This window comes from Thermobia domestica, chromosome 13 (assembly GCF_964235325.1).
Source record: "Thermobia domestica chromosome 13, izTheDome1.hap1.1, whole genome shotgun sequence".
NCBI lineage: Eukaryota > Metazoa > Arthropoda > Insecta > Zygentoma > Lepismatidae > Thermobia > Thermobia domestica.
In genome coordinates, this window is record NC_137466.1 from 25,686,404 (window position 1) to 25,830,582 (window position 144,179).

General features: G+C 35.0%; 1 protein-coding gene across 3 annotated transcripts; it reads right to left on the reverse strand.

Annotated features, from left to right (window-relative positions):
- Nucleotides 1–57,778: 57,778 nt before the first annotated feature.
- Nucleotides 57,779–120,178, reverse strand: LOC145668054 (uncharacterized). Of its 3 annotated transcripts, XR_014127963.1 has the most exons (4): nt 120,002–120,141; nt 89,626–90,649; nt 83,423–85,088; nt 57,779–63,928 (listed from the first exon to the last, which is right to left on the reverse strand). XR_014127963.1 is itself a non-coding variant. In XM_081735541.1 (3 exons), the coding sequence occupies exons 2-3, from the start codon at nt 90,585–90,587 to the stop codon at nt 83,504–83,506; spliced, it is 2,547 nt and encodes an 848-aa protein (XP_081591667.1). In that variant the 5' UTR covers nt 90,588–90,649; nt 120,084–120,178; the 3' UTR covers nt 83,378–83,503. The 3 variants fall into 3 exon arrangements, 2 of the variants coding, with proteins under 2 accessions (XP_081591667.1, XP_081591666.1); XM_081735541.1 differs by lacking the exon at nt 57,779–63,928 and having other exon boundaries at nt 83,378–85,088; nt 120,084–120,178; XM_081735540.1 differs by lacking the exon at nt 57,779–63,928 and having other exon boundaries at nt 83,378–85,088.
- Between the last annotated feature and the right edge of the window lie 24,001 nt (nt 120,179–144,179).

The following is a 144,179-nucleotide window of genomic DNA, read 5'->3' on the forward strand; positions in this document are numbered from 1 at the left end:
ACAGAAAACAAAACAAATACATAAGATAGGATTTATTTGATTAAAAATAATTCACATATGAAGTTACTTACGTACACCCTTTTTTAATAAATTTCCGTTAATAAATCTCTTCGTATGTTTTCAAAACCTTTTAGCCCATTTGGAATTTCAATTAAAAAAATATGACGAGGAATAAATTTAAAATGAAATAATAGATTTTGCCTGCGTACTTCAGGCTTGGTGGCACATGACCACCTAGCGCACGTTGATTCACTTAATATCACTTCACTACACAAAACCAACAGGGGATTAAAATGAAGGAAAGGGGGGAATTGAAGTAATTCCTTGCAATCTTCCCTTCTGTCTCTAACAATCGTTTTCTGGCTCCCTCCCGGTTACTGCGGCTCAGCTCTGACCATGATCAAGTTTGTGACTGAATCACTAAATATTGAATAAATAGATAACGCAGCGAATGTAATTGTTCTTGCTAACAACTCATATTGTCTTACCATAATAGTCGATGAGCTTGACTGCGAAAATTAAATATTCTTTTGATAAAACACATACATTCCTAGTTTTACGGCGTGTACTTATGTAACTTTCAGTAATTTCCATTATTTCTTACATACGTTCCATAACTTCATTAAAATTTCACGTTGAAACAACTGCATTGACACTTGTTCGCATTTACATAATCAATTCTACAATATTTCGAGGGATGATTCGACAAAGTGGAGATTTTGTTAACACACAATGCACATCTTGGTTCTTTCACACAACCCATGGCGTCACAATGCTGATCTTCGCGCGTTCAGCATCAAGCGTCTGTATCCTTACGTATACTAATAACTACGCTTATTATTGAAAAACACTCTTTCATAGATAATATGCACATTGACGAATTTTATACTTACTCGCCGTTAAAATAACATAGTCAAAGTGCTAAAAGTAATAGAGATAAGAATCGATTATACTGGAATTGATTGGACTATTTTTTTTATAAAGTCACGGCCGCTTCACGTTCCTTTGTGCCTTGAGCAGGCAATGCAAGTCACCACTGCACGGCGTTGCCAACACATTAAAAAAGACAGAACCCTAATAATAAGGTTTGCGTCAACGTATAGTGCATGGTGCCTTATTCCACTTCAGATGATACTGACTAGGGAATTTATAATGGAATGGGAGTGTGGGAGGACACACGTTCACACAGTATGGTTTTATCTTACCGACCTGAGGGCGGATCTGAGCCAAAATGTAAAAAAAAAAAAAAAAGTCCGCTCCTGTATTAATGGCGATGTGTAAAATCGGAAATGAAACGGCAAGCAGAAGTCTGACAAATACGTCATTTTGTATGTCATTATTTCAAAAGTTTACACTATACAAAACTGCGCTTTAAAAACTCTGTGCATTTTAATTTTGCTATGTGTGTGTAAAGGCCCTTTTGTGCCTGGATACCCAGTAGCGATTTCTTAAAAAATGCACTGACAAAAGATATACCCCTATTTTAAATAAGAACTTATTTTTTTCGGTCGTACGACAGCGACGTCACAAATGAAGTGACTATTCGACAATAAATGTGATTTGTTTCTCGGAATCCAGGAAAAACGCAGAGCAATAAAAAAATATTGTTATACTTCTTATGCATTAATATATGCAAAGTTGAATTTGCAATTAAAATTACAGGTTTCCTACGGGGCAAAAATTCTCTAACACTGTGAATTAATATCTAATACAGTTTTCTTTCATATGCAGCCACTCTTTTTAATAATACTTACTATTTTCATGCCGACGAATTGTAAATCTCCATTTTCATGCGGAAAAGCAATGCACTTACTTCCAGATAAATTAAGAAAATAGAAGCTATAATTTTTACATTAACCTGAATAGTGTGCGCGCTGAGCACACCATACACATTCAAAGGGGGCGCGGTGACATAGTGATTGATAGCTTATCTCTGGTAAGAACAATCCCCGTTTCGATCCCAAAATCAAGTGAGTTATTGGTGGATAACATCGTGTCTGTTGATTTCCTCGTGGTTCTTCCGTTTCCTTCCACATTACCATACAATCAATTTTTCATTACCATTCACCTTTATTAATCTCCGAAACGAAAGACTTCATCTCATTTTATACACGGGACGCAGACAAGGTTGGACGACAACAAGCCTGGACACTTAATTTTGGTCGCTCCCGACACGGTTGGACAACGACAAGGTTGGACGACGACAAGCTTGGACACTTCTCAATTTATCCTCTTGCGCCAGACTCGAACGAATTCCTGAGGTGTCCAAGCTTGTCGTGGTCGATCCCGACAAGCCTGGACACATCTAATTTTGGGTCGCCGATGACAAGGTTGGCCAACGACAAGCCTGGACACATTCCGATGGGCCGATTTGGCGCATTCAAAGCACGTAGCAATACGTTTGTTTAGCGCTGAAAGAGCAGCATTGCTGAATTTCCACCAGAAAAGTTTCGTTCCGTTTCCAGGTTCGAGAGATGATAAATATCCCGGAAAGTAGCACCGCAGGCTCCATAAAGTTGCTTTGTTCTTTTTTACCAAAAATATTTAAATCCAAATATAAATTTTGTGAAAATGAATATATTTCTGCGTATGTTCGAAAAGGTACAAGTTCGCGGGTATTGAGCTATTGGTGTTTTCTTAATGTTTGTTAAAAGTAATAACCATATAGAATGCGGTTTGAATACAATTTCAGCATTAAAAATTACTTTCATAAAGTTAAAAAAAAACGGTATACACTTTTTATATACAGGGTTTATATGTACATTTAATTTGACAAATCAAAATATCTTTGGAACGAAGAACAATTTTCAAATTCGGTTTACGCAAGAAGATAGATAGTGTAGGGGGCACCGTGAGATGCTATAGAGTAGAATCTGTGGATCTAGTCTTCTTCTTCTTTCCGAGTATTATCGATATGCAAAATACTGATTTTCCATTTCATCCACGGTAGTTCGCAGTGGAACAACATAAACAGTCTCTTTAATGTATCCTATCACTTCTGATACGAACATCACCCTTATTGGAAATATTATACTGATATTTCCAATAAGTATATTATAATGTATACACGGTGTCCAGTGAGGAAATGCAAAGATTTTGGGATTTGATGGGAAGGGGGGATCGGGAAGGTCATGCTAAGCAAAAATGCTTATGTAAACATAGGGTCTATTCCCCTTCGTTTCGGAGATAGGGATGGGGGTAACGTTTTTCGTGGTGCACTTGCCGATTTTCGTTTGAAACATTATAGCCCACCCTGTAGTTGGTCTTACGTTACATGCAGTTTATCCCAGTGTTTTCCTATTTTTTAAAGGTTACTAGCCTTAACGCCCGACTTCGTACGGGGAGATCTGGTTTCTTAAAAATATTTTGGAATACTATTACCTATTTCTACTACATTATACTACTACTACTACTACTACTTCTACCTACTACTACTACTACTACTACCACTACCTACTACTACTACTGCTACTACCTACTACTACTACAACTACCTACTACTACCACCACTACTACTACAACTACCTACTACTACTACTGCTGCTACCACTACTACCTACTACTACAACTACCTACTGCGACAATATGACTACTAACACTACAACTACCTAGTACTACTACAACTACCTACTACTACTACTACACCTACTATTACTACTACTACTACACCTACCTGCAACTACTACTACTACTACTACTTACTACTCCAACAACAACAGCAACTACTACTACTACGGCGTTTGGAGTGCTAACATTGATCTAAGTGACCTCAAAATCTATATAAACGACACTAATATTGGTCATTTTCGACAAATTTTACATTTCAGCCCCTCCCCGTCCGCCTCTGGACGCGCTAGTGGTGTTCCACTCCAACATTATTATCCGCCTGACTATAAGGTATATGTGTGTCAAGTTTCGTTTAAATCGGTTTAGTCGTTCTTAAGATATTTCATTAACAGCATTTATGCCATTATTTATATATATATATCACCCCCTCCATCTCCGCTCCTGGACGCGCTAGGGATGTTCTACTCCAACATTATTAGTTGCCAGACTATAAGCTATACGTGTGCTAAATTTCGTTCAAATCGGTGTAGTCGTTCTTAAGATAATTCATTAAAACCATTTATGGCATTATATCGCCATTTAAAAAGCATTGTGTAGTGTTCCACCCCCTCCCCCTCTGCAACGGGGTGAGTATGGTGTGGCTAACTCCGACAGTGTTGGTTGTCTAGTAGCAAGAAATATTTGTGCCAAGTTTGGTCAAAATCGGTTCAACCGTCTAGGAGGAGATGTGGAACATACATACATACATACATACATACATACATACACACATACATACATACAATCATTTTTATATATAAGGATAACCGTTACTTGGTTAATAAGCCGTTTTTCTACAAAACTGGAAATACAATACTATTCCCAAACATACGAAAGCTCTACATTTCCACGTAGGAACACAAGTTACAATGAAAATTGTGACAATAATAATAAACAAACAACTAAAATAAGGGAAGAAATTATAATAATAATTATTATTAAACAAGCAAAATTGTTTGTTTCCAGTGGAAGTCATTATTTAACAAGTAAACCGATTAGTAAGAAGTGTTTGTGGCTTCTAAAGAAGATAACTTGACACCTGTGTATAGTTTCAATATGGCGAACGAGAATATATTTCACAGTCGCTGGGGATAGAAACACCAAATGTGACAAATATTGATTATCAATATGTGATCACGCAATGAAGTATGAAAAAATCGTCATCTTGAATCCAATATGGCCTCCTAAAATAAAAATCAAAGCTATATGTACAGTCAAAGTGCTGAAGTTATATGTACCAAATTTGGTAGTAGAAATATTTTTGAAAATGAGCAAGTCAAGGAAACAACGCCAAATTTTGAAAAAGTTGCCATCGTGGATCCTATTTGGCAGCCTAAACAAAATAAGGAGTGTATATGCACAAACCAAATGGCTGAAGCTATACAAACACAGAGTTTGGTATAAATGTGCATTATGATAAATTGGTAAATCCATTAGGTAAATTGAATAATACCAAGAATGTAATGGAGGGAATACGAGGGTATTCGGCGTATACTCACCTTCAATTTTGAGACACCATTGTATGGCTACCTAAAATTTATGAAGTCTACATACCGCATCTATAGAGTCTATAATAAATGTCAGAGCGTATACCGACCTAAAATTTTAGGATGACATCACTGGAAACTTTGAAAATGTTGTCATCTTGAATTCAATATGGCAACCGTACATACAATTTCAAAGTAGCCACCATTTCCGTACAATTTAAGCGTAGTTTGTTTTCGTCCACTTTTTCGAGGACTTTTCAGATATCTTCGCTTTTTTTTTCTGTATTTTCATTTTCTTGGTTTAATTGAGATGCCAATTAGTAGTTGTTTCGATTAAAGTCATATACAGGGAAAAGTTCCTATTTCGTGATTGCGACCATATTGAATCCAAGATGAAAACTATTTCAAAGTTTCATATTGTCCTATTTACGTAGTCATCATAATGCACATTTATACCAAATTCAGTGTTTCTGCCTTCATCCATTTATTGGGTTGTGCATATACTTTCGTTATTTATTCAGGGCGCCATACTGATCCACGATGGGAACTTTTCTATATTTGGTATTCTTCCCTTTACCTGCCCATTCTCATGAACATTTCTACCAAATTTAGTACCTTCGATTTTTATTTTAGGAGGCAATTTTGGATTCAAGACAACGACTTTTTCACACTTTATTTATCATTTCGTGATCACATCTTGATAATCAATATGTGTATTTCATTTGGTATTTCTACCCCCAGCGATTGTGAAATACATTCTCATCCACCATATTGAATTCAAAATGGCAACTTCATGAACTTTTTAAAGAAATTATTTTCGTAATACACGTTTGGTGAAAGGTTTTTATATCAAATTTCGTATTTCTAATTCTCATTCTCATTCCCATTCATCATAATCAACATTTGTCTTTGGTGTTTCTAGCTTTAGCCATTTGACCTAGAAATATAGATGAAGGTTCTGAGGTCCAGGGACTTTACCGTCCTTTAAAAATAGGACAAATTGCAAGAAAGGATATTTTTGCGGGGATATGGAAGATTGGGTGTAGGGAAGTTCGGTGGACATAAGGTGGACGCTTCCAGACCCTGGACCTGTTGTACCAGCAATCCATCATTCCTAGCAATTCTTGTGCAGTTTAGCACATTTTACAATGATATAATGCATTGAGGAAAAATAGTTTTTAAATATATATATATATATATATATATATATATAGATAGATAGATAGATAGATAGATAGATAGATAGATAGATAGATATCATTTCATCATCATCATCATCATTTTCAACCGATGTCGATCCACTACTGGATGAAGGTCTCTCCAAATCTTCTCCATAACCATATATCTTCTGCTGTTCTTTTCCATGCTGTTCCACAGTGCTTCTTCATTTCGTCACTCCATCTTGTATTAGGACGCTTTCTTGGGCGTTTCCTGTCTCTAGGTATCCAGTCGAGAACCGCCTTTGTCCATCTGCCATCAGTTCTTCTTACAGTATGTCCCGCCCACTGCCACTTCAGTCCCTTCATTTTCGCAATAATATCCGTCACTAGAGATGCAAAAAAGCCGGCTTTTTTGAATCGATGGTTTTTTTCACATAAAAAGCCGGCTTTTTTGGGAAAAAAACGAGAATTTTGGAAATTTTGGCTTTTTTCATTTTCATGATTTTTCTATCTAAATAGCTTTCTTATAGTATATTCTATAGTTAGATAAGAATTCCATGACCTAAATGCCATATTTCGCTCTGAAATTCACCATCAAGATGGATGGAGCACATGTTTTATGAATTAAAGCAAACATAAAGAATGTAGTGTTTCAGGGCAATTTTAGAGGCTATTTAACTTTATTTTAACTTTTGAGTTATCGACTTTTTTTTCTCTCCGGATCATTTCAGTTTGTCATCCGTTTTTCATTTCTAAGAGCTTAGTATTCAAGCTTCTAGCGCTAAAGTTAAACTTATGTTTTTCTATATATCCGTCAAAGTGTACGTATTTCAATATATCCGTCAAACCGTACTTCCACATTTCTGTTATACTGTAGTTGTGCAACGATTTAGCATTAATTTTCCGGATACAACCGTGAATACTAATTTATACAAATAATCAGTAGCGGATTTAGAAAAGTACTTTGGGAGGGGTTTCTCTAATTGTTTCGTTTTCTAAAATGTTCTAATTTTATTTGGGAGGAGCTTGAAGTTTATGAGTACAGGCATAACTAATATTTCGTTTCGTTTATATATTTAGCGATAATCTTCCGGATACAACGTTGAAGATCATTTTATACTGAGAATCAGTGGCGGATTTAGAAAAGTATTTTGGGAGGGGTTTTTCTTACTAATGTTTAGTTTTTCTAAACATTCGTAATTTTTATTTGACGGAAGTTTAAAGTTTATGAGTAAGTAATATATATCGTTTTTAAGGCATAAGTAATATATATCGTTTGTTTTAGACATTCCGTAATTTTGGAGAAAGGCTTTAGTCCGAAAGACCGCCCAATTAACCTTCACAAAACCGTCACTGCTGGTAATTAGTAATAATAACGATTTAAATGCAATAAGAAAGGAAGTCGGCCAACTCACAGTACACGCACTATTTCTACTTCACAGATGGAATGAAGAAAAGCTTTGTCAGAATGGTCGAATGCTGGGTTGAATCCCGGACTCCCCGATAGAAGCGCAAAAGCTCCACTGTCATGTTTGTTGTGCAGTTGTATTTATCTTACCTTAAATATATTCCGTAGTCTTTTTTTTTTTTTTTTTTTTTTTGTGGTGGTGGTGGGGTGGGGAGAGTTCCGTAATGATATGAAGGGTGTGAGTCAAGAATATGGTAACCAACAAATTTTCAATTGCTGAGTTATGCAGCACCAGATAGACAGCAACGCATACCGCTTCGTTTACATTTCAAATATTCGTTAAACATTATTATTGTTCTTATCCTTCAATATTCATCATACATCATATTCATTACTTTAAATTCTTCATATTACATAATATTAAGTATTTTACATTATATTCCGTCGAAGCTGTTTCAAAGTTAGTATTACACTTCTGACATAATCATCATTACAAATCATAATTGATTCTCAATCCATACGCCTGTAACTTGTCCATTCTTTGAAACGAAGTTTGCAATAGTTTCTCAATATTTAAATATTCATCTGGTCACTTAATTCAAACACAGTTATCCATTTATAAATACTAAAATAGTCGGAATTAGCATTAGATATGTTGATCCGAGGTTTGATATAATCACAGCCACATATTTTAAAATAAAATTACCGATCACAAAATAACAAAATCACATATTTATAATCAATCCGGTTATATTCTATTATCGATTCCAAAAAGTTTCCTTAAGTTTTAATTTTAATATCCGAGGGTACAGACCAATATCCGAATCACCCCTTGCCCAAATATGAAGTAATGCGCTGAGGTACAGGTACAGATTAACGGCGCATTACAACATACGGATATATAATGTGTGTATATTTTGTATGTATGTAGATAGGTAAAAATATCACAACTAGATACATATACAGAAAAAATATACATGGAGAAATGATTCGAATAAAAAAAACATTCAAATGGGAAGCAATTCATATGTCAATTGAAATTTTAAAAATCACTGGTAGTGATCTGTCCTTGGAGAAGACAAAATCGTTGGTTAAGTTCTGACCTCTTAAGCCTCTATTTTACAACTTCTTCAAGTTCGAAAATGTTATTATTCTTGTTTACTTTCATTTTTAATATTCCCGCGCAAACAGCAGCTTGCATGTTCTCTTCACTCCTCTACTTTTCATACCTTCAGTAGTAGGGGTCCCGTTATATTGCGTCGAGTCAGCAAAATTTTTTGTGACGTCATAGGTCAAAGGTCAATGACCTGGCCAGGGGTCAATTACCTAGGGGTACCTAGGACCACCCCCTCTAAATTTTGGCAGGGGTACCTTGGCCCACCCCCTAAATTTTGGCAGGGGTACATAGGACCACCACCCTTAAATTTCGGAAATTGCCAAATCTAAAAATTGGGTGTGGTAGCCTAGGACCATAGTATGTACCTCTATCAGTATTGGGTGTCTATGTCGTTCCCTTTCATGGGTAAAAAATTGCCAAAAATTCAAATTTCGGGGGTTTTTGACCTAATTTATCCCCTTTGATGAGGTGTTATTACCCTATATAGTTATATGGGTGTATACAGGGGTCCATTACCTTTCATAAGACATGGGTATATTAATGCACCCCTTGAAAAATTTGGGAGGGGTACCTTGGCCCACCCCTTAAATTTTGGAAATTGCCCAATTTCAACATTGGGTATTATAGTATAGGACCCTAATATGTATTATGATAAATTTGGGTGGTCCACCTCATTCCCTTCTAGGGGTACAAAATTGCCAAAACTATAAACGTAAGCAATACGTTGTACCACGTGTTTGGTTTTCGACCTAATTTATCTCCTTGGATGAGGTCCTATTACCTTATATGATTATATGGTCATGTATAGGGGTCCATTACCTATCATAAGACATAGGTACATTTGTGCACCCCTTTAAATTTTTGGGAGGGGTACCTTGGCCCACCCCCTTTAATTTTGGAAATTGCCCAATTTCAACATTGGGTATTATAGTATAGGACACTAATATAGATCACTATAAATTTGGGTGGTCCACCTCGTTCCCTTTTAGGGGTACAAAATTGCCAAAATTTTAGTACAACCACGTGTTTGGTATTTGGTACATTTTATCCCCCTTTGATGAGGTTCTATTACCTTATATGGTTATATGGTCATGTATAGGGGTTCATTATCTATCATAAGACATAGGTACATTGGTGCACCCCGGTAGGGGTACAAAATTGCCAAAACTATAAACGTAAGCAATACGTTGTACCACGTGTTTGGTTTTTGACCTAATTTATCTCCTTGGATGAGGTCCTATTACCATATATGATTATATGGTCATGTATAGGGGTCCATTACCTATCATAAGACATAGGTACATTTGTGCACCCCTTGAAAAAATTTGGGAGGGGTACCTTGGCCCACCCCTTTAATTTTGGAAATTGCCCAATTTAAACATTTGGTATTATAGTATAGGACACTAATATAGATCACTATAAATTTGGGTGGTCCACCTAGTTCCCTTTTAGGGGTACAAAATTGCCAAAATTTTAGTACAACCACGTGTTTGGTATTTGGTACATTTTATCCCCCTTTGATGAGGTTCTATTACCTTATATGGTTATATGGTCATGTATAGGGGTTCATTATCTATCATAAGACATAGGTACATTGGTGCACTCCTTTAAAAATTTGGGAGGGGTACTTTGGCCCACCCCTTAAATTTTGGAAATTGACCAATTTAAACATTTGGTATTATAGTACCGGACCCTAACATGTATTATGATAAATTTGGATGGTCCACCTCGTTCTCTTCTAGGGGTACAAATTTGCCAAAATATAAACGTAAGCAATACGTTGTACCACGTGTTTGGTCTTTTGGCCCAATTTATTTCCTTGGATGAAGTCCTATTACCTTATATGGTTATGTATAGGGGTCTATTCCCTATCATAAGACATAGGTACATTTGTGCACCCCCAGGAGGGGTACTTTGGCTCACCCCTTAAATTTTGGAAATTGCCCAATTTAAACATTTGGTATTATAGTACCGGATCCTAACATGTATTATGATAAATTTGGATGGTCCACCTCGTTTCCTTCTAGGGGTACAAAATTGTCAGAATATAAACGTTAGCAATACGTTGTACCACGTGTTTGGTCTTTTGGCCCAATTTATCCTCTTGGATGAGGTTCTATTACCTTATATGGTTATATGGTTATGTATAGGGGTCTATTCCCTATCATAAGACATAGGTACATTTGTGCACCCCCGGGAATGGTACTTTGGCCCACCCCTTAAATTTTAGAAATTGCTCATTTTATATATTTGGTATTATAGTACTGGACCCTAACATGTATTATGATAAATTTGGGTGGTCCACCTCGTTCCCTTTTAGGGGTACAAATTGCCAAAATATAAACGTAAGCAATACGTTGTACCACGTGTTTGGTTTGACCTAAGTTATCCCCTTGGATGAGGTTCTATTACCTTATATGGTTATATGGTTATGTATAGAGGTCTATTCCCTATCATAAGACATAGGTACATTTGTGCACTCCTTTAAAAATTTGGGAGGGGTACTTTGGCCCACCCCTTTAATTTTGGAAATTGCCCCTTTTTACATTTTTGGTATTATAGTATAGAACCCTAATATATATTACTATAAATTTGGGTGGTTCACCACGTTTCCTTTGATGGGTACGAAATTGCCAAATTTTAGTACAACCACGTGTTTGGTTTTGGCTCAATTTATCCCCTTGGATGAGGTCCTATTACCTTATATTGTTATATGATCATGTATAGGGGTCCATTCCATATCCCCTTAAATTTTGGAAATTTTCCAATTTAAGCATTCGGTATCATAGTACATGACCTCAACATGTATCATGATAAATTTGGGTGGTCCATCTTGTTCCCTTTCATGGGTAAAAATTACTAAAATATAAACATAAGCAATATGTTGTACCATGCGTTTGGTTTTTGGCCCAATTTCTTCCCTTTGATGGGGTTCTATTACCTTATATGGTTATAGGGTCATGTATATGGGTTCATTTCCTATCATAAGACATGGGTACATTGACGCACCCCTTGAAAAATTTGGGAGGGGTATCTTGGCTCATCCACTCGGTTTTAGAAATTGTTTTAATATAAGCATTTGGTATCATAGTACAGGACTTCAATATGTACCACTATAAATTTGGATGGTCCACATCGTTCCCTTTCATGGGTAAAGAACTACCAAAAATCGAATTTCGGAGGTTATTGACACCTATTTACAACGTTATATGGTTTATTACCTTTATATGTTTATGTTCCCTTTTAAATTTGGGAATTATCAAATAACAAAATTCGGTAAACGTTTTCTAGGACCCATTGGTGTTCCTCTTATAGCGAAATATTCAAAATTTAAATGTTATTGACCGGCTTTATTATTGAATAAGTACAGGATTTATTACTTTTTTCATAAGACACAGGTGTATTTGTGTACCAATCTTAAATTTTGGGAGGGGGTACATTTCTTATTGTCATATCAATAATTGGTAAATGCTCTTTGGGTAAATCATTGTGATCACGTGATCAGTTATTGACCTATGATGGGATTAGGAGTCCAGGACATTGGTACATTGAAACTTTGTAGGATAATTTGAGAATGCGTCATTGGTATTGATTATTACAGCCAAATATAAACGTAAGCAAGACGTTGTACCACGTGATTGACCTTGAGTTTTAGAAATCTGATAGCTAACCTTATTGAATCTTATGACTCATAGTCTTAAGGGAATACATGCTACAACACTGGCAAAGTTATTGTTGATGCAATTTGATTGGCTGATCACTATCTTTCCTGCAATCTGATTGGTTGATCACTATCTTTCGTGCAATTTGATTGGTTGATGAGTTTTAAATCTTTGCTGTATTCAGTTTTTAAGTTTTGTTTTACATTTAAAAATCTTGTTTTCGTTCAACATTTTGCACTCAATGATAAATATGATCAAAACCGTTTATTTGTTAATCGAATAGTTAAAAACCGGATAAAGTTTGACGGTTAACCGTGAAACGTAAAAATTTTTTAGTTTGAAATTTTTTTTGCTTGAAACATTTTGTTTGAAAATTCTTGCTTTCAAATTTTTTGTTTGAATTTTTTGTTTCAGAATTTTGTTTGAATTTTTTTTTGACAACTTTTGTTTCAAAATTTTTTGTTTAAAATTTTTTTGTTTGAAATTTTTTTCGTTTCAAATTTTTGTTTAAAATTTTTGTTTGAAATTTTTCGTTTCCAAATTTTTTGTTTGAAAGTTTTTGTTTCAAAATTTTGTTTGAAATTTTTTTTGTTTCAAAATTTTGTTTGAATTTCTTTCGTTTGAAATTTTTTTGTTTGAATGTTTTTCGTTTCAAAATTTTGTTTCAAAGATTTTTGTTTGAAATTTTTGTTTCAAAGTTTGGTTTGACATTTTTAAAGTTTGTGCACTCATTAGTAAAGAACCGGAACTGTTAGAACAAAAACCTTTGTCAACATTGTGGTGCAATAGTACACGTCAGAACATGGGGTTGTACTTGAAATGAAAAAAAAACACAATTCATTGAAATGGATCATTTTATTACACTCCACATACATCCATACCAGATATATGATCTGGATATTGTCGATACAATGTATTTTGAACTTCTTGCACTAGTTTGTCTTTAGCATATAATTTTTATTCCAATTGAAGTCTTTTAAGGTCTAATGCGATATCAATTGGTGGAAACTCAATGTTCATTTGATCACAAATAAACTGTTTATCAATACAGGTATGCACCCACGAACGATGTTGACAACCATCACAATATCTAGATACATGTTGTACAATATGCATAACACATTTTTCAAAATAGTACTTTTTCAGGAATATACTTGTTTTGTTACACACTTCCACTGCATGTTTCACACACTGGAATACGCTGATGAATTTGTTCCATTCCGTTTGTTAGATACACCATGTTGCGAGGGACATGAAATGTACTCTTTTTACGTAACAGCACCATCTTCGCTTCGAGGACTGTACGCAGCACCACTTCACGATTTGAGCCTAATGATTTGACTATGGTCACATTTAGCTCATCATGAAAATAATCGTTCATTTGGTCGATTCGTGAACATAATATTTGCCATTCTTCACAGGTCAGTTGTACACCAAATTGTTCTGCTTTGCCCAATCGAATCACTGGTTCAAATGTTCTAGCACTGATACCAATCATCACATGTTTTGTTTGAAATATATTTATTGGATAATAGCTTGCGAAGATGAACTCTTTATCGTTAGAAGTACACATCTTTCCTCCTGAAAAGCACTTGCTCAAATGATTTCGTGGGATGACAGTGTATTGGTTGATTTATAGAACTACGGCTCACGTCATTGGAAAGGAATGTGCTGACGTTTGAATTCATGGTTTCATCACAGTTGCTTACGTCATGCTGACCAACCAAATTCATACAACAACGTCTGATGTGCTGACGTTTGAATTCATGATTTGCTGACGAATCTGGCTGTGTACTAAATTCAAATTGATGACTTCGACCCAAGAATCCTTTGTAACATAAAGATACAGATCCAGTATTTAAGAAACGCAGCAGTTCTTCTTGTTTTGATGCTTCCATGGGTAAATATCTTGCTGGTAAAATTATATTCTTATCATTTTCAAGCTTCACTACGATTCTTAATCCAAACTTTGTAGGTATCATTTGGCTAGCTAAGATTCTATGAGGTACATTCTGTTGTAAATCAGTAATCTTGGTAAATGATTTCATCACATCACGTGTGTTTAGAAACTGCAGACAAGTAGCCATGATGACGTTATCATGAATACTAACTCGAACGATACTTATATATGATGCAAAACTGATGACGTTGCATTATCGTGTTCTGACGTGCACCACAATGTTGCCAGAGGTTTTAGTTCTAACAGTTCCGGTTCTTTACTAATGAGTGCACAAACTTTTAAAAATTGTCAAACCAAACTTTGAAACAAAAAATTTCAAACAAAACTTTCGAAACAAAAAAATTTAAACAAAAAAATTTGGAAACAAAAAATTTCAAAACAAAAATTTCGAACAAAAAAATTTTCAAACAAAATTTTGCAACAAAAAAATTTCAAACAAAAAAATTTTCAAACAAAAATTTTCAAACAAAAAATTTGAAACAAAATTTGGAAACGAAAAATTTTTTCAAACAAAAATCTTGAAACAAAAAAAATTTTGGAAACGAAAAATTTCAAACGAAAAAAATTGAAACAAAAAAAAATTGAAACAAAAATTTAAAAAAAAATTTAAACAAAATATTTTGAAACAAAATTCTCAAAAAAAAATTCAAACAAAATTTTGAAACAAAAAATTTCGAAACAAAAATTTTTAAACGAAAAATATCAAACGAAAAAATGTCAAACCAAAGTTTCAAACTTTTTAAATGTTAAAATAAAACTGAATGCAGCAAAGATTTGAAAATCAGCCACCAATCAGATTGCACGAAAGGTAGTGATCAGCCAATCAGATTGCACGAAAGATAGGGATCAACCAATCAAATTGCATCAACAATAACTTTGCCAGTGTTGTAGCGTATATTCCCTTAAGACTATAAGTCATAAGATTCAATAAGGTTAGCTATGTATCCCTGTACACTACCTCGTCAAGGTCAATCACGTGGTACATCGTATTGCTTACGTTTATATTTGGCGGGAATAATCAAAACCAATGACGCATTCTCAAATTATCCTACAAAGTTTAAATGTACCAATGTCCTTGACTCCTAATCCCATCATAGGTCAATAACTGATCACGTGATCATAATGATTTACCCAAAAAACAATTACCAATTATTGATATGACAATAAGAAATGTACCCCTCCCAAAATTTAAGATTGGTACACAAATACACCTGTGTCTTATGAAAAAGTAATAAATCCTGTACTCATTTAATAATAAAGCCGATTAATAACCTTTAAATTTTGAATATTTGGCCATAAGAGGAACACCAATGGGTCCTAGAAAACGTTTACCAAATTATGTTATTTTATAATTCCCAAATTTAAAAGAGAACATAAACATATAGAGATAATAAACCATATAACGTATTAAATAAGAGTCAATAACCTCCGAAATTTGATTTTTGGTAGTTCTTTATCCATGAAAGGGAACGATGTGGACCATCCAAATTTATAGTGGTACATATTGAAGACCTGTACTATGATACCAAATGCTTATATTAAACAATTTCTAAAACCGAGTGGATGAACCAAGATACCCCTCCCAAATTTTTAAAGGATGCATCAATGTACCCATATCTTATGATAGGAAATGAACCTATATACATGACCATATAACCATATAAGGTAATAAGACCGCATCAAACGGGATAAATTGGGCCAAAAACCAAACACGTGATACAACATATTGCTTATCTTTATATTTTGGCATTTTTTTTTACTCATAAAAGGGAACAAGGTGGACCACCCAAATTTATAGTAATATATATATATTAGGGTCTTATACTATTATACCAAATGTTTAAATTGGGCAATTTCCAAAATAAAGAGGTGGGCCAAGGTACCCCTCAGAAAATTTTTAAAGGGTGCATCAATACACCCATGTCTTATAATAGGGAATGGACCAATATACATAACCATATAATCATATAAGGTAATAGGACCATCCAATGGGATAAATTGAGCCAAAAACAAACACGTGATTGTACTAAAATTTGGCAATTTCGTAGCCCTAAAAGGAACGAGGTGAACCACCCAAATTTATCATAATACATGTTAGGGTCCAGTACTATAATACCAAATGTATAAAATGAGCAATTTCTAAAATTTAAGGGGTGGGCCAAGGTACCCCTCACAAATTTTAAAAGGAGTGCACAAATGTACCTATGTCTTATGATAGGGAATAAACCCCTATACATAACCATATAAGGTAATAGGACCTCATCCAAGGGGATAACTTAGGTCAAAACCAAACACGTGGTACAACGTATTGCTTACGTTTATATTTTGGCAATTTTGTACCCTAAAAGGGAACGAGGTGGACCACCCAAATTTATCATAATACATGTTAGGGTCCAGTACTATAATACCAAATATATAAAATGAGCAATTTCTAAAATTTAAGGGTGGGCCAAAGTACACCCTCCCAAATTTTTAAAGGAGTGCACAAATGTACCTATGTCTTATGATAGGGAATAGACCCCTATACATAACCATATAAAGATATAAGGTAATAGAACCTCATCCAAGAGGATAAATTGGGCCAAAAGACCAAACACGTGGTACAACGTATTGCTTACGTTTATATTTTGGCAATTTTGTACCCCTAAAAAGGGAACGAGGTGGACCATCCAAATTTATTATAATACATGTTAGGGTCCAGTACTATAATACCAAATATATAAAATAAGCAATTTCCAAAATTTAAGGGGTAGGCCAAAGTACCCCTCCCAAATTTTAAAGGAGTGCACAAATATACCCATATCTTATGAAAGGTAATGGACCCCTATACATGACCATTTAACTATATAGGATAATAACACCTCATCAAAGGGGATAAAATCGACCAAAAACCAAACACGTGGTACTACGTATTGCTTACGTTTATATTTTGGCAATTTGGTACCCCTAAAAGGGAACGAGGTGGACCATCCAAATTTATCATAATACATATTAGGGTCCTATACTATAATACACAATGTTCAAATTGGGCAATTTCCAAAATTTAAGGGGTGGGCCAAGGTACCCCTCCCAAATTTTTCAAGGGGTGCATTAATATACCCATGTCTTATGAAAGGGAATGGACCCCTGTATACGCCCATATAACTATATAGGGTAATAACACCTCATCAAAGGGGATAAATTAGGTCAAAAACCCCCGAAATTTGAATTTTTGGCAATTTTTTACACATGAAAGGGAACGACATAGACACCCAATACTGATAGAGGTACATACTATGGTCCTAGGCTACCACACCCAATTTTTAGATTTGGCAATTTCCAAAATTTAAGGGGTGGGCCAAGGTACCCCTCCCAAATTTTTCAAGGGGTGCATTAATATACCTATGTCTTATGAAAGGGAATGGACCCCTGTATACGTCCATATAATTATATAAGGTAATAGGACCTCATCCAAGGAGATAAATTAGGCCGAAAACCAAACACGTGGTATAACGTATTGCTTACGTTTATATTTTTGGCAATTTTGTACCCCTAAAAGGGGACGAGGTGGACCACCCAAATTTATCATGATACATATTAGGGTCCTGTACTATAATACCCAATGTTTAAATTGGGCAATTTCCAAAATTTAAGGGGTGGGCTAAGGTACCCCTCCCAAATTTTTCAAGGGGTGCATTAATATACCCATATGTTATGAAAGCTAATGGACCCCTGTATACGCCCATATAACCATATAGGGTAAAAACACCTCATCAAAGGAGATAAATTAGGTCAAAAACCTCCGAAATTTGAATTTTTGGCAATTTTTTACCCATGAAAGGGAACGACATAGACATCCAATACTGATAGAGGTACATACTATGGTCCTAGGCTACCACACCAAATTTTTAGATTTGGCAATTTCCAAAATTTAAGGGGGGTGGTCTTATGTACCCCTGCCAAAATTTAGGGGGTGGGCCAAGGTACCCCTGCCAAAATTTAAAGGGGGTGGTCCTAAGTACCCCTAGGTCATTGACCCCAGAGCCAGGTCACTGACCTTTGACCTATGACGTCACAAAGGTCGGGGTCAAAGTCCAAAGTGAGCCATAACGGGGGGACTACTACTCCTTCATTCTCACCATCGTGATACAACCCGATTGGGTAGAAAGGCGTGATTAACTAAGAAAATTCATTACAATCAAAACACATTTCAGACTTTGACCGTTTGACTTTGAAAATGCTCTGCATAATCCATAAGACATTACTCGGCACCTTGATATCACATCGTCATTAATAAATCATATATAATAACTTTCTTTAATAAGCGAAAAACTTGTGACTGTTATTGAAACGTTTGAGTTGCGAGCGGAGCGAGCAAGAAAATCTTTAACAAATCCATTTCTTTGCTAACCGACAATATTGGTTTAATAGGGCGCCAGAACTTTTACGGGGCGCCACGTCGTTTATTCATTTTCAACACTTTTCCTTTCTTCTTGCTCGTTCGGCGCCCCTTGGTATCAGCGCCCGGGGCGAGCGTCCCGCTGGCCCCCTCTAGCTACGGCTCTGATTGAAGGTGACGACAGTCTTCAAAGCAGTAACTGGCAACTAGCATTTTAATTTGCCAACTTGTTCAGAAGTTGGTAAATTTGGGACGAAGCCCCACCTAGCCAAAAACCTAGACTAATTACATAAATCTTCAATTGTGCCAACTGCCAAGTCCGTAAAAGAATTGATAATTCACAACAACTGGGTAACTAAGAAAACACCAACTCGATCAGAAGTCGGTGACTTGCTCGCCCCTTTCCCTCCTTAGCGACGCCCCTGGTCGTATGCAGTGTGGATCGTACGCAGTTTGGATCCTACGCAGTGTGGATCGTACGCAGTTTGGATCTTACGCAGTGTGGATTCTACGCAGTTTGGATCCTACGCAGTTTAGGTCTTGCGAAGTCCATGAATATAACCCTAATTGATAGCTGCACAGGTTAAACAAATTAAAGGGATGATAAAAAAGATATTTTTTGAGCGCATGGTTAAAACTTAAATTATTTCAGGGCAACGGCGTAGGACCAAAACTGCGTAGGATCCAAACAGGTTTTGATCTGAATTTTTTGATCCTACGCAGTGTGGATCCTACGCCGCATTCCCTATTAGCGAAGGTTCACCAAGTAGTTTGTAAAATAATTACGTCCTTATTTATGATGGAGTTGCAGGGGCTTATCGCCCAGCCTCGTTAGGAAGAAGAAGCATATACGGTTTATTGCATTGCAGATAGCATACCCAACAGGGGAATCAAATCATACGTCACACACTATTACTGTACTACCACACCGACACTAATAAGAATAGTAATATTCCAAGACAATAACCAATATCCTGTTCTATATGGCAGAATGACAGTGAAAATTAAGACTTTCACATTAGAGTTAAAATTCTAAGAAAAAATAACAGAACACTATTTCCGTATCTATTTTTGCACACCCTTCACTTTAAGAATTTCTCGCAGTTATATTGCGAGATGTTAGCGTTCTCGTCTTCGTTACGGGATATCGGGTTCAATTCTCGATAAGAAATCATGTGGCTTGGATTCCATATTAAGGTGTAGGTCCACGCCTCATATTGCCTTGGTGCTGAAAAGGGCGCCAATTTCAAAGCATCAAATCTATTAAAGAATTTGAATAACATTTTAACAAAACATGTAATACAAATGAGAAATAATTTGAAAAACTACTAACAAAATACCAACAAAGTAGTAATTAATTAGTAGTTTGAGATAAAGAAATATTTTTACATTAAGAAAAAATATGTTGTTTCCTTATATTATAACATTATTTGTCATGCTAGCCTTGATATTATATTATGTTTTGTAACTGAGATTGTTCTACTACTAAGGGAGACTCGAATCATTACTCGAAATTTGTATTTGAGGCATTGCATTAGCCTGCAATAAGACACTACACTAAAATCAATCGATCTGGCTGTGAGCCTATCATGGGTTCTTACAACAATAATGTACCTAGTTATACCATAAATACTGTCACAAATTTGAATGTGTATTTTGGTCATGTTTTACATTGATATGTTGTACACCTGACGCAGGGCCGTGCCGTGGAAAATTAGCGCCCGGGGCGAGAGTATACGGCGGCGCCCCCATACATATATTCCAAGCAATTTTTCCTAGTTTTCCTTTTTCTCCCGAATTTTTCGCCTCCCTTACTTCGGCGCCCGGGGCCGTTCCCCCCCCCCACGGCACGGCCCTGACCTGACGCACGAATCATTTTTCGAAATGTTGCCCGTTGGCCTTCATGCAGGCACGAAGTCTGTCTGGCCACTGGTCAATGGCATTACGCACCATGTCCATGGGAAAATTGTTCACTGCTCGGGTCAAGGATTGTTTCAGACCTTTGCCTGAAGGACTGTCCAAAGTTTGTAGTCCAACGGGTTAAGGTCCGGGCTGCTAGAAGGCCAATCAGCGGTAGAAATGAAGTAAGGGACGTTCCGTGCCAGCCAGTCCTGGGTTTTCGCTGTGGCCTGGAGCGGAATCCTGCTGGAAGGTCCACATTTCTCCAGGGAACATGGTAGCACAGAGTGGTTTCACTATAGGTGTTAGCACTGTCCTGGTACACTTTGGCAGATGTTTTAAAACCTTGTTCGCAAAAATGCAGATGGGTTATGCCTGAGTAGCTCACTCCCCACCAAACCATCACTGAGGCAGGATGATGTGCCCTCTGAACCCTTGGAGGTGAATCAGCAGCTGCAATAGATGACGTGGCATACATATGATCATTTTGGGCGTTGTAGGCCTGATCAATTGTGAACACCTTTTCGTCAGTGAACAGAATCTTTCTGTGCAGATTGTTGGCGTAACGCCGCAACTGTCTCTTTGATTTAAGGACCCTCTGCGACATTAATGTTTAAGTCAGAGAGTGACCAGTCTGCCTCTTAAACGCCCGTAGATAGGTCACTCCTGAGCACATGAGATATGGAATTTCTGCTTATGTTCATCTCAGCAGCCATCACACTTTTTGTTCGAACAGGATTTCTTCGAATTATTGCTGCGACTGCTTTCTGGACCTGCGGGGTTCGCACCGTTCGTGGTCTGCCACTCCTTGCGCGGTCAGCTGCCGTTCCAGTCTTTGTGTATCGCTGTATGGAACGATACATGAATCTCTTGCTGATTTGTAGGGGTTTCAGGAGGTTGAAAATCTCACCTGCTGTTTTCCCAAACTTGTGTAGTGCAATTACTGCTACACGATTTTCGTAATCGCCCCACTCCATCAGAACTCAGTGCAATATCAACGTATGTCATAAACAAATACACACTACATGCATCTTCCGCTTTATACACGGATGGCAGCACTGTGCCACTCCGGATGCCTACAGCGCCACTCCAAACTTTGTGACAGTATTTATGATATAACTAGGTAACGGGCAAAATGTACTATTTAAAAAGGCACAAGCTATCAAGAAGAAGAAGGAATATAAAGAAATAATTTAAGTATTTTGTATTGAGGTTTTGTTATCGTTGCTATGACGATTTGTTTATTTGTTTTAATGTCGTTGCTATAGTAACTAGAAAGATATAGATGTAACGAGGAACCATCTTGTGTAATCTGAATGTACAATATTTTAAGGTGTCGAAGAAGTTATACCGGTACGTTAAAGGATAGTAATATATATATATATATATATATATATATATATATATATATATGAAGTACATTAATGTGTTGAATTATTCCAGATAACCTCGTGTATTGCATAAACATTTAGAATCAGGGCATATGTAACATAGTTCAGGACAGAATTAGCGTTACATATTATATGGTGCCGGAAGCGTGGACTTTGGAGATCAGTTAGAAGTAAAAGTAAACTATCTCTCATCACCACGGATTATTTATTGCTTCGCAATAAGAGAAAAATTTACAGAAGACTCATAATGAATGTGAATACAGGAATTGAAGAAATTGATGTTCCTGGAAGTGAGACTTCATCAGATGTAGTTAAACTTTTACAAGAGCTAGGACAACAAATGAATTCCATGTCACAACAGATGGATACCAGGTTAGAACAAGTGACACAAAACATTGATTCCAAATTGAACACCAAATTGGAACAAATGGATTTTAAATTAGACACCAGGTTGGAACAAGTGACACTACAAATAGGACGAGTTGGATACCAGATTGGAACAAATGGATTCCAAATTAGACGCCAGGTTGGAAAAAGTGACACGGCAAATAGGACATGAATTGGATTCCAGATTGGAACAGATAAATACCAAATTGGAAGTAACTGACAATAGAATGGAACAGATTATTCATAGCTTTGCATTGGTGAAAAGTAATGTTGACGTAGTTGAAACCCAAGACAACGAACATGCTAATCAAATTCGAAGATTGCAGGAAGAAATCCATACTATTAAAGAGAAAATCAATGCGGTCATTTGTAATCCTGATCCTGCCTTCAATGCTGTGCGTGATGAACATACGATACCTGAACCAAGACACTGCGAAGAACACAACAGTTCATCCGAAATCTGTTGCGAGGGAAGACACAATTTCAAATACGGAGAATGAAGAAAGGACCGGAATCATATGCGGAAAGGACAGGAATCATATGCACAGAAAACATCTAAAGGTGAAATTCAGTGAAATAAGGTCACTAACCAAATTCAGTGGCAGGTCAGAAGATATCCCTGCAAGTATTTTTTTAAAGAAAAAATTGAGCAAAAATGCGAGTTAGTAGGCATAGGTAAGGCCGATTTCCTTAAGATAATACCGCACATTTTGTTATCACCCTGTTCTGTATGATTTAACGCAATTAGCGGTAATTTACGTAACTATTCTGATTTCAAAAATGCCTTGCTAGCTAATTTCGAAAATGAGAAATGAAATGAAATCTTTAAGTTTTACGTCCCACGATTATGCCGGTTAGGCTAAAGGAGACGGTGATAATGAGAAATCAGTGAAATGGTGGAATGAAAGTGGGAGGAAACGGGAGAACACCGAGAAAACCCACGAGCACGGTGTTTGTCCACCACAAAGTCCACACGGCGCGAGCTGGGATCGAACCAGGGACCCCAAGCACCGGAGGTGAACGCTCTACCACTGAGCCACCGCGACCCCCAATTTCGAAAATGAGTTTATGTTAGCAGACAGGGATGCTCAGATCCGGAATCGACGTTTTGATCCAAAAGTCGATAAAAGCCTTACCGATTTTGTGATCGCTGTGTATAATAATTTGAAACGAATCAGTCCCTACCAACAGGAGTCGCGCATTATCGCCTCAGTACAAATATTACTGCCGTTTAAGCTTCAGCAAGCATGAATCTCGTCACAATGTATAAATTTCAATCATTTAATTATGATTGTTCAAAATTATGAAAGTCAGGAGTAGGGTACATATGTATGTTCTGCAGACACTTTTCCCCCTTCCACCTCTAACTGCTAAAACTTATGAACCCACTACTAACCATTACACTTTAACACAGAAGAATAACCCAAAGTGAGATCGCATAGGTATTTACGACATTTAAAATCATAAAAACTTACATCATAAGGAATTACACCTGACTACAAAAATCACTAAATTTAGTTACAAATTACAAAAATCATTAAATCTAGTTACAAAAAATCACTAAATCTAGTTACAAAAACACTAAATCTAGTTATAAAAATTACAAAAATCACTAAATCTAGTTATAAAAATTACAAAAATCACTAAATCTAGTTACAAAATTACAAAAAATCACTAAATCTAGTTACATAAGAATCAAATTAATTAGAACTTTATAACGCTTAGCTAAAAACACATCCAAAACTACACTACACTACACTACATTACTTATAATTACACTTTTCACTCTATCCCATAATGACCCCAAGCTAATGTATTTACACCATCTCCTAATATATATCTTTTATCGTCCGAAGAATCTAATGCTAGCTTATTAACTGTTATAGTATATAGGTCATGTTTATAACTTCTAATGAGGTTTATGTCTTTATACGTTTTAACATTTTTAAATAAGCTTTCTTTATAATCATTAAACTGCAACTCCTTTGATATTACAGCTTTTTTTCTCCTTTAGCTTTTTTTCTTCTTTATTTTCTACTCTATAAGCATACATCTTTGATCTCAATCCAATAAACTCTGTCATTATCTTACCTTTATTCTCATCTTTCATCTTACCTATTACTTTTTTGTTTATTAGTGGTAGTCCATATATATTATTTTCCTTGTATTCACTCGTGTCAAATTGATCAATTATATCTGCTATATCTTTATAAAAGTCATCAGTTTCAATCTCATATATAAAGCTATCAGTATCCATATAACATAAATCTACATTGTTTCCATATTTCGGCTTTATCTTGTTATAGTGAAAATCATACATTAATAGCTTCGATAGTTCTAATACACTCATACCAACATATATTTGTTTATTAAACGTCAATCGCTCTTTTTTCATATGTATAGCACATACATTCTCTGTAAATATTGTTCTGTAATCAAAATTAGGTTTTGCAATTAATTTTTCTACTCTTTCAATATCACATTCTAATTGTATGGGCTGCCTCTTTCTAATATTTTCCATTGTTTTTCCGAATACCGAGCTATTCATTAGCTTATAAAAATCTTCTTCAAACTTGTTTTCAGCGTGCGTTCTCATATTTGTATTTAAATCAATGTATTTCTTTAACCAGTCTGATTGTTTGAATTCTCATACTCTATGCACCTCCTTTAGCCTCATTCCAAGCGACATATACAGTTTTAAGTTTCTATAGTGAATTACATATCTTTCCTTATTATAAAGTGTTGTTAGTAGTTTTGATTGTTTAGATTCTGGTGGACACATGTTTTCTGGAGCTAATGGTAAATCAGAATGTTTGTTGTGTAAATACTTCGGATATTCTAAATCTACTTCTAATATGTAGCCAGTTTCTGAATCATCTGGAATGTTCATTATATCTATGCAAGGTTTAATTCATTTAAAGTCTTTATAAGGCATGTATTGACTCATAGCCCATCCATATAAGTTGTTTGCGTCTAGATATGCTAGGTATGTTGAACACTCATCTTTATTATAATCTTGCATATATTTGTTGTTAGCTTTTACATATCTTTTACTGCATTGTGAGATTCCTCCTCGTATACCCTTTTCTAACATTAGTATTTTATCATAATCAGTTAACATTTCTAAGTTAATTTTAGTCATCTTTAACATTGCATCCCACGATAGGCCCGGTGCTGTATAATACCAAGCAGGATCTAATCCATACGCCTTTAAACACACATCTCTAAAGTTTTCAAATATATCTGTTAATTAAAGAACATCTGTTTTGTTATAATGTTCAGTTAAGTCCCTCACTAACTTCAGATCGAATTCTTTACAAACTCGCACATGAAGCTTATGACGTTCAGGACTCATTTTTTCTCCTGTTGATCTGTTTGTAAATTTGTCTGGAGATAATGGAACAGGTTCTTTCAATTTTTCAAATGAATCAACAAACTCAAATGGATAATCACCTTTAGTATTAACTAGATCAAGTTTATCAATCGGGAAAAACTTTAATGTTTCTCGAAATTGTTCTGGTTTTAAATTACTAGTTAACTCTGCTAAACTCTTTGGCATAAATCTAAATGAATCAACAAATCTTAAATTTATTCCATCTTTTTCGGGTCCTCCTTTTATATATTTTTCATATGTTATGTATTATCTGTCAGGAAAGTAAATGTACACCTATTTTTCGAGTCTGGCATTCCTGCGCTCCATCCGTGGAGAGTATGAGAATTAAATCAATCAAATGTTTACAGAGGGGCAAAAAGAAAAGTTTAATCTGAATAAGACATTGCAGAGGGGCACAAGCTGTGAATACGAATAGTGCATAGGGTAAATAAAGTACGACACCGAAAGAGAAAGCCAGAAACAGCTGTTAAACGCAGAAAAAAGAGAAAGAATTGTCGAAGTGGGAACACAAAACACAAATACAATAAATACGCCGACAACTAAACTTTCATCACGCCCTGATCTTGGTGTAGTGGTTAATGTGCTGGCTCACAAATGCAAAGGACACCAGTTCGAATCTCCGGCAAGGTATTTTTTTAATTTTTTTGTTAATAATACATAAAACACTTTTTCTCTCTCCCTCTGTGTGTCTATTTATCTATCTATCTGTATATATAACGCTATTTGTGAATGCCATAACCACCCTAATTTTCAGCGGATTGAGATGAAACTTGGCCCAAACATTAATTGTTGAAATATCTTGATGAGTTCGTTAACCAGAATAATCAGATGAAAACCTTAAAAATGGCGGCCTTTCAAACTCTTAAAAAGTTCCAAGGAAACCAAATTTCGCCCATAAATAGGCATTCAGAAAGTTTGAGTAACTTTTCCGCTTTTACTGAAATATTTATGTGCAGGGACTTATCCTCTTTCATTGAAATATTGGACCCGATTAATCGCCTAAAAAAGGTTCACACCCTTTCGCTACGGTCAGGTTTTTTTTCTTTCTTTCTTTTTTCTTTTTTTTCTTTTTTTTTTGCAGGAGGAGAACTATTTTCGTATAGGAACAACATGATTGTTAGTGATGATATGAAATTACACATTGAAAGTGAAGTAACTAGTGAAACGTGTTATTTGAAAGAATAATATAATAAATGTGCTTTCCCCTAACACAGAGAACTGTAAATCACGTATTTCGCGTTCGGGAGCGTGAATGGCGAGGAGGATTATTTGATTTGGTTTCTAGTAACACATTGCATTGCAAATAAAGGTAGTCAACATTAATGGTAAGTAAAACAACAACAACAACAACAACAATAAATATAAAATAATAATAATAATAATAATAATAAGAATAATGATAATAATAATAATAATAATAGGTGTTGTTTGTGGCAAGGCAATATCTTCCTCAATTCTTCTTCAAACGTAATGATTCTAACGCCATATCTCCCTTACAAACAAAATATTAGCAATTTATATCGAGAGAACGGGAAATTATGGAGTGATGGGAGCAACGTTGGACAGTATGCACTCATAGTACTCAGAAAAATAATCGATTTCAATGGAAAATGAACGAAGAGTCATTGTCATGGGGAGTCATGGGGCCACGGCAGAGGCCTCTTTAGGAAAAATGTCGATAACTTATATCGAGAGAACAGGAGGTGATCTGGGATGGCACCAACGTTGGACACCATGCACCCATAAGGCGCATCGAAAAAATTAGGGGGGGGCAGCTAGCCTTACTTTTTTTTACATAATAATATGAAATTATATTGTCCAAATACACACGCGAGTTAGCAGATAATATTCATATTATTATTATTATTATTATTATTATTATTATTATTATTATCAACAGTGTCTTTTCATTACGTGTGCATGTTTGACATGAAACCAGAGAGAAGATTCATCATTCGTAAAAAGAATAAGAATAGCCAGTTACTTTAACTGTGAAGGACGGCGAAAAATACGAAAAGATTGCCTTACTTTAGCGAAAAGAAACAATTCTTTCTTTCAAATGGATAAAAAATCAAGGCGAGATAGATTCGAACTCGCATGGACGGCGCGAAAAGCCAGTGCTTTATCCACTTTTTTTAACTGACTCACCGAAGGTGTTTCAGTAACTTACTTATTGCTAATTTTACTTGCTTGTGCTTTAACTTGCTTTTTCTAATAATTTATAACGACAGGGACACGAACACAGAAACATCGAAGACAGTTAAAAATCATAAATACTCTCCCGCCGAGAATCGAACCCGGGACACCATACACCAAAGGCGCACGCTCTAGCCACTAGACCAGCGGGGAGGGCAACGCTCACCAACTCTGTCGTTAGGGATTACTACCACTGTATTGCCAGCTATCACTTCTGTGGGTTGTATACTATGATCACATGTTTCCTTCTTTGCTGGAAGAGTTAAACCTACATTCTATGTAATACACGAGGTATTTAGACCTACATGCTCTTCATATAATGTAATAAAAGGGCCATACTGGGAATAAGAAAAAGAACATTCCTTGGACAAAACGGAAACTATTGGCATCAGAAATATTTATCTACGAGGCATGCGCAGTAGTATATTTCAGAATAGTTACTGTTTAGTTCAGTAAACGAAGAAAGGGGTATAAAAAAGCAAATATGTCGCGTCAACGAGATCGACCAGAGTTGACAGAGGCGGAAGCAGATGTGTAGTAATACAACAACTTGGTTAAGTTGATAATTGGTTCTGTATCCTGTAGTAGATTCTATCACAACTTTACGGGAGAGGAGAGAAAGACTTACTTACTAATGCTATCATACAGTAAGCTTTAGTAACACGATCATATAGACACAAATGGATGTAACTGTGAGTACTACAACTTGGATTTAACGAAAGCCGTTTAGATATTCAGTGGTTTCCAGGGTTACATAAGACACAAAAAGATAAGACACAATACAATTCTTGATACCTTAGCTTCCGGTAGCTAGATACATGCCATTTCTGGTTAGATATTGAAACTCCTGTCGGATTTTAATACAGGACGTATTGCAGGATACAAAATGCTTTGCATTACTTGTTTGTTTGTAGACAGCTACTAGCTTAGTGTTCTGAAAGGTTGTGTATAAACTAGGGATAGCCAATTCCGGAATTATTACTTTCCGTACTCCCGAAAGTAAAACCGGACAAATTCCGGAATTCGGAAAATTCCGATTTTGGAATAATTCCGGAATTCATCCAATCCGGAATTCGTCCAATCCGGAATTCGTCCAATCCGGAATTCGGAATTAGAAATTTCTGATTTCGTTAACATTCCGAAATTCGAAAAAATTCGACACCGAAAGAGAAATCCAGAAACAGCAGGTAAACGGAGAAAAAAGAGTAGAAAATGTTAAAGTGGAAACAAAATACAAATACGAATAGGGATGAGCACGAGTCAACCCAAAATTCGACTCGACTTGAGTTCAATTCGAGTCGAGTCAAAGGTAATTTTCTTGAGTTGAGTTCGGAGCCAAGTCGCTGTTTTCGAGGTCGAGTTTCGAGTGGAGTCAAGTTTGATAATGGCTCGCTCGCTCGTTCAGCTCGTTTTAACTCGTTTTGCAATAATGGCCTGATTAGAGTGGAAAGCGAAAGCCATAAGAAATGTAAGCAGTAATGTGGAATACTTTTAGTGTTGCTCACGACAGGGGTGAATCTCGTCTCGTAATTTTAGTGCATCTCGTGAAGCAATTTTAGTGTATCTCGTCTCGTCTAGATAACGAGAAGACAAGAGTTTTTTTTATTATTATTACGAGACAGCTTCAAATGTCGTAATCACCAATATAAGTATATACTGTAGTTCTTAAAATCAAGGCTGAGACCTGCACGGTCGTATTCTTGAGCCCAAGCAGAAGACCAACTCGGGTAGTGATATCAACCAGCTCGTCTCGTATCAACTGAGCGAACGGCTCCAGTCGGATCGGCCCAATTGAGCCGATAACCTGAGCCGGCTCAGTTGGAACGAGCCATCGACTCAGCTTAATTAAACCGATGGTTCGAACTTGCTCGGTTGGGATGGGTCACCTACTCGGCTCATGAAAACCGGTTCGAGCCAGCTAAGTTTAAACTAGTCCATCGGCACGGTTCGACTCAGCTCAACTAATCCGATGGCTCAAAATTGGCTCGGTTGGGTGAGCTGTTGGCTCGGCTCACTTTTCGGTTCGGTTCGATAGTGAATGAGCTGTAAGCCGAGCCGCTCAAGCCGTTGAGAAGCCTAAACCCGGTCCCAGTTGTTTTGAACATGTTTGGCTGAAGCCTATGACTTTTAACAATTTTTGGCTCGAGCCCGCATAAGTGCCCTTTCGGAAATCAAACCCAGAACGTGACCTATGTCCTTGCCTTCTGAAGACTTCTCGACGACCGAGATCGACAGTCAATTATCTTTTACTATTCAGATATAAACCACATATCTTTTAAAGATTATATACGGTGTTGATATAATAATAATAATAATAACAATAATAATAATAATAATAATAATAATAATAATAAATTAATAATAATGGCATTAAAAGTTCTAAACTTGCATTAAAATTTGGCAAAACTTACTTAAAATTAGAGATTTCGGGGAAAGGGTTCCGTACCTTTAAGACACACCTCTGCAACTACCCGAATTTTGAACTCGAGCGTTCCATTGAAGTTTCATGTAGACAGTATTCTACTGTATGTTTTAATTAAAATAACTGTAATAAATATAACTGAATATCACGCAACAATAAGGCATATAATAAACTAATTTTTAGGATATGCAGAGGTAAATATAAAAGCTTTGCTACAAAAATACCTACACAGAACATGATTCAATGATCTCTGAAATACAATGTAACGAAATAGCCTATGAGATTCAGTCTACAGAGTAATTGCTACTTAAAGAATGGACATACACTATTTCGAGAATCGAGACAAGACGGGAAATGTTTACGATACTTTTCGTCTCGTCTCGATTCTCATCTCCAAAGCGAAACGAAAATTTTGAGTTAGCCTTGTCCCGTCTCGAATGTAAAATGTTAATAGCCATGTTATTTTGTTTGTTTTAGAAACGAGATGAGAAATTCCTCTTCTCGTGGGCAACATTAAACCAAACCGAAATATTCTTTCCAAATGTGACGTTTCTGCTTGTAATGGTATGACCTGAGCGATAATTGGCTCCTAGCTTTTAATCTTCTACGAGATAATAATAATTATTATTAGTTTATTATTATTACTATTATTATTCCTGAAGATTTGATAGTTCAAGTATTGGAACATCCGAGTATTCAAATATCTGAATATAATAAAACGTATGTCATCGCCGATCAATCGCTATCAAAAATCCTTAAGTAAAAAAACTAAAACTAAAACAAACAAACAAAAAGATGTGACGTGCATTCGCACAAGCACTTTCACCACTGAACCGCGATCGCTACGCGGCAAACGATTCGTCTTTAGTCTGGTTACGTTAGGTTTCTTTGTCTCCGCTTGCAAACTTGTATGTCACATTTCTTCGATTCAAAATGTCTTTCGTATTTCTTTTATAATGTAGGCAAAGTTTACATTAATAACTTGAGTTGTTCTTAAACCGTTGGTTCACAAGTTTGTTTTTTCTCCACACGAAACTACAGATATGACAGATTGAATTCTCATACTCTCCACTTCTTTCGAAGAAGTCGTCATTACCTGGTCAAAGACTTATTTCCGCCACGGAATTCAGTTAAACTCCGGAATTCAGAAGAATTCCGGAAGTCGGAAACAATCCGGAATTTAGAAAATTCCGAAATTGAGAAAAACTCCGGATTTCGAAAAATCCGAATTTTTCTGAATTCCGGAATAATAACGAAATCAGAAAATTCTAAATTCCGGATTTTTCCGAATTCCGGAATTATTCCAAAATCGGAATTTTCCGAATTCCGGAATTTGTCCGGGTTTACTTTCGGGAGTACGGAAAGTAATAATTCCGGAATTGGCTATCCCTAGTTTATACACAACCTTTCAGAACACTAAGCTAGTAGCTGTCTACAAACAAACAAGTAATGCAAAGCATTTTGTATCCTGCAATACGTCATGTATTAAAATCCGACAGGAGTTTCAGAATCTAACCAGAAACTCCATGTATCTAGCTACTGGAAGCTAAGGTATGAAGAATTGTATTGTGTCTTATACAACCCTGCAAACCACTGAATATCTAAATGGCTTTCGTTAAATCCAAGTTGTAGTACTCACAGTTACATCCATTTGTGTCTATATGATCGTGTTACTAAAACTTACTGTATGATAGCGTTAGTTAGTAAGTCTTTCTCTGCTCTCCCGTAAATTGTGACACAATCTACTACAGGATACAGAACCAATTATCAACTTAACCAAGTTGTTGTATTACAACACATCTGCTTCCGCCTCTGTCAACTCTGGTCGATCTCGTTGACGCGACATATTTGCTTTTTTATACCCCTTTCTTCGTTTACTGAACTAAACAGTAACTATTCTGAAATATACTACTGCGCATGCCTCGTAGATAAATATTTCTGATGCCAATAGTTTCCGTTTTGTCCAAGGAATGTTCTTTTTCTTATTCTCTGCATGTCCCTTTTATTACATTATATGAAGAGCATGTAGGTCTAAATACCTCGTGTATTACATAGAATGTAGGTTTAACTCTTCCAGCAAAGAAGGAACATATGATCATAGTATACAACCCACAGAAGTGATAGCTGGCAATACAGTGGTAGTAATCCCTAACGACAGAGTTGGTGAGCGTTGCCCTCCCCGCTGGTCTAGTGGCTAGAGCGTGCGCCTTTGGTGTATGGTATCCCGGGTTCGATTCTCGGCGGGAGAGAATTTATGATTTTTAACTGTCCTCGATGCTTCTTTGTTCGTGTCCCTGTTGTTATAAGTTATTAGAAAAAACAAGTTAAAGCACAAGCAAGTAAAATTAGCAATAAGTAAGTTGCTGAAACACCTTCGGTGAGTCAGTTAAAAGAAGTCGATAAAGCATGGCTTTTCGCGCCGTCCATGCGAGTTCGAATCTATCTCGCCTTGATTTTTTATCCATTTGAAAGAAAGAATTGTTTCTTTTCGCTAAAGTAAGGCAATCTTTTCGTATTTTTCGCCGTCCTTCACAGTTAAAGTAACTGGCTATTCTTATTCTTTTTACGAATGATGAATCTTCTCTCTGGTTTCATGTCAAACATGCACACGTAATGAAAAGACGCTGTTGATAATAATAATAATAATAATAATAATAATATGAATATTATCTGCTAACTCGCGTGTGTATTTGGACAATATAATTTTATATTATTATGTAAAAATAAGTAAGGCTAGCTGCCCCACCACCCCCTAATTTTTTCGATGCGCCTTATGGGTGCACGGTGTCCAACGTTGGTCACATCCCACGATCACCTCCTGTTCTCTCGATATAAGTTATCGACATTTTTCCTAAAGAGGGCTTTGCCTTGGCCCCATGACTCCCCATGACAATGACTCTTCGTTCATTTTCCATTGAAATCGATTATTTTTCTGAGTACTATGAGTGCATACTATCCAACGTTGCTCCCATCAATCCACAATTTCCCGTTCTCTCGATATAAATTGCTAATATTTTGTTTGTAAGGGAGATATGGCGTTACAATCATTACGTTTGAAGAAGAATTGAGGAAGATATTGCCTTGCCACAAACAACACCTATTATTATTATTATTATTATTATTATTATTATTATTATTATTATTATTATCATTCTTCTTCTTCTTCTTCTTATTATTATTATTATTATTATTACTATTATTAGTTTTACTTACCACTAATGTTGCCTACCTTTATTTGCAATGCAATGTGTTACTAAAAGGCAAATCAAATAACACTCCTCGCCATTCACGCTCCCGAACGCGAAATATATGATTTACAGTTCTCTGTGTCAGGGGAAAGCACATTTATTATATTATTCTTTCCAATAACTCGTTTCACTAGTTACTTCACTTTCAATGTGTAATTTCATATCATCACTAACAATCATGATGTTCCGATACGAAAATAACCCTCCTCCTGCAAAAAAAAAAAAAGCCTGACCGTAGCGAAAAGGCGTGAATCCTCTTTAGGCGGTTAATCGGGTCCAATATTTCAATGAAAGAGGATAAGTCCCTGCACATAAATATTTCAGTAAAAGAGGAAAAGTTACTCAAACTTTCTGAATACCTATTTATGGGCTAAATTTGGTTCCCTTGGAACTTTTTAAGAGTTTGAAGGGCCGCCATTTTTAACATTTTCATCTGGTTATTCTGGTTAACGAACTCATCAAGATATTTCAACAATTAATGTTTGGGCCAAGTTTCGTCTCAATTCGCTGAAAATTAGGGTGGTTATGGCATTCACAAATAGCGTGATATATACAGATAGATAGATAAATAGACACACAGAGGGAGAGAGAAAAAGTGTTTTGCTCCCTTCTCGCACCTGTGCTGCGTCAGCACTAAACCGGGCCTCTTTGCAAAATGTATTGACCAGCCTAACCTAAACACAAGCCTGTTACTTGCTAACGTAGAAACGTGGTCGAGAATTGTAAGACATGTAGAAATTGTAGTTTGATAATCATGAGTATGAATTCGAACCCCTCCACTTCCATTTTTTTTCTTTTTACTTTTTGCAGCTACGTCGAAACGTTCAATTTTTATTCTTTACTAATTGCAAATGGCGTTTACATTCAAAATAAGAGGAATTTTGGTGGCATTTGTTCGGTTATTCTTCTCTTTGGAAATGAAGAAAAGAATAAAAGCAATACGCAAAGACAAAAAGTATTATCAGTACTAAACATTACCAATAATAATTGCTACGAAAGACTATATATGATCTCTTTTACCATCTCTCATGAGCTGTATGTATTATTAGCAAAAAAAATTAAAAAATACCTGCTGGAGATTCGAACTGGCGTCCTTTGCATTTGTAAACCAGCATATTAACTACTACACCACGATCAGGGCGTGATGAAAGTTTAGCTGTCGGCGTATTTATTGTATTTGTGTTTTGTTCCCACTTCGACAATTCTTTCTCTTTTTTCTGCGTTTAACAGCTGTTTCTGGCTTTCTCTTTCGGTGTCGTACTTTATTAACACTATGCACTATTCGTATTCACAGCTTGTGCCCCTCTCCAATGTCTTATTCAGATTAAACTTTTCCTTTTGCCCTTCTGTAAACATTTGATTGATTTAATTCTCATACTCTTTACGGATGGGGCGCAGGAATGCCAGACTCGAAAAATAGGTGTACATTTACTTTCCTGACAGATAATACCTTTCCTCATTATTAGCGATCAGTTTAATTTTCTGTGTATCATAAGCTAACTCCTTAATAAACAAATGCGTATCATAACCAGTTAAGTTGTGAAGAAATACAGGAACAAAGTTAGGATTTTTATAGTTTAAATTGCAATAACTGTGAGCTGCACCTCTAAACTTTCCAGTTAAATGATCACGATCTCTTACTTTTGCTTTATTTTTATTTATCTTATACAAACATTTTCTTAATTCGTATTTCCATTCTTTTATTTTTTCACTCATAACATCTTTATCCTTGTAGAACTGTATTTTCTTCTTTAATATATTTATTTTTTTTTATCAACGGCTGGTGGTAAGTCATTCAAGTTTTTCCCACATATATGACAAGTATCTGAAGTGTTATAAGCTTCTATTTCTTCCTCAGTAAGCGGGCTCATATTAACTATCCTTTTATATATTTCCATAATTTCTATTGCTTCTTTTTGTAACATTTCAATAAATACTTTTGAGGCATCTGGACCTATATAACAACAGGAGCTTTATAGTTTCCATTTGAATATTTGACATAGTAACAAAAACGCATTGGTTCATGCTTTTAATATTTTACTGTTTTACTACAATTATGCTCTATTTTTAACTTACATAAGATACATTCAAAGTCAGCAAATATGACAAGTGGAACTCTTAATGATCGATTATAGTTTTGAAACTCTATTTGATTGTCGTATGGTTTCGGAAGTTCTATTCTAACAGCCTCATGCTCTCTACAATATAGCTCATGATTCTGTAACTGCTTCTCATTTCGAAAGTGTCTTGTTAAACATCTATCACAAAAGTATAACTTCTCGGTATGTTTTCTCACTTGACTTCTTATTAATCGTGATAGGTCTTTTATCCAACAAAAATGATTATTATTTTGATCATCTTTTATATATAATAAATTAACATGTTTTTCTTGCTTTGTTTTTGTGATTTGAAGTTGATATACATTATAATTCTTGTCATAGCTGTAAACATTGATGGAAATATTACTTCTTCTTTCAAATTTCGGAATATCTTTTAATTGTACTGGGAATTCAATGTTATCACAATACTCCCTTTGCAACTTATTAACAAGCTGTTTATAATGCGAAGGTCTTTGATACTGGGAACATCTGTCTATAGGTTTTAAATAGCTTGCAATAGAATACACGAAACATTTGTTGTCTTTATTTTTAATATTAATCACTGCTTTCTTATCTTTAATTGGTTTAGGAAGTTCAATAAAGGAAGAAGCTCTTAATGGTACATACTTGTTTAATCTGATTTGTAAGTATTTAATTTGGTGTAATGTCCATCCTGATCCGCTACCTTCAAACTCTTCCATTTCTCTACGAAATTTTTGTTTTGCATAAGATATATATTCATTTAAGTAAGTTGATTCTAATTCTCTCTCGTTTGATGTTTTGAAATTGCGTTCTTGTATTTCTTTATTTTTTATATAATCACAAATGAAAACAAGGTTAACTTTAACAGGGTGAATTTTAATTCTTCTTTAATTTTGTTAATAGCAACTCTTCCACTTGTATCTAAAAACTTTATTGGATCTTTATATCCTCCTATATTTTCAACTTTAATAGTTTGTAAACGCTTCTTGAGTGCTGTTTCTTCTAATTCTACTTTTATAGGTATACGTGTTGGTTTTGTTTCTTCAATCACAGCATCTTCAAATGGGAATATCCTTTTTAATTGTTTACTTTTTACTTTCGGTTCTTGTTGTTCTAGCTTTGTATATTGAAAAATGTCTTTATTGTTTTTCTTGTTTAGTCTTCTTATAAGTTGATCTTTCCTTAACGTTCTATAATCTTGTATATTTAATTTCTTTGCTTCTTGTTTAAGCTGTGCTACATTCAAGTCACTATAGTTATCCACATTGTAGAATGGTAATTGTATAAGGTTGTCATGTTTAATAAGTTTGTCAATAAGTTCTGCTTTTCTTAATCGGGAATATCTTCAGATTCCCCTCTCTTTACATCGTCGCCTTAACTCCACTACAGTAAATCTAATATAAATACTCATCTTTTAATATATAGAAAATCTTACTACTCAATTTTTTATCTTCGGTCGATTATTTCTGTTCATTTTTGTACTATTTTTACCTCCATATATCCTAATACAACACTTAACATTGTAGACTCCTGCCATTGTCTACATATTACGCGTTGTATTAGAACACGACTTTCATGGGAATAACCCATCAAAGTTACATATACGCATATTAAAATTAAATCATTTTTGTAAAGTTACTCATCATCGTCATAATCATCACTACCATATTTATATTCATCATCACTACTCAAATCAGATGTTTTTTGTTGTATTATTAATAATTCTTTTTCCTTTAACAGTATTTGCTTCTCTAGTAGTGCTGCTAAGAGTTTAAGATCATGATGAATTAGTTTAAGTCTATCATGTAATAAATCAAAATCTTTCTCCATATTTATTATATAGAAAACCAACAAAAATGAGATAAATTTAAAAAATCTAAGAATAAAAACGAACAGGTGAATATGGCTAGTGCTAAGGAAATATTATCTTACAAACCTATATTTGATTGTGTATGTAAACATTTAGATATTGGTGGTTATAATGATAAAGACAAAATAAATTTAAGCGTGTCCATAGGTATGTTAGATCATTTGTTCAAGAAACCTGCTAAAGAAAACAACTCATTTCTTATACAAAACATTCTCTATGCAAACGTTATGAATTTGTCTGATGAGATGTTAGATTCACTGACTGATGAACAATGGTTATCTATAGGTTATGATGATTATGAGGAGGAATATAACTATGATCACATTACAGAAGACTTCATACACAAATATCTGCAGAAAGTTAATTTGAGTAAAATATGTTCATGGAAAAAGTTATCAGAAGAGTTTATAAGAGAATTAGCTGATAAAGTTGATTGGGAGAATATTTCGGAAAGCGAAGACTTATCAGAAGACTTTATAATAGAATTTGCAGATAGAGTTGATTGGAAAGAAGTATCGTTAAATCAAAACCTATTAGAAGAATTTATTAATGAATTTATAGACAACGTTGATTTTGATGCTATATCTTATGGAAGCAAACTCTCTGAAGCCTTTATACGAAAACATGCAGATAGAGTTGATTGGTGGAGCTTATGTAGAACTCAACAATTATCAGAAAACCTTATAAGAGAGTATGCTGACAAAGTAGATTGGGCAATGATTTCAATATTTCAAAATTTAACAGAAGAATTTATTGCAGAGTTCAAAGACCGCGTTTATTGGGATAGCATTTCAATTTATCAAGACCTTTCTGTAGAGTTTATATATGTATTTAGACACTTTGTGGATTGGAGAGTTATAATAAAAAAATATCATAATAATTCTGATTTAGGTAGTATATTGAATTTAGCATCCGATGTTACAACAGATGGTTTGTTTAATGATTAACTAATTACCTTTTATGACTATTATATCATAAAAGTCGTAACCTTAATTAGTAATTACCTTTAATGTGTTCGAGCCTTTTATGGTTATTATTCCATAAAAGACAACATTTATATTTACATAACAACATTACTTTTATCTATCCAGCTATTATGTGAAGCATCAAATCCTAGCCATTTAACGTATACTTTATCACCTTTCTTTCTTAACACCTTTTCCACCAAGTATTCGTCTTTATGTTTCGTCTTTAATAGTTCTGGTTCGTAAAATCTACCTTGTACATCCTCTTCTTCTAAATCTTTAATTCTATATGTTGGAGGATTAGATGGAATAACTTCACTAATAACAAATACTTCTGTTGACCAATTAGGTGTATATCCTTTCTCAAATAACCCTTTCGATTTACTTATACGAACATAATCACCTAACTTGTATTTGGGTTTAACACGCTTATATTCTTTCTTATACACTTTCTCCAATATTGTTCGCTCATTTTTCTTATTAACTTCTATAGGCTTTAAACCAATTGTTCTATGTACTCTATTATTATACTCACTAACCAATGTTGGTAATATCTCTATCCATTTGTAATTTCCTTGTGTTGTGAACCTTTTCCACATGTTTTGTTTAAGTGTTCTATTAAATCTCTCAATAACAGAAGCCTTCTTACCACTGTAGGTTGAGTAATGATTAATCTTATTTTCATCCATTAACTTCTTAAACTCTTTATTGTAAAACTCTTTACCTTGATCAGTTTGTAAGTTACTAGGTTTTCTCATTCTTAATATGGATTCGAATGCTTCTGTAACATTTTTACTACTCTTATCTTTAACAGGAACAGCAAACGCATATTTAGAAAACACATCTATAATCGTTAGCAGATACTTATAACCTTTATTTAATTTGGAAACACCTTTTAATACTCCACTATCCATTTCTACAAGATCAGCTTGAAAAAGATCAGATACCTTTTATAACCACACTTAATCTGTCAAAGTTTTTTCTAGATGGTTTGCGAATTTCTTCTATAATGTCTTCTCTAATACCTTTACCATCATATAGTCAATCATTCTTTTTAACGAATTGAGTTTTAGTAACACCGCATACAGAACAAATACCTTTCTTTAGATATCTTCGATTCTTTGTTTGTTCAATTCTAATGGTATCTTTCTCCGTATCTGTTGATTTCTTACATTTAACACAATACATCATCATTATTTATTCTATAGAAAATCAATAAAATAATTAAAATTTATCACTACCTAATACTATACTTTTAACATTATTATCATCACTTGATTCGTTTTCACCTTCATCTTCTATTTCTATATACATAATAAGCAATAATAATTTACCTTCTTTCAATTCAGAATCTTTAGATGGTCTAATTGTTAACTGATCATGTATATTAAAGTGTAATGGAAAACTTTCAACTAGTGTATCGTTTAGAAACAGGTCTATAAGATGTTTATTAAAACTCGATTCTATATGCATTAACTCACCTCTATAAAGAAATTTGTAGGCAGCAGCTAAATTATATACAAAGAAGGCTGGTTTCCCAAGATCATCTTCTGCCAATCGACATGGAAATTCAACAATTTCTTTTCTTGTAAGTAAATTTAACTCTTCTTTTACTGATTCAGGCTGATCTAATGTTACATCTTGTTTATCAATAGCATTAGATACATTAACCAATCTTTTATTCTTAAAATCAACCCAGGATGTAAAAACTTCCCTAGCTTCTTCTTTTTACTTTTAATGTTAACAAAAATATCCATATTTATTATATAGCAAACGTCTTTAGGAAAGCTCTCTTTCTATGTACATTACAACAAACAATAATTGACCTTCTTCCATAGCTGAATTTTCATTTGGTTTAATTGTAATTATATCGTTCTTGTTAAAGTTAAAAGGTAAATTTTCAATCAAAGTATCACCTAAATATATCTCTAGAAAGTATTTATCCAAACTTAATTCCATATGCATTATTTTCCCACTATAGAGAAACTTATAACCATTAGAAAGATTGAATATTCTAAAGATTGGGTCTTTAACATTCTTAGTTCTCAATCGATATAATAGAGGTATAGTTTATTTTTGCATGATCAATTTAGTAGTATCCATCCTAATCTTTTGAAAATCTTCTTTCTTTATGTATTTGTCTTGTAACGTTTCTAATGCATCTTCAAATCGTTTTCTATCGTTCTCTAATTGAGCTTCTATTGACCTAAGTTGACTTACGCTAACAACATCATTTAATTTCTCCAACAATTTTAATTTTTTTTTCACTAATATCAACATCGCCTTTTCTATCTTTAACATTACCAAATATATCCATACTCATTTATTATACAGAAAATGTCCATCCTAATTTTTCAAAACATTTCTTTAACATCTCTATTTGTTTAGGTGAATGTTTAAAATCAATATCAACATGAACATCATGCTTTTTTAACAGATAGTACAATACACATTTTAAGTTAATAAACAATACTCTTTTCGGATACAGTTCTTTAAAGGTCTCGTATAAGTTTTCGAAGTCGTTTATAAATGTTTCTTCCATATGTCGTAAGTTTAATGGTTTTTGATCAGTAAGGTGATAGTGTATTAAATAAACATCATCATAATATTTTGTGTATTTGTTTTTCTTTAGTACTTCTAAAACATCTTTTGTTGATATTAAATCTTTTGATATATACCTAAATTCATCATTTAACACTGAACACATCTTCGGGAATAATTCTATCCTGTAAAGCTTGCAAACGAGATAACTGTAACTTAAATCTTTTTGTAGTATCATACCATGGTTTTCTTGCACAACAAGCTCTCATTTCTTCATTAGTACTGTAAACCCAACCACTCTCTACAGAACAATCATCACAAATGTAACTACTCATACCTTTTGTTAATGACTTACTACGACAATTACTGCATTTTAATGGTCTAGAGCTATAATGTGACAACAATTCCTTTAAGGTAATTATTGGATATAACTTTACCAACTCTTCTTCCGTGTACAAAAATTTAGGTATAAACATTTTCCATAAATCAATAACATGATATACCTTGTTTTTATCTTTTAAGTCTATCTTACTAACATACTGAAAATACCGATAAAAATTATAACTAACTAGTCCATCTAGTTCATCTTCATGCTTCTGATAATAATCTAAAAATCTATTGTGTATAGCTTCCATATTTATCTTAAAACAAATCTTTTATGGATATAAACCATAAAAGCACTTAAACTTAATCATTTTAAATCATATACATAACATCACTAAAAGAATACCCTTGATTTAGAAGATTTAAAACCTTAACACAAAGATGACCACATATAACTGAATTAAAGTCTTGTATTCGTTCGTCATTGTAAAATAAGTTTTTGGTACCAAGATATTGTACTAGTTGTTTAGGAGGAATACCACCGTAAGAATCGAACACGTACTTTATGTTGTTATCTTTCCAATAGCATATTCAATGAGTACCAATGTTTTCTGATTTATCGAATTTAACTACACCACACTCATTTACATAGGGTTTTTGTGGAAGTTCATCACTCATAAATACACCTCTAAATCGTTTTATCTTTAATTCTTTAACTAACCTCTATATCGAAGTTGGTCAATGGTTTTAGTTTTTTGACTTCTTTGGTTTACCTGCTCCCTGCTTTTCTTCTATAGCCATATTGTGTCTTTTTTGTTCTTCAAGTTCTTGTTTATTCTTTTTAGCATCAAGTACAGTTTTAGTAATCGCTGCTGCACCACCTGCTAATGAGCCAACTGCTCCTAAAGCTGCTAAAATGGCTGGAATTGTAAAGATAAAACCACCCATATGCTCTTTCTTAATCTTTTTCATTTGTGCAGTAGTTAAAGTTAAATCCATTCCTTTACCTTCTTTAATTTTCTTAGATTTATCGCTAAGTTGTTTCTTTGTTAACACATCATCAATATTTAAATGCTTTAGTTCGTTATAAGGAACACTAAACATACAACCTTTAATAGAACATATCTTCCTATTTATTTAAGAGAAAATCTTGGTTTGTAAAAGTACAGTTGTTGTAGCTCCACCAAAATCAATTAAGGAATCATTCTCATCTGTTATCCTTATCCCAAAATTATCAACCTTGTTTTTGGATATAGGGAAAAATAATGGATAAGTAGGTTCGTAAATAATACTATGTTTAAACTCGGCATCTGTTTTAAATGATGCTATAATTCCTGTTTCTCTATGTGTGTACTCCGTATCTTTAACAAACATACCATCTGCTATATTACAGTGAACATTAATTGTATCGAACGGATGAAACTTTGGTATCTTATCTCCAACATGTTCTGTGTTTCTAGCTAAGTTTTTTTCACTAAAACCTAATACAGTATTAATGGTATCTAAGGTTATATTACATCGTTCGTTAAATATTTTAAATCTATTTTTCTCTCTATCCTCAGTAAATTTTAATATCTAAACTAGCATTAAAAGCATCAGAGTATGGAAGATTTGATTTAATGTATTCCTCTAATTCTTTTAAATTACATTGACCAGGTTGAACTATAAGTTGTTTTGTAAGATTAGAAAAGCCAGGAAAGTCACAAAATGTTAGTTTATTATTTTTTCTGTAATGTTTGGAGTTAAGTATGTTGTGTAAAACCCAACTAGTCCTATACTTAAATAGTTGCTACTGTTGTCTAATTCGTAATGGAGTTTCTTCTTTAAAACAGAAGTATCACTCGTTAACTTAAATACCTTAGCCATTTATTATATAATAAATGAACGAGTTTGATTTACCTAAAGATATATCAAAAGAGAAAGTAATCAAGTTAATAGAAGATATCATTCAAAAGTTAGAATACAGTTTAAAGAAGAAAAAGAGAAAACTATGAATTGTTAGATATGCATACTACACTGATTACGTTATCGGTTATACTTTCTGCAACAACTGGGTTTATTAATATTTTTATACCTGTAAGAATTTACTCAATATTAACAACGTCTCTTGCAACTGGAAGTGCTATTATAACAGGTGTGTCTTCTAAGTTAAACATAAGCAAAACAAAAGATGAATATAAAACCATTGTCACTTGTATTAACTCATTTCAAGAACAGTTAGAGATGATAATAACATTAAATGGTGAAATGGATAACGAATATATAAAAGATACGTTGCTTAAGATCAGAGAACAACTTAAAGATATAAGATCATAAAAGTTGTTAGCAGACGATTTTCTCTATAATAAATGAGTAAGAAAATTATTAATTGGGATGTAAAAGAGATGATAAAAGAAACAACAGTTAAGAAAAGAAATGGAGAGATTATACCTGATGATATTCGATGTCTTATAGTAGGTCCATCTGGGTGTGGTAAAACATTTCTATTATTTAACTTCTTATTACAACCAGGTTGGTTAAACAATAATTACTTCTACATATATTCTAAAAGCATGAATCAGCCAAAGTATGAGCAATTAAAAGATCGATTTGAAAAAGCAGAACTAAAATTTAAGAAGCAAATAGCAACGTTCTTAAGCAGTAATGATTGTATTGTACCTATTGATGAATGTGAAAAATACTCTGTAGTTGTGTTTGACGATTACATTTTGGAGAATCAAGATACTGTTAGAAATTACTTTACTAGAGGTAGACAGACATTTAGACTGTTTCTATCTTGCACATACATATTCAAAAGTACCTAAACAGCTTATAAGAGATAACGTTAACTTCCTATGCGTATTTAGACAAGATGATACTAATCTTAAACATGTGTATAATGAGTTTGTTGGAGGAGATATGTCTTATGATAAATTTAAAGATATGTTCAAAATGTTGGCAAGAAGATTATGGTTTTATAGTAATTGATATGACAAGGAAGGTAAACAATGGTAAGTATAGGAACAAAATAAAACACTTCTTAAACGTTTGACGTTTTTCACGTTTATTGACATTTGTTCGTTTTCTATATGATAAAAGGATGAGAAAGAAATTAATAAGAATATTAAGTTAAATGAGTTCTTGATAAAGGGCTTCAAATCTTGGAAGAAAGAAAGAGCAGGTATATACGATAAATTTAAGACGCAAGAACTGCCTGTAATTGATGCTATTCAAAACTTAGGAAGTGAGATCAAAGAAGTAGCAGAACAAAATAAAAATCTAATAATTAAACTTGTTCCAGCTGTACATAAGACGGCTTCAATAGATCCTAGTCTACTAGAAACACCTAAAAAGATAACTTATGATAGCTCCCCAAGTAGTAGTGATACGCCTATAACAGGAGAAATAAAACAAATGAGAAAGCAAATTAAAGACAAAGTTGAAGGAGTAAAGCCTTTAACAACAGCACAATCATTTGGTAAGATTGCAACAAAATATTATAGGAGAAGAAATGATAGTGTATTTGGAATACGAGCTGTTGAAGAAAATGGAAAAATAATAAATAAGATAGGAAATTCTGAAGTTAAAGTGAGTGGTGATGATTTGATAATTAATGGTAAAACTTATAAAGGAACAGAAGGTCTATGAGAATTGTTAACGATGAATACTAATAAAACCATTGAAGATTATGACGATGACGATTTTGAACAATACAAGGAAATAATAATAATAGAATCAGATGCTGCCTTCCAAAAATATAATCGAGATAAAAAAAGTAGCATCTAATAGAGGTTCTAAGTACATTAATATTATCAAGCCTATTTGGGATGATTATATTAAACCAAATTTACCTCCAACTCCTAAAAGGACTGGTGAAGGAATTAAACAATATACAGAGATACCTAAAGAATATATATGGATGGATGATGTGAGAAAGTTAATTGATCGGGTAATAGTTATAGATGGAGAAGAAAAGGCTGGTAATAATAACTTTTATAATGAGAAAGTAGGTATAGTGAGGATGATTAATAATAAGCTTTCACAATTTATTCCTAATGATCCAAAAGGTATAGGTTATTTGATTAAGATCTTAAATACATTACCACCACGATTCTGGAATGATGAGAAGCTCGGAAAAGGACTAATGAATAAGATTTTAAGCATGAAGGGAATACCAGAGTTACATATACCTGGCTTCAGATTTTGCGGGCCTTTTACGAAACTTCAAGAAAGGTTAGAAAGAGGTGATGAAGGTATTAACCCATTAGACGAGGCTTGTAAAGAACACGATATATACTACAGAGACAATAAAGATACAGAGTCAAGACATATTGCAGATAAGGAACTAGAAACTAAAGCATGGAATAGAGCATTTAGTAGTGATGCATCAATTGGTGAACGATTAGCTGCTTTTGGAGTTGGTACTGCTATGAATGCTAAGGTTAATTTAGGATGGGGATTATAAGTTCTTAATTGTTATTATGTATGATTCTTTTATGCCATAAAAGCGTTGTTTCAAGATTTTCTTTATAATAAATGGATAGTATTGAGAGTTACGAGTTTTAAAGTTAATACAAGAACATTTAATAATTTGAATGAAGCTAACAAAAATATTGAGTTTGATTTCGATGTGGGGGTTGGGTTCATACATCCACACAAAGCAGATTGTCATATGACTTTTGAAGTTGCTGGTGCATCAGTTGGAGGAACATTTGGTGCAAATGATACTATAAAACTTGTAGATAATTTCTTACCATTCTTCTTTTCTCAAATTGAGGTTAGAAAGCATGGAGTTGTTATAGATAAGAGTGAACTACCAGGAATAACATCTACAGCTATTGGAACATTAAAGATTTCCAAGCCAGAGGTTGAATATCTAAAACAAGCAGGATTTGAAACAGATGATAAACTTGGTCTACGAAAGGACTTTAGCGTTTTGTACCCATTAAGATTAATTCCAGGCTTTTTAAGTGATTATAAAGAGGTTATGTGGAAAGGCGGATTGAGAATAACATTTACAAAAGCTAACAACAATAACGACGTCTTGTACAAATATGCTGGAACAGAAGCAGGTGCAACAGCTCCTCATGATGGAAAAATAACAATAAAAAGTATGGAGATAAGAATGCGAATCTAATTATGAAAGCCAGTTAAAGTTGAATATTCTTAAAGAATATAAAATCATGTTTTCATTCCATACTTATCAATGTGTTCAGAAGACTGTTGTAGGTTATTTCTTGGAGTTCGATGTTACTACTCAATTTAATGCTAGACAATTTGATATGCCCGATTTCGTAGTTGTAATGTTCCAAACTGATAGAAGCGGCAAACAAACAGCAGATGCAAGTAAGTTTGATCATTGTAAGGTGAATAATATATATCTTAAGAATGGAAGGAATGAGGTATTTCCAAAAGAGGGGTAAACGGCTCCTGAACGGGACATGTTATCATTTCCATGATCTTCAAATACACTCTCAATAATTAGGTTTCTAGCCTCAGCAAGCCATTATCGCATTTTACATCTCTCAACAACTGGTGTTTCATGGTTGAATGAACTTTCTTTTTTTCCTGAAATCAGCATTGCAACCTTCTTTCTTAAGAAAAAAAATAATCTAAATGTTTAACAGAATAAGGAGATATCAGTAATAAATTTAATTTCGAGAGTACACTAAGTAATACGAAGTACATCGCACATAACATTATTAACTTCCTAGTAGTTAACTCTTGCGAGTGACATCTTTCTGGACTATCTTCTCAAACGTGAATCAGTTTGATCAAAAACGACTCAGGAGATTCTGCTTATATTTCATAAATAAATATTTAAATCTAATAACCCAAGAATAATGTGTAAAACAAATTCTTATATAAAAAATATGCAGGAAAGGTAATTTCCTGTTACGGCTGTTTTTTTCTTTCCCTCACCCCCCCCCTCTCTCTAATACGGCATGCGATTTTATTGATACTTCCTTCAACTTGCAGAAATAACTGTTTGGGATAGCGATACATCAAGTTTACGTGAGGTAAAAGGAGTAAATTCTACCCGATGTTGCACGTTTGAACATGCTCATACAAAATAATTTTCCAGTGAAACCTACCGAATAAATTATTCGATTTTATTAAAATATGTTTACAGTTATCTTCTTTATCGCATTCAAACAATCCTCACTTGTTGCGATTGAAAATAGTAGGGTAAACGGAAACAAATACCCCAGACTTTGAGATTTCCATATTTTAAATAATATAATAAGAAAATAATTTTCTATGAAGACGTTCGCCAAAATTGCTAGATTTTGACATAATAAAGAGTATAGTTTGTTTATGGCTTAACAAACATTCCAATGCATGTAGTTAAAATAGATCAAAAACCCCCTTTTTCTCCCGATATTCTGAAAGTTATTTCCACGATAACTTTCGTGAAAAGTATTCGCTTTTGAACAACGTATTATATATATTACAATTTAAATTAGTGAAGAATGGGGATAATCCTAGGTAGATCATTCCGCTGGCACTTGAAAGTCTCTTCAATAATAACTTTCGTTATAAAAAAAATGCAATATGTGCATTGTAGTATATTATTTCTGATGCCTCAAATTTCGGCAATTTTCTTGAGTTTAAAATTTTCAAGCCATCTTTCAAGCTTTTTTTCTTTTTCCGCAGCGAGCCTATATGAGACTTGGACGTACAGTTTAGCGTGGAATTCGAACCACTATCATTCAATAATCTCCTACCGGGAATCGAACCCGGGGCCTCGTTCACCTAAATGGCGCGTGCTAGACATAGACCAGTTGGGAGGGCTTTCCATCTATAGACGTAGCCAGAACGTTTGGTATGGGTATGCACAAAGGTAATTAATTCCCATTCTCCATCTTACTATAACGTTCTTACGTGCTCATTTGACGTAGCTTTAAGTGGATTTCGAAAACATAAAATGTTATTTAAGGAATCACTCCGTCTCCTTTGGCCTAGCCGGTATAATGTGAGACGTTAAACTGAAAAATTTCATTTCATTTCATTTTAAACAATCACATATTTTAAAAAGCATGACAAATGAAAAGGAGAAAAGAACGTATTTTATTAGGGTGTGCTCATGCACATCATATTGCGACGACTATGAATCCATCTCCGTAGAAGAATCATTACCATTTCTTTTAACCTCAAAGCATAATCTTGGATATTAAACTTAAAAAAAGAACGTATCAAAACAAAATCGACGATGCCTTATTATTATTATTATTATTATTATTATTATTATTATTATTAGTAGTAGTAGTAGTAGTAGTAGTAGTATCAAAATCGCTTTGTACTGCTTGCTAGATTAGTATTCGTGTATAATTCGGCTTAACAAACATTCCAATGCATGTAGTTAAAATAGATCAAGACCCCCTTATTCTCCCGATATTCTGAAAGTTATTTCCGCGATAACTTTCGTGAAAAGTATTCGCTTTTGAACAACGTAACATATATATATTGCTTGCGATTTAAATTAGTGTAGAATGGGGATAATCCTAGGTAGATCATTCCGCTGGCACTTGAAAGTCTCTTCAATGGTAACTTTCGTTAAAAATATGCAATATGTGCATTGTAGTATATTATTTCTGATGCCTCAAATTTCCACAATTTCCTTGAGTTTAAAATAACTCAAGAATGAAGAAGTTATTCTTTTGAACATGACTTTAAAATACATTTTCTGATGATAAATTATATTTTTTAAAAAATCAAAACATCGGAATCACAAATAAGAATTCAAAATCATATTTGATAATACGGCACTAAGTGGGAGAGTCGAGCTGGGTGAGCCTCCCTCTCTATGCCACTGCCTCAGATGGAGATGGGAATTAATTACCTTTGTGCATACCTATACCAAAAGTTCTGGCTACGTCTATAGATGGAAAGCTCTCCCAGCTAGTCTATGTCTAGCAAGCGCCCTTTAGGTGGACGAGGCCCCGGGTTCGATTCCCGGTAGGAGATTATTGAATGATAGTGGTTAGAATTCCACGCTAAACTGTACGTCCAAGTCTCATATAGGCTCGCTGCGAAAAAAAAAGCTTGAAAGATGGCTTGAAAATTTTAAACTCAAGGAAATTGTGGAAATTTGAGGCATCAGAAATAATATACTACAATGCACATATTGCATTTTTTTTAACGAAAGTTATTATTGAAGAGACTTTCAAGTGCCAGCGGAATGATCTACCTAGGATTATCCCCATTCTTCACTAATTTAAATTGTAATATATATAATACGTTGTTCAAAAGCGAATACTTTTCACGAAAGTTATCGTGGAAATAACTTTCAGAATATCGGGAGAAAAAGGGGGTTTTTGATCTATTTTAACTACATGCATTGGAATGTTTGTTAAGCCATAAACAAACTATACTCTTTATTATGTCAAAATCTAGCAATTTTGGCGAACGTCTTCATAGAAAATTATTATCTTATTATATTATTTAAACTATGGAAATCTCAAAATCTGGGGTATTTGTTTCCGTTTACCCTACTATTTTCAATCGCAACAAGTGAGGATTGTTTGAATGCGATAAAGAAGATAACTGTAAACATATTTTAATAAAATCGAATAATTTATTCGGTAGGTTTCACTGGAAAATTATTTTGTATGAGCATGTTCAAACGTGCAACATCGGGTAGAATTTACTCCTTTTACCTCACGTAAACTTGATGTATCGCTATCCCAAACAGTTATTTCTGCAAGTTGAAGGAAGTATCAATAAAATCGCATGCCGTATTAGAGAGAGAGAGAGAGAGAGAGAGAAGAGGGGGAGGGAAAGAAAAAAACAGCCGTAACAGGAAATTACCTTTCCTGCATATTTTTTATATAAGAATTTGTTTTACACATTATTCTTGGGTTATTGGATTTAAATATTTATTTATGAAATATAAGCAGAATCTCCTGAGTCGTTTTTGATCAAACTGATTCACGTTTGAGAAGATAGTCCAGAAAGATGTCACTCGCAAGAGTTAACTACTAGGAAGTTAATAATGTTATGTGCGATGTACTTCGTATTACTTAGTGTACTCTCGAAATTAAATTTATTAGTGATATCTCCTTATTCTGTTAAAAATTTAGATTTAATTTTTTTATCTTAAGAAAGAAGGTTGCAATGCTGATTTCAGGAAAAAAAGGAAGTTCATTCAACCATGAAACGCCAGTTGTTGAGAGATGTGAAGTGCGATAATGGCTTGCTGAGGCTAGAAACCTGACTAATTATTGAGTGTATTTGAAGATCATGGAGATGATAACATGTACCGTTCAGGAGCCGTTTACCCCAAAAGAATCAAGAAACTTAGATATTGCTAACAGAGATTATTTTAAGATGTACGAAGATTATACTGCATTTAAGAGAATAACATGTGGTAATACCGAAATGTACTATGATCCTAAAGATTTTATAGATAACAGACCAATGTATGTGATTAATTGTAGTAAGAGGAAGAATGTATCGGTAAATGAGAGATCAAACATAAAGATTGTAGTAGACTTTACAGAAGCTGTAGCTGCTAATACTATATGTTACGCGATTTTAATTGGACAAAAGAACTTTACATATGATCCTAAGAATGAGAAAGTAGTAGAAGAGTTTTAGATAGTTAAATGTATTTTTTGTGATGTTTATGGAGGTTCTCCATAAACATCACAAAAATAATTAAAAAGTTTTTTGTTAAAGATAAAAATTAAAGAGCGATTATTGATTTTCTATATAATAAATACGATGGCGAGCAATATTGAGGTTTTAAATAAACTTGGAAGTCTTGAGCAAAAACAAGTTATTGGACTAAGAGAATTAAATACAGAATATACGATTGTGAAAATGGAAAAGATTAAAACTAAGTTTGGAAAGAGCATTTTAGTTGAGTGTGAGGAGTTTAAGGTCTTTCTTGCACCTAGATTTACAAAACACTTAACAGATAAAATGATTGATGAGATCGTTAAACATGGAATAATAATCAAATACACTGGCTTAAAAGATAATTATCCAACTGTCGAGTTCTGTATGTAAATTTCAAATGAGGATCGGTTTTGTGAATCCAAAAAATAATAGAAATGACTAGAATATATCATTAGAAGTAAAAAAAATGGAGTGGTTAGAATGGATCCTCAAAAAAAGTTCAATCTTACTAATAATTTCAATGTAATTGTGAAAAATGTGCAAACCGAAGTTCAAGTTGTTTTCGATATTAACGGCTATCTATTCAGCTTGAATTATGATCAGTGGACAGAGTTTAAGAAGTCATTGTTTCCTATAGAGAACGAAATCAGTAGAAGATTCCATTATCAGTATCCGAACTTGTAATTTTAAGTATGTTCTAAGTGTATGTGTTTTTATGGTTTCATTATCAATATCCGAACTTGTAATTTTAAGTATGTTTTAAGTGTATAAGTGTTTTTATAGTATCAAGACTATAAAAAACTAAGATCTTTCGGTATACGGAACATAATGTCATTTGAATTTTAAAGATATATGTATAAATAAGGGATATATTTGAGTTTTTTATAATCATATCCTTAGAGTTATGCAACCTACAAGACATTCGATAGATAGTAAATTTATTTCTCTATTGATTGCCGTTTGAATTTTGAAAATCGGTTAATATTTGACGGTTATAACAAATTCAAAACTTCGGGAATTTTTTACGGGTTTATTTTTGAGTTTTCGGGAAAATATTATACTTTAAAAAAGTCTTAGAATTTTATGGAGATTATGGTAGTATTTTTTATTTTTCAAATATCTGAATTTTTATTTTTTTGCAGTGCCAACTCAATTTTTTCTGAAATTTGCCAACTTTTTTATTTGATGAGTTAGCACAATATAACTATGGAGGGGTAAAACTATCCCCTTAAAAATATTTTGGGTAATCACTATAATATTTGGTAAGTGGGTTGGCAACACTGGCATTTTTTTCTTTTTTTTTGTCTTGTAACTTAGGATTTAGTTCTAATATTCTGGTATCACCGAGTGCTGATGGGAAGGAGGGAGAAAGAAAATCGAGAGATATTTCGTTACGGATTCAATGACGTCATGTATTGCGTTGTCTCCCCGAAGGAGACTACGTCATTTATATACAGCGCCCTCTCTCCACTGCTAGCTAGAAGTTCTGTTGAAGGAAGATGCTGATGTATATGTATGCTGACGTGAGAAGGAAAGAGAATCGGATTGGACGGTCCTGTGCTGGTACTGGAATCGTTCAAATGAATCAGTGACAGATCACCTATTCCAGTAAATGCTATTTTATTATACATTCCTTCTCATCGGCTTTTTAAAGTTAATTTTTGACGGATTTTAATGATTCAAGTGTCAAATGAAAGCTTATAAACTGGAGATTAAGATGCAGTAAATATATTTTGAGTAGAATTGAGAGACCTCTGTCAAAAAATGGAATAACTACTCTACCATGGGGGCATTATAAGATAGAAGAGTTGTAGTTTTAGATGTAAGATTTTAGATTGTAAGTTTTTAGATGTAAGTTTTAGATGTAAATTGTTTATAGTTAAGTGCTATAAAGTTCTATTTGATTCTTATGTAAATCCTTTTGTAACTAGATTTAGTGATTTTTTGTAATTCTTATAACTAGATTTAGTGATTTTTGTAAGTTTTGTAACTAGATTTAGTGATTTTTTTGTAATTTTGTAACTAGATTTAGTGACTTTTGTATTTAATAACTAGATTTAGTGATTTTTGTAATTTTTATAACTAGATTTAGTGATTTTTGTAATTTTTATAACTAGATTTAGTGATTTTTGTAATTTTTATAACTAGATTTAGTGATTTTTGTACCTAGATTTAGTGATTTTTTGTAATTTTTATAACAAGATTTAGTGATTTTTTGTAATTTGTAACTAGATTTAGTGATTTTTGTAGTCAGGAGTAATTCCTTATGATGTAAGTTTTTATGATTTTAAATGTTATAAATACCTATGCAATCTCACTTTGGGTTATTCTTCTGTGTTAAAGTGTAATGGTTAGTAGTGGGTTCATAATTTTTTAGCAGTTAGGGGTGGAAGGGGGAAAAGTGTCTGCAGAACATACATATGTACCCTACTGTCAGGTTAGACTGCAAAGTAATAGTAATAGAAATCAAGCTAATTATATTCCTGTTCGAAATATACAGGATTGTTAGAGAGAATTGTAATCCTAATACAAGATATAATGTTAGATTTACTCGTAACAATAATACGACAGAACCTAACTTCAGAAGGAACAGAAATAATAATAGTACCGTTTCAAGAAATAATGCAAATAACACTAGTTAACAAATTTAAACTTTTTGTTTGTTACATGAGAAAAATCACCTGATCTTAAAGGAACTTTTTGCGCTGAATTCGAATATGCACTCGGTTTCTCTCCATCACGTAGTTTTCCCGTAACAGAAGGATTTTCGGGAAACTCCCTCAAAAATTTCTTTTTTTCAGATATTTTATTCCCCTAGCTCCTGTCCCCTTACATATAGTAACATAGAAATTATACCTAAGTATACCTTGATTTATATTTAATAAACCCTAAAAGTTTCGTAAAAATCGCTTTGTTCTTTCTAGAGGAATAAATATATTTGTATGTATACTGTGTGCACTGTTTATTGCACCTGATAGTAATGCTTTCAGATCTCCTGAGTTGGGGTAAAAACGATTTGCTTTATTACTACAAACACAGACATAAAAATGAATATTTACAATAGTCAACAACACACTTGTATTGCTCTCTGTAAATTAGAAACGTGTATAAAAATAGAATGTACTTCCAACGTATATTTTTTAAACGTACAGTATATGTATATCTTAATACATATATATACAATTCTCCAAGTTTTTTCGTTTTGTTCATGAAATGGTTATCAATATTTGTTATCAAATGTAACAGAATGCAAAAGAAAGAAAGAATGGAATACAGACTCATTGTTGACAACAATCAACTAATGCAGTCTGAATTTTCCACTACGGTATCGTTTCCCCCCTCCCCCCGCGCATTTCTTTCTTTCTTGTGTTCTTGACACCTGGTGAGGGAGTTTTGTACATTTTTATATTGACGTGTGGTTTAACACTAATTCACTTTCAAAGTTGTCTTTGCTGCTAAGAGTGCTTTCATGTTTGATCTTAACGGCATTATACCCAACTAAGACCAGAAGTTTAGTTTGTGATCAGTACAATGGCGTCAAGAGGACGGCGTTCGTGTGTTAACTCACCAAAGTTTTTGTTATGTGTGTGGCCAGTTTGTAGTTAAAGGACAGTGTAGATCCATTACGCCATCGGTGAAACTAGCATATTATATATATTTCGGATGTCGTGTGGGAGATCAGGACAAAACTTGGGCACCCAACATAATTTGTGCGTCGTGCTACGTCACTTTACTTGCATGGGCCAAAGGGAAACGGAGGTTCATGAAATTTGCTGTACCAATGTGTGGAGAGAACCCACCAACCATCTGGATGATTGTTATTTTTGTCTCAGTAGTTAAGGGACATTCTAAAAAAAAAGCAAATACACAATAAGTTATCCCAACGTTAAATCCGCAATTAGACCTATTCCGCACGGGGATGAACTTCCACTTCCCGAGCCCCCTACCAACTGGGAAGAGATATGGCCAAAAGACTCTGATGATAATCATGACCTTGATGAACCATCGACATCAACATGTACATCCAAGGATCCAACGTTCATCCCTGACTGTGTTCGCGAGCCACATTTCATCCGGCAATGTGAACTTTATGACATAGTCAGTGATTTGCACCTGACAAAACAAGAGGCGGAACTTCTGGGATCAAGGCTCCAGCAGTGGAACTTATTGGATGCAGAAACGAACATATCAGTGTACAGGAAAAGGCATGTTCAATTTTCAAGCTATGTCTCAATGCAAGATAATGTGTGCGTATGTACGGATATAAATGGGTTGATGGCGGAGCTAGGAATTCCTTACGTTCCAGAAGAATGGAGGTTATTTATCGACGCGTCAAAGGTCAGCCTTAAAGCTGTCCTTTTACATAATGGAAATAAAAAACCTTCTATACCACTTGCGCACTCAGTGAAGATTAAGGAATCCTATGACACCATGTCAACTTTGCTAAATCTTATAAATTACAAGGACCATTGTTGGCAAATATGTTGTGATCTCAAGGTAGTTGGTATTTTATTAGGACTGCAGTGCGGTTACACGAAGTACCAATGTTTTTTTATGTTTATGGGAAAGCCGAGCTGATGACAAACATTATGAAGTGAAGGAATGGGAACCTAGAGTGAATTACGTACCTGGAGAATGCAACGTCAAATACGCTCCTTTGGTAGATCCTAATAAGATATTACTACCGCCACTTCATATCAAGTTAGGACTTATGAAAAACTTTGTCAAAGCCATGGACACATCTGGTGAAGGTTTCAAGTATTTGCGAGATAAGTTCCCTAACCTGAGTGATGCTAAGATTTCAGCGGGAGTGTTTATTGGTCCCCAAATTAGGAAATTAATGCTTGATGTTAGCTTTGACAGCAAGTTAAACAGTGCTGAGCTAGCTGCCTGGACAGCATTTAAGTGTGTTGTGCGCAACTTTCTGGGCAATAACAAAGCTGAGAGTTACACAGAAATCGTACAGGACATGATACAGAAATACAAAGAGTTGGGTTGTAGGATGTCTTTAAAAATCCACTTTTTGCACTCCCACCTCAGCTTCTTTCCTGCTAACCTAGGTGCTCTCAGCGACGAACAGGGGGAAAGATTCCACCAAGATATAATGGCAATGGAGAAAAGGTACCAGGGACGATGGGATCCTTCAATGATGGGGGACTATTGTTGGGGTCTTGTTAGAGAATGCAACATTTCTTACAAAAAGAAGGAAGTAGTGTACGTTTTTGTAACCCAATGGAAGTTTCATATATTGTGATAGTTTTGATTGTCTTTTTATGACCTTTTGGTACATTTGTATTATTGTTTATTGTAAACTGTCACACTTGTAAATTATATTGTATTATATTTTATATATGTGTTTTTGGTAATAAAGCAAAACGTTTTACCTCAACTTAAGAGATCTGAAAGCATTACTATAAGGTGCAATAAACAGTACACATAGTATACATACAAACATATTTATTTCTCTAGAAAGAATAAAGCGATTATTACGAAACTTGGAGGGTTTGTTAAATATGAATCAAAGTATACTTAGGTATGATTTCTATGTTAGTATATGTAAGGGGACAGGAGCTAGGGGAATAAAATATCTGAAAAAGGGAAATTTTTGAGGGATTTTCCCGAAAATCCCTGTTACGGGAAAATCGTACGTGATGGAGAAAAACCGAGTGCATATTCGAATTCAGCGCAAAAAGTTCCTTTAAGAACAGGTATTTCCTTTTATGTAACAAAACCTTTGTTAACTAGTGTAATCGAGTTAATTACTGCCAGATTCCGTAAAAATTACCTAGGTGGCAGATATTTTCAAAATAGAAACCAAAGCATCAGTGAAGGAAACAACACACAGGACTGTAATTAAGATTGTGCTATTCAATGTTAACCTAATCGAATATTTTAGTAATGTCACTTTACCTAAATGAAGTTGAAGTCGATCCACGTTAACAATAGATTCGCAAGAATATAGAAACAGTAATTTAAACTTAAATGACAATGTTTCAAATCCTGTAAATGATAGCTACAAATAATATATATTTGAAGTGTTTTTCTTTTTGTGATATTAATTGGTGTTTGTTTTGTTTCACTTGGAATATTCTCATTTTATTGTAATTCTACTTCGCTCATATTTTATGAATTACATCTATGCGTCGAAACAAATATTCTCTATCAAGTTTATGCTAACTATGCCCGAATAAATAAAATAGTTTAAGTTGTATTTTAATGTACACCAACTTTATTAATATGTATAAGTGGCATTGAATTAAAGAATTTATTTAGGACCTAAAAATAACCAACAAACGTACCACATTTTCAATATCTCCATATCGTCGGTAAAATTTTAGACTTAAAATAAAATTGATTATGGAATAAATATAAAATGATATTGGGATAAAAATGAAATTTATTTTATGAATATTAATTTTTATATATACGAGGGTTTTTCAAAAACTGAGGTAACTAATGTATACGAAATGTCTAACGGTTCAGGATTCTTTCTTTAATTGTGAACAATGTAAAGAAGTCCCAGTAATTCGGGAGCCATTATACAACGATAATATATATCTTATGTACTTAAGTATTATTTGTATTTACGGGCAAAATGAGCTATTTAAAAAGGCACAAGCTATCAAGAAGAAGAAATCATATAAAGAAATAATTTAAATATTTTGTATTATATTGAGATTTTGTTATCGTTGCTATGATGATTTGTTACTTGTTTTAAGGTCGTTGCTATAGTAACTGGAAAGATATAGGTGTAACGAGGAACCATCTTGTGTAATCTAAATGTATAATATTTTCAGGTGTCGAACAAGTTATACGTTAAAGGATAATAATATATATACAGTATGAAGTGCATTAATGTGTTGAATTATTCCAGATAATCTCGTGTATTGCATAAACATTTAGAATCAGGACATATGTAACATAGATCACGACAGAATTAGCGTTACAGTCTGGTGTTACTAACTTGCACGTTAGTAATTATAACATTTCATGATTACTTGTTATAAATTTGTAAAAAAGACGCTTAACCTTCCGAAGTATAAATGATAATCGAAAGATGTAATAGAAAACCAGGCCACTCTTTGTGCTCAGATAACTGATCATAACTCCTGATAAGTAGCGTTAAATTCTATTAAGTCTCAATCAAACGGCAGGTGAATCATGTATCTATGTAATAGCAAGAATGTAACACATTTGTACGTAACTCGTTAATTTCGTCTATGCAGCACAAGCAGAGAGTAAACAACTTACAATTACATGGACTCAGGAAAATTTTACATATAAAAATACATAATACTATTTACAGAACGCATGTTATAGGTACAAGGTGTGATCATATATGTAGTTTTGTTAATCCAATTACATATATAATTTCTGATAAATAATTACATTTATGAAGTTTCCATGGAGATAAAACACTGAACGGTTATTCATTTCCCCTATAGCTGTTTCATTTGAGTATAAATCTATAGGCTTACATTTCAGAAAACCACGACTGTTTTCGTCCTAGGAACAGTTAACGCTAATTAAAATACTTTAATTATGCAATTGTTAAATAACAAAGATGTTCTGAAAAAATTGTAAGAACTATAATTGAATATTAAAAACTGACCGCTCGTTATTACATATAATAAATATGGCATCTCAAAAATCAATTTAATTCCTCATTCTTTGTTGATTGTGCAGGTATTCAAGTCGGTATCAGTTTATTCCCGTATCAGTGTATTGAACGATATTTCCCAATAGAGAACAAAAGGTTAGTACTCGCCGCAATATTTATAAAAACTAAGCAATGTTTTCGAGGTTCACGGTCCTCGTCAGCTTCGTATCTGAAAAAGGTTTAAAACAAAACTGAAAAAAAAAAAACATGTGGAAAGGTGGAGTGATAAAAGAAAATTTGAAGTAACTACAAAATTTTGTCACAAAGCACTAAGGCAAATGAACTAACTTTGAACTCTGTAAAGATAGTCACTGTTCGTTATTGTTATTTTTCTTTCTTTCCAAATGGCGGCAATATGTAGTAAAAAAAAGTTGATACCATATCAGGTTAATTTCTCCTTTGTCCAGATTAAGTCCAAGTTTTAATTTGGAAATGTGAAAGGACTCCTTAATTTTTCGTTCAGTCGAAGCTTTTACTTTTTCCATTAACCGCACATTAGCAATATAATATTTCTTTTCCCTGAGGCGAAATGACAATCTAAATAACTGTTAAGGATTGAATCCAGGTGAGATGAATATGTTCATCTATGTTGGTACAAATATTACTTTTAATTTGTCCTATATAGAATTTATCATACTGAGAAGTGATACTATAAACATCACTGGATTGTTGAGAATCAGTAAAACACGTGACATCAGTAAAATGTTTAATGATGAATCAGTAAAACAATCATTTAAAGTTTGTTAGATGTTTCTCCTTCTTAAATATTAATATTGGGCCTTATGCAGTGTCGTTCTGACGTGTGATCAGAGCCATACTAAAGAGTTCGACTAACATTTGTTTGCTGCAGTAGTCAGGCCTTTAGTACCACGCTAATCATACGTCAAAACGACTCTGCATAAGGTGGATTATGTTTATGTAATGTTTTCTTTATTTCTGCAGAGACATGGGGAACCAAAGGGATGCCAACCCTCCTTTACAGAAACATTATGAAAATTAAATCATGATGAAGTCTCACAAGATCACATTCTCAAGCATTTTTTCAACTTTTTATATCATTATTCATTAATGTGAAACAAAAGATAGCTGCCGCACTTGTCCTAGATTGTTTTATTCAAAATTTATAAACATGCTTTTCTCAAATGAAATCTTTAAGTTTTATGTCCCACTGTTATGCCGGTTAGGCTAAAGGAGACAGACGGTGATGATGAGAGATGAGTGAAAAAATTGTGGAATGAAGAAAGTGGGAGGAAACGGTAGAACCCCGAGAAAACCCACGAGCACGGTGTTTGTCCACCACAAAGTCCACACGGCGCGAGCTGGGATCGACCCAGGGACCCCACACACCGGAGATGAACGCTCTACCACTGAGCCACCGCGCCGCCCCCCCCCCCCAAAAAAAACACGCTTTTAGGCGCGTATTACAGTTTATCTTTTCGCTTGATATAAAATGAATAAAAATTTTGAATAACAGTATTAATAAAATTATTTTGCTATTATTTTAATTTAAAATTCAAAATCTCGAAAACCGCTCAATACCAATTATTCCTAAAATTGATTTGTTTAAATTTTGGATCCAACATTTTATTTTTTTAAACAATAATATGAAATTTGAAATATTTCCCTCGTTTCCAAATACTGTTTTATTGAAATCTAAGTATTTCATTGTAAACCCGCCATAATGTTTTTTTTTTTTTTTTTTTAATCTCGTTTTGTACAAAAATAATATTTAATTCAAAGTTAGCGATCTCAAAAGCTCACATACACTAAATTATTTTCTGGACTTTTGCCCACGTTTTTGGGAATTAGGACCATTGTGGGACGTGGGGATTTTAACTTGGATTATACGGAAGGCAGACACCAAAGAACTCTAATTTGAAAACTAGGCAAATGTGTGTACGCCAATCATCAAAGGCCATAGAAATCGTCGTTTGGAGGAAGAAGGGCGTCCGTTCTACGTTACGCCTACGCAATAAAAGACACCGGTTTTCGACCCCACTGTGACATGCAATGAGAAGTAAATTTTATATGATAACCGATAATGTGCTGAGAAATAATTAGAGGGCACTGCTACTCCTAAAAAATTTCAAAGTCACAGGTGCACCCAAAGAGATTAAGGTAACTGCGATGGTCCGTTGTTTGAGTGATTCATTAACGCTTCCTCAATTGCTGTGAAACCACGACAGCCTGATATTTTGCACCGACAATTAGACCTATATCCAGCATTGGCCAACCGAAATAATTCTATCATGTCACAGAAAAGACGTTGCAGAATTTCAAACATTGCGGCACAAAACTCCTGCCTCATCCATCAGCCTTGCTACACTTTTCGCGCCCATTTACTTCCACTTTTTTTCGGTGTCGACAACTTCTTGAAGATATACGTCTTCAACAATTAAACCAGTGTTCAGAATGCATTCGAAGACATTATCTGCTTTGAAACCGGATATTATTATGCTACTGGAATAAATAACCTTGTTTCTCATTGGAAATACTGTGTTAATTATGCGCTTTTCTTTCGATTAATTCCATTCAGTTCCAGACAAGTTACGGCGATGTTTTAACTTGTGGTTTGAAATTGAGCTTGAATTTTGTAACAACCAAATATTAAACCAATATATAAGAATTGTACATGTGTTACCTTCGAGAATACCAGAAAAAAATACGTTTAGTGACGGAAAAGGAAAAATTAAATGTTCCGGAAGTACATTTAGTTCCTTGTAATTATGGAGCAAAACAAGAAAAATCGGGTGTAACGAAACATGCATTAAAGTAGAGGTAAAGAATTCTTTGTAATGGCAAATCAGTAACAAAGTAAACTACGAAATTGTGCAGTATTCTGATGCATCAAGCGACTGAAATCAAATTGGGTAGCCGTACAATGAACATAGGGAGGAGGAATATAACTGAAAAGATTTGGGGATACCATACTTGTTGTATATAATACTGAACATCGTGACATATTTCTTGAAACTGTAGTTCTAGCAGCTTCTCAGAGCATCTTTGTTTTTCAACAATTTCGTAACTTAAATATATTAATAAGAAATAACAGCTCCAAGAATAAAAACAAGTAATCGATTTTGCGAGCATAAGCCAATCAATTTATTTATTTACTTTTCGGACGAGACCCAACAACCATCTATAGTTTTCCGTGGAATTTAGCCTATTACAACCACATGAAAATATTGGAGCCATTAGTCATTTACATGTTCCGACAAATATTAAGGCAATTTTCATTCTTTCAAGTTCATATGCATAAAACCAATGACCACGAACTTGGTCATTATGTAGGAGTTCTAAAAGCATATTCTTCTGTTATAAGTATTAGACACATTTCTTTTCTTTGGTTTCTATTGAGTTCCTTAACACTCTTGATATGTTCCTCCTAGTCATTTTTTCAGCCATCCGGTAATTGTATCTATACGCACACAAACACGTGTCAAGATGCAATTTCATACTAATATTAGTATCTTCCTAAACACAACTGAAAGTACCTTCATACACATACATACATACATACATATATTACACTTTGCTTACAACTAAAAAACGTCCGAAATTAAATGCATAATACGTTCTCCTGAGTTACATGTTTCTCCTCAATTTTGCCTTCTGTTTCAGTATATTCAAAACCGCACGTGGCATATGATACAGCATTGAATTGATTATATGCGCATTCTTGGTTTCTAGTCCACTAATTTATTTATTTTATTTTTTATTTTTTGCTAGTGATGACATTTTGATTGTCAGTTTGACCTCCTTTAAGTTATGTTTCGATAGGCCTAATCATTTTGATAGCCAGGAAACCATCTCCTATATGTTCTTTAATTCTAGTTTTCATATTTTTCTTTATCATTCCAATATAAGAAACTGTTGTACTGACAAATGGCCTAATTTGCAAAGTTGTTCACGAAATACATTTTGTAAAAAGAAAGATGCTTTTCAATATTTGTGTGTGATCTACAGCTAATCTGAAACCCCTATCTCTTCACAACTTTGACTCGATGAAAGTTTAGGGGAATATGGAAACGAAATACACTTATTCTTGGACTTCGTTATGACTTTATGGTTGAGTTGTGATGTAATTTAAAAACATTCGATTTTAAATCAGGATGAAGGCAACTTCAATAAGAATTGGAATATAATTATGAACGGATTCATTGAAGAACTACAAACCTCAGAGATTTTGAATTGTGTAAGTAGCACACTTTTCAGAATATATATATAGACAGAGACTGGAAGTTGAATCGATTTGCCTATGGGCTTAAGAAGAAAGAAAAAAGAGAGAGAGAGAGAAATCAAAGTAAAGAAAACTTAAATGAATTACAATTATTACTTCCGGCATCCGAACACCGCAGAAGTTAGACAACTGGGAACCCTAACGAAACATTCGAACAAATTTTGTTCTGGAACCGAACGCCCAGCACATTTTTCGTGTGTGTGTCTGTTCGTAGGTTTAATCAGCTCTTGAGCTATCCATATGTTTCGCTGTTCAGTTAGTTGTCAGAAGCTGAGAATGGAAGGATTTTGTGTCATTTTCACTGCTAGTTTATGTTTTATGTGACGTTTTATATTATTTTTAATATGCAAATTCTTATATTTTTAATTTGATTAGTTTACATTTGTATTCAAACCACACATGTATTATTATTTATTAATATTTTGTCTTAATATTCAGTGTATGTATTCTTAAAATCATTTTGAAAATTCGAGTTTGTTGCACCTAGTAACAAATTAATAAAGTTTCAAGGTATCACTATCTTTAAACTACAAATAGCATGACTAAATATTTGTGTCTAAGACTGTTTTATTTATGGATAATTGATACTTCTAAGTTTTGAGCTAGTGTACGTGAGATGATCATCCCTAATAGTTAAAAAAAAAATGTTGATATTAATGTTGAAAGGGGACTTATTTAAATAATATGCAAGATTTTTTAAAGTATAAATTATCCATTTAGTGTCTGGTAGTCGATGGCAACAGCCGCAACCATATCAGGAGAGTACACATCCGATTACGATTCCCACGGCATATCAAAATGTTAGTGGCTGTAAATCTTAGCATTAAATTCTTGTTCACTTCAAAGAAAGAGACAGGCGAAAAAACCACGAATATTTCTCCATATAAAGAAAAGAGTGGGCTGAGAAAGATGGTGCAGGCCTCATCAACCTATAAGTAAAATATCTACACAATTATATTCATTATGGAACAAATATACTCAAATGGTACATACTCTCTTACATAGCTGTCAAGAAACAAAATATATATATCTTAGGATACATAGTGACAACTCTGCTAAATCATTAAACGTGCATACACATGGCACAAATAAAAATATTTAGATGCATATAATACAGGTTGTAATTTTTCATTAAGAAATATATATTATTCTATAAATAAACTTTGATACACTAACATCCTACATAAAATTCTCGAAAATTTTTAACATAGTTACAACACAACCAACATTCAAGTTAACAGGGATATTTCTTTTACGTAATTCAGAGTAATATTATTACTTCTCCATAAACTATATTTAAAACAAAAGACAGGAAAGATCAAAATAAAAAGAATGTTAAAGAATCAAATGTACATAAACAGTCTTCGTATCTAAAACTAAATAAAGGATTTTATCTATAGTTAACTGAGCTGTAGTCGTGAATAACGATTCTGTATAATGTAAAATGAAAACTTTGGTTTAACGTTCCACGATTATAATTTGTTCACTTTAAATTTGACAATAAACTAAAAATTAATTATGGTGAAAAAGTATAATAGAATGAAGATAATGGAAGAAAACAGGAGAGTTCATGAACAGGATGATGTCTACTACAAGCTCACAAATGGCATCGAACTCGTGATCAATAAAGGAATCCTAGTGTGGCTATATGAAAATCGAAATCTAAAGTATTTAGCGTGACGCTACGAATAAAAACACCCTGAATGAAGGAAAGGCATTTAGCTTTCATTACTGACCGTCTCATCGTCAGCTCATAGAATGAGAACAGAAAACGAAAGAAAGAAAAAGAATGCTAAATCCGTTTCTATGTCACTGTCAACCATATCAAATGAAGTCGGTGCTCCTCGTGCGGAGTTGATAGATACGTGATACTATTGAACAATACAGAGCTGTCATAGGCAGCTATCAAAAAGTAATCCAAGTAATACAAACAGGTACAAAAATGGGGGGAAATGTGTCGTTATTAGTGCTACGCAAATAGTGATATTATTACTATCACAAGCAACACAGCCAAACCCTAGATCGGAAAATGATGACGTTAGAAACCTACTGCTAGATCTAAAACATGGACGAAATGACATACACAAAGAATTAAAGCAAATAAAAATGGATCTACAAAACATGCGTGCAAAAAGAAAAAATGAAATGAAATCTTTGAGTTTTACGTCCCACGGTTATGCCGGTTAGGCTAAAGGAGACGGTGATAATGAGAAATGAATGAAACGGTGGAATGAAGAAAGTGGGAGGAAACGGGAGAACCCCGAGAAAACCCACGAACGCGGTGTGCAAAAAGAAAAAGTACTTGAAGAACAATTTTAAAAAGAACAGGAAAAAGTGATACAGATATTAAACGAGAAAAATGAAATAAAATGCAAACTAGACTACATGGAAGGACAATCGAAACAAGATAATTTAATTATGTACGGTGTCAGTGAAGATAAAACTAAACATGAACGGTGAGAAGACATGGAACGAAGAGTAGACATCATCAAGAAGTGTACAAATATCAACATAACAAGCGACATGATCGAAAGATGTCACAGAATGGGAAATCAGTGGGGAAACGACCCACCGTCATCAAATTTCTCTCTTACAAAAAAAGAAGAAATTCTATGGAACAGGACTAAATTTCGAAGTAAGGGAATAGGTGTATCAGAACATTTCTCTGACTGCATCAAAGTGGTGAGAGAACAATTAAAGCCTCATCTTATAAAAGCCAGAAACGACAGATACATCGCGCACCTCTGATACAATAAACTTATGATAAACGGGCAAAAGTATACATTGCAACAATGTGTCGAATATGAAAATGCACGAGCAATAAAAACTGGTTTCCTACCCTCTCACCATAAACAACGAGGACAGAGAAAGTAGCCGAAAACAATTTCCCAGCTTGAAACCAAGAAAAAAATTCGAGCGTGTGCACGGAACGAGTCTGAATACCCACAAGACCAAGACAAAAATGAACGTGCACGTGACTCCTGTAGGGCAAACAGAAGAACAAGTGTGTGGCAACATTATCCCTGCGTGCATGTGACAGTGTTAGTGAAGGAGCTGTGAAGTAAAAAGGGGGGAGTGGAAGAACAAAATCTTCGATAACAAGAAAAATAACTGGAAATCATGTGATCATCGAAAATGAAATAGAACTTTTGAACTCTCAACTGGAAACTCATAAAGACATATCAGTGGTAAGGTCACAAAATAAAAATACTGTCAGTGTATTGATACACAATAAGATCATACTCCGAAATTAACTGTCTTACTGAGCACTGTTGTACCAGTGGTAATCTAGATGCCATAAATTTTAGTAATTACAAGGTAATAAGTACTTTATGCACAATTAAAAGAAAAAAGGGGGTTCTCTAATATTAATAAATTCTGCTAAACTAGACAACGCTAAAGAATTAACGGAATTATGTGATATTTCCACTGAATCTGAATTTGAATTTGAATGCTCAGCAGTATCTCAACTTAATTCTTGTAGCAACTTATAGAAGCCAACAAGGCACAATTGCACATTTTTGACACACCTAAATATCTTGTTAGATAAAATAGGCAAAATTCAGAAAAACATATCTTAATTTGCGGAAACTTCAACATTGATATTTTTAATAAACACAAAAGAAAGAAAGATGGTACTCTCTTTAATAAATTCCTACAACATAAATTATATAATCAAAAATCCAACTCAACTAACTTCTCACTCAAACAGCAACAGACAATGCGCTAACAAATTTAGAGAAGGATTTCATAAAATACGGAATCATTGATGGACTCTCAGACCATACTTGTCAACTATTAGAAACAAATTTGGAGTATAATCACACAAATAATAACGCAAAAATAGACAAGAATACTAAACCAATTATATATATACATTTCTTGATTTTCTAAGAAACATAACTTGCAACGCCATGTATGAAAAACATGCAATAGAAGACAAATTTAGTAATTTTCTTACTATGCTTAACAGTGGCTGTTAGAAATCACTCCCCCCCCCCCCAAAAAAAAAAGCATACAGTAAAGAAAAAATTCATAGGGGTTGGATAACCCAGGAAATAAAAGAATACAGTAAACTGAAGCGAAAATTACTAAAAGAAAATCTATACAGCCTTAATTAGAAACACTAAACAGACACGCTGCACCAACATCGTTACTCATTTGAGGAATAACACCGAGTCTCTCTGGCAAGCTGACAGAGATCACATACACATAAAAGATAAAAATGTAAGTAATATTAAAAACTTAATCATTTATGATACAAATATAAATGAACCTATTCAAACATATGACGAACTTAACCGACACCTTAAGGAAACAGCCGACAAGCTGGTAAAAATAAAATAAGAGAATCTGATATAGCCATTAAACTGTTAGCAAACGCGATATCGCACTCTGTTTACAGCATATTTCTCACATCAATATTAAAAAACGAGGTACTGCATCAAATTAGTAAATTGCAGGAAGATAAGTCGACAAACGACGAAATACCGACAAAAATAATAAAACTATGTAAAGAGTTATTGACACAACATGTAACGTATTTATTCAATCAATGCTTAATAAATGGTGTATTTCGTGATGTTCTTAAAATAGCTCAAGAAAGACCAATATTCAAGAAGAGAGACTCCATATCCGTCGAAAATTAGACCAATCTCACTGCTACCTGTTTTCAGTAAAATATTTGAACATCTAATAAAGAGTAGACTATGCGATTTGCTCATACGCCAGAATATTATAACGAATGAACAACACGACTTCGTGCCGAACAAAGGCACCAAAATGCTAACCATAGCTTAACAGACCATATATTAAAAGGAGTAAATGAGAAATTTCTAGTACTCGGTATTTTTGCGATCTAAGTAAGGCGTTTGATGTAATAAACCGTGAAATACTTCCAAAGAAATTTGAACATTATGGCATACGTGGAAACTGTCTCAAATTGTTCAAATCTTATTGAGAAAATACAAACTAATCAATCGAACTTATAAGAAATACAGGTGATATTCAAATAAAATACAAATCTATTTATTGAGAAATAAAATATGGAGTGCCACAAAGCTCGGTTCTGGGTCCACTCCTCTTTCGTACTACTGTATATATAAATGATCTACTTAGCAATATAGATACCAAAATTATACTGTACGCTGACGATACTTCAGTTATTATCAAAGGAAAATGATACAAAAGCTCTTGTTAACAATGTACAAGACGTAACAAAAAAAACTTCGCTTTTGGTTTGTTAGTAATCAGTTAGTTTTAAACAACACGAAAATACAATAAGTTCTCCACTCACACACGCTAAAAACAATAATAAATCCACAATAAATCCAAAGGACCCATTCATACAGCTAGTCAAGGAAACAAAATTTTTAGGCATTATAATAGATGAGCATTTCAGATGGAATAGTCGTATCGAAGCAACTACAAATTAACTGAACTCTAGGAGATATGCTCTAAGAGTGCTAAAAGATACATTAACTTCAAGAGGCTTAATATAAATCCACTATGGCTCTATATACCCTATCATAAAGTATGGAATTCTATTTTGGGGTAATGCAGCTGAAAGTAAATCTATATTTATTGAACAAAAACAGGCCATTGTACCACTGCAAACTTACATTACACAACAAGCTGTAAATCGTACTTTAAAAAGTTAATGATATTAACAGTTCTATCTATTTACATCCAAGAAGCATCGGTTTTCAGTAACGCAAAATGAAGATGAGGTGAAAATCATCATTATAACATTAGAGATCAAAACAAAAAATCTTACTTTACTAGTCTCACTAATACAACAGAGCGCCCCCAGACATATGGCAAATAAAATATTTAATGCTTTGGCTAATCACATAAAAACTGAGAAAAACTTAAATAAATAAACGAAATTTAAAAACGTATCTAATAGAGAAAGAATTTTATAGTGTAAAAGAGTACCTAGAAATATCTGTAACAATGTAAAATATTTTCATTATAATCACTTGTATAAATCATATTACGTTTTCATTATAATCTTACACAAATACTATGTACATGTGAACTGAATCCTCCAAATACATGTATTGGTTAGATGAAGTAAATAAATGAAAATGGGATAAATGTTTGGACACAATTATTGAGTAACTGAAATCGTGCTAAAAGAAGCATGAATGACATAATAGAAAAACTCTCACTGCTGCAGAAACTGTGAAACGAGCTAACAGATGTGTGAAAGACTTATCACCTGCTCTGGGACAACAAGTTGTAAGGTTCCGAACAATAATGAAGGAACATGTACTGTAGTGAAACTATGAATGAATTAGCCAAATTTTTAATTGTAGGTAACTGTGTCATTGTAGTAATAGTTCAGATTTCTGTACTTTTTTGCGAATGTATCTCACCTTGTCTGCCACGATGGCAACACCTGAGTGATCATTCAGTAAACTAAAATTCATCAAAATGCATACTCGTAGTACAGTGTCGCAGGCGAAATTAAGCTGTCTGGCAATTCTGAGCATTGACAGCGAAGCAAGTCACCATGTTGATACTGACAAAGTAGTCAATAAATTCCCCAATAGAATCATCCATTTAGAAAGTTATAAGTAGGATCCAGAAGTTCTGGTGAATTTTCACACCTATGAATACTTTGTGTTAATTTATTCAGGAAGAAACTGTTTCTGTTGCGAAACTCTTTTAGTTTACTTCATAATAACGATAATACGGAGTGGCCCAAAAGTAGGTATACAGTCCCTTACGGATCGGTCATGACATTTTATATCATTTACTTACTGTTGGAGACAAACTTAGAGATCTCTTGCCCCAACCACTACCCATTTTCCTCCACATAACCCAGGGCTGCTCTTAAGCAGCACGTGCGCTGTCATTCTCTTCAATGTTGCCGTACTTCCGTAACCTTTCATAAACTGAACAAAATTCAGCATTTTTTAAAAAAAGCAATGAATGGAAGATAAAGGAAAGGGACAACAGAGGGATGTGTCAACGTTGATTTTCAGGTAACGGGGGGTCATAAATTTATAACAAATGTCTTCAAGAACAGGAGGAAGAGTTTTGAGGGCTTTCCAGATTCCAGGAAAAAAGTAGCTTTAAATGTGTCTGCTAGTATATTGTTATTCATACAGGTATTGACTTAGTTTCTTCCTTATCTGATCTTAATTTATTTTCACTTATACCTTGAGCTCAGGACAAACCAAAACAAATAAATTCATTATATTAATAAATTAAAATGTCATACTTGATCGATGCTGGTCTGTATACCTACTTTTAAGGTATTCTGTAATGTGCATTTTTTTTTATAGTATTAACAAGTTATGACTAACTAAATGGTTCATCCAAAGCCAAAAGGATATTTTCTGTTGTATAAATTTTACGCACCTTCATGAACGTGGAAGAAGAACCCTTTTTATATTTTTGCGGGGGCAGATATGTAGCCTTAGTCACGCTACTAAGCAATGATAGTACTTAGAATTGTCGGATTTGCATAAATAGCCTGTTACAATAATTCGAACTTGGTTGGTCTGTCAACACAGCATTAACACACTTAACTACACAACACAATATGAAAACGCATATAACGAAGGCATATAGTATACGCAATAATCAGAAATTTTTGGTATATACCCAGGTACATAAATTAATCACATTTTTTTAAAAAAGTAAATAATATTATAAATGCTTGCAGCCTCCAAAACGTAAAAAATAATTCCTATTCAACAGTCATTACCTGTTTTATGAGTTAGTGCATTTGTTTCTCGATTCGCTGTTGTGTTTATGTGGTTGTTTTGGTTGAAGAAGAAAACCCCACGTCGTGTAGATTTTTAAAAGCTGTGGTTATATGAGTTAAATTCTTAAAATGGGATATAGATGGTTTGACGTTCGATCCCATATTAAACGCAAAATGAATTACCAATATGTACACAACTGCTCTCACATAAATCTGATAAGATTAAACTTTTTTTTTTTTTTTTTTTTTTTGTCTTCTTGAGAAACTTTTGCACATATACAAAGAATTAACCGGAAGGGCATTATCTCTTATAACACTACCATATGTCTCACGTACTTATAAACAACGAAATTAGTTTGCGATCTTGCGTTCTCTGCAAATACAGTGTGGTCCAAAAGTATGGAAAATCCTAATTAGTGATAAACGCTGCAAAATATAACCAAAATAACACTGTAGGTGGGGAACAGAGATAAGAGAAAATGTTTGAGGACACATCACAATGACGTCTGTCATCTTGAGTTTTACGCGATTGTCTTAAATGGAACAGAACGATATGTGATTTTAACAGTAAATTTTCGTCAAATTGAACAGTACTGTTGTTTTTGCTCTAGCGCTAACCATTATAAACTAATGAATATTTCTTTCTTTGTACCATTGCAGGTGACTTACTAGCAGAAGATGGCCTTGATGTATGCTGAGCACATTGACATCGTGCTGATCTCTGGAGAACGAAGCACCAGGATGAATGCAGATGATTTTAAGCGCCGTCATCCGGAACGGATTTCCATCAGCAATGGTACTGTATTCAATGTGCTGAAGAAATTCCAAGAAACCGCATCTATGACAAATCAACCCAAGACTGGTAGACCACGCACGGCGACAGAGAGGCAACAACTGTGGCAGCATCCGCAACATTCAGTAGAAGTCCCAAGACAAGCACGCGTAGCGTAGCCCGTGAAAGTTGTGTTAGTTGCACCTGGACCATGCGAATTATGTCAGTGAGTAAGTGGCACCCTTATAAGCTGCAACTTCATTAACACCTTATAGAAAATTATTCAGATCGTCATCTGGAATTTGCTCAATAGGTCACAAAGCAGCTAAGCAGAAACTCCACATTCGGCTCTGACACAGTACTTACTGATGAAGCGAAGTTTTACTGTTAAGCGAGGTTAACAAACAGAACATGCATTACTGGTTGGACAGTACTCTTCATTGGTCTGACGCATACGCGGGTGTCCCAAAGTAATTATGTAGTGTAGCTTGTGGGAGACTCGTGTTGTGGGTCCATTCTACATCGACGAAGTTCTGCCGGCGATGGGTTATCGGCACATGTTAGGAATGAATTGTGGACGAATGTTTCAATATTATAGTCTACACTCCACGCTAGACTTTGCGTGAGAGGAACTCAGAATGCATCTGACAATGAACAGGAATAGGCAAAACATTGAACACGTCCTGTAACTGTGGACGGGCACAACAGTCATAATTTGTAATGATTAGCAGTAGAGCAAAAATAACAGTCCCATTCAATTTCTATAAACTTTTACTGTTAACATGACATAGCACATGCTATGGTTTCCATTTAAGACAACTGCGTAAAATTCAAGATGGCGAACTTCATTGTAATGTATCCTCAACTATTCTCCCCCATCTCAATTCCCCGCCTATATTGTTACTGTGGTTATATATTGCAGCATTTACCACTTCTTAGGGTAGCGAGCACCAAACTAGTATAAATTACTCTTGTAGTAACTCTTACTTCTTTAGTCTGGATTACTTCAGTAAATTACTTCCGTAGTGATATATTCTTTTAGTAGCTGTTGGAGAGCTCAATTCCTATTTAGTTCTTTTGTTGTAACTAAAGTAGTAACACCTTTTTACTGAAGTAGTAACCATTTCAGCACAAGAGGAATATAATGCAAAAATGTTGTTAATTGAAAGACAAGAGAAATTGTGGAAGAAGAGCATAACCTTAAAATGGAAGTTATGAATAAGTTCAAGAAAGAAATAGATCAAACTTCAGGTTCCGATTCTTCAGACAATATGCTCACGAATTATCGTAAATTGACCGATTCCTAATTACCTTTATAAATCTTTTATTATCTTTTGAAGCTTCGTAAACATTAACTCACATACAACATAACAGCGAGACTATGACATTACATTACATAATATCGTGTTTGTTTGTTACTATGACAACCTTCAGTTCGTCGTTCTGGTTATATATCAACATTCCAATTATATATTCGAAATACCTATATTAATTTTATATTATTTTCTTCTTTTTCTTCCTCTATAAAATAAACTGGCTTGTACTTATTTGTAAACCAACTATTGCTCGCGTAAATTTCACTTTACTTCGTAGTGGAACAAAAATATACAGGAATATAAAGATGAGTGTTCCGAGAAATGATTCTATTGAGAATATAGATACGGAAGATGGAACGAATACTTCTGAGAATGTGGTTAATAGAATGCCACAAGAAACAACTCAAGCGCACGTTATCTTGGAAGTAATCCTTCAACAAATGCTACAACAAAGGCAACAACAAATGCAACGATTGGATCAGATGCTACAACGAGATGATGAACGGTGGAAACAAATGCAACTACAAAATCAGCAATTTAGTGCGAAAACGGAGTTACAAGATCTGCCAATTATTGAAGAAACTCCATTATCAGTCAGCAAGAATGCGATAAATGAACCTGATCATTCTACAGATCCTGAATTTGCATCGACGAAGAAATATGACATTATTGATTTGAATGTGTGGATGAAATTAGCTGAATGTTCGCAAAATCATACTGCGGTATTGGTTGGATCAGATTATCCTAACTTCTTTCCTCATTCGAATGATTTTGACTGCTTTACTGATACTGTGTGTAACGGAGTTTCTGGTGGGTATCAACGTGCGAAAAGTTATGGTCATTTTCATCTTGGGAACGCTATTGACTGTCTGTATTCCCAGTATATTCAACATGATATTAATCCTGTGGTGTATGTAGCAGGAAGAAAGTTGATTCCAGCATTCATGAAATGCAGAAAGAAAACGTGTGTTCCTACCAGTGCTTGTAATGATTGGTCGATTGAATTGAATCTGTTGAATTGTTCATTCAACGAAAAGGCCAAAATGATGTTAGTTAACAATCCGATGATGTTTTCACAGAATCTGGTGCAGTGCATGGACTTTAATAATCTAAGCATGATATTGCAAAGTTTTGAAATCCATCAATGGTGCAATATAGTACTAACCTGAACCAAACTAACCTTAATCGAAACCAAGTTCGAAGTGTCCATGTGAGATTAAAGTGTAATCCCAATGTAAAATGTGATGTTAAATCCATATGTACCAATAATGTAATCGAACCTCATTACAGAAGAAACAGAAACCATGGCACGATAGAATACCGTCGATGGCATGTAAAGGACAAGTACAGATACATTAGGAGACACGATATTTCACCACCAGTGAAACGAATAAGAACTGAACCTAATTTTACCGGTAATATGATGCAATCTAATAACAACAGAAGTAATATGGTTTTTCAGAAACGCTGCGTAGATGGCAGGAAATACGGTAATAAAAGTAAGAAACTAAGAACTGTAGAAGTAAAGAACGCGGAAAACCGTATTCCGATTTATGATTTTCAATGCAATATGAATGAATTTGTTGGCCATGTAACTTAGGGCTAGCGTTCCGATATCCGATAAGACCGTATTCAATTGATTTTGCTTTAAATACCGTTATGATTTTGTTTGTTATTCGTACATTATTTGAATTCTATAAAGTTAATGTGAATTATATATAACAGATGGCATGTTGTTTTAAAAGGAGAAAACTAAGAGTTGTGGAGATATATAACGCATAATGTTATATTTTGATTCGTGTTAATGTATGTCTTGATGTTATGTCTTGTTTTCGATATTATCAGTATTTCGTCTTCGTTCTGAATTAGTTTTGTATATTTATGCTATGATTATTCCTTGCTGTTTAAAATTGTAACTTGTGAATGTTTGTTACATAACATTGAAGCTTTAACAAATATGAATATGGGGCCGCAGTGGCTCAATGGTAGAGTGTTCACCTAATGTGCATGAGATCCTCGGTTCGATCTCAGCTAGCGTCAAGTGAGGTTTGTGGTGGAGAAACACAGTGTTCTCCCGTTTCCTCCCACCTTATTCATTCATTTCTCATCATCACCGTCTCCTTTAGCCTAGCCGGCATAACCGTCGGGCGTAAAACTTAAAGATTTCATTTCATGAATATGAATACGTTTTATATGTATAAAACATACTTTATTTGCTTGATATTTTTTCCAATTAGTTAATATGTTCTTATTTTTCACATGACATAATATTTGTGTTCATTCTTTCAACATAAGTACATTTAATTTTTTTAATTACCACAGTCTAATATTTATTTGTACTAGCAAGATTATAAAAGTAGACATCTTGTTTTTCTTAGAAATAATCGAAGCATCTTTATTGTATACTTTGTGTACTGACGTAACAAATAAAATGAAAATGTTAATCCCCCAATTGCAAAGAAAAAGAAAATAAAAAGAAAGAAAGAAAAAAGAAACATAACTATAAAATCATAAATAAATAAAATGGGTCACATTTCACTGCAGTAGTGACGATCCAGTGACTTATTTTTTCACTCAAGAAGAAGAAGTCTTTACACTAACTTGTTATTTTACTAGAAAATTAGGTACAATTTTAATTAAAATAATTAAGTATAACGGATCTTCTGACAGCTTGCCCTGCAGCATCTGCTCCTCACTGAAATGTATATTGGTTGATGTCACTCACATTCACGGCATAGGATAAAACATATCTCCAACTTCCATTCCAAAGTTGTGCAGAACTGCACCAGCTACAATAACATTCCCACACTTGTTTTGTTTGCCGCACTGTTTTAGTGAGAATTCGGAAACGTTTCTTCCACACACCGAATGTACTGTACTTGTAGGAAAACGGGCTGTATTGTAACGCCCTTTGGCTACTGTGTGGGGTCGAAACACATGAACCATAAGACGTTTGGAGAGAGCATATCCACTATCTTCAACAAGCAATCCATTATATTGTTCATTTTCAAATCCTGCAGCAACTCTACTGTTGTTCCAAATGCGTGCATCATGCATGGAATCCGACCAACAACTTACTACGTTCAAAATCTTGATATTGACATCACAAATGATTTGTGAATTGATAGAAAAGAATATCTTGCGATTTCTGTATAGTTCTACTTACGTTTCAGAAGGCAAAGTATGGGTATATGTACACAATCCATGGCTCCTGACATTCGGGAATCCACCAATTAGCTAGAATTCCCTTTTGTTCCTTAATATATTTTCTTGATTCTGTGGCATGGACACATACAGTGGCTTTAAGGCAATTGAACTATCACACTGCTAAAAGCTCTTCCAGTAGTTGTACGATGGATGTTAATGAGATCCCCTGCTACGATTTGATAAGCACTAGTGCGAAAGATTCGCAATCCATAAAAAAAGTTGCAGCTTAAGAGACAAAGCACAGTTCTTGTCAGAATTATGCTGCAGGAACTGCTCTAGCATACCAAACAGTGACTGGAAAGATTCCTTACGAAACCCAAACCGCTCTTTGAAATCATTGTCGCTACACATTGCAAATGATTCTCTTCTCTCCATTAAAACCTTCATTCTTGGGATGTACACCTCTTTCTCCATTTCCATATATTCTTCGTAGTCTAGGTAATATTTAATACCTAGAATTCGATATTTAACACGTAGAAACCAAAGAACACATCTTACTCTCTAACTTTACTCCTACTATGCTTAGGAGTAGATTTTGGTCTTATTTCCTCCTTAAGTTACTAATGTAGTAGCGTATTCTTTGATGGCGCTCTCCACCAGTTATGGAGCAAATAAATTTACTTCCGTAGTAAATGAAAAATTTGCTCCTGTAGTAATTTACTCCTTTAGTTCAGTGCTTTCGACTGGAAGTCGCCGATTTCCTTCTCTCTTAGTAACTTACTACTTTAGTTTCATTACTCTTGGTTGGTGCTTGCCACCCTTAGTTTGTTTCTACACTTCTGGATCACCCTGTATGTCAAACATCCTCAATATCCGATGCTTTCCCACATGCTCGTCGCAGTGATATGTAAGACTATATTTGTAAATTTAAATCCGCGATCTCGGCAAGCTATTTCTACAAACTTTGGGAAAACCTACTTGAATCAACAGTGATTGAAGAAATGCTTCTGCAGCAATCGATTGGGTCAAATTACATGCGTTCACGAAAGGATTATTTAGTTATACTATCAGCCAAATAATTAAATAGTAACAAAAAAAAAAAAAAAAATCGTACAATGTAACAAATGAAAGAACAAGTAGATTGCATATTAAGAGTAAATGCCTTCTAATTATACCAAAAAAGAATTAACCTCTAATTGGTAAGTGTAGATGTACAACAAAATTAACAAACACATTATATATATATACATTATGCACGATCAAAATTTTAATTATAAATGCTGATCAATTTTACTGTCGATCTACTCTTCCCCAGAAGTCGCCTTAACAAAATAAAACTCTAAATTCAAAACATCGTAACTTCAATTCAGCACCGAAGGACTCATTTAGATAAATAAAGAGAATATAGTGAACTTAACACATCTTACAAAACTTAACGTCCAAGTTTGAATACAAGATTATGTTTTCATTACCACAAAAAAAAAAAAAATAAAATAAAATAAAATAAAATAAAATAAAATAAAATAAATAAATAAAAAAATAAAAATAAAAAAATAATTCAATCTACTGTTACGAATTAAGACACACATCATTTACAATAAGAAAAGTTGTCCTTCCAGAACTCATTACGAAAACTTTCAGTTTACGTGGCAACAGGATGAAGCACTGCCTTACTTTAGTGCCGTTGTGAGAGACTTCTTGGAAGAACATTTCGATGAATGGATTGGTGGTCGTGGTGCGACAGATATATATATACTAAGTAAGCAAAAGAAAACGAACACACTTGTCCGTTTCGATCGATATGACACACATGACGGTGAAAGCACGTACGAAGTTTATATATATATATATACAGGCCTGCATTTAGGTAAGTGCTATTCTGTGCTCGAGCACAGGGCGGCAGAATTTAGTGGGCGGCAAAATTTTGGATTTTTTTTTTTTTTTTGAAACATTCAAAATAAAGTAATATTTAAAAGTAGCAACCCTCAGAGTCCCGTGTAAGTCCGAAAAAATATGTTAATATTTCGCTATAATTACAGTAGTTACTAATTAGCTAGCTTATGATTATTTTTAAAATCCTCTCCCACTCCAACCCAAGGGGTGAGGATGAACTTGAACATCATGAAAACTGATACTGTTAAACTCAGTACTGAAACAGTACAGTACTGTAACAGTACTGAAATTGTTTGGTATATTGTCGACACATTCCGGCAGTCATGAAATTCTACAACGTCAGTTAAATTCAGGAGAATGGAGGCTGTTCATAGATTCCAGCAAATCCAGGTTAAAATGTGTTTTATTACACAACACTAACATCCATCCGTCCATTCCAATAGCACATTCAGTGACTATGAAAGAGACATAAGAAAGCCTTCAATTTCTGCTGGAAAAGGTGCAGTACAAGCATTATGAGTGTGTGTGTGGAGGGATTTCAAAGTCATTGGAATATTGCTAGGCCAACAAGCAGGCTACACAAAATATCCTTGTTTTTTTGTGTGAGTGGGACTCCAGAGCAAGAACTGAACATTGGGTTCGAAAGCAGTGGCCATTCAGAAGTACTTTCATACCTGGCAAAAAGAACATTGTTTCACTTCCATTGGTTGATCCCTCTAAAATACTGTTGCCACCGTTACATATAAAACTAGATTTAATGAAACAATTCGTGACAGTTTTAAGCAGAGATAGTACCTTGCCAGTAAATTTTCCATCTATTACGTCAGAAAAAATCAAAGCTGGAATTTTCACGGGCTCTCAAATCCGAAAATTGATGGCGGACAAAACATTTGAGGAAAGTATGAGTGAGATAGAATTACAAGCATGGGCTGCGTTCAGAAATGTGATACAAAACTTTTTGGAGAACAAGAAGGCTGCAAATTACAGCGTTTTAATCGACGAGTTGTTGGAATCTTTTAAACTGCTTGTCTGCAACATGAGCGTCAAAGTTCACTTTCTACATGCTCATCTCAATTACTTTCCTAGCAATCTTGGTGATTTTACGGAAGAACATGGCGAGCGTTTCCATCAGGACATTAAAGTGATGCAAAAGAGATACCAAGGAAGGTGGACTATCCACAGTAGCGGCTCGTAGTCTGTACAAGCACCGGTTGCAATGTTGCAATATCAAAGGTATGTAGGTACGCGCAATTGTTGCCCTCCCCCAGCATTCTTGAGTCTTATCCAAAAAATATTCAGGAAATATGAAGAGGAAAGTCTTGCAAGCTCTATTTGTATATTATTGATTAAATTATTTCTCTAATATTGATTTAATACATAAGCTATTTCCTTTTTTTCAAACAACCAGTATCAATGTACGTTTATACACTATTTATATACAAAACCTCTACACTCATGTTATTGAACACGAGATAAATGCACTCGAAAACGAGATAAATGCACGAAGAAAACTGCATGCACGCAGTTAAACAAAATTATTTAATTATATAAACTATGCATTATTTTAGGATGGAAGGTTTTTCTTCCATCTTTTGGGCTTCAAATTTTTCTATGACTTTATTGAAATCTGCAATGCTGCTCGCCAAGTTTCTCTGAATAGAAAGCATCGCTCCGCAAATATTTTCCGCTTTATTTTCTTTAGTGTCCAGAAACACCTCTCTCCTCCGACAATATGCATTTTGTTAGCATTTCTTTGTATAGATATACGGTACAAAAAGTTCATTTTCAGAAACCACGTATTTTTGTCTGTAAAGAAGCATGAAATCTAAGATGTTTTCCTTTGAAAATGAAAAAAGAAAATAGTTTAACAGGCAGCAAATTAGGCTAAAGAAGACAGATGAGTATTGGAAGTGAATGATTTGATATTAATTTATGCTCTCCGCCGGAAATCGAACACGGAATCATGTGCACGAAAGACACAGAGCTAGGAATTAGACCAGTAGTAAGACATTTTCTTCTTCGAGACTCGGTCGACCCCCCAGAATAGGATTTTTTAAAAAATAAATCTTATCCCAAGAATTTTCACCTTTGTATTATAAATGTTAAATAAAATCTATTGACTTCGGACGAGCGCCCCCCAAACTTTCAGCCTGGATCCGTCCCTGCTACCACCAGACTTATATTTGTTCTTTTCGAGTTTATGTTTTGTGAATAACTTCTTTCTTCCAAGCGTCTGTATATCCCTCACCCTATCAATTGAGTCAAGCGCTGCTAAGCGGAGGAATTCGTAACTATTACAGAAGCTGACAAGTTGCGGAAGAAAGGCAATCGCAAGAGAGCAATACGGGAAGACAGGAGCGATGCAAGAATAAATTCACTTTCCCACGTTAAGAGATAGGAGCTGCTGCCATATGCTCAATGTTACTGCTTCCAGTGGCAACGTTCGCTGCCACTGGAAATGTAAATCTCTCTCTTTCTTTCCGTTTTTTAATTCACTTTTTTTAGAAATGCATCAATACTGTTTTGCGCTCAAGAGCAGAGGTTTATTTTTTACTGATACACTACTTTAATACTTAAAAATAAAATTTTAGTATTAAAAATATCCGGTTGCACAACCATGCAACATATAGTACCAGCCGCCGCTGACTGTCCATATGATGGACGACTATTGCTGGATGTTAAAAAGAGACTGTAAGGAAGAACACCAACAAAAATCTAAAAAGAGGAAGTTTCAAGGGAAGCCCGGTGACGAATGTTAGGTATGTATGTTTTAAACTATGCATTTATGTTTATCTTCTTTTTTCTCTTTCTTCTTACAGTTCTTCTATGACTATTAGACTATGGGTGCGAAGTATACCTCGTTGCATTCCCTGTTTCATGAGCTTTCCAACCAAGATGCCATTCATATCTCTGTGACAATTAGGAGCGGGGGAAACGCCAGGATTGCCAATGTGAATGCATAAAAACCAAATTATAAATTTTATACAGGTGATTATACTTCGTTTTGTTTCTCCCTTCCTATTATAGCTACGGCTTTCATTTTCTATATGGTTGGTATTACTATGTAAGGCACCTGCATTATTATTATTATTATTATTATTATTAATAATTTTTTTTTATCAGCGTGGGGTTACTAACACTGTTGTCAGCGGACCGGAAATTCATTTTTTTTTTTTTTTTTTTTTACAAATATTTCGAATTTCTTCTTCTTCTACAAATGGGAGTTCAAGGGTACCAAACATACCTTGTTGGATTTCCTGCTCTATTACCTTTCCAACAAGGTGTCGATCATGTCTTTGTGACAATTGGGAGGCGAAAGGGGTAACAACGTGAATGTTTACGAACCACAAAATTTTATAATTCTGGTGGTTGCACTTTGATTTTTTTCCTCGCTTCCTATTGTAGCTACCGCTTTCATTTTTCTATATGGTTGATACGAATATGTAAGGAACTCGTATTATTATTTTTTTTTACCAACGTAGAATAACTGACAGTGTTGCCAGCGTGCACGGAAATTTAAAAAATGACATTTTTTTTTTTTTTGCAAATATTGCGAATTTTTTCTTCTTCTTCTACGAATGGGAGCTCAGATCCACCAAACATAGCTCGTTGCATTACTTGTTTTATTAGCTTTCCAACAAGGGGTTGTTCATGTCTCTGGAAAGATTGGGAGAGGTACCAGGGATGACAACGTCAAGATATGAATTCCCTGGCAGGCGTCTACAAGTTAAAAAAGACTTTTTTTTAAAAAAAAAAATTGACATTTTCGTGATTTGTGAAAAAACTGACGTGATACACAATTTTGAAGGTCATTTTCGTAATCTGCATAAAAAATCGATTCCGATACACCTTTCACTTGAAAACAACCAAACCTTGCATTTCAATGTTATTTATTACAAATAAACATTCTTATTTAGGAGGTGGGATAATGACTATAATCTCAGGACGCCACTCCGTCCTATATGCATTCAAATCTCCTGCTTGCCTTTCCCCAATAACTAATGGAGAAAGGAAGAATTTACGCTAACTTCTAATTTTCCTAATTCGTTAATTATTCAAAATCTCTCTAAGAAGGAACCTGTAGAAATACGGGTTACAGTAATCACTTAACTCTGGCCCGCACCCCTTACAATTCAAAGACTGGCCATTGACTCACAGGACACAGTCTGGCCTAATCCTGATTCTGAGATTCCAAATTAAAGTCTACAATAAGGAATCTATCCAAATTATACATATAGGATAGGTTGGTCTTGGATAGGTTGTCAGCCTTCACTCCACGGCTCTGAGTAAACTTCCTTGCACACAAGGAATGAGGAATTAGGTCAACATTCACTCTTGCACATTCCTGCATGAAAGTTGCAGTGAGAAAATTTCTAATCATTCACAGCACCTAATTGTGCTAATAAATACATACACAAGGGGATCGAACCCAAACGCATTCGTATTCAAATAATAGTTCCTCCACCACTAGGAAGGAACCAATACCTAAGTCTTTTCGACGTTTCTCACCTTCGACAAAGACCCCATAGGAAACTTCCACTATCCCAATACTTCCAATACTTCCAATACTCCCAATACTTCCAATCTAATCAACCAATAAATGAACCAAGTAGCCTCTGTTATAGGTGTAGGATCAAACTTCTAAAAAACAAACTTAATTCCTAATTCTCTATCATGATTACGGCCAAAGTACAATTGCTTTAGCGGACATCTGTGTTGTAATAGAATCTCTAATCTGACTACATACAGTAACTAACTAGAGAGGATTCTCTCCAAACTGCACATTTACTAATAGTCAAGCGGACTGGCTTGCCGCGATCCTATACTCAAGGACCCCTACAACGTACAGCAACGAAAGATAGGGGAGGCCGCCTTTTTATATGTTTTGGCCCGCTAAAAGAAAATAGCTACAAAAAAATGTCCTTTGAAAATTTTTAGCCCCAACAACTCGAATGGAAAATTCCAAGCAAAGGAGAGAGAATACAATGTGATTCTCTGCTAGCCTTTTACGACAGACTTCTAAAACGCAAAAAACTAGCATGTAAAAAAATCAACGATAGAAGCTAGCTAACTGTAAATAAGTATGGGGAATAATTCTACACAATTAATAATAAATAAATATGAATAAATACTGTATATACCAGTGAATTAATGTACTCCAGGCCTGGATATCTACCTTATAATAATTATTAAATTGATTAATATTTAATTTTTCCTTTAATATTTATAACTTATACCAGCAAGGTAGCAAGACGTACCTTGCATTTGAGACATAAGTTTGAGAGTCGGGGGGGGGGGGGATTATTTAGAGCACAGAGGCGCACAATACATAAATACAGGCCTATATTATATATATATATATATATATATATATATATATATATATATATATATATATATATAAATATATGGGATTGATTCATACACTTTTAATCAACAAAAACCAAAATCCAAGCAGCTATTGAAAGAAGTCACTAATTGAGTACTTTCGAAATTTGGATGAAAGGGGCGAAAGTACCAATAGAGAAACGAGTATTCTAAAAAAATATTTGAGTGGGAAACAAATAAAACTTACATGTTTACACAAATAGATCGACTGCAAGTACGCTGGAGAAAGTAGTTGTTACCAGTAGCTCACTTACTTGTAATGTTACTTTCAATCAGACAATAGAATTACGTCCGGTTCTTGACAATCAGAACCTTCCCCAACACATTGCGTTTGTTGATGATCTGATTGTGATTGTTCAGACGTTTGATGTATTTTTAAATGCTTAATACATTGAGACTGTGATTGAAAAACTACACCACATTTACATACGTACAGTTTAAGTGTTAGTTCAGGATGACATGTTTGAATATGCTCCACACATGCCTCAAAAGTGGGAAATATTATTTTACATATTTTACACGTAGTACCTTTATTACATTGCACAGATCGCTTTGTCGTGGATGAGTGTGTAAGTAAATGCAATTTCATCTCAACTTCAGTCTTGAAAGTTGCGTTGCATTTTATACATGCATAGTGTTTCTTAATAGCGTAACAAAGCTCTCGTTCTGATTGATGTGCAGTATTATTTTTACAAACACGACAAAGATGTCCATTCTTCACTAACTCTTTATTACAGATTGAACAGAACTTCTTTACATGCACCTTTGAATGAATGCTGAGACGCTCACTACTGCTTAAGTATTTACGACATACTTTGCATTGATAAGGTGTCTGAGTATGAGTTCTAACATGTTTCACAAGTGATGATCTATTCGTCAGTGTTCTCCCACACATACCACACATCCAATGCTTGACATCCCCATGACAGCTTGAATGCCTGATAAAGTTGGGCTCATAACAAAACTTTTTGTGACACACAAAACATTCAAATGGTTTACTTGTAGCATGATTCTCTAAATGCAAGATGAGCTCAGATTTCGAACTGAAACTTTCGTTACAAACTGAACATTCTACTAAAATCTTTGGGGTATGTGATTTTGCATGTTCAATCAGTTCAGGCATTGACAGATACAGTTTTTTACATATTTTACATTTATACTTTTTATGATTATGACTATATAAGTGGCTGTTTAGATTGGGTAGGTAAGCAAACTGTTCCCCACATACTGAACATAAAAATTCTTTAATAATAGCATGACTTTCCTGATGTCTCACCAAATCACGTCTATGCCGAAATGCTTCAGAACACACTCGACACGAGAATGGTTTATAGTCAGGATGGATTTTTGCATGCTCTATCATACGCGCTTGTGTGTGGTAAGTTTTATGACAAATGGTACATGAGTATGTTGAACGTCTTTGCCTAGTTTTCTTGGATGATTCGACTTTCTTCCTATGTATAAGTAAGTGCTTCCTAAATTCTTTCCGTTTACTGAATCCAATATTGCAATCTTTACAGTTATAGATCCTAATACTTTGATGAAATTTAGAATGTAACTCAAATAAAGACTCAGAGGAAAATGTCTTGTTACAGTCACTGCATGAGTAAACAGTTGAAGGCTCACTTGTGGGCACAAAGATCCCTCTTGTAGTTCCCAAATTACGCTCATCTTTATTTAGTTCAGATATCACTGGTGTACTTGTTAAACCATTTGTACTGCTGCAATGCGGCGTATTATCTTCTGATGGTGAAATATCTATTATCAATTCATCCTCCTCCTCACTTATGACATCTTCGTTATAAGTAACGTCTGGTTTCTCGAATTTTTCACTACTTTCTGCTATTGTAAGTCTGAAATCAGAATTCAAAAAATCAGTTTATAATCTCAACAATACTTTCCATTCTTGTAATTTCAATTACTATCATTAACCTACTAACCAAGATTTTAGAAACTGAAGGAATGTATTGTATTTCCATTTGAAGTACCATCAAAGCCTTTAGTAATACAGTATTAATTAAATAGACGAAGCCTTCTGCATCGATTTACACTTTCAAATCATTCTCTGCAAAATTTGGGAGTACTAAAAAAAAAAAAAAAAAAAAAAAAAACTAACGGATTAGGGCTCAATTTAAAAAATGGAAGATGTAAAATAAACTTCGAACTACGTTAAAAATTAATTAAGGGTGTACTAAAAGTCTGGCCATAGGCAAGCTCCATTATAAGAAAAGATAGGAAAAAATAGAAAGAAAGGAAAATTGTTGGAAATATCTGGTTTTCAATCTTAAATGATTGACATTTTTCTAATTACACCAGTCGCTTGGGCTCCACAATGGTAAGGCCCCTTAAGTTAAATGAAAAGGTAACGTTTTCAGTTCAGCAATGTGTTATAGATGAGGCAAAAATGATGCGGTGAACGCGAAGAAAACATAAAATCCTGGTGAGGGCTCAAGGGAGCAGCACGCTAAACTGGCAACATTGCTTTTTCATGTAACATAGTGCGCCTGACCAGTGTGGAGCCGAACGGCTCATGTGACTGGAAAAATTTTGACTGTTTAAGATTGAAACTCGCCTATTTCTAACTTTCTTCCCTTTTTCCACTTTTTCGCACCTTCACTCGTAACGGAGTTGGACTATGACCCCGAACTATTGATACACTTGGTATATCATAAATTCATAACCAACCATTATCACCCTACTGTTAAACGAAGGATTTGATATCCATATATCTATTCCTAAACGAAGGAATTAACATCTATCTATCTTAGACTCCATGCTACTCTGCAGAGTACCACAGGGATAAATTCTCTTTCTCCTTTATATAAATGATCTTTCTGAAAATATTAACAGTTCATGTGAGGATCATAAAAATATAATAATTAGTGGGAAACGGCAATGAAGCAACTTTCAAGTTGGATGATTAAAAATAACCTAATTATTAACATAATAAAACATGTGTCTTAAATTTCCATAATGTTAAAAGTAATCAAACCAATACAACAATACGAATAGGTAATAACAACAGTTAAATATGTAGAAACTGCTATCTTTCTTGGAGTTAAAATATCTAATAAATTCAACTGGAAACCACATATAGAACATGCAAGAAGTAAGTTCAGCAAAGTGTGTTATGCAATTAGATGTGTAAAAGGTAAGGTTAATGTAAAAACAGCTAAGTGTATATATTACTCAAATTTTAATTCTATAATAAAATATGGCTTGATTTTCTGGGTAAGTACACCTAAAAGTCTTGTTATCTTTAGGGTACAGAAGAAAGTGGTGAGGATACTAGCAGTAGTACAATGAACTCTCCTTGAAATGTTTTTAAGAAACTTGAAAATAATAACTTTTCCCTCAATGTATTTGTTTGAAACATTGACATATAAGAAAAAATATAGTAGGAATTTATTACTAACAAAGACATTCACGGATACAACACAATAAGTAAACATTCACTTGTATATACATAGAACAAACATATGCAATAAATCAGTTACTCACAAAGGTACTCTATTATAAAAAAAAAAAATACTTCCATCATGTATAAAAAATCACGTCTTTGTAAGAGCTTTAGAATGAAACTGTAAAGGTAATTGGTAGAACAATGCTTTTACTCTGTTAACGAATATGTTCAAATAATTCGTATGGGTAAAATTAAATGTATAGTAAGGTAAATTAGTGAATCCATAAGTAAGTAATAATTCATATATAATACTGTATGTTTATGTATATATTTAAAATTGACATGTCTAATTTTGTTGTATGAAAATGAACGCATCCAATAAATTATGATTATGATTTCGTCATAATACCTTGCATGAACACATTTTCTAAGTCAATTGTTATCTCTTGATATCCAATCAAGCACTGTGATCGTTCATAGATCATCATTTCCTCTTGCAATATGTCCAACCCATTTCCACTTCTGTCATCCTGTTCCGTGTCATCTTTGAGGGTAATTCTTAACATACGTCCCCTTATGCTTCGTTTTGTAGTCTGAGATAGTGAATGATCGATTTAGTTAAGTGTTTACGTCTTCGATTCACATGCCCGAACAGACAATGCGTTTACTGAAAAGACACATTGACGTTACACTTTTCAATCTGAAGCTGTTCCTTCTGAATACGGAACCTCATCCTATTTTAATACGTCTGTTCCCATCTTCTTTAATGTTGCTATCCAAGGATAGCTCCTGCCTCAGATAGACTAAGTATTCACCTCTAATTTTCAAACCTCAACTTTAATTTTTCCATTTGCTTGCGATGTTACTGAATATCATTTACATCTTTTGTTCGTTATCAACTCGACTGCGTTAAATATAAACTAATTATTTGCTGAGCAAAACTATATTTTCATTAAAATTCAACACGTGTTACAGTTTCGCCAACTAACTCTTTGGCTTCATCAGACACTATGTGATACAGAATAACTGTACTTATGGAAAATATCGATTACGTTGTTCTTCGAATTTAGCTCTTCTATCATATATTCTATATATATATAATGTAACTAATTCCCATACATTGTTTTTGCACTAAAATTCTTTTGTTCCTTAAGTCTTATTATCTTGTCTTGAAATCCTTACATTTGTCAGCGAAAATTCGACGATTAACATGTTTAGAATGAGCTATAATAGGATCAACAAGAGTAGGGTAGGTACCTACTGAATTCGTTAGTATTAATCTCATCTAACCTAATCTACGACTAACATTACCAATACTGGAGGTCTACGTCCCTATTGCATTATTTCCGCCGCATATGGTTTTCAATAGCATTAGCAATGGAAGAGTCAAGTGATTTCATCATTTCCATTCTCAACCTAAGTGCGAGGATCTAAAACTCACATTTTCGGTTTGTCTGCTAGGTAAAAAAACAGGTAGGATGGTGTATGTCTCACTTTATTTTCATATGAATCTCTTACTTATCTTTGATATATTTCTTCTTTAAAGTTCCGTTATTCAGAAAGTTAAAACAAAAATTGCAACTCTCTTTTTCATAATAAGATTTAAAAGTCAATGCAAAATATAACCATTGTAAGCATTATATGCAGCTCACGATTTTGGAACTCAACGGAAGCAAATAAACAACAGAAATACTGGCAGAAATATATCATGCTTAACCTGTCCGAAAGATGACACCTATATAGATATTCCTGTTTAAGCGACACCTTCAGATTGATAAAACAACATATCTAAAGTCAATTTCTGTGTATCCTCACCTGGACGTCTACGGATTCCACGCATTATCAAACAGTAGCGCCTACTATATTGTTAGTTCCATTCTTCGTTGAATTTTGTTCAACTTCAGTCAGAACGAAGGAAACTGTTTAACTTATTTTGAAAAAAAGTGGCAAACAAATGCTATAATGTCAAGGCTTAAAATACACGATTGATCAGAAAAACATTTAAAGCCGATTAAATGTATATTGAAATACTTCGATTATGCTGGATTTTCCATATGAGTTATCAGAATTTGGCACTAATTTCATTTTTCATTCTCAAAAATGTATTTAGCAGTTAACTTCAAAATAAGTGAGTACAAGTATTAAAATAGGCATTCCAACAACAGTTAAAAAGAACAAATAAGGTCATTCAAAGCAGGCACTATAGGCAATATAAAACACTATTTGGTTTCCTACATGCACAAAACAATTATACAACATGAAGACTAGTTTCTAAACAAGTGAATGAAATAGGTACTTAAAGTCTGGTCTCATTCGCAAATAAATGTTTCACTACAAATCCCACGGTAAAACAAATTGCTCTTTCGTTAGAAAAACGTCAACAAGTGTTGAAAAGTCTGAAGGCTGGACTGGCTCGACCTCACGCTTTTACAAGGTGGAGTTTACAAACCACAGTCCGGCATCTTCATGATTTTGTGTTATTCTATCATTGTTTTGTGCAGCTGAAACTTAAGTACATTAGAAAAACAACTAAAATAATAATAGTTCGGGGAAAAAAAGTTTAACTTTGGGAAGTTTTTCTTTCTGGCAATTTTCTCGAAAACTTTATAAAGAAGAAAATCTATTCCCACATATTTCTTGAACGAAATATTGACTAACGGTCTATATATGATTAATTTCTACTAGAAAAATCCATAAAGGGTAACTTCTAACTGATACTCCCAATATATCAATGTACGTAACTAAATCTTTGTGTGAAAACTAAAGGCACGTGTTCTAGTACTTTCTCCATGAAAATGTGAAATCATGATATAAAAATGATAAGCAGTATTCAGAAAAAAATATAGTTAATACTACAACCTTTTACCGTTACACATCTAGTCTAATAATGACAGCAACGCTTAGAATTCTAAATTTCACCTACGGATGTTAAGAGTACTTTATACCGTACTACTTTCATAATAAAACAAGAAAAACTTAAAGTTTACCTCGTGCCTTCTAATGAAGTTTCCACTGTAGACTCTTCGATTGTAATCCCCAAAGCTGTGATAATATCAGACAAATCATCACCAGAGCAACTTTCTTCTGAGTTCTCAAATTTCGTTAGTGATGATTGTTGACCAGAGTCATACGTTACATGTATGGATTTATCATCTTGGCAAGTAGCTAGCTGAATCGCTTCATTTGTAAATACATCACACTCATTATAACTCTCGTTAATTCTAAGTTCCACAGAAGGTAGCGAAGAGTTCGCATCGCCTGTTAAATGCGACGAATCAAATTTTTCTTGGTTGAAAAACTTAAATTTCTGTGTTGAACTCTCGGACTTGATCTTGAAAGTTGGAAGCAAACCATCCCTGTTAGTGTATTGCTCAGTTTCTAACTGTATTTCTTCACTCCTAAATAAATCATCCACATTACAGGCCTCACTAATTTTAAGTTTCACAGGAGGTGGCGTAAAGCTCAAGTTCGTATGAACTGATGAATGCCTATTTTCTTGTTTAAAAAACTCCCGTGTTGAATTATTAGTCTTGATCTTTAATATTTGGAGCGAAGAATCCCTGCTAGTATTTTGCTCAGTTTGTACCGGTAACTGTATTTCTTCACTCGTGAATACATCATCTCCATTACAAACCTTGTTAATTTCGAGTTCCACAGGAGATGAGGAAGAGTTCAAATTCGCATCAACTGATAAATACGGCGAATCAAATATTTCTTGTTTGAAAAACTCGAATTTTCCCGTTGGTTTCTCAGCTTTGATTTTCAATGTTGGGACCACAGAACCTTTGTTACTACATAGCCCGCTTTTTATGTTTTTAAGTACACGTGTGATGTTTCCAGCATATTCTTTTTTAATTGGAAAAGTTTCAAGGCTATCTTCCACTAAAATGAATGGTTCTTCTTCGTCAACATTACCATTGACATCCACAAACTCAAACTCAGCACTCATTTCTTACATGATGTGACTTCGGGAAATTATCAATTCGCAACGTCACAAGATGCACTGAGTTGCTGAAAAGAGAATATAAATTAAAATTCAATAAGCACTGTAATTTATAGTAGTCAGTGAAATTAGATATTAAACTTATTTTGTAACGAAATTATCGTTGATGTAAAAGATAAAAAAAAATGTATTCATCTTTGTAACGGCAGCTGCAATAGATTAGAATTATTGGTTAGTATCTTTTAACGCTTGAGTGTGCCGTTAGTAGTTCTTGCCTACCAAGCCACTGGCTTGTTTGCTACCTAGCGGAGAGCCCGGGAAGATCCTAAGGCGAAACAGCATGACAGAAGTATGGCTGCTAAGTGTGAACAATAAGTAAGAATTATCTCTTGTATTTGTTTGTTAATACATGACAAGTGGAAAGTGGACTGATTTCGAAGTAATGGACAGGTAAAAGGAGGTAGAATTATTAACTTGAGAAGGGGTTAAGTTTTTGGGCCAACCTTGCTAAATTTAAAACTATTTTTTTTTTTCCTTTTTCAAGGAATGATAATTCTACTTATTCAAAGTTGAACTTTGTAATTAAATGCTAATATATGGTGCACTAAGCAAACCGCTTTCTTGTGTCAAGTTGAGACATATTTCGTGAAAATATTAATCTAAATTTAGTTTGATGGAAATTAATTTAACGTATGGTTTATTAGTTATTTGTTTAATGCTAGTTTCTATTATATCATGAGTAAAATCCTTTTTTGGAAATTCAAGTACCAATTAATCAAGTTAATGCAGAAGCTGAGATATTCTAAATTGGACCTTATAGAGGATTTTAACTCAGCCAGACATGGACACCAGTCATAATGAAAGCATGTATGAATACGACCAATCAGCGTCAAACTATAGACCATCCAATCAGAGACACAGATTCTTAACCCCACCCACTTTCCTCTCCTACATATAGTACACACGAACTGGTCTCAGTATAATCGCCCTGAGGGCGAGAACCATGTCAGTTCTTGAAACGTCGGCTCTATCGTCGGACTTTACCTGGCTGCTATCCCGAGAACATCTCTATAATATTCGCTGCCAGGAAAGCTACAATTCTTATTTTAAATTAGACCTGTTTAATGCACATTTTTTGCAGTCACTCGCTCTTGCTGTTAAAATTACTTCTTGTTTTGATATATGTTAATTCTTCTTTAAAATTGTTTGAGTATATCGTTATTATACAGGGTGAGCACAGAAACAGTTCCAGGTTTCAAATTAGTGTAAATTTAATATGCGCAGGGAATATTTTGCTGAAATTTTGAACAGTGATACATAAACTCAAAAAGTTTCTGTAGCAATAATTGAAATCACAAACACGCGATGTGCGCGCCACCTGTAACGCGGGAAATATCGAGGCGGTAATCTAGCTCCAACCACACGTTGTGAAGCATATCCGGTGTGATGGAGTTGACAGCATCACTGATGTGTTCTTGGAGATCGTTCAGAGTTGCGGGTAGTGGAGGTGCATACACTTTGTCCTTCACAAATCCCCACAGAAAGAAGTCACAAACAGTGAGGTCAGGTGATCTTGGAGGCCACTTGCAAAGAACTTGATCATTGACTCCAGAGTGCCCTATCCATCGGTTTGGAAGGTTCTCGTTTAGAAACCTGCGTACAGCACGATGCCAGTGTGGCGGCGCTCCATCTTGTTGTAGAACGAAGTCGTCTATCTCTGCATTACTAAGTTGCGGAATCAACCAGTTAGGTAGCAATGCTAAGTAACTTTAACCTGTAATTGTTCTGAAAGAAGAACGGACCGTGCACCCGACGCTCTGATACTGCTCAAAAAACATTGATTTTCGGTGTGTCACGTTCCACATTTATAGTTGCATGATGATTCTGGGTTTCTCATATCCTTACATTGTGTCTATTCACCTTTCCACTTAAGTGAAATGTCGCCTGATCGCTGAAAATGATCTTCGTCAGAAAGTTTTCGTCGTCCTCCATGAAATTTTGCATAGTCTCACAGAACTCACGGCACTTTACGTTGTCTTGTGAATATAACTTCTGAACCAACTGCAGTCGGTACGGGTAACACCGCAAACGCTTGCGTAAGATCTTGCTTACTGTTGTTTGTGGCATCTGCAACTCTCTGCTAGCTTTACGTATAGACTTCTGTGAGCTGTGTACGAAGGCTGCTCTTACGCGGTCCACAGTTTCCTCGGAGACTGGACGTCGCCCTGAATGTCCTTTTCTTTTATCACAAATGCACCCCGTCTCAATAAATGTTCTATGCCACTTCACACTGGATTTGTGTATGGGTGGATGAGCATTGAATTGTCTTTTGAAATCACGTTGCACTCTCACAAAACTGCTTGTTTTTGCAAATTGTAAAATGCACCAGCTTCGTTGCTGTGGGGTGAGACAGGTGGATAGTCTCATTGACCGAACTGAGGTTCATCTTGTGCATGCGTAGTAGATACACGCTGCAATTCTCATCTCCTAAACTTTGGAATGCAATGATTTGAGAACAGTTTGTTGAAAAGAACACAGAGTTACACACTCACTTATAATATACATATTCGTGTCATCTATTGCGATACATTGCTACGTATAATTGACAAATGAATGGTATACAAAAAAATCTTAATATTTACTATCTCTATAATACTATTCTCTATATTTTATATATAAATGTTTGTACAATAAAAGTTTCAGCGAAGTGCTTCAAAATATAACAATTTTTGTCCGTAATGATAGTACTTTTCGCATTTCTCTGCCTCGAAAAGAAAATTGTTCTTTCCAACAAACTATGTGCAAATCACTGCACTCCAATTTTCAACTAATCAAATAATTTCTTCTCTTCCCATCGAAATAAAAGAAGATATATAAATTTCAATAGTTTACATGTCCATTCGAGGCTACAGGTGAACTGAATAATTAAATGAGACGCACACATGGTAATAAAACATTTGTTTTTTGAACCTGTCCCGATGTCCATGTATAAATTAAGCCTCTTCACCCCAGTTTGCCATCTTTCAGTTTAACCTGTCACACTTGATAAAATTTAATATTATTGTTATTTCCCCGAACAACTTTTGGCCACTGGTAAGTTTCATGTAGATGTCACACTAAATTTTGATCATATTTCAGTTGTAACTCTTGTGACACAAAACTTCGTCCTATCAAGTTCTACCTCCTTCCTTAATCTATAAAATTGTGCTCGTATAAAAACACAAAGCATTGCTTACGAGAACCATTCAAACCTAGATAAGCATGTGTAAAAGCTTTTTTTCGCTTATCGACTAATTAGAAATTTTCTAGGACATAACTCATTATTCACATAAACCTACTTTGGTTTCGTGTACGTCAAATCATCTCCCTTGAAAACCCAGGGATTGACTCCTTCCGTGGAGGGGAGGGGGGGACTTTCGGTGTTATAAGGCAAGGACTTCATGTCACTCGTTTCCTGGACCCAACATCTTCCAGTGTGTGAGAGAAAACCATCGTGCTACCATGTAAGAACTTCACGTCACTCGTGCTCGCGACCTACTCAACTGTCCCAAGATGTGAAACTTCATTAGTTTTCTTTTAACACCTTCCGAAACGTAGTCGACTGCCACAATATTGTGTAGCTAGACTTGTGCTATTTTTAACGTCTCTTCAAGTCGACCTGCCAACACTGGCTGAGTATTGTAAACTTTAATATTAATTCGTCGTATCTTGTTCCGTAAGGGGGCTTTGTTCATCACATTACCAGTTGTGAACTTTTACCATCCATGTTGTGTCTTTCTACGAAGAGTATGAAGAATACCAAACTCTTTTACTGTCAGGCATTATCAATCAAGTTGCCCCTGTTCATTTCCGTAACTCATCACTTTAATATGCTTGAAGCTGCTGACGCTTCTTTAATGTCCCATCCCAATTGCTATCATTTTGCATACTTGTTGGCATCACGCCAATTCCTATAATGTAAATTAAAGCACCAGACATACTGCCCTTAATTGGGAATTATATATATATATATATATATTTTAATATAGTTTTCAATAAATCTATTCTGTCTTCTACATCATTCACAGAGCAGACCACCTATCAAGAAAATCTCAAAACTATCTTTCGCTGTTATTTCTGTCAGCTGAGCCTCCGATCTCGTAATTGTCAATCCGCAACTCTATTGGGGAGTAGAACGCCTTCTATTAAGGTACTAGTTGCCCGTTGTCTTGGATGTTTTACCTCTGTGACTCCTTGTCTATTTGCTGCAGCGAGAAGCCTTACGAGTGTCGTCTAGCAGTTCCATTCTTCCGTTCGTTCATGCCACTTCACATTTTTTGACGCTGTATAACATATCAAGAGATTGCGCTGTCCACTAGAAAGATTTTCAGAAAATTCTACCTCATCATTGCTTGTGTTACATCCGCTCAGCATACAAATCGCCTCTCCGCTGATCGTCCTCTACAGATTCCGACCGGACATACGTGAGAAATTTTCAACAGTATTATGTTATTGTGTTAGCACTGCACAGTGAAATGTCTTGCAGAGACTATTAATTTAACTAAAAGAACCGAAGATCTATAGGACCATCTAGAGTTATCTTGATAGAAAGAAACTCTCAGATTAGCTAAGAAATTTTGTTTAACCCTTAAACGGTACTATCGGTAGCTAGAACGCTAGTGGTTTGAAGTGTCACAAAAATATTTGATTCGTAACTTAAAATCTTTCCTTCACGAAAAAATTAAAGATCACATTTAAAACCAGTCCTCATAGTCCAGTCATTGTATGGAAAAAAGACACTATACCTTGAACAAATTGCAATAGAAATGAAACATGCACCAAAATGATGCTGAATACATTCTAAGCAAACCTTGTCGACTTTTCTATTTCAATTAAATTTCTTGGTGTCACCATTGGTTCGAAACTAACGGAATGAACATATTTCTAAACTCAACAACAAATTAAGTAGTATTTATTTCGGCGTCCGTAGAGTAAGAGGTAATGTCACAACACAGGCTTTAGTTTCAGTGTACTATGTAAAATTCCATTCTTTACTAAGTTACGTTATTATTTTTTGTGATTATTCTACTGAATGTATTAGCACGTTTCACTTACAAAAGAAAGCACTAAGGGCTGTGTTTGGATTGTCACCAAAAACTTCTTGCAAGCCAATCTTTCGAAGACAAAAAATATTACTATTACCTTGTTTGTATCTGTATGGAATTATCTTGTTTACCGTAAGTAATAAACACTTATTTATTGAAAACAGTAACGTCCATAAATACAATACCCGATTCGTTAATAATTTGCATGTTATCTCCCAAAATTTCTCGTTTTTTCAAACAAGCGTATATATTAACTGTACAAAAATTTTCAATAAGTTACCTTCCTAAAGCAAAATAAATCATATTCTATGTTTAAATCTGCTTTTCACGAGTTCTTAGTAGATAAGTGTTACTACTCGGTAAATGAGTTTGTTGAAGACAATGTATAAGTGTATTTGGTTAATTATGTTATGAATGTGTAAGCTTATAAAAGTCATGGTTATGTATGTATTTCTCTCTCTCTTTTTTTTTTGTAAGTTTTTTTATAGCACATATACATAATTATTTTGTAATTTTGACAACTGTATGCATATTCGAGAAAACTCTCATTTGTATGCAAAACAGGCAAATAAATAAATATTCAGTCTGGAAGGTCGTTAAATCCAATATGGCCGCCGTTGGTGATCATTTACGGCAAACATAACAACAAACGAAGTAATTATGTGACTTTGCAACAAAATTACAGGCTCAACAGCGCTTATAAAAGTTGTTCACCATTAGGTATCCTTTCGAATGAGACACTGAACATGCCTCTAATATACATGTAGAGTATTTTATTCATTACATACACACAGTAGGCCCTTTATGATTCTTGTAAGTGTAAATGTAACTCTGTTTGTGGTTGTTGTTTTCAAATGACTAAATGGATGAATACTGGAGTGTAACTGGTGATTTTAATTTTACAATGCAAGTTTTTAATGTTCGTCAGCTTGTTGTGTCTTACAGATAGTGGAAAACATTGAATAGGTACTGCTCACTCGTCATGGAAAGTTGCATTATATGTAAGAAGGTGGTCATAGAAGATGAAAAACCCACATGTTTATCTCACAAGGGATATCAAGGAATTCAGAAAGCGAGTGAATTACGTGAAGCTGCACTGACAGCCAAATCTGGAGAAAAAGTACATCAAGAATGTCGAAGTAAGGAAGTGAATCCCAGTCAAATCAAGAAGGACACACAATCAAAAATACTGTCCGATTAAGAGACATCTATAAGTATTCTGCGTTCAAATTCGCCTGCAAGTTTGTGGCAGCACCATCTCCGTGTTTCAGTTTCCATGGATGATGAAAGGGTTATTAGAGATGGTGGTGACTTCCCCCCGCCCCAAACATAACTACTGGGCCTTTGTAGCAGCTAGTTACATACTACGAAAAGTGACATGGCCAAACGTAGCAACGTTTCATGAGATATGTTTGCAGTATGCCCAGTACGTAACTAGCTGCTCCAAAGGCCCAGTAGTTGTGTTTGACTCCTATGAGGCAGGACCAAGTACGAAAGGTGTAACTCACTTAAGAAGATGTGGGGGTAAAGTAGCACCACAGGTGCTCTTCACTGAAGCAACTGTCAACAAGTTAGAGATGTGTTCCTTAAGAACGAAAGTAACAAACAGCGCTTCATACAAATGCTGAGTGATGTATTACGCGATAAAAGGAATTCTGTATTCCATGCCACAGATGATGCCGATGTCCTTATTGTTAATACAGCACTTCAGTACGCTTGTCATGAGAACACAGTTGTAATTGGAGAAGATACCAATCTCCTTGTACTTTTACTGCATTACATTACAACAAGCACATGAAAGTCATATTTCAATCTGACGTGAAATCTCGAATATCTCGTGTTAGGGATGTGCAATTACTACGCCAGTATCTCGATGAGCATGTCTGCACTAATATCCTAATCATGCATAGCATTCTTGGATGTGATACTACATCACACGTATTTGAGTGACTTCATTTCAAATCGTCCAGGCTGGTCCACACGACTGTCTCAGATTTAGTTTACTATTTAAAATCACAAACTACAGGGTTATTCAAAAAGAAAGAATAGATTTCAAACATCTATTTCTTCCAAACTTCAAAAGACAGAGACTTGATTCCAACGTTACTTGATTAAGAAAAGTTTACAATTTAAACAGCCCGGATAGAAGTTCGAATCACGGCAGCATTGGCGCTGTTGTTTGTTGTTGTTTGTCTGTAGTGAAATGGCGGCGTCACCACAGAAGAAGTCATTTTGTGTGCTATAATTGCCAAAACTTGAGTCCATTGTTGCAGTTCAGCGAGCATTTCGCCGTCAATTTAATAAACAACCGCCGCATCATAAGCAAATTTACGAGTGGCATCGAAAATTCGTAGAAGATGGTTGCATCTGCAAAGGGAAAAGCAAGGGACGTCCACACACATCGAACGAGAACGTCGAGCGTATTCGTACACTTTACGAAAGAAGTCCAAATAAATCCACATCACGAGCAAGCAAAGAACTTAACATTCCTCAACCAACGGTATGGCGAGTTCTAAAACGTCGTCTGCACATGAAACCATACAAACTGCAGTTATTGCAAGCATTGCATCCTAACGACCACAACAAAAGGTACGAATTTTGCATTAGCATGTTAGATGATATGGAAGAAGACAATTTTGCTCAACGATTAATTTTTTCCGATGAATCCACTTTTCACCTTTCTGGTAAAGTTAATCGCCATAACGTTAGAACTTGGGCAAGTGAAAATTCTGCAACAGGTATTCAACATGAAAAAGATTCACCAAAGATGAACGTCTTCTGCGCGATATCTGTATATATATTAAAAAAAAAAAAAAAAAGTTTATGGGTATTTCTTCTTTATGGAGAAAACTGTGACAGGATTAACCTATCTAGACATGATTCAAAACTGGTTATTTCCCTAACTTGAAGATGATTGAGACGACTTCATCTTCATGCAAGATGGTGCCCCGCCTCATTTCTCTAACCACGTTCGACGTTACTTGAATTACACCATTCCAGGACGTTGGATTGGAAGAGGAGCAGCAGAAGATCAACTTTATCGCAGGTGGCCTCCCAGGTCTCCAGATCTTACTCCGTATGATGATTATCTATGGAGTTACGTAAAAGACCGTGTTTTTATCCCTCCTATGCCTGACATTCTTGAAGGTCTACGACATCAATTGTTGAAGCTGTGAATTCGATAACTAGAGACCAGCTGATTCGTGTGTGGCAAGAAATGAGCCACAGTTTTGACATTCGTCATGTAACACACGGTGCTCATATTGAATGCACATCATAATTACTAACAATAAATTGTAAACTTTTCTTAATTAAGTAATGTTCGAATCATGTTTCTATCTTTTGTAGTTTGGAAGAAATAAATGTTTGAAATCTATTCTTTCTTTTTGAATAACCCTTTACATACAAAATTATTAAACCCGTATTTTTTCTTTTTGCTGAAAAAAATTCTCCTTCGATATACAGCCTTCCAAAATGGCGGCCTTCCACTCGGATTGCTCGGAAAATTGAAAAACATGTCAAATTAAAAGTTTTATTGTAGAGAAACGAGCGTACGTAGTAACATAAAAGCAATAGTACAAAGAATATAAAGTAGTGTGTTTCGGTGGAAGGAAAAAAATCATCTGTTGGTTCAATAGGTATCGCGCAATTCACTCGCAATGTCGCCGACTTTGGTAAAAATTTTGCTAACTTCAAACATTTTTATTTCTGTCATTACGAGCCATATCAACCTCTGCTTCTAGCATCGAAATCTACTCGATAAGGTCTCTTGAAAATGTAACGGACTTGCGTTTCTGATAATTACATCCTACGTTATACTATGATGAAAAGCTGTAAACTTCATTAAGACGCCATGTTTGGCCGTCATTTTCTCAAAAACCCCATATTTTAAAAATCTGAATTTCTTACAACTATTGGAGAAGTACCTAAGTATTTAATATCCGTTAACCGTTTGTGCGGCTGCAGCCCCTAACGTTCGCAATTAATTACTGAAATTTCGATTTTTGTACTTGGAATATAAATCTTTCCTATTGGCATTTAGGTCCTATACACAAGACGATTTCAATGGGAGTACGAAAATTTTGAGAGTTGAATCCTGACATCAAATCAAGTAGAAAAGTTCCTATAAACATGACTCGAATTCCGCTTCGTTTTCGAGTTACAGGGTTACCAACTCGGAACACAAAATAGACTCGCGACAAGGGAAAATGAACTATATATTTCGCGTTAAATCAGAAACTGTGTGTTAAAGCTTTGATAAAGTTCAGAAAGTTGATTTGTATCAATATGATGAGTTTTACGAGCGTTGCAATTCAGTTGGCAGTGTTGCCAACTTGCTAGAACTTTTATTTGCTTCCAAATGACACTACGTGGTTTTTATTTGATATTCATTAATGATTGTAAAGATCACATGAAGCACAATTTTCCCCCCACAGTTTTCGAAAACTTACATGTATTTCATTAAAAGGTTCAATCTCGTGCATTATTGATAGTTTGAAACATTGAGTTTGAATTTCACTTGATGTTTACCATCATTAGTAAAACCAAAATGTCGAATAAAACTACGCCTGTGTAAGTTGTAATAATAATAATAATAATAATAATAATAATAATAATAATAATAATAATAAGAAGAAGAAGAAGAAGAAGAAGAAGAATTCTTTTTTATTATTGCAAGAACCTCTTGTAATTCTGCGCATCAAGTTCGAACTTGTTCAAGAAGCGAAGTGATATCTGCTGGAGAAGTTGTAATGTGTTCAAGAAGTTCTGCTGCAACCACGAAACAGTTCATTACGTGATTCTGTGTCGTGAGCATCGTCCAAGTGCACTCTGGAAGCATAAAAATTGTTTTCACTGGTAACATGACATTGTAGTGCACTAATTCAGTGCTTGTGTGAATAACAATGTAGAAGTCCTATTACAGTAAGGACCGTATTAAATGTGTTGATTATGCTAAAAGGCATAAGAGGATGGTGTACAGAAAGAATTCTCGACAAAAATTTTATCTTGCGGTAAAATATATATATTGTTTACAGCGTACCTGCCAAACCATAGTATTAGGAGAGGATGATTATTTGTGTAAAGGGTGCTTTGAATATTTATCGTGAACACCGTGAATGTTTGTGTGTGATATTGGTGATCACGGAAGAAAATGTAAAGATGAAAATATGCGTCAGCAAGATGAAGAATTTGTTCCTCTGAATGTAGATTTGGAAACCCTTAACCAGACAGTTAAGTACTAAACATTTTCTTCATCATATGTCGCCATTAAAACGGCCGTTATCGGTGAAACTTAGACTACGATGAAGGATTCATCTCTCAAAATTTTTCATACTGCCTTTCAAATCGCCTTGGGTACAGGACACAAATAATCATCCTCCCCTAATAGTAGGTTTGGGTAGAATCAATCTTACCGCAAGATAAAATTTTTGTTGAGAATTTTTTCTGTACACAATCCTCATACACCTTTTAGGATAATGAACACATTATCCTGATTTAATGCGAAATATATGTTTTATTTTCCCTTGTAGCGAGCCGACTTTGGGTCCCGAGTTGGAAACCCTGTAACTCGAAAACGAACCGGAATTCGAGTCATATTTATAGGAACTTTTCTACTTGATTTGATGTCAGGATTCAACTCTCAAAATTTTCATACTTCCATTGAAATCGTCTTGTGTATAGGACCTAAATGCCAATAGGAAAGATTTATATTCCAAGTACAAAAAACGAAGTTTCAGTAATCAATTGTGAACGTTAGAGGCTGCACCCGCATGAACGGTTAACAGATATTAAATACTTAGGTACTTCTACAATAGTTGTAAGAAATTCCGATTTTTAAAATGTGGGTTTTTTGAGAAAATGGCGGCCAAACATGGCGTCTGAATGAAATTCAGCTTTTCATCATAGTATAACATAGGATGTAATAATCAGAAACGTAAGTACTTTACGTTTTCAAGAGACCTTATCGAGTAGATTTCGATGCTAGAAGCAGAGGTTGATATGGCTCGTAATGACAGAAATAAAAATGTTTGAAGTTAGCAAAATTTTTACCAAAGTTGGCGACATTGCGAGTGAATTGCGCGATACCTATTGAACCAAGAGATGATTTTTTTCCTTCCACCGAAACACACTACTTTATATTCTTTGTACTATTGCTTTTATGTTACTACGTACGCTCGTTTCTCTACAATAAAACTTTTAATTTGACATGTTTTTCAGTTCTCCAAGCAATTCGAGCGGAGGGCCGCCATTTTGTAACGTCCATACTTATTTCTCATAATGCAGTAGTATATTGTGTATGTACGTACCGTCGACTGTGTTATGTATAAGAATAAAAATTTTCACCGTTATCCTCAATCAAAATATACATAAAACTTCGTTCTTCTGTCAGTAGTTGCAATATTACTGTTAGCACAGAATTACATTTACACTTACAAGAAACATAAAGGGCCTACTATGTGTAGATTACAGTCATGTTTAATGTCTCGTTCGAAAGGACACATAATGGTGAACAATTTTTATAGGAGGTATTGAGCCTGTAATTTTGTTACGAAGTCACATAATTATTCCATTTGTTATTATGTCTGCCGTAAATGACAACCAACGACGGCCATATTGGATTTAACGACCTTCCAGACTGAATATTCTTGAGGACTTTTTCAGGTTTGCTTAGAATGTGCTCAGCATCATTTTGGTGCACGTTTCATTTCTATTGTAATTTGTTCAAGGTCAATCCTTATCTTGACTGGACTATCAAGCTATAACGAAAATTTAAGATCATTAGCATCTGAGGGACAGGGACAAACTGTTTAGAGATGAATAATAGGCACACTACCTAAGGGTTAAATATAGCCGTTCTGTGTGTTCTTGTTTTTCTATCAGTTGTATTCCGAAACACTATTATAATTTTGATTTTGATTTAAGGAGATCACTTTCTCAATTGGACTGTGCTCGCTAAAATGCTTCAATGTGAGCACTGGCGTAGGTATAAAACGTTTATTTGCAAGCTACCACCTGAAATGTATTTTAAATAATCCCAGAGGGATCTGCTTGGAATCCTCATATTACTGTCATTAAAGGACATCCCTATGTGCCCCGATACACCGCCACTGGCGGGCCCTTTGCTAAGTGATTATTATTTAGATTTGTTATAAAGTGTAAAGTACTGTCGCTACAAATAATTTGGTGCTTGGCGATTCGATATATCCAAGTATCGTATTATCATTTTGTTTAATTAGTGAGGGTCAAGTAATTTACCCCCTATAGATTAGGATTGTGAAAACCAAAGGGGCTCTTGATTCAGCTTTTCTGCTCTCATTTTTCCCAGGATACTTTGAGGCCGCTGACGTCACGTGGAGGTATCGCGGTATTTTTGAACAGAACAAACGAAATATTGGATAAATAATTTCGCTACTGTTTCAAGATGGGCAAAAATAATCTTAACTGCGCAGCAGCTCATTTTAATAACATAGGAAGCAATACAAATGAAATCATGTTCTATCGATTCCCTAAAAGTGGATTTCCCACTGTAAGCAAAAGAACACTTTTAATATGGATAACGCATGAATATGTTCTGCTGACCTTTCACCACAGGATTATCAAAGGGTTCGAAAAATGAGTTTCTAGGTTTCCCGCAAAAGTAGTGTTTAAGATCTGACGCTGTTCCTTCATTATTGATACCAAACTGGCATGAGGAAAAAATAAACTAGACGTTAGTGAAGTTGGAAAACAGGCGTGTAACAACAATAATTTATTTTACTTTATTGACATTTGTTTTTGAGGGCCTGAAACTTAAGGAGTTTATGTACGTAAAGCGAGGTGCAAGGGGGTACCAACAAGAATATAAATGCATACTCTCATATATTTTTTAGTTTAAATCTTATTCTTAAGTTTTGTTGAGTATCTGAATCATTATTCTGGCAAAGTGCTCAAAATACACTTTGAGCAGAACATTCATAGGAACCTATTACGAACCGAACTTAACCTAACCTAACCTAATCTTGTCTAAATATTACATATCCGGAATCTCTGAATACTTTGAATTATGTTTGCTTAAGGTAAATTAGATTTCTAACGTAACCTAACCAATCCTAACACAACCTGACCAAATTTGTTATTACATACCCGGAATCTCTGAATACTTTGAATTATGTCTGCTTAAGGTAGATTAGATTTCTAACGTAACCTCACCTATCCTAATACAACCTAACCTAATTTGTTATTATATACCCGGAATCTCTGAATACTTTGAATGATGTATGCTTAAGGTAGATTAGATTACTAACGTAACCTAATTTGTTATTACATACCTGGAACCGAATCTGTGAATAATTGGATTATAGTTGCTTTATGTATTTTATTACCTGAAATGCTCTCATGGAGAGGATTGGTTTATGGAAAGTATTTGAACTCCTTTCCCCCTTAGAATTCACGTTTCAATGAAAGTGTAATGACAAAAATCTATAATGTCACCCCTTCCCTACACCCAAAGAGAATGAATTTGGATTTAAACCGTGTCGGGAGGGTCACTATTTATTTTAGTGACCATGAAAATTATGGACTGGACACTAATTTAGGATTTTTTTTATTATTATTATTATTTGTCGGCTCCTTCGTATCTCCTCTCACCCCCGAGCCGAAAAATGATAAGCTCCTAAGTTAGTCCTTGACAGGGGCGGCTTTAGGATTTTAATTTCGGGTAGGCCCGCTACCTCGCTGATGGATACATACACACATTTGATTGATTAATGACAGTAGGAAATTACTTTTACAGTAGTGGTTGATACTATTTGTTAAGCAATTATCTACCATTAATATATTTACTCTTTAGTATATTTACTAAATTATATTTATTTATACTTTAGTATATTTAGTGGAAAATATATTTGCTCTTTAGTGTATCTTTTAGCGTTTATATACTTTTCAAAATTTTTGGGTAGGCCTGTGCCTACCTGGCCTACCCGCTGAAGCCGCCACTGGGCCTGGTGCATTAAAATACCAAAAATACTTGGTGCTTCCAGTTGATCAAGAAGGAGTTAGCAGTCAAACATTCTTACAATGATTTTTGTTTATATGAATAGAAAATGCCCTTTCTTGTCCTTAAAGCAATGGAGGAGTTTATATACCGATTTTCATCTTTCTAACTTAATTGTCTCGGGAACCTTTTCTACCCATTTAGGATTCGCCCTTCAATCAAAATAATAAAAATCTTAGTTAGGCCAGGTCAACTCGTGTACTAAAAATTGTAAAAATCGGCCCAAACCTTTAGGAAATGTTATCGACCAAACCTTATATTAATTTTTATTTGTATAAATAATTAATCCTTATTGACGGTATTTATTTATTATATTATATTATATTGTGTTATCTGTGAGTAAAAAAACTCATTCTTTGCATTTGGTAAGACTACGAAGTTCATAATTATATTGTTTTGAATCCAGTTTTACGAGTAAAGCGCGAAATATAACAAGCAGGCAAGCGAAGAAAATCTTCACCGATATCTCCACATGATGTCAGGGACAAGAAGCCAATCAAAACGCTAATCGAGAACTGGGGCTACCTGTTATTTTATATATCTTGGTGAAAACCCCAGTTGTTTTTTTTTTTTTTTTTTTTTTTTTAAGCCCAGCCCAATAGATGGGCAAAATGGAATTTTATTAAATTTTGAACCCACATTTAAAGTTGTATTCCTACTTAAAATACTACTTAAGCACTCATGTTCTATTGTACATATTTAAAACAAAACTGGAATTCCTTGTCGCTATAAAAGAAACCCGCGACGAGGCATCCACATTTCGTGGGGCTTATTTTACACTTAGCATTCGCTTATATTTAAATTTCTAGAAAGGAGACAATGAGGTAGAGTAACAAAGAAGTGAATAATTGTAGCCATATATAAAATAGAATGGAAATAAAATCTTCTGTTACATTCAGGATTCAAGAGCAATCGTCCTGACTGAAGATTTCTTTCACTTTCCTCAAAACATACCAGGCAAATACCAGTACATTAAGTCAGGAGCTAGAGATGAAAGGCTTTATTAACCCTTTTGGCACAAACGCTGTGTCACGCACACATATCATCAATTATCCCTTAGAAAAAATGAAATGAAATCTTTAAGTTTTACGTCCCACGGATATGCCGGTTAGGCTAAAGGAGACGGTGATGATGAGAGATGAGTGAAATGGTGGAATGAAGAAAGTGGGAGGAAACGGGAGAAAACCCACGAGCACAGTGTTTGTCCACCACAAAGTTCACTTGGCGGAGGCTGGGAATTATCCCTTAGAATCTATATGCTTGCTTCGAACTGATTTTAGTTTATCATATGTCCAAAGGGTATGATGCTATAACAAAATACATTTTCCGCTCTTTGCGCTCGACGATATAAGGTGATGACGTCCCTTCAAGTTTAGGCTTGAAATGAAGCTACGTGTTTTGAGATAGCGTGGAAATATTCCTGCCTCTGCTTAGCAAAGTAGAAGGAAGAAGTTCATCAGTATTGTTTGTTGGTACTTTAGGTCCACAATTCATGAGTATATATTAAGTTCTGAACTTCATAGTATTTAACACCTTCTCTCTTCATTCCCCTCCTTACATCCAAGAACCTTTATATGAATTAGTTTAAGGGAAATAAGGAAGTGGGTGTTTATTTAGCTACTACTTATGAGATTTGTTGCATTTGTATTAGCGAATGGTAATTGGGTAGTGTAATTTGAGTGTAATGCGTGATTTATTAGAATAATAATAGCGTTCTCACTGTTTTCGATTCTCCGATAGTACAAAGGGCGTTCAATGAGTTTGGCACAGATGGTTATAATATTGTTATTGGCTCCAATATAATGACGAAATTTTAGGTGAACATACTCTGATCATTTGGTTAATGGAACATGTCACTCAATGTAGACTCCACCTGTTGTAACACATCTCACCCAACATTGTTTTCATGCCTTAAACGCACTTTGGTAAAATTCAGGTGGATGATTTCTACAGCATTGTTTCACACAAGAAATGAGAGCCTTGTCACCGTCGAATGTTTTTCCTCGCAGGTGGACCTTCAGATGATCAAATGGGAAGAAATTCGAAGGAGCCAAGTCCTGACTTTAGGGAGGCTGAGGGACAACTTCCCAATCTATTTCATGATTTTCTGCTGTGTCATAATGGCTGTAAGAGGCTTTACGTTGTCATGATGGAGTTTGATGACCTTACCTTGCAGCTCCGGTTTCTTGGTCTGGAGAGCACGTCGTACCTTATCCAGTGACAAACAACGTATAGGCCATAGTATATTTATGGTAGTTTATATTCGGGTACCTGTCGCCGGGACTATTCCAGAAAGCGCCAATTTCCAAAAATAAATTTCTGGAGGAGAATTACTCTATTTATAGGCATGCACATGTACCATTTGAAAGCCTGTTTCATTCTAAAGAGAATGACGTATAAGCCATTATATTTGGATGAATAGTAGTGTGTTTAAAAGGTCACTTTATATATATTTTTCCTCTATTTATATAAGAAATTTCTTATTTACATATAGTCGAACAAGATCGAGAAATATTTCTTCCCTCGCACCTATTCTAGATATTGCAATTAAACTTGGCAGAAGTATTACAGTTGAAGTATTTTTAAAGGTAATTATATTCGGACACCTGTTGCCGAATCCGCTTTGGAGAGCGCAAAACTTAACAAAAGGGATTTTTGGGAGGGAAATGTTTCAATTTTACTCGAACTTCCCTTTTCTTCTACATCACGCACCTATGCGCATCGTACCATATGCGCTTGTTTCATTTTGAATAGATTAACGTTATGAACCATGATACTCAGATAAATAATACTGAAGCAGTAGCTATTCAACTGAAACTCAACATTTTCCTTTAAAAATGCAAGAATCTGCAAGGGTTAACTAACTTTTAAAAATAATAATAAAAAAATATGGAAGAACTGAAATGAAATCTTAAAATCTCATTTTCAGTTGCTAATTTGCTTTCTTACAACATATATATTACAATTAAAGGATTTCCTATAGTACATTTGGTAACTGTACTATACGCCACATACTCCACTAGATATGCAATAAATAAATAAATAAATAAATAAATAAATAAATAAATAAATAAATAAATAAATAAATAAATAAATAAATAAAAGAAAAGAAAAAATAATAAACCGGGAGTTTCCCGGTCTCCTTTATAATGAAGCTATTTTCCATTTTGATGTGTGTAATTACTCAGTTGTAGTGTTCAGAAAATAGAGGTCGATTTCTAGTAATTTCCTTTTTCAAAAAAAATAAACACACTGCTGAACAAGACTGCACTTATTTAATATAAAAACACATTTACACGTGACGTTTCGATCTTCTAGCCAAGATCCTCATCAGAGTGTACGTCTGATCAGGATCTTGGCTAGAAGATCAAAACGTCACATGTAAATGTGTTTTTATATTAAGTAAGTGCAGTCTTATTCAGCAGTGTGTTTATTTTTCTGATTTTATTTGCAAGACATATGACTATGATTGTGTGTCAGTTCCTTTTTCAAGTGAAGCATTTGGTGTCTTTGATTCGAACTACGGTATTACAAAACAAAGTATGATCTGTGCATTTGTTTCTTTTTTAATGCAACTGTTAACCTTTGTATGTGAGTAATCAATCATCCAAAAGTAGTGTTGACAAATCGTTTCTTAAGCGAAGCATTTTCGACTTGTAATCTGACACATGGAAGACATTTTATTATTTATATGCACTAATCGTTTTGCATTATTCCGAAACACATTTTTTTTTCAATGGTATTTGTTCTGGAGATTTCTTGATAATACATATTTCAAAAGCCAAATTCTGAAACTAGGTGTGTACTGAGTAAAACTATTGAAGAAACTATGATCACATTAAGATTATCATTTCAATCCAAGTTTTGAAGTATATTTTTAGAGGTGTTTTTCTTGCGAGAAGGGGGTTTATTGTGGGTTTTACGCCCCCCCCCCAAAAAAAACGGAGGATTTTGGACTGAGGAAATCCCAATAACCCTGCTATAGATAGACCACAACTAGAGAAAGTAATCTGTAAAACTTAGACAGCCTACGTCTATATTATATATTCTTTTAATAGATCCAAAATTAATAATATGAAAGCCTGTTTTGATAACCCATCAAACTAGAGATAATTTCGTGTGTTTTGATGGGATTCGTTTGATTACCTCTCCTCTCTTTTTCATTCGTGTAGACATTATAAATCAGCTACTCTTGTTCTACTCAATTCTGTTTGTCTTGAAGCCATTGTATCCTTGTCTGTTTCGAAGAGCATATGGCGAAAGACCGAAATTGAGAAAGTAATAAGAAGTAAGAATATTTCCCTCATTTTCAATGCAAGTGGTAGAAGCGGGACCCCGAAATTCTGGTTCACTGAAATCCTTACCGCATTTGTCCACGTTCGAGCTCTGTCTCGCTAAGGTCTCGCCACGGCATACATTAGGAACCTATGAGTATCTATACGAAGGGGAGAAGAATAAGAGAAGACAATCTCCTTAGCACACCACAGCTTTTTACTTTGAAAAATGAAAAATCACATGAAAACACGAGTAAAGTAACTAGCTATTTACTTTATTACTCCTACTAATATGTAAAATTTGCATTAGTTTCTTCTGCTGTTATTCCAGGCTATGAGAATCAACACACACACAAAAAAAAAATAAGAAACCAATAATGAAATTCCTTTTCTTTTGTATTTCACCTGACGTCCCCATTAAACATTAATCAATCAATCCATGAATTTTGTATTTCACATATTCTTGTACATCTGCATGTTATAACAGGTAGGTTTATAATAGTTCTTCCATACTAGATGTCAAGCTTTCGAAGGGATAATTCCATATTCAAGCATTTTATTTTGCAATGACGTAAATTGTATGACGTATTGTCATTATTTGTGTATGACGTAAAACCTTCATATTCATTTAGCAATCATGAAGATGCAGTAGTGTAGTGATGTATAGCTGATTCCTAGGTTGCTCCAGAGACCCACTTTAAACAAGTTGAATCAACCTCAGGGCCGTAGATATATATGAGACGTCAAAAGTCTTTTGACATAATTTTATTTTCAAACCTGAGAGGAAAATGTGAAATCTGTTAGAGAGATGGTAGTAGAGGGAAAGGATGCATTATGTAGGGTATACGGCGACCATCTTGAATGCAAGTTCGAAACTCCAAATGGAAAGGGCGCATGTCTCATTTCAAGTAACACCGGCGTCAGCTCAGGAATCCAAAGGTGAAATTGTTTCTTCCACATCTTGTATGATTTCCACTTTACACAAGGACGGTTCACGTCCATGGTAACGAAGTTTGAAATCACCTCACCTTAAGAAAAACCGTGATATCACTCTCTTGCAGCAATGACCCTGCAGCCGAGTTTCTATTGCAGGAGACTGTGTTGAAGAATACTTTGGTCGAAATTCATCCTGACAAGCTTTCGAAAGACCTTAAATTGTGAGGAGACGTCTGCTTCCCAAGGACCGCGGAAACCCACAAAAATTCATGGGAGAGGGTTCGGGGTATTTAATAGGGATGTCTCTGAAGGGTATTACATGAATGCCATTTCACGTGCCATCCGATCTATATATGCCTGCTTGGACTTTGTCGTATGGCTGGATGCCTTGTCATAGTGGATGACAACAGGAGATGTGTCGCTGCCAGAGAGAGGAGGAACATCATGTCTGTGGAGTAACTCCAAAATGTTCTTCTGGTAAAAGGTATTAATTTTTGTCCTTTTTGTTCACTCTGCGCAATGGAAGTTTCCCGTTATAGCAGTAACCAGCAACCATCATGAATTCACGTGGAGAACTATCACGCATCCAGTCAGGTCGACCTCTGGAATCACGTGGACTATAGTAGATGGCCCTTTTTTTGTCACATCCCGACAGATACCCCATGCTTTATCCAGTGACACTACATACTTCCAGCGATCACCAGCCAAATGACGTTCGTAGAGCATTCGGCTGTTGGTCTTCCTCTTCTGGACATGGGAAGCACGCAGCTTATGATCTTAAGCCTTATCTTGGCTTATGATGGGAAACACTCCTTTGCCTCACTGCCTGTGTAATCGCTCTTTGTGTCACCAGGTTTCCACGTCGCACCAGGGAGCCCACTTTTCGCACAACAGCGCGGGGACGTTTAGGTTATCGATATGTTTGAGGTCCATTTGGCTGGTTCCAGCGACACGTACGGTGCACACTTTTAGATGATTTAACACTGCATTGATTTCCTTCTTTGACACATAGAAGGCTTTCGCTTTGTACTTTTTAATTATCTGGCTATAACTATAACCAATGTCCGAAAGTGCACAGATATAAATCTCCCGGGAGTGGAATTTCCGGTGTCATGTAACCACACACGATCCGTCGTCCTTGCAAGTCAACACATAATATTTTTCGCACTACCAGCTCTGGTTGCTCTCTGCTGAAAACACGTGCTGCTTCCTGGTGTTCGAAATCGTTACGGTGAACGTGAAATGACCTTTCGTATTAACACTAAAAGTTAGACACTCATCTACAAAAGGCACGCTAAAACACATATTTTATGTGGTGGCAATCCCGTCCAATACACAACCGTAGTCGCTGTATTCACTTCAACTACACACGTAGGAGAATGTCCGGTAAAATATGGTCGCACGTGTGCTGAATCTATTCCTGTGCGTGTCTTATGACACAGGATTCCTTAGATAGCCCCACAAATAGACATCAAGTAATCTGGGAGGCCACCCCACAAAACCACGGCGACCAATCAACAACTCCTGGAGTTGTATACCGCACCATTGATGCACACCAAAACCATTGAGGTGGGGTCGAGCCTCATTTTATTGAATACAAGAAAGTTGCCATTTGGGATCAGAAAGGAAGGAAACACGTGGACCTGCAATATCAGGCACTGCCCGTCTGTAAAGAAAGTCTCGATGAAAAATGGACCTTTGGGGCGAGTGTCCACCACATCATTACCATTGTTATAATTGGATAGCCATATCTAGAAATTTGCTAAGATTTAAGACACGAAATTTGGTTATTTAGATTTGTCATTTAAAATAATTAAAGATGTATTTCAGCATTTTTAATAATTTCCCTACAAAGAAAGAAAAAAGGATAGGGTTACAACTGTGAAAATTGAATGGCCATATCTCAAAATCCCTTAACGTTGGAGATATGATACTTGGTATTTAGACATTTCATTTAAAATAATCAAAGATGTATCTCCGCTTTTTTTTTCATATATGTTCTACAAGGGAAGAAAAAGGATGGAGTTGCAATTGTTAAAGTAAGATGGCCATATCCTGAAGTTCCTTAAAGACATTAAATTTGTTTTGACTTTTCATTTAAAATAATAAAGACGTGTTAGTGTTTTTTTTTAAATATATATATATATATATATATATATATATATATATATATATATATATATATATATATATATATATATATATATTTATATATTAGGGGGCCGCGGCGGCTCAGTGGTAGGGCGTTCACCTCTGGTGCTTCGGGTCCCGGGTTCAAACCCTGCTCCCGCCAAGTGAACTTTGTGGTGGACAAACACCGTGTGCGTTGGTTTTCTCGGGGTACTCCCGTTTCCTCCCACTTTCTTCATTCCACCATTTTCATTCATCTTTCATCATCACCGTCTCCTTTAGCCTAACCGGCATAACCGTGGGACGTAAAACTCAAAAATTTCATTTTATTTTATATATATATATATATATATATATATATATATATATATATATATATACTATAGAAGGGAAGAAAAAACAGTGGGAAGGAAAGAGGATAGGACAGCGTTTCCCAACAGGTGTGCCGTGAATGGGCCGCTGGTGTGCCGCGAGGAACCGAAACAAAATTATTAATTTTATAGTTATCAAATTGCAAAATGTAGGGAAAATTGTATATTTGTATTGCACATTAATATGAACCTCTACTATGAATCTACAATTTTAAGTTTCGTACCAGGTTACTGTTCTCTACATTTCTAATGAAAAAAAAAAAATGTTATTATTGTTATGACCATTATTGCTTCTTTATTATTGCAGACTATTTTGTAACTTGAAAATTTAAAATATCATTCAATCCTTTCGATATACTCAATTCATTGGAACAAGCAACAACTGCTTTTCATGTACGTTATTTCAAAACAATATATATCACTAAACAGCTGGTCGTTAGGCTGTTACCGCAAATGATGTCTAAATTATTTTAAAATATTTGTGTTTTCGGGGCGTGGGCATCAAATTTTCTGAGATTCTGTTCTATAATGGAAAACAGCCGTCAGCTAAAATGGATGTTTTCGATACAGCCGTCACTTCGAAAATATCTGCTTAGTAGTGTTTAACCCTTTGGGGATTTATGGTACGAATCGGTACCATGGAATAGTGTTGTGTTAAAAAGCTTATTAAGCTCATATAACATGTATTGAACCCGTTTTTATTACTATTGGTCAAGTCAAGCATCAACCAAAGAGCACCTCAATGCGTTTTGGAATCGGATGGTAAACTTGGCGGTGTCAAGTGAGGGCGGAAGGGTGTGACTTTTTTTTCCTAACAGAAATTAAAGAAAAACTTAGTTTTCAAGATATCAAGATTAAAATTTTGCATACGGATTGTGTGCATTTCAGTATTTCTCTCTCTCTCTCTTTTTTTTTTTTTTTTTTTTTTTGTTTTGTTTTGTTTGATACCTACCTAATCCCGGTTCGTTTACGAAATACTTTACGAGGAGAGCATTTTTTGTCTTTATCTATTTTTCCTTTTTTTCCAGGGTGCGTATTTATTTTATTTATTTAACAATCACCAGATACAGCTCAGAGGCCATTTTATACTGCATATCTAACAACAATAATAATAGAAAGGATTTGGGAAGGTATCAGCCAGGGCCTGTTCAATAGGTACTATCCCGATATTTGCCTGATGGACTGAGGAAAACCACAGTCAGGATGGTTGGCAGCGGAAATCGAACCCACGACCTATCGAATGCGAAGCCACGCTCTACCACTTAAGCTACTTCTCTCGGAAAGATTGTCGTTTGTGATTTTTAAAAATCGCTCTTGACGGGAAACCTAAACTTTGAATCGAAAGAAATTATTTGACTAAAGTTTTAGATGGGTATACCAATACTACCCGACTCTAACTTCGGCGCTGGTATTAGGGCTTAATTCAACCATAAATTGGCCTCAAAAATGTTCTCCAAGGTGCATATTTGATGCTTTGTCGAAGCGGCTGTTTTGAATCGCTTCTGATAAAAAAACATAAACGTTTAATTGAAAAAAACACTTATCGGACCAAGTTGCAAACACGAAAAATATTCGATGATAACGCCGCCTCAGGTGTCACATGCTTAATTCAGTTTAAATTTGTCTTGAAACTGGTATATGCTTAATTCGGTTTAAATTTGTTTTGATTTTCATAGACCCGATGTGACTTCCCTCAAGAGCCGCCCCTTTGTAGGAATTTGTTGAAGTTTAGCGTCAGTTTTCAACACCACCGTGTGTGTGTGAAATATTGTTCTACATTTTAAGGTGGAATCCCGGAACCACCGTATTGCATTAAAAGCAGCAAAAGAAAGCTTCGTATCTGAAGATCGCAGCAAAGACTAGATTTGAACTTATGACAGTGGTATAACCAAGTTTATTTCTGCTTTTCCAAGACATCTAAAATTCTAAGTTCTAGGTGTTGTAGTTCATGAAAACAGCTTGTCTTAGTATTATTGTATTGTTTATTTGTCTATTCTTAGCTATTAACGCTTCAAGTCATTAACTATTTGTTCATTGGGACATAGCTGTCATTGTTTTAATTGAATAGTTGAGTGACACAGCAGCCTAAGTACCAACAGCAATAAGCCCGATATTAGTATTAATGCGTATGCTAATTTCGATGTTATTGCTGTTGGTACTTAGGATACAGGATCACTCAATCTATCAATTCTAAAACGGTCATGCGACAACGAAACTAAAATTAAGCTTTTTCTATTTTAATGCAATTATGATCAGACAAAAGAAGGCTAAATTCATTTTCCGAGCAAAAGAAGAACTACTAAACACAATTTGAGAGAGAGAGAGAAAGAGAGATGTTGTAAGCTGCAGAACGGACAAACTACAGATTGAGGGCGATTAATCTCTTCTTGGTTATGGCCCTGATTATCACAGCAGCCAGTAGGTTGTGGTTAGCGACCGATTTACAATGTTAAAATTCAAAAGTTCAATCTTAAATTTCCCCCAAACGTACACTGAGAAAAAAAATGTAGGTGGCATACTTGAAAAGGTAGGTTACATGCATAAGTCCTGTAGTTTTTGACTTAACGTACAGTAGACGTATAACTGAAAACGGATGGTTTATAATACTTTCTGTCTAAGTGTTCCATCTATACGTACTTTCTGTATGAAACAATATAGGCGGATAGGATCTCACATACAAATGGACGTATATAACATATAGTTGAGGCATGTAACATCGAAAGGCAGTGCATATGTAGCATATGGATAACGTATGCTCCATACTGATTTCTGTACTAAGCAAGAGGATTCCGTATATTTGTACAATATACCGCTGTCCGGAGAACGGATTTTTCTCAGTGTACTCAACATTTTTACTCAAACGAGATATGTGTATTTATGTGTACATTAAATACATCTTTTGAAACTGTCATAGTGATAGATAGGACAAAAGGAATGAGCAGAAACAACATGGTCCAAGTCATTTTTTCCTTCTTATAGTTATTAGTCATACAGGTACAACCACTTCTACAGCCTGACTTACTTAACGTAGAGAGCTATTAATCTATAACATTATATAGGTAATCTTTTACTTCGTCTCTGGTTGATAGGTTAAGTGGTTCGGTAGCTGTTCTCCAAAACATAGCTCTTCATTCAGACTTCTCTTGTTACTTCATATCAGGGTTGGCTGGTTTAAACCAAGGTGGTTTAAGCCATGGTTTAAACCAAGAAACGAAAAATGTTCGTAAAAGTGTAACTATTCGTAAAATCTTGATGAACACCTATTTGTGGGTTATCACGTTTCACTCCCATATATTATTCGTATTATATCCAGACCTAAATTCCCCATTCATTACTCAAAGAGATTATATTACAAAAGCAACCTTTTTTATGTAACTTGATGGATGTTTCTTTTGTGATTTTTTTTATAGTTTGTTATTATTGTTGTGCAACCAAAGGAAAATTCTAAACATTGTTTCGTTTTGATAATGTTTACTATCGATAAAATACATAGAAATGCTGTACTTTTTTTGGAAGGGGGGTCATACAAACCCCACGAGAGGCAATTATTGAAATCACAAGAATCTTTGGTAACTATTTATGTATAAATGGGTCAGAGCCAAAGTGGACTCAAATAATTCGTATCTTTATTCATTTTTCTTACTGATATGCAAAGTAAGTCGTCATATTTTTTTAACTTAGACTAATAAAAGTCGTAGTGAACTGACTTGGACTAAATTAGTTCTTCTGTACTCTCTAGTACTTTAAAATTGTCCATATGTAATTCTGTATAATGGTTCCACTTGCGCAATTGTTTATCTTTTGGTCCTGAAATGACTGTTGACGATTATATTAATAAATATGTAAAGATCAGTCTAACGTATTTTTATCAGGAATCCTTCGTGATTGAGTCAGCAGCCGCATTTGTGGTCAATTAGTCCCGATTTCGAGTTCAAATGGAGGACAATTTCTCTTAGATGTAAGCCCAGATGCGATTTGGATTCCCCTTTAAGCTTATGTGACCCTTTCCAGCATAACCCGGTTGTTGCATACTAACACCAAGGCGAAACAAGCTTATTTCTGTCCATATGTGATATAAATACATAGAGCAAATTATTTAAACCAAAAAACCTGGTTTAAACAAAAAAACCGGGTTTAAACAAAAAAAACCCTGGTTTTTGGGTTTTTTCAATAAAAACCATGGTTTTTGCCAACCCTGCTTCATATACATATCCTGCTTGTTATGCAACCGATACGCGCAGAAAGCCAGTCTGAATTGCCTAAAATAAACGATATTTCATAACTTTCTTATGAACTTTGAACTTGAAATCTTAATAGTGCAAAGACTAATAGTATTACAACACCCGATATATATAATGTGTGTGTGTGTGACAAGGGATGGAGCGTATATCCACCTAAAAAATAGCATTACATCACTGCCTACAAGGGAAGAAAACTTTGCATAAAAAGATATACGTATTTATAAAGTACAATATCGTGCAAGAGATAAAATTAAATAACAAGTAATATAGCTGTATTTTACAGGCCTTCCAGGTGGACATTGAAAAAATATAGGACAGTTTCTTTATAAAATAATATATATATATATATATATATATATATATATATATACAATAAAAAGCACATTAGTAATGCAACTAGAAGTATTGTTTCTTTAAGGGTAAGACATATCCATACATTCTGAATTACAATTTTCATGTTTACTATTTGTTTTTATGATTTTTGTACAAACAATAGAATCTGCACAAGGCACTAAAAATAGTAGAAACACTACAAAAATGAAGCTCCAATGTTGTTAGAATTCAAAACATATTCGTACTACCTCAGAAGAAAAAGAAATAATTAACTTTCATTTATAGGATTGCCATGGTATATAATACTTTTTACATGTCGTTATTCATACATAATTTTGAATACGTAAATTAAAGTACCAAAGATATTAACTACTTCTCTAAATTCTTACTATCCTTCTAGTTCTTTTATTTATAGATGAACTTTATTCTGCCATTATTTTTCATTACTTCATATCTTTCTAATGATGAAAGAGGATAGAAAACTTATTTCTCTGTAATGAAATGTTTAAATCTAATTCAACATTGAATTATTTGATCAACGTGTTTCCCTCTGAAATAAATAATGTAACAGCATTTCATTCATTATAGCTCTGCGAATTATAGTTTATACATGGTTTCCCACTTCTAACAACTGTTATACAGCATAAATTTCGAGACATTCCCAGGATTTTTACATTTTTTCGGTTTTTCATGACGTGTATGAACTTTGCATATTATGTACAGAAATATTGGAAGGTGTTGGGATATGTTGGTAAATAGCAACACACCTCAATGCCTAGCCAATACTGCTGCACACACTGCTGAAAGAAAATGCTAATACAGCTTGCATTATAAGAAACTGCAGCATGGCAAGGTTCCTCAATTAAGCTTCATTTGGGAACAATAAGCACACAGGAAACAAAGAAAGAAAAAGGATGGGCATGGGAAGATAGGAAAAAGCAAATTAAAAAATAATAATAGTGAGGACTAGTGATTAGTCCCTCAGAAAAAAAAAAATACCAAGACGCATTTAGCATATTGCTAATAAATAGCACTTTAAATATTTACTAGAAAAGGCCTTGGCTTGAATTTTTAATAATTCAATCAATGAAAAGTATAGGAAATAATGGACAAGATTAAAATATAGGACAAATATACACAGTTTTCCAAAATATAGGAAAAAATACGAAAATAGGACAGCTGGAAGCCCTGATTTTAGGTTCATAAGTGTAGGGTTACTATATAAAATCATTTCAAGTGCTTTACGACGGATAAAATAAGTGAGTGTACATAAAAGATGACTCTATCAGATATTATTTTAAACTGGCTACTAGTATAAAACCATGAAAAGTGCTACTGAAACTCGTATCATTTCCAAAACCCACTTGTTTTTACTACATTCACTTGCGTGTATACTGATGTACTGCTACCTTTGGATGGCCCGGCAATTTCGTCCTGCCCGGACTCCCGTTAGATGCATTCATGTTTTATAGTGGCCATTTAGCACAGGCTGGTGTGTTTTTGCATTGTAGTTTTTATTCCAAACATTCGGACGACATATTTATAAACAAATCGTAAAAAATTGTAATTTTCAACAATTACTTCTGATGGTCTCTTTGAGTTTTATCTATGCCAAATTAAATATTCGCATGTTGCCCAGCCCAAATCACTTAGGACAACATTATAAGAAATTTCGTAAATTTTAATTTGAGAACAGTTATTTCGAGTGGAGTGGTAAAAGTAAACCTGCACGAAAATTACTATTTTTATCATAAAGAATGCTTTAACAAATACCTGTTTCACATACACGGGTTAAGTTTAGAGTTACCCCTCCGCTTTTTATAAAAATCAGGAAATTTTACAGGAGAAATGAGGTAAGGAATGATAATTTAAAGTTTTTACTTGATGTTGAGGAATGTAAGTTCGGCATGAGAGTTATGTTTATTATGAGAAAAGATATGTGGAAGTTAGTACTATTTGCCGGATGCGGAAGCATTCGCGGAAGGTTTCAGCAGCATGGTAGTTGTAAAATATGGCGAATATGGCGAACAGGTGTAACGGATGCTCAAAAATAATGAAGAAAACCTTTTAAATTTTTGTGAAGCCCACGGCGTACTAAAGTTAAGTGAAACGTAACAATTTTTAATACTTTAAGCACTGTTTTTTGTATGTTGCAAAGTCCAAGGGCACCTTCAGACTGGAGGGGCAACTCTAAACTTAAGCCACATACACTCAAAACCCGAAATAAATTAGAGGTTAAGAGCCCAAGTTAGTCGTCCGTCTCAAGCAAAATTTTGAAAATTTACCAGGAAGAAATAGATAATTTGCTCTTTTGTGTGCTTGATATTGTGTAAGAAAAACGGAAGTTGAGTTTATTTTTCTTTATAAGCCGTTATAAACATGGAACTATTTGGCAAGCGGAGGGAACTACTTCGCACAAGGTTACCGTATGGTTGGATTGTGGGAAAGTAACGAGCATTTGTATTCTGAACGTAGCTGCAAGTTACAGAGATGCTCCAATTGACATCCCTACAGGTTCATGTTCCGTTAAGGGGGTCCAAAACTACACTGGACCCTCTTAAGCTAACCTAACCTAACCTGACCCAAGCTAACCTAACCTAACCTGACCTGACCTAACCTAACCTAATATAACGTTATATTATGTAATCACACGAAAATCAATAGAAAGAAGTGGTGTCAAAGACACTGGACCCCCTTAACGGAACATTGACCTCCCTACACAGAGACAAGAAATTACACTATTAATTTTAACAAAATGGGTCCAACCTCTCCTAACCCTAAGCTAACTCGACCCTACCCTATCCTACTTATCCCTACCTTACTCTACTCTACCCTACCCTGTCTATATAATTTTAAAGTGGTCCTAAAAAAATGATGATTTTTAAGTTTTCGTAGCTGTTATTACGCTTTTTGACGAAAACCAGGCAGATGACCAACTTCGGAATAAATGCCTACATTAGCCTTGCACTGTATTACAATTGAATTCTCAGCCTTACTAACATTTAAAGCTTAATTACCTTTCACTTCAATCTTTTTGAAACGTTATAGCGGCACTGGTTAACGTAAGTGTCTATTTGTAAATTTAGTAAGGATAATTACCGTAATTCAGTACTTTTCGCTATGTTTTTTTTAACCAACCAGTCTTGTCTTGTCCTTGTCTCAGTGATGCCAGTTTAGAAACAGCGAAATTTCCGTCCGAAACCATAAAATTCCCGATTAGATACAAAATTTCCTGTCAACTTCAGTAGATATAATTTACAATAAAAAAAAATAAAAAAAACAGAATGTACACCTTTTTTACGAATACTACATGGTGTTTTTTTTTTTTTTTTTTTTTTTTTGGTTTGGAAGGGATCTTATGTTCAGCAAAGCAATTGTATTGGCCTTTACACGATTCTAGTGTTGCTTGTATAATACATGTATATGCAGTGCCTCGTCTTCCAGTGAAATCAATATCCGAATGGGTTAGTAAAACAGAACTTAGAAAGTAATCTATATATATATAAGAGAACGTACAAATCCTTTGTTAGCTCATCACGCTAATACGGCTGAACCAATTTCTTTCATTTTTGGGGGGTTATTAAGATTTGGACCCTAGATGGTTTTTATCATATCACTTTAATTTTCAATTACCAGTGTCTTGAGATAATTGACCATTCAAGTGTCATAACGTACAAATCCTTTGTTAGCTCATCATAGCTAAATCTAACCGTATTTATATGCAACCCACATGACCGTGTCACTCGGCGGGTTAACATAAATGACAGGCGATATAATGTTAACATTTACTCCAATCTTCTATGGTTTTTATCATATCACTTGAAAGCGAAAAAGTAAAAATTATCTAAGTAACAAAGTTTATTGCGTTCCGGGGTGACCCCAGCGAAGCGGGGTGAACGCTGCTAGTTAAAATATAATAATATTTACGGTACACGTCCCATGAATATGTCCTACAGCATTAAAACTGTATATCTTCGTTTATTTACAAAGGAGCTTAAAGAATATAGGAACTACTTGGTAATTACATTGAATTCTAACGTTTAAAAAAACACACACATACATATAAGCATCGCTGAATGAGTTTTGAATATTTGTTTCGTGCGCTTTCTCTTCGTTATACATTGAATTAAGCGTTAAAAGGTGTTTAGTTTCAGGAACAAAAGATAAGATGCCAGAGTATGTGTTTTGATGATTCGTGTTTCAATTCGTTCACAGCTGTCGTGGGAAATGTCTGGTGTCTTGTATAGAGCAGATAGTGAACGTTGAAGGATAAAGACGTATCACTTGTAGTTGTATGTTAAAATAATATTACGAAAGAAGAGGTATATTATGTGTTTTAGTTTTGATAATATCATGTCTATATATCTGTCTGTCTGTCTGTAGTATATGCTCGGGGACTACCAAACATGATTATTTTAACATTGAATATTCGTACCATGGTAGAATCAAGAAAGTGGGAGGAAACGGGAGTAGTCCCCCCGTTATGGCCGAATGACTCATCCTCACTCTCTTTTACGACCGGGATTTTTGAACTTCGTTCCCTTTTACGGCTAAGATGAGTGCTTTGGTACCTCGATTCTGATTGGCTGAGAGAAGTCACGTGACGTTAGGCCCCGCCCACGCGGGAAATTCAAACTTTCAGGTCACGTGGTATGACGTCATGAGTCACCCCGACCTCACCCTGGATTTTTGAAATTTGTTCCCTTTTACGGGTAAGATGTGTGATTCTGATTGGTTGATAGCTGTCACGTGATTTTAGACCCTGCGATATTTGAAAATTCGTTCCCTTTTACGGGTAAGATGAATCCTTTGGTACCCCAATGCTAGAGGTCACGTGATCTTAAGCCCTGGGATTTTTAAAATTCGTTCCCTTTTTATGGGTAAGATGAGTCCTTTGGTACCTCGATGCTGATTGGCCGACAGAGGTCACGTGATCTTAGACCCGCCACACACCCCATGAGTGAAATATAGAGCAATATGTCGGTGATCCTGTATTTTAGAATTTTGTTCCCTTTTATGGTTATCCTTAAAGTTCCCATGGAGGGCTCAACATCCTCCTTAAATAACCCTTTTTTGGTATCATGATATTGTACTGAAGTTTACCTTAAATATTATCGTTCTCTTTGACAGATAAGATGATTCTTACCTTGATGGAGATCCTGTCCTTGAATTAGTAGTCTATGTCTCTGGAAGTAACAATGGTGAAAGAGAGGTGTCGCTTGTAGATTTCTTATAACACATTGTTGTGAGTTTAAGCGATTTTTTAAACGCTCAGTAAGCGCTTCATTAATGGAAACAGCGTTGCCAGATTTTTTTTCTACCTAAACTGCTCCGATTCTTTTCGAAACGGTTCCGCAGAGTACAAGAAATTTTAAACTAAAAATTTTTCGAACTAAAAAAATTTTAAACAAAAATTTTCAAACAAAAAAAATTTTCGAACTAAAAATTTTGAAACAAAAATTTCAAAAAAATCGAACTAAAAATTTTAAACTAAAAACTTTCGAACTAAATTTTCAAATCAAAAAATTTTCGAACAAAAAATTTTCGAACCCAAAAAAAATTCGAACTAAAAAATTAAAAATTTTTCGAAAAATATTTTAAACTAAAAACTTTCGAACTAGAAATTTAAACCAAGTTTTAGAAAAATCCTAAGAAATGTTTCTCCAGGAATCGAACTCAGGTCTTTCAAACCAAAGATGTGTATGCTAACCGCTTAAATGAATTCGGTTTTAATCGATCTTGGTGGGTTTCGAACCATGGTCCTTGAAAAGGATACACATATACTTTAAGAAAATAAATCTGACAGTGTAACGCTTCTCAAATCAAACTTTTTATCGAACTAAACTTTTAAAATTTTCGAACTAGAAATTTAAACCAAGTTTTAGAAAAATCCTAAGAAATATTTCTCCAGGAATCGAACTCAGGTCTTTCAAACCAAAGATGTGTATGCTAACCGCTTAAATGAATTCGGTTTTAATCGATCTTGGTGGGTTTCGAACCATGGTCCTTGAAAAGGATACACATATACTTTAAGAAAATAAATCTGACAGTGTAACGCTTCTCAAATCAAACTTTTTATCGAACTAAACTTTTAAAATTTTCGAACTAGAAATTTAAACCAAGTTTTAGAAAAATCCTAAGAAATGTTTCTCCAGGAATCGAACTCAGGTCTTTCAAACCAAAGATGTGTATCCTAACCGCTTAGCTATGAATGAATTCGGATTTAATTATGCTTGGTGGGTTTCGAACCATGGTCCTTGAAAAGGATACACATACACTTTAAGAAAATAAATCTGACAGTGTAACGTGGATTAAAATAAAATGCTGATAGACTTCTTTGTGTGACGACATAGAAGCACATATGATTGAAAAAATGCAAACGTCAGCGGATCGCATTACTTTTTGTTTTACTACGAACGTGTCAGCATGATTCATGAAAAAAGCAAACATTGACATTCTCGTATAGAATATGAGGAAAATGAAATGTCGTCACAGTTACGACATGTAGTGACATGATCCTGGCAGAAGGGAATTGGCATCGAAATTGCGATACTAGATGTTGTAACTATTGAGAAACGTGAATGACGTCACGATCGATTGTTACACATCGTTTTGGTTCGTGATTCATGACAAAAGCAGCGAGCGTTTTGATTGGTTCGTTGTGATGTCATTTTATAAATTTCCTCGTTTCTGATTGGTTGACGGTGACGTCGTTTTCACAACGACCTAAATAAAAATCTAAATTTCATTTTTCAAATCCTACATCGCTCTCAACTATCGTGTGAAGAAGATCTGTTCTTGAAAAGTGTCTTTATTTAAGAAGCTTTACTACACAGACTTTGTGTTCATTGAATTTGAGGTAAGTTCAGTGAGATTTTATTTTTCACCCAAGATTCGAAAATCATTTTTATTTTATATTTGTGGGGGGTGGATCACTCATACACTGTTTTACTTTTAGTACGAAATATTTAGACTATGAAGAAATTAGTGGAATGGGAAAGTGGGAGTACGAATCAGGAACCTCCACACATTAGAAGTAAGCACGATAAACGATATGGTTTAGCGTCCCTTCAGCGAGCACCCGTCGGGAATTGAACCATGGCCAGAAAAATGTGTGCGCTTAGTTTTGAAAAGAATGCATTACAAAATTTCAGAAACTATGTCTGAGAATAATATGGTTCGATTCCCTTTAAAAGCATTAGCGGCCCCTTCAGCTTAACGTGATATTCGAGCAACCGCCCGAGATTGAACCAAGGCCAGAGGCGTGTACGTCAACCATTTAGCTTAGTTTTGAAAAGAATGTATGATAACGCATGAGAATATTAAATTTCAGAAAAGACTTGACAGCGATCCGATGTGGAAAGCAAACCCACCGAGGATTGAACCAGGGCCTTTCACGTTAAAAGCATGTACGCTAGCCGTTTAGTCACAATAATAAAAAAATACGCTATACAGATTTTGTTTTGACAATTACGTATGTGTAACGTTAATGGTTGATGAATCTCTTCAACTTGCAAACGCATCATTTAAAGGTCGTTGTGAGTGGAAAAAAAATGCTTACGCGTACTTTGTCACATCTCAGTACTGTTGAAACATTCATTCATGCATTCTTTTTTTATCACTATAGAATGGTAGGTCAGTTACATGCTGATGTAATGCTCTCGAGTTTGACAGCAATAAAACACACATTTCAGTAACATAATTATTTAAAAAAAAACTTTGATTTCTAGTACACGTGCTTTCATAATGAGATTCTGAACGTCACCGCCAGGAATCAAACTCAGGACCTTTACATGAATTACTTAGTTAAGAATTTATCATGAATGTTATGATTTCCCGAACTAAGCGGTTAGCATACGTACCTTTGGCGTGGGAGACCAGGGTTCGATTCCCGGCGGGGAGCTCATGCGGTTCGGATTCCACGTTAATCAGTAGGTCCACGTCTCATATAGCCTCGCTGCTGAAAGGGACGCTAAACTAAAAAATCAAAAAATCAACTCAAATTCATGCTGCTCAATTCCTTTTTTCCCATTACATATTTGTTTTACCGTACCTGTTTGTTTGTTTTCATTTTTTAATCATGGTCCAATCGGGTTTTACTGTTCGCAATGAAATCACTCGTCATTATAGATGATTTATGTACGTTTATGTATTATGAGGTGTGCACGTCAACCATTTAGCTTAGTTTTGAAAAGAATATATGATAACGCGTGAGAATATTAAATTACAGAAAAGGCTTGACATCGACCCCGACGTGGAAAGCAAACCCACCGAGGATTGAACCAGGACCTTCCACGTCCGAACCATGTACGCTAACCGCTTAGTCACAATAATAAAAAAAAAAATACGCTATACAGATTTTGTTTCGACAATTACGTATGTGTATCGTTAATGCTTGATGAATCTCTTCAACTTGCAAACGCATCATTTAAAGGTCGTTGTGAGTAGAAAAAATGCTGACGCGTACTTTATCACATCTCAGCACTGATGAAACATTCATTCATTTCATGCATTCTTTTTATTACTATAGAATCGTAGGTCAGTTACATGCTGATGTAATGGTCTCGAGTTTGTTTTCCAGTATGACAGCAATAAAACACTCATTTCAGTAACATAATTATTTAAAAAAAAACTTTGATTTCTAGTACACGTGCTTTCATAATGAGATTCTGAACGGCACCGCCAGGAATCAAACTCAGGACCTTTACATGAATCACTTAGTTAAGAATTTATCATGAATGTTATCAGGTGATTAAGATTTTTCTTTCTTCTTTTCTTTTGTAGTAAATTCACGCTGCTCAACTCCTTTTTTCCCATTACACATTTGTTTTACCGTACCTGTTTGTTTGTTTTCTCCTTTTATTAACATGGCCGAATCGGGTTTTATTGTTCGCAATGAAATCACACGTCATTATAGACGATTTAACATTGAAGGCAGAATGCTCGAAGTTCAATTCAACGCACCGCCCGTAGGAACCGATATCATACAGTATGTACATAACAGTTTCCAAGCAATGCTGGACCATTTGTTAGCCAATGTCGACGATGAGGCGATGGTTGGTTTATCAGTAATATCACCACGCAATACCAATAAACCGTTTTGGGTGAGTTTACGCCAAGCACGAAACTTGACACTCGAGACGATGTGGGCCTCATTCGAAAGAGTGTTACAAAGTAACAATGCATTTCTCCTGCACGAACCATTCACGGTTCATTTTCATCGTGTGGATATTCCAAGAGGATACGGATATGGAGATCGTTTAGCACAAGGAATACTTCAAAATGAAGAATTGTTACGTTGCAAACGAGGGATTGTACGTGTACAAAATCAAGACTCAAGGTGCCTGGCGTACGCCATTGTTATTGCTATTGGTCTGAAGGCATACAAGAATGTAGATGTGCAACGTTATAAGCAGTATAAGCGTCAATCGAAATGTATTGTGGACGATGAAGTGAATGCGTTATGTTCAAATGCAGGAGTCAATTTGGATCATGGTGCCAGTGTAAATGAAATTCGACAATTCCAGTCATACCTTAAAGAATATAAAATTACTGTGTATACCAGTTTCACAGGCCGTGACATCATGTACGAGGGACCGAACGATGAAAATCGCACTCCCATAAATTTGATTTGTTTGGCTGGCCATTTTGACATCATTCAATCTTTAACTGCTTGTTTTGCAACCAAGTTCTACTGTGAAGCGTGCCATAAAAAGTATAGTAAACGCAATGAGCATGTAAAAAATTGTCCTGTAACGTGCTCCAAATGTCTACAGAGACCCCTATGCGACAAGAATCAAACGCCGATATTATGCAACGACTGCAATCGTCAATTTTATGGGGAACAATGTTTTAACAATCATCGTAATATTGTATATCATCGTGGGGAACCTATATGCAAAATGGTGAAGCAATGTACTAGATGTTACAGAGTATATTCTTTTGTGCATACTGGACAACGACATCATGATTGCAATGAGATCTTTTGCAATGTTTGTAAGAAGATTGTTCCAGGATCCCATCAATGTTTTATGCTTCCTGATCGACAATGTTTGAAACCTGGTGTTCCTTCACTCATGCACGCAAAGAAAGCCTTATTGATATTCTATGATATAGAATCTATGCAGGACACGAATATTGGCGATAATACGTATGTACACATTCCAAATTTATTGGTTGCACAACAAGTATGTTATGCATGTGTTGAAAACAATAATATCCAGCAGTCTTGCAGTACGTGTGGTCAGCGCCAGCATATTTTCCAAGGAGAGGATCCAGTTTATAATTTTCTTCAGTACTTGCGGGAACGTCGTCCCAATATAAATAGGATTTTCTGTGTCGCGCACAACGCTAAGGGATACGATGGACATTTTATTTTAAAGGCTATGGTAGAACAATGCCAATGGAGACCTGACGTCATATTAAATGGGACCAAGATACTGAGTTTAACGTTGAATAATCTGACGTTCATTGACTCATTGAACTTCCTACCTATGGCATTAAGTAAATTGTCAAAAGCGTTCAATTTACCCGCAACCAAAGGCTACTTCCCGCATTTCTTCAACACCAAGGAGAATCAATCGTATATTGGACCACTTCCAGAAACGAAGTATTATGGTGCAGATGAAATGGCCGTCGAAGACAGAAACAAGTTCATGCAGTGGTACAACGATCATCGTAATGACACGTTTGATTTTCAGAAAGAAATTCTCAAGTATTGTATTCAAGATGTCAATGTACTGCGACAAGCATGCGTTTCGTTTATGACGTCATTTGAAACAGAAACCAAAGTGAATCCCTTCTTGGAGACGATCACGATTGCCAGTGCTTCCAATTTAGTATTCCGCAGGAATTTCCTTAAACCCAACACCATTGGAATTCTACCGGCACATGGCTATCGATGGAGAAGTACCCAATCGATCGCTGCAATGCAATGGCTGGCCTACATTGAAAAAACCGAAGAAAAACAAATCTTACATGCGGCCCGACAAAAAGAAGTGTTTATTGCGGGATTCCATGTTGATGGTTACTACCAAGATCCTGAGACGTTAGAGGAACACGTCTACGAGCATGCCGGCTGTTTTTACCACGGGTGTAAAGTATGTTTTACTACAGGCCGTAATCAGCCCATCTACAGCAATCCAGAAGACACCATGGAATTCCGTTATGAACGAACGCAACGCAAAAATGCAAGACTGCGTGAATTGGGGTACATTGTACATGAAATGTGGGAGTGCGAATTTAATCAGTTCTTAAAACAAAATCCTGCAATGGCGACGTATCTGAAGAATCACCCGTACATGAACCGCAGACCATTAAATCCAAGAGATAGCTTTTTTGGAGGAAGGACCAATTGCGTAAAATTGTACCACCAAGTCGATGAAAAAGCGGGGGAAGTAATAAAATATTACGATATTGTCTCACTTTATCCTTATGTAAATAAGTGTGCTAAATACCCTGTAGGCCATCCACGAATTTATCTACAGGGTGATGAAAACATACCACCAATAAATAAAGTCAATGGTCTAATCAAAATGTCGATATTACCAAGTCGCCATCTTTATCATGGTCTCCTGCCTTACCGATGTAACAAGAAACTACTCTTTCCACTGTGTGCTGCGTGTGCGGAAGAAATGAACCCAGACCCTACAGCAACGTGTACGCACAACGACCAGGAGCGGTGCCTCACTGGAACTTGGGTATCATATGAAATCCAGAAAGCAATAGAATTGGGATATCAACCAGTGGAAATTTTTGAAATTTGGGATTATGACATTGAACAATATGATCCCATCACGAAAACAGGTGGCTTGTTCACGGAATATATCAATACATTTTTAAAATCAAAAATGGAAGCGTCTGGCTGGCCCAGTTCCTGTGTCAGCGAAGAAGACAAATCAAAATTCATACAAACCGTCCTGGAGCGTGAAGGTATTGCATTGGATCGGTCCAAAATTGAAAATAATCCTACACGAAGAAGTTTATCTAAGCTTTGTCTTAATGCTCTTTGGGGAAAACTTTCGCAAAGATCAAACTTTAGCCAGACCACAATTATTGATCGGCCGGAAGAATTTTATGAAAAACTCACTTCCCCCGACATTAAACTCCATCAAATTGTACCCATCAATGATACGATGTTGTATGCGTTCTGGGAGTACAATGAACATGTGCCTGTTCAAAACCGAAACACCAATGTCGTGTTAGGTGCATTTACAACATGTCAGGCACGTCTGGAACTGTACAAGTACCTGGAAATGTTGCAGGAACGTGTTTTATATTTCGACACGGATTCTGTAATATTTACGGAGAAGCCCGGGGAGCCAACCATTGAACCTTCAACGTACTTGGGATGCTTATCGGACGAGATGGAGTCTTATGGACCACGAGCATACATCAAGACATTTGTCAGTGGAGGACCAAAAAATTACAGCCTAGAAATATACAATCCGGATACCAACGTCACCAGTTACATATGCAAAATTAGAGGATTTACATTAAATTACAATGCAGGACAACAATTAAATTTCAACACGCTAAAAGAAATGATTACAAATCAATGCCGTGGACAAGTCACCATCACTATCCCCCATAAGATATGCAGGACCAAAGACCATACCATCGTCACACGCAAAGAAGAAAAAATGTACAGTATCCAGTACACAAAACGTCGATTTAAAGAAATCAATTCTTATGATACGGTTCCGTACGGGTACGTTAAAAAACAGAAGATGGAACTGGAAAAAGAAGATGAAGAAGAAAAAACTGTAAATACCCAATAAGGCCGCCATTTCTTTTTTCCTTTTCCTTTTTTTCCACTCCTTAACCACAAAGCAGCAACACCAAGAAGAAAATGAAGTACCCACAAGAGTTCATAAACCATCAACACCACCATCAGTGGAAGAAATGCAGTCATCTCGTACCGAAGGAAGAACCTTGACCATAAAGCAGCAACACCAAGAAAAATGCAGTACCCAGAAAAAAGTTCATAAACATCCATCGGTGAAAAAAAAATGCAGTGATCCTGTACCCGAGGAGGAAGATGAGCCTAAACAGATCCATCATTTACGAGTAAGTTTTATTTCTCTCTTATCAATATTGACTCATTTTTATTGTTTCAGAAAAAAAGAAATTCTTAAATTAATCCATCGTTTCTTCTTTTCTTTCCAGGATACGTCTACAACATTCGAAGATGATGACGCGTCCAACATATTCATTAACTAGATCCTGTATTTATTATGTTAATAAACATGTATAGGAAGACCACATACCTTTCGTTAAAATACAACAAGTTGAAAAAAAATATGTTTTATTATTTCTTGAAACCCTGAACACTTGTTTTCAAATAAATGGTAATCTTGAAAATTTAAGGTGGAAAATATATCCAAGATTTGGTTTACACGATTTTGTTCGAAAATAATTAAAGAATTTTTTTAGTGTCCAAAATTTGATTTTTAATTTAGTTCGAAAAATTTTTAATTTGAAAATGTTCAAATGTGGTTTACATCTTTAGTTCGAAACTTGTTTTTAAAATTGGTTCGAAATTTTTTTAAAATTTTTAGTTCGAAAAATTTTGATTTGAAAATTTAGTTCGAAAGTTTTTAGTTTAAAATATTTTTCGAAAAATTTTTAATTTTTTAGTTCGAATTTTTTTTGGGTTCGAAAATTTTTTGTTCGAAAATTTTTTGATTTGAAAATTTAGTTCGAAAGTTTTTAGTTTAAATTTTTTAGTTCGATTTTTTTGAAATTTTTGTTTCAAAATTTTTAGTTCGAAAATTTTTTTTGTTTGAAAATTTTTGTTTAAAATTTTTTTAGTTCGAAAAAATTTTTAGTTTAAAATTTCTTGTACTCTGCGGAACCGTTTCGAAAAGAATCGGAGCAGTTTAGGTAGAAAAAAAATCTGGCAACGCTGTTTCCATTAATGAAGCGCTTACTGAGCGTTTAAAAAATCGCTTAAACTCACAACAATGTGTTATAAGAAATCTACAAGCGACACCTCTCTTTCACCATTGTTACTTCCAGAGACATAGACTACTAATTCAAGGACAGGATCTCCATCAAGGTAAGAATCATCTTATCTGTCAAAGAGAACGATAATATTTAAGGTAAACTTCAGTACAATATCATGATACCAAAAAAGGGTTATTTAAGGAGGATGTTGAGCCCTCCATGGGAACTTTAAGGATAACCATAAAAGGGAACAAAATTCTAAAATACAGGATCACCGACATATTGCTCTATATTTCACTCATGGGGTGTGTGGCGGGTCTAAGATCACGTGACCTCTGTCGGCCAATCAGCATCGAGGTACCAAAGGACTCATCTTACCCATAAAAAGGGAACGAATTTTAAAAATCCCAGGGCTTAAGATCACGTGACCTCTAGCATTGGGGTACCAAAGGATTCATCTTACCCGTAAAAGGGAACGAATTTTCAAATATCGCAGGGTCTAAAATCACGTGACAGCTATCAACCAATCAGAATCACACATCTTACCCGTAAAAGGGAACAAATTTCAAAAATCCAGGGTGAGGTCGGGGTGACTCATGACGTCATACCACGTGACCTGAAAGTTTGAATTTCCCGCGTGGGCGGGGCCTAACGTCACGTGACTTCTCTCAGCCAATCAGAATCGAGGTACCAAAGCACTCATCTTAGCCGTAAAAGGGAACGAAGTTCAAAAATCCCGGTCGTAAAAGAGAGTGAGGATGAGTCATTCGGCCATAACGGGGGGACTACTACTACGGGAGAGCCCCGAGAAAACCCACGAGTACAGTGTTTTGTCCAGTAGAGTCCACACGGCGTGACCTGTGATCTAACCAAGGACCCAAGCACTGAGCCACCGTGAATCTAAGTGAATGATAATGGATAAAATATGTGGAAGGAAAAGAAAGAGAGCCGAGAAAACCCACGGGTACAGTACAAAGCCCACTCGGCGCGAGCTGGGATCTAACCAAGGACCCCAGGCACTCAGCCACCGTGCTTCTAAGTGTATGACAATGGAATAAAATGTGGAACGAAAGAGAGAGTACATCGAGAAAACTCACGGGCACGATGTTGTCCACGACTAATGTACTCGCTTGCAGATCGAATAAGGCACCATAATGACCAGAGATAAGTACACCGTACCCCGTAAGGTAGAGATGAAACCTTTCAGTTTAACGTCCCACAAATATGCTCCTTACGCTAAGGGGGAAGTGGGAGGAAACGGGAAAGCCAGAGAAAACTCATAAGTACAGTCTTTGCCCAGTACAAAGTCCATACGGCGCGAGCTGTGATCAAACTGAAGGACCCCAAGCACTGAGCCACCATGCCCCTAAGTGAATAATACATGAATAAAATGTGAAACGAGAGAGAGAGAGTACATAGAGAAAACTCACGGGTACGATGTTCTCCACTACAAATTTACTCGCTTGGAAATCGAACCAGGGATCGTAATCATCGGAGTTAAGCACACTCTGCCCGGAAGGTAGAGATAAAATTTTTAGTTTAACATCTCACAAATATGCTACTTACGCTAAGGAGAAAGTGGGAGGAAACGGGAGAGCTGTGATCGAACCAAGAGCTCCAAGCACTGAGCCACCGTGCCCCTAAGCGAATGATAGTGAATGGAACGAGAGAGAGTACATTGAGAAAACTCACTGGTATGATGTCTCGGGATACTTCCGATTCATTCCATTATATCACTTCAAAAAATTTTCATTATCAACTTACCTTAATCAATCCTCCCCCTTAACCTAAAGGAGATGGGAGTAGGGATAGCGGATATGTAAAAACGGTCAATATTTGTGTCAAATACATATTTTTCGTGGTCGCTGAGATTAATGGTGAGACTCAAGAAAAAATAAGTATAAAAACCACGTAAAGAAAGTTGATTCATCAGACAATACACTTGAAGCAAACTGTGAACATACAATTGTTTCTCTCATGTGTATATTTTATCGCAGAAGCAAAAAGAAAATCAGTATGTGTGATAATAATGAGGTATGCTTTTTGTTTCCTTGACAGTTCTGTCTTTCCGTATAACAAATTGAAATCTATGTATGAAATATATATATATATATATATATATATATATATATATATATATATATATATATATATATATATACAGACTGTTCCATAATTCGTGTTATTTTCTACAGCACTGGGAGAAGATGAAGTTTATACACTATTAATGTAAAATTTGACACTCTTATTGAGAAATATCTGAATTTTTCGAATTTCTAAAGAAAATAAGAGAAAATTGCTGTTTAGCCCCTCTTTTAGGGGTGTAAACACGAAAGTTCATTTTCCTTATGGGAAATTCAATGTTAAATTTTAGAAGCACTTTTCTCCAATAACTATTCGTGAAGATTTTGGAGCAAATGAGTTGTATTTGTTACAAAATGCAAAAACACTCATTCACAAAGCTAGTAAAGCTGTCTCAAGCATTATTTTGCGAAGGTCCCCCTTTTGGGGGGCAAGGGGCGTAAAAAGGTGGTTGGTGATATGTTACCAAAATCCCAAAATGTATTTTCGGAATGCTAGTAAGCGTGAGATTAATCACAAATGTCACAGAATTAATGCTCCAATGTCCTTACATGTAAGAGTGACTGATAATGGGGCTACAGCCCCTTTCAAAAATTAAAAAAAAATCACCAAAAATATCCTTAGTAGGGACATACGAGAAGAAGGTATTTTTGTTAATTAATGTGAAATTTGGCGTCATTGTATCAAATGAGTATGCATTTTTCAAATCTGGAATGTTATTTTGATAACGCACCGCCTTAGGGGGCACAGGGGGCGGAGCACTTGATGATGGATCTTTATAAAAATTCAAAATTTTTTTCCGGAAATGCCAGTGAGCGTCAGATTTTTCACCACTGTCACAGAAATAATATTCTAATGCTCCTTGCATGTGCTAGTGACTTATATGGGGCTATAGCCCCCTTTCAAAAATAAAAAATCACCATAAATATCCTTAGTAGGGACATACGAGAAGAAGGCATTTTTGTTAATTAATGTGAAATTTGGCGTCATTGTATCAAATGAGTATGCATTTTTCAAATCTGGAATGTTATTTTGATAACGCACCGCCTTAGGGGGCACAGGGTGCGAAGCACTTGATGATGGATCTTTATAAAATTCAAAATTTTGTTCCAGAACTGCCAGTGAGCGTCAAATTTTTCACCACTGTCACAGAATTAATATTCTAATGCTCCTTGCATGTGCCAGTGACTTATATGGGGCTATAGCCCCCTTTTAAAAATAAAAAATCACCATAAATATCCTTAGTAGGGACATACGAGAAGAAGGTATTCTTTTTAAAAATTAATGGAAAATTAGGCGTCATTTTATCAAATGAGTATGCATTTTTCAAATCTGGAATGTTATTTTGATAACGCACCGCCTTAGGGGGCACAGGGGGCGAAGCACTTGATGATGGATCTTTATAAAAATTCAAAATTTTGTTCCGGAAATGCCAGTGAGCGTCAGATTTTTCACCACTGTCACAGAATTAATATCCTAATGCTCCTTGCATGTGCCAGTGACTTATATGGGGCTATAGCCCCCTTTCAAAAATAAAAAATCAACATAAATATCCTTAGTAGAGACATACGAGAAGAAGGTATTTTTTTTAATTAATGTAAAATTAGTCGTCATTGTATCAAAAGAGTATGCGTTTTTCAAATCTGGAATGTTATTTTGATAACGCACCGCTTTAGGGAGGCACAGGGGGCGATTCACTTGATGATGAATCTTTATAAAAATTCAAAATTTTGTTCCGGAAATGCCAGTGAGCGTCAGATTTTTCACCACTGTCACAAAATTAATATTCTAATGCTTTTTGCATGTGCCAGTGACTTATATGGGGCTATAGCCCCCTTTCAAAAATAAAAAAGAGTATGCGTTTTTCAAATGTGGAATGTTATATTGATAACGCACCGCCTTAGGGGGGCACAGGGGGCGAAACATAAAATGATGGATGTTTATAAAAATTCCAAATTTTATTCAGGAAGTGTGAATGAGTATTAGATTAATCACAAATGACACAGAATTAATATTCCAATGCTCCTTGCATGTGCCAGTGATTGATGTGGTGCTACAGTCACCTTCCACAAATCACCAAAAATCACGATAAATATCCTTAACAGGGACATACCAGAAGAAGTTTTTTTTTCCATGGGTCGATTAATGTGAAATTTGGCGTTATTGTAATAAAAGGTTATGTATTTTCCAAATCTGAAATGTTATTTTGGTAACAGGGGACAAAGGGCGCGGTTGGTAATTTTTTGGCTTTGGAGGGCACAGGGGCCGAAGTATAAAAATTCCAAATTTTATTTTGGTAGTCAAATGAGCATGAAATTAATTGCAAGGCGCACAGAATTAATGCTCCTATGCTATTTCCATGTACAATCCGCAGCAAAGAACCTGCAACGTGAGCATGTAAGTTTATTGTGAAACTACGACTAACAGCACAGGGAATCAACATAACGTCTAAGTGGCATGAATCACGCCAGGAGAAACCTCGGCGTCCTCCCCTGCACACTTATTTTGGAGCAAAAGACTTCGTCGTTTCACAATAAACATATATGCTCATGTTGCAGGTTTTTTGCTGCGGACTGTACCAGTGACTGATATTAGGCTACAATCCCCTTTCATAAAACAATAGAAATTCATGATGAATGTCCTTATACGCAAGGACCTACTGGCAGATGGTAAATATTTTTCATTATTAAAGTGAAATTTGGCATTATTGTCGAAAAAATGTTGTTTGTTTAGAAAAAGAGCTAAAGCGACAATATGATAATGGTTATGTGTTGATCTCTTTTAGTGGCGTCAACTCAAAATTTGATTGGCCTAACTGGAGTTTCAATGTAAAATGCGGAAAGCAGTTTGCTCTATATTTATACGAATTTTGCTGTAAATTAGCAGTTTTAGGTAGAAAATACGATACCATTCCTCTTCTTCCTTCCCTTTCATCTATGATGGTACAAGCGTTTCTAGTTTTATTACGCCAAACCTCCAAATTGGGGAAGATAGGCAGTAAGAAAAATTCAAACTTTTCGTTATTTCCCGTGAGCGTCAAAATATTTGGAAATATACCAAAATTAATGCTTAGAAGTTACCTCCATGTGCCAGCGACCACTTTAGTGATTCGATTCCACCTTCCCGGTCCCAAAATCATTTAAAGAACCACACCACTTTGTTTTATTATCTTCCATGCTTCTCTCTAACCTATTCAGAATGCATGCTAAGAGATGTGTGTTTAAGAAGCACTAGAACACGTCCGAATCATTTGCTGACGTCCCACTGTAAGCTGATTTTAAGCAATGTCAACAAACTTTTTTGTTCATAAAACACCCTCTAATTTCTGACTCAACTTCTTGTTCATGTGTGCTGACAACAGTGTCAGACCTTTTCTTATCGCAATACACCAACGATTTACGAGTTAACGTGTTGACAGTTCAATAGGATTTCGTGTCTGTAATCAACACCTGGGTTAGATTGACTTCTTCGGAAATGGACATTACATAGTAGGTGAATCTCGGGGATAGACTGGCTTAATCATTTGATAATTACTTGTCGTTTCCAATATACTTTAAGAGTGCATTCATACTGTAGTGTCCTTCGATCATGCAGTCTTTAACTCAGGATCAGCGTGCTAATGTAATTGAATGGTACATTTTATCAGAAAAATCTGCAAGAGCAACAAGATCCCGTATAGTTAAAGAACTCGGATTAAAAATACACGAAATGCAAATTCACCGTTTGTACAAACAGTTCCGCAGCAATTGTTTTCACACTGCCCATCTTGCACCTAGAAAAAGTGCAGGAAGATCTCCAAGTGTATCTACAGAAGAAACAAAAAGACAGGTGTTGTTATCTGTTACTAGTTCACCGCGGAAATCCCTTGCTCGTCGAAGCTTAGGCTTAAATATTAAGAAAACTACGCTACAAAGAATTTTAAGAAACTTGAAGGTAAAACCATGCAAGGTCCGAATGGTTTCTGAATTGTGTGCAAGTGATTATGGTGATCGTGTTTATTTCTGTAACTGGTTTATCGAGAAGTTAAATGAAAACCCTATGTTTTTATTTCAAGTGATGTTTTCCGATTAAGCAAAATTCCTCTTAAATGGTTCTGTGTCCTCATCACATGCAAGATATTGGTCATCGATACAGCCTAACGTGAGATCAGAAGTGTCAACGGACAAACGAGGAATAATGGTTTGGTGTGGTATAACTGCGACTGAGGTGATAGGACCTTTCTTTTTTGATGAAAATATAACAAGGTCATCATACCAAAAGCTACTAAGAGAAAAAGTATTTGCTGAACTTCATCGTTTAAATTTAGGTCAAAGTGATGAATTATGGTTTATGCAAGATGGAGCACCAGCGCATCGCTCAAATACGACTATAAATCTTTTGAGAGAGAAATTTGGGGAACGGATTATTTCTATGGGGTCAAGTGTCGAATGGCCACCAAGAAATCCGGATCTTACACCATGAGATTTTTTCTTGTGGGGATTCATAAAACAAATTGTCTACCAAAAATCATGTAACAGTGTAGAGGACTTGAAACAGAGGATTGTCCACAGTATAGAGATGATCACTCCAGATATGTTGGAGAAGGTGTTCACAGTTTCTTTAGTAAATCGCATTAATTTATGTCTTGCTCGTTCAGGAGGGCATGCCGAATAAAAGTAAGTTGATTTTATGTGTTTTACAATTAGGTTAATGATCTTTTTAAACATTTAGTGATAGTAGAGCCAAAAAGAGTAGTTTCCAACAAAGAATAATTTCCAGCAACTGATTCTTATTCCTCGGGAGACATTTGTTTCTATTACAACCGTGTGTCCGTGTGTATTACGTCTGCAGCACATACGAGTAAGTTGTTATATGGAAAGTTGGATAATACGGTTATTGTGTAAGAAGTAATGAAAATACATGCTTTTTCTTTTTACGAATAAAGCAAACAATATTGAAACTTAAAGCTCACTTTTAATTTTTAAGATCTTACTTTTCATTAAGATTTTTTTTTTCCTGCTACGTTTTCCATTGTCATTTTGTGTTCTATTTCGAGATGGTTCTGCTTAAGTGTGTAGAAAATACCTAGGTGATTTCTGTGTGAGATTTTCTGCTATAAAAAGAGCCCTAATTGATTTTTAAAAATATAAAATTCTTTGATTAGAGACACCATAACAACAAAGCTATATGCATAATCAGTTACACTGACAGAAGTTATTCATTTACAGTAATTTCCAGGTTTATTGAATATATATTTTTTTGTTTTCCAATAATGACAACTTACATATTAATTATGACATATTTATTGTGAATTTTTGTGATTTTTGGAAGAGGACTGTAGCCCATATAAGTCACTGGGACATGCAAAGAGCATCGGAATATTAATTCTGTGACTAATCTCACGCTCATTAGCATTTTCAAAATAAAATTTGGAATTTTCACAAAGATCCACAATCTTATGCTTCGCCCCCTTTGCCGCTAAAGGTTGTGCGTTATCAAAATTATACCGAATTAAAAAAAAAACCGCCAGCGCCAAATTTCACATTACTTGATTTAAAAAAATATCTTCTTCCGGTGTGTCCCTGTTAAGGATATTTATCGTGATTGTGGAAGGGGGCTGTAGCCCCACATCAATCACTGGCACATGCAAGGAGCATCGGAATCTTAATGCTGTGTCATTTGTGATTAATCTGATGCTCACTGGCATTTCCAGAATAAAGTTTGAATTTTTATAAACATCCATCATTTTATGTTTCGCCCCCTGTGCCCCCTAAGGCAGTGCGGTACAAAGTAACATCCCATATTAAAAGACACATACCTTTTTAGCACAATAACACCAAATTTAACTTAATTGATTTTAAAAAAAAATAGTTTCTTCCGGTATGTTCCTGCTAAGGATATTTATGGTGAATTTTTAATATGATTTTTGGAAGTGAGGCTGTAGCCCCATATCAGTCATTGACACATGCAAGGAGTATCGGAATATTAATTCTGTGACATTTTTGATTAATTTGACGCTCACTGGCATTTCCGGAACAAAATTTGGAATTTTTATAAAGGTGCTTCCCTCCTGTGCCCCCCTAAGGCGGTGCGTTATCAAAATAACATTCCAGATTTGAAAAACGCATACTCATTTGATACAATGACGCCTAATTTTCCATTAATTTTTAAAAAATACCTTCTCCTCGTATGACCCTACTAAGGATATTTATGGTGATTTTTTATTTTTGAAAGGGGGCTATAGCCCCATATAAGTCACTGGCACATGCAAGGAGCATTAGAATATTAATTCTGTGACAGTGGTGAAAAATCTGACGCTCACTGGCATTTCCGGAAAAAAAAATTTTGAATTTTTATAAAGATCCATCATCGAGTACTTCGCCCCCTGTGCCCCCCTAAGGCGGTGCGTTATCAAAATAACATTCCAGATTTGAAAAATGCATACTCATTTGATACAATGACGCCAAATTTCACATTAATTAACAAAAATACCTTCTTCTCGTATGTCCCTACTAAGGATATTTTTGGTGATTTTTTTTATTTTTGAAAGGGGGCTGTAGCCCCATTATCAGTCACTCTTACATGTAAGGACATTGGAGCATTAATTCTGTGACATTTGTGATTAATCTCACGCTTACTAGCATTCCGAAAATACATTTTGGGATTTTGGTAACATATCACCAACCACCTTTTTACGCCCCTTGCCCCCCAAAAGGGGGACCTTCGCAAAATAATGTTTGAGACAGCTTTACTAGCTTTGTGAATGAGTGTTTTTGCATTTTGTAACAAATACAACTCATTTGCTCCAAAATCTTCACGAATAATTATTGGAGAAAAGTGCTTCTAAAATTTAACATTGAATCTCCCATAAGGAAAATGAACTTTCGTGTTTACACCCCTAAAAGGGGGGCTAAACAGCAATTTTCTCTTATTTTCTTTAGAAATTCGAAAAATTTAGATATTTCTTAATAAGAGTGCCAAATTTTACATTAATAGTGTATAAACTTCATCTTCTCCCAGTGCTGTAGAAAATAACACGAATTATGGAACAGTCTGTATATATATATAGATAGATAGATAGATAGATAGATAGATAGATAGATAGATAGATAGATAGATAGATATAGATATATTGTTATACGTTTTTAAATAATATTGAAGAATTTTTTAATGAAATTATTTGAAAATTTCTAATATTAATTAAATTTGAATGTTAGAAATTTAAATGAAGCCGTGGATTATAACAATATGGATTGTTAAATTTTTAATGTAAAATAATTAGGAAAAATTGCTTTGTTTGTAATTATAAACAAATGTTAATAAAATATTTATAATTATGACAATTATATCAAAGCTGATAGTAATAGTATCATAACATAAATAAATATAATATATTTATATTTAAAAAATATTGAAGCCAATAATGGATAAGTACAATGTAAAAATTTTAAATTTATCATAAAATTTGGATTTTCGTTATTCTTTCGTTTAAGTATTTTAAGGTATTTTATTTTAAAGTAAGAATGCAAAGCATATGTATTTTAAAGAAAGAAAATCTCCTCCAGTGCTTTACCGGCAGGTATGGTTCCTAGTATTGAGGCTACATTACCTCTCTGCACCGGCATGATTATTCTTTGGATTAGGAAGCTGGTTGCTCTTTCATCACCGGATAAGTGTGTGATGCGTTTTCCTACTTCCTTTATGACGTTTAGGCCTTCCCTTCCCCACGAGCCACCGGATTCAACTGCAACTGGTACGAATTGATATTTTTCCATAAGGTTGTTGTATTTTCTTCTTTTCTCTATCTCCTTCCGACCTGCTGCAGTGCCCGCCTGGATTGAAGAGAAAGGAAGGTTGGAAGATGCAAAAGTGTCTGTGCATGTGAAGTCCCAAATTAAGGCTTTACCTTTCTTCCAAGGAATTAAGGACATCCCATCTGGTCTTTTTCCATCTGTTCTACTACAGCCATTTGGCTCCCTTATTGCCGGTACACCTGCGGAGATGAGTGCTCTCACAATGATGCCGTTGCAGCTCGAGTGTCGAGGATGTCTACCTGTGCTTTTTATGCAGGAGAGACCATGTAGTCCTTTTTTGTCAACAGGATTTTTGCACGCTTCGCATTTATAGGGTTCGCAAATATCTGCTCCGTCTTAACGCAATTGCTATCCTAAAAGATTCATCATTCAGGTGAAGGCCTAGAGTACGTGAGGGCAAAGCTTTGAGCCAAGCACCTGCCTCAATAGACGATGCAGCGATCAGTCTGGCCTTGTCTTCTGGGTTGTCGGAAGCAGAGTTGCCAGACTCACAGCTCGGAATTATGCCAAAACCTGATCGAAATTATGCTATATTCGGTCAAATTATGCTAGATCCTCATAATTACTAATTCAGGTGTTTTAAAAGAAAAAAAACGAAGTTGAGATAGGATAACGTAACTTAAAATACGCAGAGCGCAAGAATGAGTGGATAGAACTTAATACTTTACGCACCAAAGCTTTAACTCAACTAAACTAGTGCAGTCGTTGCCAGACTCAATAGCGTATATATCGTATAAATGAATGCAAAGTGTTTGATAACATATTTTGAAAGACAATTACCTCGCAGCATAAGCGGAGTTGGGAATTGTCTGCTGGGGGAAGGGGCAGATTTTTGGTCGGTCTCGGACCTTTCATTTCAGGAATAAAGATGGTCATGAAGTCAGAAATAAAGATGGTGAAGTTGTCAAAAAGTTGGGGGAAGAATGGCCCCCATAGCTCCGCCCATGCCTCGCAGTTAAAGGATTAGAAAACACTGGGTGGAGCCACAAAAAAAAAAAAAAAAGCCCAAACCCGTTTCTAACTTACTTCGGAAAATAAGACTGCTTGTATGGTTTACCGACTGTATAAATTAATGGAAGAGAATACTTTGTATTTCTTCCCACGACCAACTTCTTTCTCATCTTCAGGTTTTACGGCTTTTTGATAAATTTGCTGAAATTATGCTAGATTTGGGCAGGATGCTAAAAGCAAGATGCTAGATGCTAAAGACATGCAAATTATGCTAGATCTAGCATCATTATGCTAGATCTGGCAACGCTGGTCGGAAGACTATAGTAAAAATGAAAAATTTGATTGTATGATAGATTCTTCTCATGTGGATTGTTTAGTCCTGAAACTGAAGTCGGGTAAATCGGAGCCCACCAACAATGACCATGTGGACGAGCAATCTTGAACTTCATAATCCCAGTGAGATTGTTGTTCTGTTGGAGAAATGGTTTTATTAGACATTGAGAGTGGTAGAATGATGGCAAGAAGGCGGGAATAGCCAAATCTAAGGCTTTACGAATGCCTAATCCACCAAGATTAACTGGGAGAGATGCTTGAAGCCATGTGCTATCCTCAAGGACACAATTTAGGATAGACTCCAAACCAGATTTTATACTGTTGTTATATCTTTCTAATACATCCTCTTCTTTCTATGAAGGTGAACATCGTAGGAAATATAATAATCTTGGGATAGAAATGATGTTAGTAGTAGAAAAACCTGCGTTCTGCGATACTGACCCTCTACCCACTTTCCCAGTCCCGCCTGAAGCAGACAACGAATTTCCCAGTGCCGCCTGACACACCTTGCCGGGGGACATATGGGGATACGAGAAATCGAGCATCGTGAACCGTCAACCCACGGTCTTTTACGACCTCCATTTTAGGGGTGAATTTGTTCCCTTTTATGAGCACTTTTTAGGGGGTGTACTCGTTCCCTTTTATGACCTCCATTTTAGGTGTGTACTCGTTCCCTTTTATGAGCATATTTCTCAACCCCTATTTTAACATAGCAGAGACTACGTAACATAGCAAGGGTGTACTCGTTTCAACCCCTATTTGAACATACCAGATAACACATATAAGAGCATAACATAGCAGGGTGAACTCGTTTCCAACCCCTATTTTAACATAACAGAAATAGCAAAAATTCGTTCCCTTTTATGATCACTTTTTTCAACCCTTATTTGAACATAGCAGACGGTCTTTTACGACTTCCATTTTAGGGGTGTTCCAACCCCTATTTTAACATAGCACAGAACACACAGCAGAGGAGAGAATACATAAGATTCATTCCACCCCTATTTAAACATAGCACAGAGTAGTAAGGGCCTGACCTGAGGACACTTTTTGGCCCCTGGGTCCCTGCCTCAGGACCCATGGTCCCTGGCCCGGGGTCAATGACCTAGGAGTACCTAGGACCACCCCTCTAAATTTTGGCAGGGGTACCATGGCCCACCCCCTAAATTTTGGTAGGGGTACAAAGGACCACCCCTTTTAAATTTTGGAAATTGCCAAATCTAAAAATTTGGTATGGTAGCCTAGGACCATAGTATGTACCTCTATGAGTATTGGGTGTCTATGTCGTTCCCTTTCATGGGTAAAAAATTGCCAAAAATTCGCAACAAAAAATTTCAAACAAAAAAATTTTCAAACAAATTTGAAACAAAATTCTGAAACAAAAAAATTCAAACACAAATTTGAAACAAGAGTTTTCAAACAAAAACTTTCAAACAAAAAAATTTCAAACTAAAAATTTTACGTTTCATGGTTAACCGTCAAACCTTATCCGGTTTTTAACTATTCGATTAACAAATAAACGGTTTTGATCATATTTATCAGTGAGTGCAAAATGTTGAACGAAACCAAGATTTTTAAATGTTAAACAAAACTTAAAACTGAATGCAGCAAAGATTTGAAAATAAGCAACCAATCAGATTGCACGAAAGATAGTGATCAGCCAATCAGATTGCACGAAAGATAGTGATCAACCAATCAAATTGCATCAACAATAACTTTGCCAGTGTTGTAGCATGTATTCCCTTAAGACTATGAGTCATAAGATTCAATAAGGTTAGCTATGTATCCCTGTACACTACGTCATCAAGGTCAATCACGTGGTACATCGTATTGCTTACGTTTATATTTGGCTGTAATAATCAATACCAATGACGCATTCTCAAATTATCCTACAAAGTTTAAATGTACCAATGTCCTGGACTCCTAATCCCATCATAGGTCAATAACTGATCACGTGATCATACTAATGTTTCACAATGATTTACCCAATGAACAATTACCAATTATTAATATGACAATAAGAAATGTACCCCTCCCAAAATTTAAGATTGGTACACAAATACACCTGTGTCTTATGAAAAAGTAATAA

Coding starts and splice junctions, on each gene's coding strand:
- LOC145668054 (XM_081735541.1), bottom strand. CDS start 90,587: ATGAGTGCTGAGTTTGAGTTTGTGGATGTCAATGGTAATGTTGACGAA. Junction 85,089..89,625: donor ACTTCATTAGAAGGCACGAG/GTAAACTTTAAG, acceptor TTCTGATTTCAG/ACTTACAATAGCAGAAAGTA.